Source organism: Numenius arquata, chromosome 3 (assembly GCF_964106895.1).
Source record: "Numenius arquata chromosome 3, bNumArq3.hap1.1, whole genome shotgun sequence".
NCBI lineage: Eukaryota > Metazoa > Chordata > Aves > Charadriiformes > Scolopacidae > Numenius > Numenius arquata.
Genome location: NC_133578.1, coordinates 23,481,880 through 23,604,640, shown reverse-complemented (window position 1 = coordinate 23,604,640; position 122,761 = coordinate 23,481,880). Strand labels below are relative to the sequence as shown.

Sequence of the window (122,761 nt, the reverse complement as noted above, 5' to 3'; positions counted from 1 at the left end):
GCGTGATTTTCATATACGCTCCTTGGAAAGTGCTACCTTAGAAACTGGACAGTCCCCCAAATTCTGTCTTTCACAGATAAATAGGCTGAAGCCAATGCTTTTATTTCGACTAATGAACGGGAGAACTGGGTACATGCAACGCTGATTGCAAAACTGCAGTTATTACCGCCTCGGGCTCCCCATGACGGGCACCCTTTCCCCGGTGGTGGGGAGCCGCAGTGACTTACAGCCCGGGGAGCCGCTGAGCCCCGTCCCGCGCGGGCGGGTACCGAGTGCCCACCGACTCCCTCGCAACCGACGCCGCGGGTCTCCCGCCCCGAGGCAGCGGCCGTGTGCGGGGAGGCGGGTACCCGCCTCGGCTGTGCGCCTGTGCTTGGGCTCGACACCTGTTCGGGGGTTAAACCCATGTTTTTTGACAGGAATGTTTGGCATCGCAGTTCCTGTCGGCTGTCACAGCCTCGGTCGCGGGCGGCTGCAGCGACTCTCTCTCCGCCCGGGAACTCCGCGGCGGGGAAGCCGGGGCTGCCGCGACCCACGCCGCGCTGGCCGAACCCCCTTTGAAAATAGCGCGCAGCCCTCACCGCCACGCTCCTTCGGGGGCCCGCGGCCCTCCCTCCGCGCCCGCCGCCGCCGCCCCTCGCCCCGTAGTCCCCAGTGGCAGCCGCGGCGTTCCCCGCCGGCGGGGCCGGTGACCAACCCGCGCTCACGGCCCGGGCAGCGGCGAGCGGCCCCTTCCCTGCTCGCCTCCCCGACATGGTATCACCCGAAACCCGTATCCCGCCATGGCGTGGTATATCCCGGCGCGGGAGGCGCTTCCCTCAGGCCGGGCCCGCCGCCCACCCACCCCTCCCAGCCCCTCTCTTCCCTCACGCCGAGCGGAACAAGGGCGCGCCCGCCGCTCCCTCTCTTTGTGTGTGAGGGAGCGCGCGCGGGCGGGCCCGAGACACAGCGCGGAGGAGGACGCCCAGCAGCCCGAGAGCCAGCGAGCGGGGCGGGCAGGCGGTTTGGAGCGCCGCCGCGGGGGCGGGAGGAAGGTGGAGTGAGGAGTGCGGGGCGGCGGCGGCGGGTCGGGGCGGGGGTAGGAGGGAGGGAGGTACGGAAGGAGGGCGGCTGGCGGAGGAGGATAATGATGGCGTGGTGTGCGCGGCCGCTGGGCGGCCGGGAGGGCTGAGGGGAAGGAGGCGGTGGGACCCCCGCCCCCAGGTAGGCTGGCTCGGAAAGTTTGGGGCGAGGTGGCGGGGCGGCTCCACTCCGCGCCCCGCAGGCCCCGCGGCGCCGCTGCCACGGGGAAGCCCCAACTTGGGACCGAAACTTGCGCCCCCCCCACTCTCCGTTCCGGGCACCGGGCCCCTCCACCCCCTCCGAGCCGCGGAGCGTGCGGCGGGGTCCGGCCCGGGCCCAGCCTCCCCCGGCGCGGCAGGAAGGGCCGGGCGCTGCCCCTTCCCCCGCCGCTCGGCCCGGCCCGGCCCGGGACGGCCGTTGGCGGGAGGGGCGGGGGGGCCTCGCCGGCGCTGCATCCCCCGCCGGAGCCGCCAGGTCGGTGCCCGGGAGGGAGCGGCTGGGTCCGCGCGTCCCGGCGGACACAATGGGCTTTATCCCGCGGGGAGGTGTCGGGCGGCGGTTCCCAGCGCCGGTTTCGGATTCGTGTCACACGCCGGCGGGGCCCCGAGTTAATGAAAACTCTCTGTCTCTCTGCAGATGGCTCTCCGGAGACCGCCATCCGCCCTGGGGATAATGCCCGATGTGGCCATTTACGCGCTGTGATTTCTTTCTCTCCACGTAATACTCCCCTGCGCTCGCATTTCAATGCGAGCAGGGAAGCTGGCCGAGTGAAAGGCTGCTTTTCAGATCTTCCGTGGGATCTGCTCTGCCTGGCCTTGGAGAGTGGAAGCTTTGTGCCTGGGAGCCATCCTTCCCATTCTTCTTCAGGAGTCGGGGGAGCTTTCTCTCTTGACAATGATGAAAACCGAAGGCAAAGGGGAAAGGACTTTAAGAAGTGCTTCTCCACACCGAAATGCCTATAAATCCGATTTCCATGCTATCAAATGCTCTTTTGATGGCATAAACAATCCTGAAAACACTTCTAACAAAACAGGTTTGCATCAGAAGCTGAGCACCTCTGCCAATGGAGGGGGAAATGACCCACACAGTCGAGGCAGAGCTGCCACTTACGGCAATAGAGTACACAAGATCAAAAATATGTTTCTGCAAATGGGAGGCTCTTCTTCCACGCCCTCTTGTGAAAGCAGTCCACCTGCTGAGGCCAAATTGATTAGCCGGGCCACAGCAGCAGAGCACGGACCTTCTCCAGGTAGCCCATCTTTCCTCATTGTCCAAAAAAATAATCTTCTTAATACAAGTACCAGCCCCTGCGGCAGTCCTGTGGATTCATTGTCTGTGCCTTCTGCTGCTGACAAGGTCATCCGTAGCAATGATGAGGCAGACTTGGACAAAGTTGCCCTGGCAGAAAAATTTTCAGAGACCAGGAAGCTATTTGAGAGAAATATAAAACAGCGGAGCTCAGTGGACAGATATTCCCCTAGCAAATGTGAAAGAAGTGAGGATAAGAGGAGACGCAGTTCAGCTTCTGATTGCAGCAATGTGGGGGACCACTTCAGTTTTAATACTGAAGTGAGTCTTCCGGTTGCGCTGGAGAAAATTGAAAATCAAGGTAATGAGGAGTTGAAGCAACAACATCCCAATAGTGGTTCCAAATCCTCCTTCCTGAATGCAGGGCCCATTTCTCGGAGGCTGGAAAGCTTTCTGGGTGACAGTGATACTGAAGAATCCAAAGAAATTTCCAAAAATGATAGTCCTTTGAATCAGGACTCTTTGAGAGGCCACCACAGTTTGGATTCATCTGCCGTTGCTGAAGCATGTCCGGAGAAGGCTGTGTCCACCAAAGTGCCTGTGATCCTCAGAGATGAGCTGAGCGAGGCACTTGGAAAAGACAAAAGAGATCAACTAGTACTTGAGAGAAGCCTGTGGGATATGTGTACTACGCCTGGTCAGGAGGCTCAGCGGAGACCAGATAGTGTTCTTCCCCAGGTTCCCCCCGTGGAGGGGGCTTGCGCAGAGCTGGTTGCACAAGATGAAACCTCAGGGCATGAAAAAGAAGGTTTGGAGAAAGATCATGTTGTTCAAGAGGATCAGCCGCTCCAACGTCAAGTACAGGAAGGGAAGAGGAGCGACTACTCCTTGGAAGTGGTAGAAGAGTTCACGGAAGGCAGCGAGACCAGTCGGGACAACGAAAGAGATGGGATGTCTGTGAGAGATGGTCCAGTTACACAAGTACAGGATGTTCTAGAGCAGGAAAGGGATACTGAGGAAGAGGAGCAAGTGGTGGAAAAGCAGAGCGAGAACTTCAGTGCTTTTGGAATAGAGAATGCAGCTTTTGATGATGACAGGGATACAGAGCCAGAAAACCAAGGGCCTGAAGGCAACGAAATTTTGGAGGGAGAGGAGGAGTATATGTATGACAGTGAATATGAGGAGTTTCCTGGACTTTCTGAAGAGGAGGATCCTGAGCCAGACCGAAAAGTCAAGTTCTCAACAGCTCCTATCAAGGTAAGTACATTTGAATTTTCTTTATTTTTTAATGGTTTTGCAGTAAAATATGCTCAGAAAATCAATTTTTGTGGTGTGTTTTTCAAAGCTCTAAAACTCTTTAAAAAGTGTAAGTTTATGGGTTTTATTCAAAACTGAGTAAGAGAGAAGTTGTAACCTCTCTTGTTCAGAAAATTTGTAAATTAGTCACGAGTGATTTCTGAATCACAGCAGCTTCCTAAGATAGCATAGTGAAACACGTGAGATTTTACTTAATGGACGTTTTAAGGAGCACTAAACTTTTAGCAATACCAACACATGATCTTCAATACTTGCCTTCATTTGTTTAAAATTGAAGCATTGTATCAGGAAGGATTTTTTCAGTTTTACTTTTTGTACAAAAATTTTTAAAAATCCAAACAAAACAATACCCTCCCCTTCCCCCCAATAAAACCTTCCAATTCAACTTCAGACTTGTTTTAAGAATTAACTGTGAGAAAATATCAAATGACTGGTTCCTGTTAATTAAGATTTTAGAATTCTGTTTAATAGTAACCATATTATGTTGGTTGTTTCTTTATGCTGGCTTGGTGAATAAACTGTAGGAGTGTTTAACATGAGCATTTTGGAGTTAAGAAGTTGTGGAAGTAGAAGTTACAGGGCAGACTGGATAATGAGGAGCAGTGTAAGTTACAATGCTAACAAAAAGATTTAGGTGTCTGATCTTCCCTCACTAAAAATACCTGCAAAATAAGTCATTGCACAACTCTAACCATGTTTACCCACAGTCTCATTGCAAACTTAAGTTGTTCTAGTCCATCTTAAAGTTTGAGATGGGAATTGGGATGTGCAGGCCAGGATGGAATGGGAAACTATCTGGCCTTTTTTAAGCATACTTCTCTTCTACTATTACATTAATAAAAATACCATCTTTAATAAACAGTTTTTACACTTTGTTCGTACAGAGTCAGGACTTGCTTTTACTGATCGGAGGGATGTAAAAATTCTGTTGACTCCTGTACTTCCTCCAGCACAGAGCTGTAATTTCCCAGTTTGCTAAACACACACCGGTGCTGTACCCCAGAAAATGTTTTGGATGTGGTAAAATATGAGTTTTGTTGCATGTGGGGTTTTTTATAGTCTCTCCATAGCCAGACTGACTTTATATGGCTTTCTTGTAGTTGATGCCGCTTTAGCGGTGACCTGGAGCACAGAAGGTGGGGGGAGAGTGCCGCTATTGGAAACTGCATAACGAGCGTGGTGAGGGCTGTGAGAGCCGGAGGGGCATCAGTCCATTTCCCTGCGTATTTGTGCACTGAGTATCTGAGCAAAGTGCCAATGTGTGCTTGCTGAGTGACTGCTGGTTTTCTGCTGCAGGCAGGGTTTTACTGATGATTGCTGAAATCCCACTGAAGCAGTGGCTGTAGCAGACTCGTCCTGCCTTCCCTGCTACGTCTGTGCCAGAGTTAGTTAAAAGCATTAGTAGAAATCTCTGTGCCAATTGTGACGGAAGCCTATCTGTAGACAAAACTCAGGTTTTGGGAACTAGCACTGTTCAATTACAGCTGCTTCTTGGAAATGCACAGGAACCAACCTGTCCCAGGTTATCAATTACACAACCGAGGGATGAAGGGAGAGTAACAACTGTTAGCAGTTTTCCATTAAAAATAACATAGTTCTTGCCATAATGCCCCACTTGGATTGGCAGAATAAACTGTACTTAATAGCAATGTGGTCAGTGAACTTTCTTTATAAGGCCCTTAAATTGAAGCACGTGATACTTTTCTTCCTTGATCCCTTTTCAGTGAAATTTGACTATATATTTCCTATAATGGGTATAGGGATCTCTTTCTCTATGTCATTTTCAATAGCTTTTCCCCCTCTGTTTCTCATGCCTAATCAATGATTTCTTTCCCTTTGTCTGCCTTTTTGTTTCATGTTTTCTATGATTCTTAGTGGGAATGACTCCTGGTATACAGTTTTTGGCTTCTGTGCTCTGTAAAATAGAGAATTCCAACTTCCTTTGCAGTTCCCAAAAATCTTTTTTTTGTAACATACGTTTAATATTTCATTAACTTCTTAAAAAATCTCACTTTTACCTCACAGAAGGAAATCTCTCTTGTTTGGCTTTATGCATAGATTTTAGCGCATCTTAAATTAGAAGAGAAAAAAATTCCTGAGTGCTAGTAAAAGATCATTCCTGGTTCCCACAGTAGATTAGAGCAGTACCATGGTGAGAAATATATCCTAGTGGCTTCTTTTTTCAGCTTTATTTAGACTAGTAAGTTTGACTGAAATGTGAGCCCTGTTCCAGACGTCCATAGCCACTAGAGGAGAAGGTCTGTGTTTCTCCTCTTAAATGCTGAGGGAGGCCAGGCTGGCCTTGGTGTTCTTGCTGTTTTCCTTCTGCATTTCTTTAGTGATTATGAAGAAACCATCTCTGTCTCTTGCAGTGGCTGTTTAGCAGGTGTCTGATAAAGTGGGAGAATTCAAAACATTCAGAAGGTGTTTGGGGAAGAAAAAGCACGTTCTCAGATCGTCAAGGTTCTGCAGTGGTGGAGCCCTGACTTTTGTACTTGATATACCCGAAAGGGAATTTGGATATGTGTGTAGGTGATGGATATAACTTACGCAGGCACTCTAAAACCAGCATTTGTGCTGCAGCAGCAAAGAGAACTTGATTAATATCTCTGTTTCGAAGTTTGTAGCTAGTTGTAAGATTGGCAAGGCTTTTGAGTAAACGAAGGAGACCGTGGAGCTCCCAGGGGATGTATAAGGCAGCTAACGCTATTAGCATTGCATCTGACCCATGCTGGACATCCATAATTGTTGACATCTGTAGCAGGGCTTAAGAACATAATTTGATTTGATAATTTCAGGAAAGATGGAACATAATTATGCAAATACTCCATTATTTTGAGTTGCCCTGTGCCTGTGAAATAAGTGTAGATTAGACTTTTTAAAATAAATGGTTCAATTCTGTAGAGGCTGGTGATAAATGATGTCTGGGAAGATTTCCTACTTGCCATGGGAGACCTGACTCTTCAAGTCCTGCTGCTGTTTGATCTCTGGAGACCTTAAGGAACATTATGTCTCAGTTGCTTGGTTTTCCTACAGTAGTGAAGAGAGCAGTACTGTACAGTTATTAGCAGAACTTCAGAGACTGGGTTTGTGTTATGGTACATGAGCTATTTTTAGTCTTTTGTTGCCACATGTGAAGCCAGTGAGGAATGTAAAGCACACTCAGCTGTCCAAGGTATTTGCAAGGCAACTGAATTTGTCTTTGTCTTGAAGTTTTCTGAACAAACTGTGTAAACAATATGCATTACAGGCAGTGCAAATAACACGTCAGGTAACTGTGCTGTCATCCCTTTATATTTCACTTTGCTTTTGTAATGTAGAGATTAAACTCACTTTCAATTACGTGATTACCTTGAAAGGCTTTAATTAACATAAATGTAATGACTGAGTGCTGTTTGACATTTGTAATTTTGAAACTTTCCTTTGGGAAAACAAATGCCTCCTATGCCTGTTTCAAATTGACTTCTTGAGATGTTTTTACTTCTGACTGTGTCAAACTTTGTCCTGGAAACTTTTAATAGCACTGTGACAACCTTCTGCAACCATTTATGATCCTTGGAAGTTACGTAGCTCAGGTAAACTGAAAAGATAGTACAGCTGCTATTTGCTTCTGTAAATCTGTTTAATTAGCATTATCCAGTTTATGTTGCATGGGAGTGTCTGTTCCCAGCTTTTTGTGAATAATACTTTCTTTTATGACTGTTAAAAATACGGTTTGTTAAAAAAAAGAAAAAAAAAAAAAAGGGGCAAAACCCAAACCTTCATAAAGACTTTACTTTTTTATTTGTCACAGCTGAGCAGAAGTTTAAACTTACTTCTTAAATAAGGAAACTGAAAGCAGTTTCATAGCTTGTGTGTTGTCCTAACCAGCCAAGTGTCAGCTGCTCCTGAGAGAATATGGAGATCCTTCCCAGTATTGCCATTTGTCTTGCACATTGGAATAGAGCTGTTTTATGTATAGCTGGGACACAAACGGTAATCTTGTTCAGGCTGGCATGCTCTTCAATCTTTTTAGTACAGAACTGATTACTGTGGAAGTTAATGAAGCAGTAAATGAGGATACGTTTGAATTACATTTCCTGTATAATAGTGTATCTGTAAATGCTTACCACTTTTAGGAGATGCACAATTTTTCTAGGTCAATGTGTAGTCTCCTGAACATTGTTTTAGTGAAGTGTTTCAGACTATTGTCTCAGCTTCCTACACCCTATGATTTTTGAACTGTAACTTCTATACTTATGATGTCAAACACAGAAAGGGATACAGAATACACTAACTGGTGGAAGATGCCCAAACCTTGGCATTTCTTCAGTAATTAGAGAATTGATGACTGCATAAACGATCAGTTGTTTGTGAGCCATTGGTCAAGCACTTCAGTAAAATACTTTTGTGGCATTAAGAAACAAGCATGTGATGTGGGTGTAAGTTGATCTAAGAAAATAGAGATTTGATTTGAGAGTAAATTTAAACAGAATTGATTTGTATGTAGAAAGTTATCTGTTTTTTTTTTCTTGAGACAAATAATGTAAGTGTATTTCCACTGTGCTTTGTTTGGGATCTTTTGTAATGGCAATTTGTTTGTTGTAACTCATAGATTTTAATTGTTTCGAAGCACTGTTATATCACTTGCATCAACATTACAACGTTAACAAGTAACTTAACATCATAACAACGTTTCTTCATGTTTTTATCTCAAACTTAAACTCTCCATGGTACCTTTCAGTGATTTTTCACAAAAAGTAACTCTCTTGTATTCTGTCTGCATCCGAGAGTATGGCATTTCCTGCTGGCTAACTTAACAGTATGAGATGTTAAAAACATGGATATTAACTGAGGAAGAAGGTACATATTTTCCCATGTGTGAAAATTTTGTTATTTTGGTGGGGAAGATTTCCTCTTTAGAGGAAAGATAATCTTTAAATGCTTAATGGAATGTCAATTTTCATGAAAGTTAAACATTTATCAAGCCTAAATGCATTTAATTCTTTCTGTAGATTTACCTGGTTCTAGAAAGTTCCATACCCAGTATTTCTGATGCCTTTCTGGTCCTTCTTATGTTTTGATTCCACGACCTTTGTTCAGCTCTCCAGAAAGAAGCACTTTCAGCTCAAGCTTTCTTTAGCATTTTTTTTACTCATGCGTCTTCTGTTTTGATTTTTAGGAAATATTTGATATGTAAGTTTTACAATAGTAGATTCATTTGGCATTTCGAGAGTTTTTGGATGAGAGTCCAGTTGAAGGGTATGGTGCTGTAGAGCAGAAATCTAAACCAGAAGAAGCAAATAAATTCTTTTTATGTCCTGGCTCACTGCTGAAGCAGCTTGACTCTTTATATTAATATCTCAATGTATTTCTAACTGAATTATTCCCTGAATGCAGTTATATGACATAGCAGCTGCTCTCTTTGATATGCTTGATGGTGCAAAAAACTATAGACAAATAAGAGAACACCGAGGTTACGTCAGGTGAGGATGACCTGTCCGTACTCCTTTTTCAGTCCCTCTAACTTCCTAGCAGTTTCACCTGGACTTGAGAGGGGAGAGAGAGATATTTTTAAAGGTGTTTTTAAAATACTGCTTGGTTTGGGGATGAATTAGCAGTTGCATCAGAGTTGCAGATTCATGCCCTCACTGATGGCAGGGCTGCAGTTTAAGTTTAAGTTACTTGTTCTTTTTGACTTAATGTTAGCTGATAACTATGAATGTCCAGCCTGTGCTGTGTTTTGCTCTGAGAACAGCCGTGGAGAACAGGAGGGGGGAAAGTGGGTGAATGGGAGGCACATGAGGGTTTCATGGGAGATGCAGTCAGAAGAACCTTCAAGGAGGTGGTGAAGGTCAGCAGAGATAAGCAAGTTTATAGGAGACAGGTTTGTTTCCTCAACAGTTAACCTGTTGAAAGATTCAGCATCTTTTTGATGATGATTGCTGTTATTAGCACCAGAGCATACTTAACCTAGACTGGTAATGGAACAGGCAATAGCTGCAACTTGATTGTAGTTTACCTTTTGAGAGATCGAAAAAATAAATTATCCCTTTTCATATCATTCTAACATAAAAGAGAAGGTGAACACTCAGAAGGACATCAGTAAAAACGTGTGTCTTTATTATCTGAGTACATATGAAGGTACAGTGTAGCACAGTTTTTACAGGGTTCTTATATTTTTATTGAGTATTAATTATTCCAAAAGGCATCATGCAATTTTTTTAGATTTATTTCTCTGCTGTTTTTCTCCATCACCTTTTGATGTGTCTTGGCATAGTGAGATGATCCTCCTTTTCAGACCTGGGGTATTGATCATTGCTAGTGACAGTATTACTGTAGATTAGTTAATTGCGTTGATCTGGTATGGCAGGATTATTTTGTTGTTGTTTCTTCTTACGGCCTTTACAAAACAGCCAGGTGAACTATTTTTGGCTTCATTCTTACTCTTTTGAAGTTCCTTTTACCAATTTGCTTGCTATTTGGATTTGTTGAGGTCAAAATTTTTGTTTTGGTGAATACTAAATAAATATACATATCTAAATCTTTGGATTGGCAGCACCAAGACTTAGGATGTCCATAACTGAATCACTTTCTTTATATACAGAGTCTTTCAGGAGCAAAGATTTTTGGGGGGTGCTCCCACCCCTTTATTGTGAGTAGTTTTTGCCTTTTCTGGTCATATCCTATTTATTTGGATTCTTTGGGTCTCTGTCAATCAGAGAGCAATGCCACTTCAACCGAGATGGTGGTGGAGTACCAGCAGGTCACAGCAGAGCTCCACTTCCATGCGGAGAGAACGTGGATCATCTTTCAACTCGTGCTCTGAATGTTTGAAATGAAATAAAATCAGTGCACCAAATCAGAACGGATGCTCTTCTCTGTCTTCAATATTTCTTTCATTGCGATTTAAAAATGAAATACCTGAAAGAGTGTTTCTCCTTCTGGAGTAGACAGCATAACCTGACTGAAACAGATGCCATGTTGGCTTTCTTGCTCTCTGGCTAGCTCCAGTGCCTTTGCTACCGCAGCAAAATACAGAACTAGAGAATAGATGTCACTGGTTTCATTGAGAACTAAGTAGAGAATAGTGAGACTGGTAAAAAACTGGTTTATTTATGATGAAATTATTTATATGAAATTGTCCTGTGCATCTGAAGCAAGGCTGCACTTAATGCTTTTATGTAAACTTACTTGGTTGAGGTTTTTGGTTTAAGTCATGCAGAGCTACAGGACCAAGTGCGTAAGTGTGCGTAGCCTGCTGGTCTGCCTCTTTGGTAACAGAAAACGCTGCATTGGGTGTTTGGGTGTAATGGCTTATAATATTACTCTGTTTAACAGTTACCAGCCATTCTGAATACTTTTTGAAGGAAGAGCTAAAGTGTGTTTAAAAAAAAAAAAAGTAAGCAAGGTATTTCTGTTTGCTGATTAAAGGATTTGATAGCATGAATTGACTTAAATATCAGGTGTAGTAACTTTTCGCTTAAAATATAACAAGTAGTGGTAATAAAATGCTAACCATGTAGCTTTCAGAAACAGAGAAGAGTGTGGGTAGCGGTAATAATGATGTCTACTTTAACTGAAGAGGGCGATTGTAAGAGTAAACTGTAAAGTGTACATTATACTTCAGTCCTACTTGAGTGTTTCAAATGATTATTCATGTTTGCCTGAGCACTTCACATCTTGCTGGGCATCGCAAAGGCGATCAATTTGAGAGCTGAGACTGTTCACTGTTAGATAATTTTCTGTGAGCCGTAACTTGTGTTTTGAATATACAGCTTTATTAAGTGTCAGAATACTCACCTGTTCAGAGTCAGACTCGTGTTTCAGAAGAACCAGGACCCAAGTGGTGTGGTCACTGCTGGTTATGGTGTCCAGGCGGGGGGAGAGGGACACTTTGGTGCCCCTATCGGCTGTTATGGGTCACCGATGTGAGGCTTTCCCGAAAATCCTGTGGTATTACATGAGAATTTTAAAGTGATGTTGGTATTGCTTCTGTCCCAATTAGTTGGGAGCCCTTCTGGGCAGTTATTGATTTCTTAATCTTACTGTTTAATTACTTTTTTTAATGTTTTGCTTTTGATCAGGCACAAACAAATCTATCTGCTAGAAATTAGTGTGGGACTGGAGGTCTCTGGACTGTGTTTTACGACTCCATAGCAGTTTCATGCAAACACATGGTAAATCGGTGTTTACCCTCTAACAAAATTAACATTCTGCTAAAACAAACACAGTTCTTAAGTAGAGCTTTTTATGTACTGCTAAGAGTTTGAATGAAGCAAGGTCATTGTTTTTCTGTGATAGCACTAAGATGATATAATGGAGACTTTTAGTTCTGTATGGTAACAGGAACTGAATGGTAGGAACTTTTAGACAGTAGGCTGCATTGGGGTTTTTTTGAGTGCTGATCTTGATGTTGATATTCACATCTTCATAGAAGGAGGCAAACTGAGTTTCGCATTCACAAAGTGATTCATTTTCCTGGGTCTTAAGGATGCAGTTTGTTCTGTCTCCAAATAAATATAATTGCTGTCCAAGGACTAAGTATATATTTGAAAACTTCCTGTTATGTATCTTAACAATTTCATTAAAATAATCCTTAAAAATTCACCCTTCTGTCAGAACTTTTTTGGATTCAAATTATTTTTATTCATTCTGAAGAAAAGAGGTCTTGAGTGTAAAAAGAAATTCTTTTTTCAGATAGCGGGGTTTTTTCATCACTTATTAGCTTGACAGGATCCAGAAGTTACTAATCTTGGTTAGCCTTCTGAATATATAACAAGCTGTGGTAAAAGGCTTGTAAAATTCTCATGGTTTCCACAGTAAAATTTATTTGGTTTCTCCTATGTTGAGACAATAACTTGTGTTTGCTGAAGCATATATTTTAAAAATATCACTTGTGCACTAATAATTTTACAATCTCTGGCTAGCAGTGGCTTTTAAATAGTAAGATTAGAATTTCTTTTGTCCCTAATGCATTTGATTCAGTGACTAAACCCTGCCAGACACAGTGCAGGGATGAACTGTGTTTAGCTTTCTCATCAATCTTCTAAACCGTTTAACTTCTAACTTACATAATTTGTTATACACATTTTAACTGTGTTTAATTTTACTTTTGCTACTTGGCAGGAACAACTTGCTGAACAGTTCTGTGTTTTCTATATCAGTATCAACAATTTTACTGTTTGTCTCATAAAAGATGAATACCATGTTATGATTCTACATTTACACAATAAAAATTTCTGTCTTTTGCCCTTGACTCTTTGGCCATAGTTTTCTTAGCATGCTCTTGCTTTTCTTTTTGTTATTGCTTTGGTTGGCTTCTGGTTATTATATATCAGTTTTGCTTTTCCTCTATTCTTTGTAAATTCATGGTTTTCCTCAAAATTTTTTTTCTGAAGTCAGAGGGGGTGTTTCTTACTATTTTGAAATGGATCTAGCTTGTGTTAATTGTGAGATTATATTTTTTAGAATATTACCTAAATGTTCTCACACGCTTGTCATCTGTCACTTTAATAGAAAAGTATGAATTCTTTCTCTTAGGGGATTAGTCAGAATTGATTTCAGGTAGCTTTTTCTTAAAAAGCTAGTGTGCATAAATATTAGTAGTCTTCATTTGGATGGATATGTTTGTGCTATTATTTTATGAATAAGAATTATAAACATCACTGGAATCTAAGCCACCACTAATTTTAAATTCTAGTATACACTCCCGGCAGATGATCAATTCTTATGATCAATTCTGTGTCAAAACGGGCAAGCTCAATGAGGCTATCAAGTACAATGCTATTATCTTCAAGTTGGAAAAATTATTAAATATTTTTAGAAATTCCAGAGATATTTTAGTGCTGGCAACCTAAGACTTGCAGCATATGTAATACTTCTATGATGGTGCAGCTTTGCTTCCCCCCAGATTTCTAGTTTTTATAAATGGTTGTGTAAGGAACTCGTCGTCCCTTTCCTAATGTAATTCTTCAGTAGGTAGTGAGTACTTGCATCATCTGCTTTGCGAGTTAGACCACCAAGTTATAAAGAATCAAGAAAATGCGGTTGTCATTGTCTCCAAAATGAACTACTACCATTCTCCACATTTTTCTCATTCAGCCATTTGATAGCGATCCTTAACATTTTAGTCGTATTATTAATATTAGATCATATATACACTTATAAATAAGCACATGATTCTTTTTTCATGCCCCAATATTTGATTTGTTCTCAAGAACTCAAATATTCTCATTAACAAGTTATCATTTGTCCACTCATGAACTTTCTTTTTTTTTTTATTAGTTTGAAATACATCTTATTATAACTTGATTATAGCTTTAGAGAGATTGGTTCCTTTCTATCTCAGTAGAAAAATCAAACTAGACTGGTCTTGTTCCAGAGGGAGAATAGTGTTTCATTAAATGCTTCTGGTTCATATCCTATTGACTGATGGAAGGCGGGGGGCAGGAGGGTAGAATTTAAAAAACTTGGCCACCTTTTTTCTGATAGCAATAAGAGTAAGGATACGTGAAAACATTTGGATGGCTTTCTTTGTCTATTTTGCAGATTTTTGTGTAAAGTTTGTGGAAGACAGATACTGTAAGTGCAACCCGTATCTTTCTGTGTCCAGTTGTTGCCCACTGGTGTCTGTATGATAGTCCAAAGGAGTTAATCAGTTTATTTACCTTTATGCAAGACTTAGGAAGAACCGCTTTTCAGGAAGGTTCTTTTATTGAGGGAAATATAAGACTTCTGGGAGTGTTTTCTTCCTTCCCTTTCAGCTGAGTGGATCTAATCTTGCTTACTGGACTACTATATGGCCTTGCCATGTTTCTGGAGTAGCTGTTTTGCAGGATTTGGCAAAGAGTTTGTGAAACTGTCCTCTAGCTGTAGCCCGAAGGTGAAGCAGTAAGCTCCCCCTGGGAAACACTGAGTTGTATTAGTTACTTTTTGATAATCTTATTTGATGACCATTTTCCTGTGTCTGAGGCTACTGCCATGCTGAGCTAATACCATATACTAGTGGATGTAAATTCACTGGGAAAATGTTTAGTACAGCTAATTACAGTTATTTCTGCCCTCTTTATGTGATTGCAGTTACCTGCCTAAGTAGTCTTTACGAAAAAATGCAAAAGTTGCAAAAACTTAGTAGGGCAGTGTAAATTAACTTTGTGTCAGCACTGCATGTTCTTTATTAGGGATATGGCTGCTCCAGCTGCAATCCATAACTGTTTTTAATCTTACAGTGATGTTGAGTAAAACACTCAAGTGCCTGCAAAAACTTAAGCAGATAAACCGTGTGGTTTGTTTTTTTTTTTCTTTTTGTTCCTAACTTACTAATTTAAATAAAAATTAATGAACATGCTAATAAGTAAAACTAACCCTGTTAGGTGTAGCTCATTCTTTCTTTCTAGATTTCTGTCTTAATTCATGTTGTTTGTTTATCTTTTATTTTTAACAGTTTAGAATTCAGCTGGAGTGATTACTAAAAATAGTAGTGTATGTAACAAGGCATTTCCTTTTCCTGGGAAACTGTGATTCCCTTGCAAAATCAGAAAACTACATCTGTTTGAAGCGTTGTAATTGGCAGATGGTGTGTGGTGGGGGGAGGGAAGAAGAGAGGAAGAAGGATATGGGGGAATGTAGTCCAAAAAAAAAAAAGCTCACACTGTATCAAAGAGGGGATGACTGATTTCCGTGACTGATTTCTTTTAACTATTTGGTGCGTTTACAACACAAAAAGTGCTTAAGGAATTGTTTTGAAACTTATAAAATGTTACCTCTGTGCAAGTTGGAAATTGTCTTACAGCAGCTGTATTTATTAAATTGATGTTTTTTTAAAAAATGGGATGTCCAAAATTACCATTTTAATTTCCTTACTGCTTTTCTTTCAATTGTATCATGTTTGGAAGGGGGTGGTAAAGCACTAAAAAAAATTTTCTGTTACCTTTCTTAGGTTTTCAGTACTTACTCAAATGAAGACTACGATAGACGTAATGAAGAAGTTGACCCTGTTGCAGCCTCAGCTGAGTATGAACTTGAGAAAAGGGTGGAAAAAATGGAAGTGTTTCCTGTGGAAATTGAGAAAGGTGAAACCAAACCTTGAACACTTGCAATAGATCCTGTACACGCAAAAGATAAAACAATTTTAAATTGTATTTTCCTTGAATTTAGGTCTTGAATTTTTGCATGTGTTCAGACTTTCATTTGTGGATAGTTCTGTTGAATTTAGTGAATGTTAACTGGAGAGGCCTCTACTGAGTGCAAGTTGTCATACTAAATAGTAAGTCAGGAAGGGTGCATTACTGAGTGACAGATCTGCACCAAAATATATACGATTAATAAATCTTGCTATCTCCTCCAGATACCATGAAGCTTTGAGTCTATCAGTCTTTTTTTTTTTTTCCTATTTTTTCTCCTCTCCTCCTCTCCTCCTCTCCTCCTCTCCTCCTCTCCTCCTCTCCTCCTCTCCTCCTCTCCTCCTCTCCTCCTCTCCTCCTCTCCTCCTCTCCTCCTCTCCTCCTCTCCTCCTCTCCTCCTCTCCTCCTCTCCTCCTCTCCTCCTCTCCTCCTCTCCTCCTCTCCTCCTCTCCTCCTCTCCTCCTCTCCTCCTCTCCTCCTCTCCTCCTCTCCTCCTCTCCTCCTCTCCTCCTCTCCTCCTCTCCTCCTCTCCTCCTCTCCTCCTCTCCTCCTCTCCTCCTCTCCTCCTCTGAAATTTCATGTGTCTTGTATGGAAGGACTTGGAATGCTTTGAAACAGCTCACTACTGCTAAGTGTTACATCTTGTCTTATGCAGCTAATGTTAGATTTTTTTAATCCCTTAGGTGACAGTGGTCTGGGCATCAGTATTATTGGAATGGGAGTTGGTGCTGATCAGGGACTGGAAAAACTAGGCATTTTTGTAAAAACAATAACAGATGGGGGAGCTGCTCAGAGAGATGGACGGTGAGTTTTTCATTGAATTGATTATGCTTTTTACAAATTTCTAACTGAGCACAATCATTTTCATTGGATATGCTGAATACTGTGAATAAAAGTACAAAAGCTGAATGCAGCTGAATAAATACTGCATTCTTGCTTTACATTATATTTTTATAAAAACGGAGGCCTTTTATAATACAGCACATTTTTTCAAAATAAGCATAGGTCTGCTTACAGCATATATGAGAAAAGCTTAGAATGTGCCCATATGTAAAAGTGCCACAAAATCATGTTCACACCCCAGGACACCAGTCACTGTGTATTAGTATAAAAAAATATCAAGGCAAATACTGTATAAATTTTAATTGGTGATCTGCATACTAACTGAGGATCAGGAGGTGGTTTTTAAGCAATTAATTTCTCAAGACTCAGAATTTCTTATTACAAGTACTAGTGAGTTTTAAGCGATACTTGTCACGTCAAAAATCTATCAAGCCAAAATGTTTTTGTTGAACGGATAGCTAAGCTTTTATTTATTTTGCAGAATTCAAGTAAATGATCAGATTGTTGAGGTTGATGGCATAAGTCTAGTGGGAGTTACTCAGTTCTTTGCAGCCACTGTGTTAAAAAACACCAAAGGCACAGTGAGGTACGTATGTTTTCTATGAAATGATACTTTCTTTTTGTCATTTTTCATTAATGGAGAATACAAAAACATAATCTGAGAGTTTTACAAAGATGTTGTTGAAGGCAACGGTATGGCAATCTAATTTCTTAAGCATATCTTAAGCTTTTTGCTGCAAGGTATTTTGTTTTTCTTCTGTAGGTTTCTGATTGGGAGAGAGAAGCCAGGGACTCAGAGTGAAGTAGCCCGCCTCATTAGTGAGACCTTGGAACAAGAGAGATGTCTGTATGAGCAGCATTATGTTCATGATGATACAGAGCAGGTAAAACATCATATGTACTTATATATTTTAAAAATACTGCTACATGCAATAACTTCTGCAAATGGAATAAATGTTTTTTGAATCAAATTGAAGCAAAAAAAAGTATAAAACAGGCAACTTGTTAAAAACAGAAAATACAGCTTAATACTCTTATCAAGGCACATGATTATCCCTACTTGCTATACTTCCAATTTATCAATAATCCAAAAGATATTTTTAAGTAGCAGCTGTCTGTGATTTGTTTTATGCATGGGTTACTTAGCTCTTTTTTGTGGCACTTTGATGGCGGTGTTTGCAAGTCATCTTTAAAACTTATCATAGGTATAAGAAACTGAAAAGGAATAGTAACTAGTTGAGAAAAGTTTTGCAACTGTTTGGATTCCTTGATTGTGTGCTTTTGTTATTGCTGCACACATAAAGCAGAGTGTGTGTCTTACAGAGTGTCATGATTTTCCTGTTTTGTCAGGATGATGACTATGATGATGATGACGATACGTATGAGTCACATTTACATGGAAAATCTGTAGAAGTTTTTGATCTTCCTGAAAACGAAGATATTGGTTTATCACTGGATATGGATTCAGCACAGTCTCTTCTTAAATTTAAAGAGGTGTGGTAGCAGTTTCTTAAATATTCTTTGTGATGCACTGGGAAACACCTGAACCTTGTAAGATTTGGATATAATGTCCTTCATGTGCCCCTTGTGGTTTCGGGTTTGTTTTCCCAATATAGCCAATAAATCTTGCTGGTAAATGTCCCTTGAAATATAGCTCTTCTGTAGTTTTCTGATCCCAGCTTCCCTAGACATATGTATAGTAAATGGTCCTTTGATTTAAATTAAATTAAAAAAAATCCTTGGGAACGGACGTTAGAACCCAACACCGCCTTCCTCCTTGTTGTGATATCTGAAGATTGCATTAAATAGATACAATGCTTGTCTTAGTCCTTCTTTGGTCCATTGGACTTCACATTTATTGCTGCATAATAGTATGCCCATTCTGAATGGTCTCAAGTGTTGTGGTTAGAAGTTCTTCAGGAAGACAAGAAAAACGCATCTAATCTCTTGCTCTAGTCCCTGAGCTCTTCTGGGAAATCTCTGCCTACATAAAAGCACTTCATTCTGTAGATAGGCATTGGTATTGGCTTGGAGATAGGCATGTAGATTGGCTTGGTATTGGCATGATCACTTGGATCAGGTGATCCCTTCTGGATTTTTTTATGGTGTATGTTTTGGAAGCAATGAATATGTAAACCAAATAGGGTGTTCCAGACTGTTAATCCCAACTTAACATAATTGGAAAATTGGGTTCCTTTTTCCAAAGGTTTTTATAAAGGAGCGTATTTGCTTTATTCAGGTCTGTGGAATTTAGTCAAGGATTTAAGTGATGCAGTCCTTGGCATTTAGAGGTCTGGGCGGCTTCTTAAGTCCCTGTCATTTTCACTCTGGAGGAGAAAATTACACTGGAAAGCAACTGTTTTGTCAGATGCCATTTGTGCATGCATCACCTTATTTTTATAAAGGATCAGTATTTTGCAGACCTCCTTAAGTTTGCTTTCTTGATAACGTTGATAATGTCATTGAGGAAATTGAAATTTCAGGCTATTGATCACTAGAGAACATTTATGGTTTTTCTAGGTTAGGAAGCATAGCAGCAGGCTTACAGCATCCTTTGATAAGCGTTATATTCACTTCGTTTGTTTTAATGTGTGTCTGGTGTATACTACGCCTCACCAAAAAAAACAACAACAAAAAAAATCCCCCCAGGGTTATGGATGGAAAGTGAGATACAAGAAGTAACTAATAGTTGTCAAGAAAATGTGCTTTTGTGCTTGTATTTGTGCAGTTTTCTTAAGATATGTTAACAAAAATTTATATTTGGCGTAGGTGTAGTCTTTATCCATTTCTAATAACCCTATGAAGATTTGTGGTGCCAAGTACAAGGCTTAATTTTAAAACAAAGCCAGCGTGTTTATTTGTAAGTGCTGATAAGTAAAAATATTTAATACTGTTAAATTTTTTCTTGATTCTGTGTACCAGTTGTCATCAGAAGTGCATTGCTGCCTTTTCATTCTCCTGGCACATTGAAACATTATTTTAACCTCCTCACTTTTCTTAATGTGTAGAAAACAATGTGGGCATTTAACTGTAGGTGGTCATGTATTGATCTTTGTAGCAAATAGAATACTGTGGAACTTCTTTGGCTTTAATTTGAGTTCAACTTTTTTCTTTTTTAGTAAGAGCTCATGATCACTTCTCCTGTAATTGAAAAATAATTAAGTTGACTTTATGCTACTATAAAAATGGTTGGAGGAAGAAGGAAATCACAGACAAATACTTAAAACTAGCATTTCAAGTGTAATGTTACATGTGCTTATACAATTTCTGTTCGTTTGTTTCAGCTACAATTAAAACATGCAGTAACAATAGCTGAAGTGAATCAACTGAAGGAGAAAGTAAGTTTTCAAAGATTATTATTATTTGGTAGTGGTTGTTTTGGTTTTTTTCTTTATTTCTACTTAAAAAGTTTACCAAGAACAGGCTGAACGCAGAAGGCAGCAATCTGATTTAGGCATTGGGCTCTATGTACTCTGTGTTATGAAAGACAAGTATTCCTAAGATGAAGAGCTGTGCTCAAATTAAAAAAAAAAAAAAAAAAAAAAAAAGGCACCAAACCAACCAGCCAACCAAAAAATACACAACAAAAAAAACCCCAACCCCATAATCCCCCCTGCGCCATTATAAAATGAATACTTCAGTATTAGAGTAGAACTGAATATGGTGGGATACTGTATGAAACAAGCTCCCAAACAAATAGGAGAATATTTTCAGTGGACAGAACTTGTCTTATTTGCGTATAGATTTGGTACATACAGATATTGGTTTGTGGCTGACTGTCTGTTACCAGGATGTTATTTCTGTTACATTGTTTCCCCTCTTTCCCTCCTCAAATTTCTGAACTGTTTTGGGGAGAGAGTTTTTTGCCAGCGTTTTTTATTTGGTGAGGATTGGTTCTTTTTGCTGCTTTTTTCACTGATGGAGGTCTGTGCGTGGCCTTTTTCTGGAAATACTTGTTGTAGGTGAGCAGCTTCTTCTATTCCATTGCCCTTCTATGTTGCCTTGCCAAGAAGTGCGTACCCTTGGACAAGTTGCAGCACATTGCTGGGGGATGAGAGAGTATTTCAGATTGCAATGATTTTGACTAATGGTATCTATTTTTCTTGCACTCAGAGCTCCAAGCATAGAGAGGCAAGGCAGCCAAAACTTCTTTGTGTTCTTATGACAGTTCTGATTTTGATTTCTGACAGTGCTCCTCCTCACAGTTACCATGAAATTTGGCTAAACTGGATTGCTAAAAAGCTGTTAAAAATGTTAGCATTAGTACAACTTACTGACCCATTATTAATTCAAGAAATTCTTGGTCCTTTCACCATCAATGTTTCATGAGCAGGTGATGTTGACTGGCTTCAAAAGCAGTGATTTCCTCAGTATAAATGATGTCCCCAAAGAAGGAGGCATGGACAAACCAAGCAGTATCCTGCCTGCTCTTTCCTCCAAGGCCTGGAGAACTTGGCTGCTGTCAAGCTGAAGGGCCCCATCCCTTTGCTTTGGTGTTTTTATGCATTAGCTCCAGGAAAGCAAACCATGGGTATATCATAATTTATTAGGAAGACCAGTGTCTTACGAAGTACCAGAGAAGATCAACTGGTCTCATTAGCTTTATTCAAAAAGCTGTTGGAAACAAAGTAGTAGGACAGAGGTCTTGTCGTATACAGGTTAAGACTCTCTGTCTCCAGTTGCCTTTGCAGGTAACCAAAATGGGCTTCTGCAGAGGTATTGGAGATAGTGAGATCTTGAACAAGTGAACATAAGCTGACAATCAAGACCTTACTCATTTTATGTCTTTAAAAACAAGCAATACCAATGAGGAAGTAGTAAAAGACTCTTAGGTCCAAGTTCTAAACTTACTTGGATTAGCAAGGGTTAGAAGAGTTGATACGATTTCTTTAGAAGTTCACTGTCTTGTTTTAGTATTACTGATAAGTAATTGTTATTAGCTATTCTCTACTTAGACATGTATAAACACTGGGGTTTATTTCACCTTTTAGTTTAGATTAATTCCTTAACTATTAATCTTTTCAGTTAAAAATTGTTGAAGCAGAAAAAAATGAATGGAAACTGAGTCGAGTCCAACTTCAGCAAAACTTAGATGAAAGCAAAGAGAAAATTAAAAAGTTAGAGACCTACTGGTTAGAGGCACAGAGTTTATGCAAAACAGTAAATGAGCATCTTAAAGAAACTCAAGAACAATGTGATGCCCTTGAAAAGAAATACAGCAAGGCGAAGAAATTGCTAAAAGATTACCAACAAAAGTAAGTACCCCAAAATACTTTCTTGTATGTTTTTTACATTATGGGGAAAACTGACAACAATGCCTAGGGTTAGGATTTTAACACAGTTCCTTTTCATTTGTCAGAGTTTAGGGAAGCAGTGAGCTATACGTGCTAAATTCTTCCATGCCTTAAGTCACCAGCTTTTGTGAAGGTTCTCTGAAAATTTTGCTGCTGCTTTTGATTCTAAGCTTAGGAAAAAAGATTTAATATTTTAATAACAAATTTTTAAAACAACTTAGTTGAGAAACTATAGTGTGCCTATGCTTCTGGAAGGACTACTTGAAATTTGGCATGAGGTATTTGGCAATACCTTTTGCTGTTTGTGAAAAACCCGCTAGCTTTGACGAACTTGTTCTGGATAGGGTACACATCAAAGGGTATATAATGAGATTCAGATACGTGTGATTCAGTCTGAGTTAGGAGCTATATTTTGTAGGGGAGTAAAAGGAATTTTGAGAAATTTGGGATATGTAACTAGCACATCAAAATGGCAGTATGAAAACAGTATCTTCAATCCGTTAACAGGTTTGGGTTTTTTTGTAGAGGTAATTCTGCTGATTAGATATGCCTGTGTAAGACTTCAACGCTATGGTTGTGCAGTTCTGTCTATTTGCTCTACATTCTTTCCTCTTAGCTAAACAAGAGCTAATTGCAAAATGCTTGTAGAAGTGTCATGATAATACTGAACACACCTGTTGCTTTTGATAGTTACCGTAAGCATACAATTCTCTTTTCCCTGATTTCTCCACTTGCTACTAATTTTTAAAGGCAGGTTGCATGATCTTTTGCTCTGTCATCCACATCCAGAAATGTTACTTTTCACAGTGCATTTTTGTGCTGTTTGGTGAGCTTTTTTAAAGGTCTCCTTTCCCCTTTCTTCCCAAGCTTATCCACATGGAAGTTCAAAAGTACGTTAAGATGACTGCTAACACACTAGTTTCCATTTCCTCACTGTTTAGCAAATTCCTGTTACTTTTTTTGGCTGTCCCTGAAGCTTTTGCATTTTGTGTAGATGTTCTACACTTATTTTCTGGTTTTGTATGTTATTCCATCTGACTTGCAGGAAAAAGCAGGTTTTATTTTTGGTTTCTTCTTGTAATCATTGTTTCTTTTTGTAAAACCTGGCCATTGCAATTTCTGTAGGATGAACCAAATAGAAACTTGAAATGCAATTTATTTTCCTACAAGGAATTCTACCATAGCTTTTGGAAGGAAAATACTGTATGTGCATGTGTCTTTGTGGAAGAGAGTAAGATGTAATGCACGCTTTAAATGTGTATGCAACTTGCTTGCCATACATAGAGGCAGAGAGGTGGTTGTAACTTTGTAGGAAGTGTTGCAACACATCCTTTTTTAGCCTGGAGTAAATTATAGTGTCATATGTATTTTCTTTCAAAGAAAGTAGCAAGCATACAAAAACATAGGTCATCTTGTGATGTTACAAGATTAATGAATCAGTTATACCTTACAGACTGATTTTTTTCAATGTTCGCTAACAGAATGCATTTTAGTAAATGCAACTGTGCATATTTCTATTTTACGTATTTTTCTACATTTCTATATATTACTCTTTCATATATATTTATATATTTCTTTCACCAGAGAAATAGAATTCATGAAAAAAGAAGAGGATCATTCAAGGCTACTTGAAGAGAGAGACCAGAAATATGCAGAACAGCTGAAAATATATCAGGAAAAAGTAAAGCAGTATTATATTTTGAAATACAACTCTCTGAGAATGCGGAAGTCTATCTCACTTCTGAATTTTAATTCTTGCAGATTTCAGAGCTTGAAAGTAAATTAAAAGTATATGAGAGAATGCCATATATGTTTGGAGGTGACAGTTTATTGGAAGATGGCTGTCAAAGTCCAGGCCAATATAATGAACAGTCCAAGATAAGAGAAGAAAATGAAAAGGAAACAGAATCAATAGAAGAAAGAGTAAATTCCTCAGATATGTTAATTTCTGGTAAGTAGATTGTAGGATCTTTGATTTGTGCTTAACAAAAATTAGGAGGCGTTATGTGTGTAGCGTTTTTCCGTTGTTAAAAGAGGTTACACGTTTGCGATTTCTTACTGACTGGGTAAATGTTTGACCTGAACCAGTGTGGATGGTTTTGTTTAGATCTCCCAGCATTTTCAGTATTGTACTAATGTATTCCTTAAATGCTGGGGGAAAGAGGAGATCAATGGAGAGAGATCCATCTTCACTATTCCTTCACTATTCAGATTCTCTATTAGTGAAACTGGTAAAGTTAGTGGGACTAGAACACTGAGATACATCAATTAAAATCCCACTGATTTTAAGCTACGATTTACCCAAAAATTGATATGGTTTTTTTGTCTTGTAATTTTATACCCAGAACATTATGAAATATCAGATGGTGGTTCAAACGAGAAGCATATTCTAAAAAGATTTGGTAGATGCTTATGTACTTTGTAAGAGTTTCTATCTTAAAGAACTAGGATAGGAAAGTACATTTGGGGCACAAATTCTCATCTATTTGAGAATAAAATTCAGTTTTCAAGCCATGATATAATTATATCCTAATGGATTTCTATTTTTTTTTAATTGAAGAAATTGGGTAGAAATGTATTTCAAATTCATTAGAATTGCTATTGTAACATATAAAACAGTATTTTCATATAGTAATGAATAACAGGTAGAATAATTGTGACTTAACTTCTGAATATTTTTCTTTCCAGTGGGGTGGAGAACTTGCCTACCAGTTGTTGTGTTTGGTTTTTTTTTTTAAAGTAGTACATATTTGTTGCAGATTTTGATGCTTTTGTTGGGGATACTCCAAGATTAGACACCAGTGCCCACAAAGCAAAAGCTCAGCTTGCTTTGAAAGTAAAACGCCAGCCACCTTCTCGATCAAAGCTAAAAGAATCTCTAGGGGCTGGACAACAGACTGCAAATCTACAGGTACTGTTACTGGTATATAATTATGTATTCATGAGCCTGAATGTATGTTCAGTTTTGTCTATGTTTGCAGTTGTAAATGTTGTCCATGCTTCATTCAGACTGTGCCAAGTATCATATCTCTGTTCATACCACATACATGATCTCCAACATGTTCTTTGTGGTTAATTTGAACAGTATTTTAATTAACAGTATTTTTAATTAACAGTTTGTACAGTTAATTTGAAGTTAGCAAAGAAGTATGCAAGCTTGTTCTGTTCTGCTTCCTGAAAGATTTTGATATAGTGACAGTGGTGTGTTGTGTGAAATATGCTTATCTACCTTCTAATTCCTTCATCTGAAGCAAGTTAGTTACCAACCTCTTCAAAAACTAAACACTTCTGAAATGCTTAATTATTCCATAAGTAATCATTTAATTTCACAAAAAGTATACCAGTAAAATGTTCTAGCGTGTTTCTGGAAAACAGTTGAAGAATTGAGGTGTATGTAGTCAGTATATGACAGAGCCTGTCATAGAGGGAGAAGACAATACTTCAGTTAAACTGAAAAGTGGTTGCATTGAATTGAAATGGCTGAGATGTACCAGAACATTTCTGACTTGGCTAGAGAAAGATGATTTGGGATGGGCAGAAAGATCTGCATGGGGTGGATAAAGGAGGGCCTGTAAAATCAGCTTCATGTGATTTGGATGATATCTACAAGTGATTAAGTTAAAATTTTATGAACTGGGGAAGTTTGTGTGTAGCATAGCATATGCTTACATCCTTGTAAAAGATCAGGTAGTAAAAGATTATATGTCATGCTTATCATCAAAAAACTTTTGAATTTGTAGAAGGAAGACGATTCAGAAGATACTATTCTCAGCAGAGAGCTTTCCACTGCGTACCTAACCAAGACCTTAGAAACAAGTGAAAAACTTACTCTCCCTCACCTGGATGACATAGATCAAAAGAGTGAAAAGCCTGAACAAGCAGAAAGCACAGAAAGTCCTCTAGAGTCAAGTCCTTCTGCTTCCACACACTCTTCCCCAGTACACAAACCAAGCAGTGAAAATAGCACGACCACCACTTGTTCACCTCCTCCTGAAGAGACGGCTCCAAATTCTCCTCAAGGATATCCCAAGAATGTTAAGCAAAAAGAAACAAAAGGGAAAGGGAAAGAGGGCAAGGGTAAGACTTACGGGTTTATTATTATTTTAATCCTTCAGTGTTAAAGTATTACAGATTTTAGATATAAATGAATACTGAACAATAAACTATTTTAAGGGAAAATGAATTGACTACAAAACTAATTACCTGTTCTAAAACCACTTGTTAACTCTTCAGGAAAGTTTGAAGTTAGCAAAAAATTATGCAAGTTCATTGTATTCTATTTTTACTTAGTGAAAGATTTTGATACAACAGTAGCATATTCTGAAATAGGCTTACCTATCTTTTAATTCCTTCATCTGCAACAAGTTACCAAATTTCTGCAAAAGCTCAACATTTCTAGAATAATTCATAGCGTGAAGAATCTAAAAGGTGCCTGTAGAATAAATGCTGTTTCAATTAAACAGTTACAGAAAGAAATAGGTCCAAGTCGGATCAGTAAAAGCTCAAACCAATAAAGTTGGGGAGTCTAAATGGTTGCCTTGACATAAGCTGGAGGGGAGCTAAGACATTGACTGTGGATAATTAGTAAAAGTTCTAGCACATTCCTGCAAAACACTAGCTTCGTAAGTAGCGATGTATCAGAGAGTAACTTGGACTGATTTCCTGATTCCCAGAAAGATTCCATGTTGGCTCTGTGCTTCCAGATATTATCCAGGTATTTAAACAAGATACGGCTTCTGAATGTTATGGGAATTACTGCATTATTCAGCTTGCCCTCATAGAAAATTTCTTGCTAGGAAAAGGTTAAAAGTATTATAATCAGCCTAGTCACTACTAGTCATTACTTGATAGAAATATTTGGCTTTTTTTGTTATGAATACTTGAAAAAGGGATCATATAAAATATTTTAAATGCTTGATATTCCCTTTAGTCAGCTAGCACAATGTCTAAAGGCAGGTTATACTTGCTGTCTTTTCTGTACAGCTTGGACAAAACCTTTCTTTTGATACTCTGAAAACAGGATTTGTTTTATACTCATTATATGTGTTTCTATAAAGTCTTAAACAAAAATAGTCTACGCCAGCTTCTTTCTGTTTTAGTTGGTTGGTGGTTTTCAGTCTGTTTTTTTGTTTTTTGTTTTAAATCTTATCAAAACAAGTACCTAATATATAAGTGATCTTGCTTTTTTTTCTACAAATTTTTTGTGATGGCTGAGGCATTGCAAACATTTTCTTAAAACTGGCAGAATCACTGGAAGAGGTAATTAATGTAGTACATCAAAGATGAGGATTAGTATTGAAAGCTCGCTCTTTGTAGGTAAAATGACACTAACTGATACTTTCTGCTAGATTGTTGCTTTCTAACCATATTTAAATGTCTACTTATTATTTCATTGAAAAAATCCTTTCTATTACCTTCACATCCATTCATGTATCAGTCTATACTTTAATCTGTTTTACTGCATTTTAGGAATTACCTCTTTTCTTAAAATATTACCTCTGGAGAGAGAGGTGGAAACAAATGTTAATATTAAAATTAATTCTTCTGGTTTTGTATTTAAGTTGACAGAAAAAATAACTAGTTTAACTTTCTAAACATGTATATTTAACTGCTCTTTCTAAACATGTAACTTCCAATAATTAGATGAAGTTCTGATGTTGATCAGAAACTACTGATCAGATATGCCAAAAAAGAAAAAAAGGAAAAAAACCCTGACTATCCTGACTATTCAGCATATAAACTTTGAGGTAACCATTGTATATTTCAGGAAGGATTATTAGCTGATGGGATCATGGGGAGTTGTCCTTAGTTTTATGTAATAAACATGAGTTTTGGTTTTCTGATCTTTGAAGGCATCTGTGTACGTTACTTCATGTCAGGAGTAAGCTCTGAAGGCAGAGCTTACAACCTACTTTGTCTCAGAAAAAGCAGGCTGCATCTCTTTCATAGGCAACTTAGTTATGAAACACCTGATTTGCAATACAAAACAGTTCTGTTATTTAAAAAAAAAAAACAACAAACCTATCCAGTAGCCTGGTAATTTAAAAGGAAGTACATTTAGAACTTGCAGTAAACTGTCACAATCTGTGGGAAGAGGTAGCATGATGTTTAAGTTTGTCACTTAATTTCACTTAATAATTGAGCAGTGGGAATTAAACATGCTCCCTCTGGTGAAAAATTGGATCCTTGCAGGTTGTATTCTAGTCTTGAAAATACCACAGTCTTGGAGGAGCTTCAAAGTCCCAGTTATTTCTTTAGAATAGTCACAGTTTGTATACTGTTTCTAAGAAACTCAGCTTGTTAGAATGTGTCTGTTCTCCAGGTACTGGCTATCATGTTGGTTAGACACACTTTGTAGAGCTAGCAGCTTGCATAGGTAGCCTGTGTTCCAGTGAGCTAGCCTGGGCTAGCTACTAAACCAGAAAAAATGCAAAAGGAACATCTTATAGTATTTCAAGGGTGATAAAGGATGATTAAATGCTGTATCTGCTCAACTGTTGCTTTAAAACTGAGTTTCTTTCATGCGTCTCACACGGGTTATCTCGATGTATTTTGAAGTTGACACCTTGTGAAAGGCAGGTACTGTTTTTCTAAACCTATCTTAAACTATCTTTCGTTTGCAATTCATTGAAGCAAAATACTGTGGTAAGTTTTATCTTTCTGTAGACAATATAGGACTAGTGTTTATCAAAAGCAATATTTTTGATCAGTCGTAAGCAACTGCTATGTTGCCGTTTTTCAACTCCTGGAATGATGGGAAGATGCCATAGAGAGTAACTTACATTGATATGGCTGTAGTATTTTCGGCTAGCATCTGCATGTGTGAATGTGAATTTTGACATTTGTTACTCAGTTTTATTATCTTATTTACTTAGAAGCATCATCATAAGTACTTGAAACTTGCAAGTATTTTTAGAATAACATTTTTATTTTTCACTCCTCTATGAAAAGCAGAAGAAAAGACAGTAGAAACAAATGAAGGAACATCATCAGGGAAGTCCAAAAGGAGATTTCCAGATTTTGGGTAAGATTTTACTTGTGTTCATTTGGAAAAAAAAATGGCTTTCAGTATTACTTTTGGAGAATATCATGTTCTCTAAATAAAAAAAATGTTGAGAAAATCCAATAATGCTACTTCATGGCAACACCACTAGACATTCTTCTTCATCTTGAATTTATAATGTTGCATTCATGTTTCCACCACGTTTTGATTTTATTTATCTGTTCTTTTTTCCCCTCAAAAAATTTCTTGAGATTTTTCAGGTTTTTATCTGAATGCACAATTTCTCTATGAATTAAATTGCAAATTCATGCATAGTTTTATGCCAAAATATTGTTAGAGCCTAGACTCTAATGATATGTCCTACTGGCGTTACAGTCTAAAATAGATACCTGTCTTGCCTTAATTCCCTCTACAGTAGAGGTGCCGTTACTTAGGGTTTGGCTATCGTAGCTGCTTACTGGGCTGTTCACGGAATCACGAAATTGTCAGAGTTGGAAGGGACCTCTAGAGATCATCTAGTCCAACTTCCCTGCTAAAGCAGGATTGCCTATAGCACATTACTCAGGACTGCATCCAGGCGGGTCTTGAAAATCTCCGGAGAAGGGGACTCCACGACCTCCCTGGGCAGCCTGTTCCAGTGCTCTGTCACCCTCACTGTAAAGAAGTTTCTCCTCATATTTGAATGGAACTTCCTATGTTCCAGCTTGTGCCCGTTGCCCCTCGTCCTATCACTGGGAACCACTGAAAAGAGTCCGGCTCTATCATCCTTCAACCCACCCTTTAGGTGCTTGTAAACATAGATAAGGTCTCCCCTCAGCCTTCCCTTCTCCAGGCTAAAGAGCCCCAGCTCTTTGAGCCTTTCCTCTTAAGGGAGGTGCTCTAAACCCTTAATCATCTTAGTTGCCCTATGTTGGACTCTCTCCAGTAGTTCTCTGTCTCTCTTGAACTGGGGAGCCCAGAACTGGACACAGTATGCCTCACCAGTGTTCCTCAGAGGCAGGATTGCAAACAGGGGTAAAACAGAAGTGCAAGCTGCATGTTATCTGGAAATGCAGTGTGGTAACTGAACTCTGCGGATTTTAGAGAAGCGTTGCTAAATTTTTACTATGAGCCTTGCTCCTTTGGAGACAGGTATAAAGCTTGTGGAAGCCAGCTAACATGGAAGACTCAGACTAGTACTGCAACAAATAAATCATAATATATAACAAAAATGATGACTTATTTTGCATGCAGAGAATGTAGTTAGTGACTTAGTTCAAGTCACTCTGCATTGCACATGAACATTTATATAGCAATAAAACTGTGTTCTTCCTCTTGGTTGTATCCACTATATGCTAAGTTTCTTTGGGCATTTTTCTGTGTTGTCTTTGAAAGGTATGTTCATAATTCTGTCATGGTTCTTAAATAAAATATGAATCACAGTACTTTTCTAATTGCATGCATAATCTGTAAAATCATGCTCTGTGTAACAACATATATGTGGCTTTTTCTAACTGTTGAAATCAGTGTAAAAACTAGCTTGCTGATTAAAAAAAATATTTTGCACTGTGTCAATGTAAACTCTTTATGAAAATTGTGGTTTTTCACTTCAGTGGATTACGGAAATCTGGGGGCAAGGGCAAGAAACAAGAAAAAGAAAATCTAAGAGGCTCTCTGGATAGCAGGTATAGTTTTGTTTGTTTAATACATACATGCTACATTCCTAAAATTTTTAACCTAAAAATTTCTTTAAAACTACAACTTCTGTTTAATCTTAAAGTACATGCAAGTATAACAGTGGCAAAATTCTGTGAAGATCAATATAATGAAGTGGGAATGAGCTTCTAATCTAATGAGATAAGAAAAATACATAGAATAGTATAGAGGAATCAGTAAAACGGGGTTACATTTTAAAATGGCTCATAAGATTACCATGTTGTACCCCATCTTAAGTATAAAAACTGTATTTTGCTTGGGAAGATCAATGTTGAGTAAATTAAATTGGGAAGTTATTTGAAATTGTTAAATTGTTGTGTGAAATACTGCAAAAGCTCATAAATTGCATGGATATGTAAAGGCAAGTATCAGATTTCATTTTAAAGATCAATTTTGCTGCTGAAAGGGGTAAAAATGAGTGGTGTGTGTTTTGAGTTTGTTGGTTTGGGGGGGTGTGTGGGGTGTGTGTGTTTGGAAGGCAGGGTGGGGTTTTTTGCTGTTGTTGTTTAAACACAATTTAATTACTTATTTCAGAGGTTCCCGAGAACTGTTGGATGACGCTGGCAACAATCTGTCTGCATCAGATTCAGATTCTCCTGTTCCTACTTGCATGCCTTTCTCTTGGTTTGGAGACAGCCACAAAGAGCCTCAGGTTTCTAGTAGCAGCCTGCACATTACTCAGGGCGGGCAGGACAGTTGTGAACACGGTCAAGAGAAGAACAGAAGCAAGGTAAAGATGACTAATCTGTGCTTTGAATATTTAAGCATTGCATCTTGATAAAGTAAAACATCAGTGCTTAGTATGTGGAAGCTTGATGACTTAGTCCTTGACTACATCACCGCTTAAAAACGTTGCTGCGAGGGCTGTGAAGTCTCAAACTTCTGCAAGCAGAGACTGTGCGAGTGTTCCCATTCCCTCCTGTTCGATTGAAGCATCAGCGGAGGCTGTTCAGGCTAAAGTAGAATCTCAGGAACAATCACAGGGTATGTTTTTTTACTGGTTTATAATGCTAAAAGTGAAGCTAGCTTTAGGACAGTATACTTCTAAAAGCCAAAACCCTGTCTAATGCAGTCTAGTAGAGGCCAGCTTCCCAAGCAGTTAGCCAACCAGTTCTTACCATATTGGTATGTAGGGGTGGAGTACCAGACAGGTGGATGAAGATAGCATCCTGTTTTTCATTAACAAATTTAGTATCGAAAGGCAAGAGACACATCTGTAGAACACTGTCTTTTCTAGGAAGCTGCTTCTGAGAACTGATATGTTCTAATAATTAAGAGTCTTAACCAGATCTTCGGAGTGAGGCTACGCAGTTCAGTTTATAACCATAAAGTTACCATCTTTGCAGTTTAAACTATTTGAAAGAAATGGCTGTAAAAAGTAAGAAGTTTAATGTGTGCGCTAAGTATTTTCTTAAAACCTATTTCAATGTAAGACTATTAGTAACAGCCTTATTAACTTACCTTCATTCTTGTTTCCTTTGGATTTTGTCAGATTCAAAATTGTAGCTATTTGAGTAACCTCCAGAGCTATGTTTATTCTTGAGTTTCACACTTTTTCTTCACTTTGGTTGCCTAAAATACCCTTTTATTTTTCCCTTTTTCTTTGTGTTGTTAGAGAGAAATGAGTTACAAATCTAGAAGAGAAACTGGCCGGGTTGTAGTCTATGAAGTCACTGATACTGTGTGTAGACAGCAGATAACAAGTTGGCTTTCCATGTTTCCAGATGCTGATTGCACTAAAATGCTTTTATAACACGTTTTTTAAAATTACTTTATGTTTTCTTAGAATGAGTTTACAGTCCCTATGACAGGATTAAGCTGTCTGCATACATAGTTTGTAAAAAATACAGAAATTGGTTTTAGAACCACACAGGAACTTGAGTAGGGTTTTTTTTAATCTCTGAAGTAGAACGACACTTTTACTGTTCAGTGTGTGTCAGTCTTGTATATTTACAGCTCCTGCATTGTTTGCTTCTGTTGAAGCACGTAGTGGACAAAAGATATTTCTGTAAATAACCTGAGGATCTTGGGACTGCAAGATCCATTTTGAAGGGGATATGCATAGACTTTGGTACAGTTTCGATTAAATAGGAGTGCATGGTTGATCTCTCAATCGGCTGTAGCAAAGCTAGCAAGAGCTGTTTGCTGTACAGATAAACATTTCAGAGTCATTGGTTCAGAAGAACCCGTTCTTCCCCTCTTCATTCCTCCTTTTTGATTCAAATAATTTTTCTGAGCATAGTAAAAGTCACACTGCTGCATTTCTCCTATAAGCACCCATAATGTGCTTAAGCACCCCTTAATGTGTTTATATAGGTGCTTTTTTTGGCAATCAGAAAGGTATAGCTCTTGCCAGGTTGGGGCCCCTCTTCCTTTCCACGTTGCCCTGAAATAATAGCCTTTTCTTCTCATCATTGTATACTTTATCCAAGTTGATGATCACTTTAAGCTTCCAGCTGGTTTCTTGCCTACTGATTTATTTTTTTGTTTCCTTCTCATGCTCCAGTATGTAATTGTTGCTCACTGCTCTTTTCCTTAGTGCCAGTTGCAAACCAGCAGCTGGAAGAATATACAAGTCTTCAGCTCCATGCCTGCTCTGTAAAATGGTAGAAAGCTGACCCTGTTAAAGGGCAGATTCTCATACATTAATTGATTCTAAAATCATACTCAGCCTCCCCAAAGTCAGGCTGTTTTTACTTTGCAACGTTTAGGGTCTTTTATAAAGATGGTAATGTAACAGTAGCTACTGCTTGGAATGACTAATATTTGTAGATCTTAACCTGCAGTTGATCATTAAGTTTGCACTACAGTAAGGCTTTAGCTGGTAAACCTCGCTATGAAAAGACATTGAAACTGAGAAAGAAATGTGTTTGACCACATAGCAGTGAGTCTTGTTACTAAAGCAACATAACAGCAAAGACAAAATCATCTTTCCAGAATTTAAGGAAAGAATACTCTCTTTTTCTTGGTGTTAACTCCATAATATTTATTGGTTTTTATGTCTGTAGTATCCCATATGATCAGCTGAAAGCATTTCTTAAAGAGCAGGTAAAAGTAGAAACCCTAAAATGAGAACTCTGTCATTTAAAAATCTCTTGATTCTTTCGCATTGTGTATAATTTCTGTAGTTGTGTTTTAATATTGATGGTGCAAGGAATGTAATTATATTTTAACTCTTTTCTGTTTCTGCAAAATTCACCTCTATAAATTAATGCACCTAGAAGGATTTTGTTTTCTTAAAACGATACCAAGTTACTCTTAAACTTACAATTTGGCAATGAATCAACTTCTTGTTGACTGTGAAAACTAGAAACACAAGAACTAAAATCCTATGACCTGAGTGTTTGCAGACTGTTTAACCTCATGAGACTTCTAAATTACAGAGTTCTTAAATTAGTCCCTTTACATAATCTGCCCCTTGATTTAGTCCCATTCTCTGACATTATACACACACATACATACTGGTCATATTCATTATTTTTCCAGAGCATTATTTAGCTTCTGTAAGCTTGTATGTAGTGTTTCATTTTCATTGCGAGGAAGAATACAGTGGTGTAAACTATTTTTATGCCAGTACTTTAAATCTTAGGAAGCATACCTATATACTATCTTCTATCCAAATTCTGTGCTCTTCAAGAATCAAAAATATTTGCAACTGCCTCTAAATCCTTAAAAGGAAATTACTACTTCTTTAAATCGAATAGGAGCAGGAGGAGGAGAAAACAGTACAGCTCACGCTGAGATGCTTTACTTTTGGCTATGTTTTCTTCATATTTTTTTCTAAGGTCTCATTAAATATGTTGCTCAAATATCATCCTGTCTTTTTTTTTGGTACAATTTTGTTTCTGAATTGCTTTAAATTGTTCTGCAAAGGTAGAAAGAGTGATCTGAGGATGGCTGAAGGAAAAGTTCCTGAATAGATTTCCAGTTTGTGTTGAAATTAATTTGAGAGTAGGCTGATGGACAAAGGATTCTGTTGTTTCTGGTAATATTTTTTATGTCTAAAAGACTGAAGAAGTCCCTAAAATATAATGTGGTTGGGGGTTTTTTGTTGTTTGAGGGATGGTGCGGTGCTGTCGTTTCTTCTTGTTATTTTTGGTTTTCTTGACTTTTTTTCTTCTTCTTCTTTTGGTTGTTTTGGTTGGTTTTTTTCTTAAGACTAGAAATGTGTATCACTAATTTAGGGTAAAAGGGAGTGCAAAGATCAAGTATCTGCCCCCAAAACAAAAACAGAATAATCTAGAAAATTTAGAGTTCAGGTTAAACTGAAATCAGAACACAAATACAGAAGTGCTCAATGAGGACAAGTGCAAAAACATAGTTCTCCTACAGGAGCATAAGTTACTGATGAAAAGTGACTTTACGATCAGCTTAATTTAGAATCTCAGATTATTTCTGCATATAGGGATATGGTATGCCATCCTTACAAAGTACAGTAAGTTGATTAGACAGTGAAAATTAGAGAAAATAATGGTAAATAATTGTTTATGGTTTGTAGGCAGCAAAGAGAAGTGCTGAGAAATAAATTTTAGAAAGACAAAAGTAGGAGGCATGCTTTTGACAGTTATTTTTCACTCAATAATGAAAAATAATGTAGAGGTCAGGATCTGAGTTGGAAATTGAGGTAATCAAATTAGAAAATATTCTGGGAAACGCATACATTAGTATTCTTTAGAAGGATTTTCTTACCAAACCTGCTGTGAAGTTTTGAAGTGTAGCATCTGTTTTTTTCATAGTCTTCAGCTTGAGTCACAGGCTGCTCAGGTGACCTGCCTGGGCTGTACGAGTGCTGGCTGCTGGATGAGTTTGAACCTGGATCCTGCTGCTTTTAGATGCTAAAGCAGTTGTATAGATCCAAAAGCTTCCTTTAAACACAGACTAAGTGTGATAACTGAATGTAAACAGTAAATGCTATGAAGATTTTACATTCTTTCAATGTGATAGTTCTTACATTAGTCGTATTTCTATCCTGAATTTTACTTTGTTACATATTTAAAAAAAAATGATAGTACTTGATTAATTTATTAAAAGAATAAATTTGTCAAAATCTTTTATTTCAGAAGAATTTTCTATTTTGAAAATAATGTATTCAGGCTGTCAAACTGCATAATTACTGTAGATTTACAGTGTTAAACCAATTTTGTAAAGACATCTGAGTAATTGTTTAACTTCTGAAATGTTCAGCTTTATTATAGTGGTTTCACACTATTTGGTACTTTAACTATAGAGAAGATTTTACACAGCTTGATAAAGTCCATTTATTATAAAAATTCTTCTGAGGATATTTTACATCTCTCTGGTATTTTTCATATCAAGGTAATTTTCAGATTATGTGATTTTGTGCCTCAAATGCAGCTGCCTCAAAAGTGAATCATAGAATCATAGAATAGTTTGGGTTGGAAGAGACCTTTAAGGTCATCTGATCCAACGCCCCTGCAATGAGCAGGGACATCTTCAACTAGATCAGGTTGCTCAGAGCCCCATCCAAGCTGGCATTGGATGTTTCCAGGGATGGATCTGCCACCTCTCTGGGCAACCTGTTTGTGTTTCACCATCCTCATCAAAGCTGTTACAATGAACAGCAATACAATACAGTACCTTAAATCACAATTTAAAGTCTTGGGAAAGCTTGTCTTTAGGCAAGCTCTGTATTCTCTATTCATAAATTAATTTAAACCCTGATCTGCAAGCTGCCAAAAGCTCCTTGCTATTCCAATTCTCAAATATATGTCAGGCAAAGATAGCCTATTTGTTTCACTGCCGACTGCAGTGGTTTGATAGTGGGTAACTATGAAGTCTAAACCTAGCTTTCATTTTCAGGAACTTTATGAGAGCAATTCTGTGCCATGGGAATCTTAATGACCATAAACAATTAGGAACAATTTTTTTTTATCTCGCCAACAGAACAGCTCCTTCTGAAGCACGTTCATAGTGCTTGTTTACATTTCAATTGGATACAAATTCGGCATAAATAGTTCCACCAAATTAATTTTAAATTGCTTCTCCCCAAGCATGATATGCCTGCTGAAATAGTAGCATGTATTTCCTTGTGTACTTTAGCACCATTTCAGGTTATGACCAATTCTCCACACAAGGTGCTTATATTGGGGATATTGCTTTAAATTTGTTACTGTGTTTTCAAATTCAGAAGTTTAACAAAAACAAGTCAGATGCTTGACGTAGTGAGTGCATTTCATATGTGATCTAAAGATAACAGTCATAATATTTTTTTACCAAAAATCAAAATTACTAGAATGTCACCTTATGACCTGCTTTTCTAAGGAGTGAGTTAATAAAACGTTATTTCCACTTGTTTGCAGAGTAGAATTGTCATAGATGATACATACCATAGCAAGCCAAGTTGTGAACTTTCAGGGTTAGTGACAGAACCAAATCTGTCAGGTCGTTCACACACTTTAACCTTCTCTTCAAATGAGGTGAGTTTCAAAGTGTGTATATGTGTGTTGTTGATGTTGTTGTTCACACTACAGCATGTTTAATAGAAACAGATCTGTGTAATATGAAACTAGATGGCTATTACCATATTTGAATGTTGAAAAGCACTGTAAAGCATCATAACCTGTTACTGAAATAAGGACACAGACTAGTAGATGCTGTATCAGCCTTTGTGTTCTGATCCTGGTTATATCATAAAAATTGGAATGAACTCTCTCTGATCAAATTGCAGTTTTGAACTTTAAATAAAACACCTCTTTGTTCCACTAATTCAAAGCAGCTTCCTGGTGAATGAAAACTGCAGCGTTTTTGACCTTGCCTTCACATCTGTGCAGGTTTGTTTTACCATAGAATTTCATCTAAAGAAAAACAAACAAATGAGGGGAAAAAAATATATATAGGTGGAAACCTGAAAGTCAGTCTTCATTCCCCTGGAGAACTAACACCTTTGGCTACAGCTGAAACCTGAAATCTGCACTTTGGTAACATTCTGAGATATTGTCTCATTTGGTGTTTGACTGATGGGCGTCTTTATAAATTAAATCCTTTTGTAGACTAGGAGGAGTCATTAAAAGTTGAACACAGTCACCTTCCAGAAATGAGTTAGAGGGCTTGCCAAACTGGTAGTGATAATGTTTGGGAAAAAAAATAAAATTAAATGGTGGTTCATGAATGTGGGGGTTTGTTATTAGCTGTCTTAAATGAGGGTTTGGTGAAAATCTTAAAATATTCCAGTAATATGTAGAAAGTCAAAACAACCTTCTGTCACTGTTATAAATATGAAATCACTAACATAAAAACCTGGGTTGTCAAAAATCATATAACTAGTTTACAGATTTTGGTACAGGGTTCAGTAGTGGATTAATTTCTTGCAGACTTTTATCAGAGGTGACAGTCATAGATCTAATGAAAATCAGAGGAACTCCAGTTAATAACTATCCTTGGAAGTGCTCCCTGCAGTTTTTGAGTGGAATAGTTCATGAATGGAATATATGTTTCTAAAACTTTCAAGCAGTATTAATCGTAAGATTTTAACAAAGCTAAATATCTTCTTGAATATTGTTCTTAGATCAGTGTTACAACTTTCGGTAAACTTCTGGTTCTAAAACTCAAAAGTTGTCTATTATTAATTGTCCATCTGTAAAGTGATGATTTAAGCCTTTTTTTTGTTTGAGATGAGTCTGATTCTAGTGTTCTCTATAGTTCATATGTTGCTTATGTGTGTATGACCAATGAAAGTTGTTTATACCTTTTCAATTATTACATTGATTATCAGGGTCCGTTCTGAGGGTAATAATAAGCAAACTCTGAGCTGGTTTCTCTTTTTAAAAGCACTGTGTGTGAAGAAAAACAGGTAATTCTGTTCTTGGGTGTTTTTAATTAGTACAATACACTGAGATCTAGGAAAAAATAAGTAACCAATCTTATAGCAAAAATTCTTAATTTGAGGCCTTCACAGGTAGAATTTCTACCTGGTGCTCGTTGTTCAGATGGGTTCATAAGTGTCCAGCAGGGATGGTGCAAGCTAGTGTAAGAACCCCTGCTTGCAGAGGAACAGGTTACCATGTGCTGCCCTACAAACCCTGGAATTGTGAGTAGACAGGAGATGGAAATGCCTCTTAGAAATGTAGACAGGAGCAGCACTGAAGAGTCTGCCTCTGCTGGGCAGGTGCTCACAGGCAATTTGGGGAAGTGACTATGTGAGGAGAGCCAGGTTGTCAGCAGCTGGCTAGTTGCAGCCAAGGCACCTCCGCTCACAGTTCATTAGCCAGCCAGCTGGGAACCCCTCCTACCCTTCTAGAGCTTTTAGTCTGTTACAGGGTGTGATGGCGTTGGTGTTTTCTGGGGTTTTGTATTTTTATCTTTAGAGCCTTCAGTATTTCTGTACTTGCTTTCTGAATCATCTGCGTTTTTACGCAGGAGCACGTGTTTTTTTCATGCTCCATACCTTATAAGTAGTTTTAGTTCTGCTTTCTGAATTTGCAGCTGATCTTGTGTGTGTGTGTGAGGTGACTGTTTTGGGGGCTGTAACTGGTGTACAAACAGCGTGGGACAGTCTCTCTGCCTCTGGAAGGATGGTAAACAGTTAGGAAAAAAATATTATGTAGAGGTGTTATTTAATGACCAATAAGCATTACTCAAAAATCAGTGTTCTTCATGTTATTCTTCCACACTTTTCACTTTCCTGTTGATTTTTTTGAAAAAATGCTTAAAAATGTGCAGTAGTGAAAATTTCAAATTATACAGGATTAAATATCTTCCTGTTCACCTTCACTTCTATGAGGAGGTGATGTCTAAGTGCTTTAACACAGATTCAGCTTTTGGTACAACTTATTTGGGGTTTAGTATTGTGTCTTTACCAATGTGATGTAGGAGGAGTTTGTTAGCAACTGATGATGCTGAAAGGTCAGTTTGGAATCGGTAGCATGATCTGGAGGACTCCTCCGTGGTACTGTCTGTTAGCTGCTCTAATCCCTGCTGCTTGGAGGAACTGGTGCAAAGAGCCACTGAGATTCTGGTGGGGTACTGTATTCCCCAGGCAAAATGAATGAATCTGGGCCTCTTTGTTTGACAGGAGTATACCTTCTTGAAGAACTTATGCTCTGAAGTTACAGAAGCAAAGTTGTTGCATGGCTGGCACAGATTAAATACATTTATCCGTGAATCTTCTTTCTCTGTATGAAGCATCTCAAGCTTGATAGCTTGGATAGAAAACTCACTGTGCCCCAGTGATAGAGATGCTGTATAGACCAATTACACCAAAACCTCTTCTAGAACCCTTTGCTGTTATTTTGCAAAAATTGCTATTCTTCCTCTGCACATCAGGAAAGTGGATGTGTTCGCACTAGTTATATCTACATAAGCATTTTAATTTGGATTAGGAGTTCATTTTTGAAGTAAATCTCCTGATTGTCCCCACTTGCCTTACTTTGATTCATCTTGGAAATCAAATCAGATGTGCTCCAGCAGTGTTCCTGGTGCATTCCAGCTGCTAGTGGCCATTGAGTCTGTGTGAACAGACTAGAGCTATTCCAAAGTGAAAATCCTTTGAAAAGCTTGTATGGATTTTAGGACCTCAGCACAAACCCTTCTGCTCTATACACTCGTCCCTATTCATTTGCACTACCTCCTAGTGTAACCACTGTCTTTTGTTTCACAGATCAGGGAAAGTAATACCGTTCTTAATCACGTGTAGTCCTCTGATGTATTGGAAATTTAAAATTGTATGTGTTTCTCCTCAGACGTGTGCTCCATGTTGTGCCCTCGGATCAGATCCAGTTTACTGTATGACCAGATCGTGTGACAGGCCTGCATCTCACTACCTTTCACTTGCAATTGCCAGAATTATTTAGTTACATTCAATCAACTCTCCTAAATTTTCCAATAAGAGTTAGACTTTGTGAGATCGCTCCGGTTGGGAGTTGTAGTTGTTCACCTGAATCTGACAGGGTCACGTCTCAAATGCCTCACTAGAAAGACACTTATTTCCATGTTTTCTGTTTACAAATGACAGGTGTAAGGCTCTCTGGAAAAAGTGGGTATACTTTCCGCTGTTTGCAAATATCTTTGAAAAGCAGTGGAAGCTGTCTAGTGGAGCAGTCTGCAAGTATAATGCAGCCTGTACTCAATCATGAGCTAGGGAGAGATCATTTTGGATAGTTAATAAAACTTCAGGTAGCTCTGATGTTACTGATTCAAGTATCGCACTAGAATTTCTTCTGTACAGACATGGAGCTCTGTTTTATGTGGCTTTTCTTTTGTGATGAAGTAATAGAGTGCTTCAGGACGAACAGCAGTACCTTTTTCCCCTTAGAAGCCAACTGAAACTGAAGCAGGGAGCTTCAAAAGCTCTGTGAGCTGGCAAAGTGTATTTTCAGTGGAAGGCTACAAGCCCTTATGGTTCTGAAATGGTCTTCTACTAGGCAGAGCCTTTAAAATGTTGATGTGGTGGCGTTAGATGAAAGACTAAACAGTCCTCTCTCTTTAGAAATGCACCAAAATTTAGTAAAACTGTACCTGGAACTGTCACCAGATTTACTGACTACTAGAATTGCCTTTATTCTGAATTTCCTTCATTTAACAATAATCAATAACATGGTTGAAGTGCTGCTTCATTCTTCTTGATTCTGTGTCAGGCGGTATCCTAACATTGAGATTGAGCTACCTTAACCAACTAACTGAAGAACCTTGTTCATTGTTAGGATACATCAAAATTAAGCGAATGCTTGGCTATATAATTTCTTAGCGAAAACCATTTATATTCTCTATTTCTGACTTAATTTGTGTTGAATGTTGTAGTGTGTTTTTGTTTATAGCAAACCCCTAGGGAAACTGACTGTAAACTGTGATCTCAAGAACTTAAGTCCTTCTGGAACTAGAGTATGTTTAATAATGCAGTTTGTTAATCAAACTCAATTGACGTCTCAAATTCAACATATAGTCAAGTAAAACATTGCTTACGGTGACTTTTCTCAATTGGTTAGGCATTAGATGATGAATTTACAACAACAGGAAAGCAAAATCAATGGCACAGTAGACCTATTTCCGAATGGACCACCCAGCAAGTATGCCACTGGTTAATGGGAATGAACATGGAGCAGTATATTACAGAGTTCACGGCTATGAACATAGATGGACAGCAGTTAATGCAGCTCGACAGTGATAAGTTAAAGGTATGTGAATATCCCAGGATAGACTTGTAACTGTATAAATCTCACTGCTTATTCGGACATGTTTTTAACCTACAAAGTCTGTTTTCCTGTTTTCATGGCATTTTAAGGGATAGAGTTAGATAAGAATTAATAATCGATGGTACAATTAAAGACAAGCCATTTTAAATCAGAAAAAATACCAAGTTTTTTTTTTTTCTTCCTTGTTTGCATCTTGAGGAAATCAAAGTAAGCATAGTTCCCCAAAGGGGCTTGATGTGTCTATCATCAATCTCAGCGTAAGGTCATACCAAAACAAGATCCAGCCAATTCAAATGCATAGAATTGCAGGCTCCAGTTTTAGAAATCTGTTTCTTCCACATCTCCTCTTGGGATGGGAAATAGGAAGGCTGAGGTCCTATCTGGCGACCTTTTAAATGTTTCTGGTTTTTACTCCTGCTGAAAAATCTATTCTAAATCTTTCTTTTGAGTCTTTTCTTGCCATTTTACTTCTGGAAGCTGCGTGGTATGTATCCCTTACAGTGCTAGTAAATTCTTTCAGTTTTTCTTTCTCATTAGATTACCAGACTGCATTTTGGACAGGCAAGATGCGTGACGAAAATTAGGTTCATAAGGCAAATTATTGTTAATGATCAATAGTGGGATTTGAGTGTTTTAGGGAGGTGAAAAAAAAGTGTCTTAATTTTAGTCTCAAAAACACACGTGCATTTTAGAATAGACTTGCAAGACTGCATGTCCTATATTTTGTTAATATTTCCTTGGACACAGAGGAAATACCTGCTACTGGTCTGCCAAATGACTGTCTCTATTTGGGGAACTTTGCATGTTGATGCTTAGCAAAGCTTAATTCACACTTAATGCCATTCGGAGTTCCATAGAGGGTGAGCAAGTGCCATCTGTAACTTGGAATCGGGTACTGCCACCTGCTGATCAAAAATCCAAGTGTACTATTTACTTACTGAATACAATTTTTAATAACACACTTTAAAATCCTTAATATTAAAAATTAACAAGTAGTTACTGAATATAAATCCCCCTTATATAAAAAGAGCTAGAAAAATATTTTGAGACTGCTACTTATTATGCTATTTGCTGGAAATTCTCAGGTGTCTAAATGTTTATAAAATCCAACAAGAAGCTGTTATTTCACAACCAAACAAGAGTAGGCCCTTGTGTCCTTACTTACCTTGTTACCCAGATGATCATTTACAATCCTTTTGAGGACTTAGGTCTTTATTTTTCAAATAAACAGACTGTCTTGCAGCAAAGTGAGTAACACTTAACCTTTAACTGTTCATGCACAAGCGCCATTGATTGTGCTGTTGGGAAAATTAATGATGAAGTATTTTCTTTTCTTCCCCCCGCAAAGGCTTTGGGAGTTTCCAGTCAAAATGACCGATCAACAATAAAGAAAAAAATTAAGGATATTAGAAAAGCACAAGAAAAACTGGAAAAGCAGAAGGAAAAGGTTCAAAAGAAGGAAAGAGAAGTTCGCAAGACTGGCAGAGTGGTAGCCACTCTTGAATCAAGCTGCTAAACCCACCCTGTTTTATTTTAGCACAGACTTGCTTCATCTTGAGGAAGTTCAGCAGATTTGTATATAATTGTACAATTGAGGGAGGAGGGAAAGTGCAACAGTTTAACATAGGTGGTTTTTTACTTTTTAATTATGGTCCCTCCCCATTACAACCCAATAAAATGAAATAACGTTTTCAGGGTTTTTTTTATTCCTAGTTGACTCTGCCTGTACTAATAGACAATAATTTAACTTTCTGCCTTAAGTAATATTTGTGCTTCTGAGACCTCATATGCCCTTTTCATTGAAATTGATGTTTGTGAAAAGTAGAATACAGTATTAAAAATCATTCCAATATTAGTCAACTAGCATTTGATAGAGCTGAATCTGAGAGGGACAATAGAAAAATCCTGCCAACAAATTCAGTCTGTGACAGTCTATTTATCTGTTGCCACTAAAGATGTATAGTAAAAATTAAGTTTAAGAAAACAGTAATGTCAAATTAATTTAAAAAGAAAGCATGTATTTCAAATTTATGGATTATTTTGTTTAAATTCTTGTATTTCTGGGATTTTCATTCAAAGTTCACTGTAGTAGCACATTGTTTTTGAATTCTATGTGTTGCAATTTACTGAGAAAGTAACAAGAAATATTGCGTAGTTTTCACAAACTACATATACTCAGCATAATATTAAGTTTTCTGTACACTACCTGTATGGTGTTGGGACAAGGTTTAAACCTATAAATAAGATCTTTTTTAACCTATTTTTCCTAAATAATACATAGTTTTATAGATTTATGCTATGAATAAGATCAATTTGCAATACATGTATTTCTCTTTTCTACCTGCTACAAGATTTTTGCGGACCAAATTTATATATTTGCTAATTTTAAACTATACTGTTTTTCAAACATAAAATACTGAGGGAAGAACTGAAGGAAAAATTATCACTGAAGCACTGGGTTTCTGCATTGTATTTAAATGTTTCGATTGTAGACTACAGATTACTTCTTTTTAAAGGAGGATTTGATTCTCGGAATAGTTTAGAACATGAATTGGTGTTTTGTATATTTACATACTATTTTCTAGAGATACTACAACAGCACTTCCTTTAATTAGATTATTCCAGAAACATAGACTAGCTTAAATATCAATTTCACCATAGAATGGACTAGAACAAAACTTACGTAATTCGTTTATGTGGACCAAGTTCTCCTTTAAATCTATGGACTGTTTTTCATTTTAATTAAATGAATGAACCTCACTGTTGGTGTTTCACAGTTATTTTTTTTTTTGTACAAATGTCATGAATTTCAGCAAAAGGACTGTGTGGAAATGCTTTGGCACCCTCCCCATTTCCAAAATAAATTTTGAAAATCTTGGTAATAATTACTTCTAAAAAGAGGTTCTATTTTCAGTTTTGTGCACTAAGAAACAATTCTTTGGTCAAGATTTAACTTATTTACTTTTGTTTCCAGTAGCTTTGAGTTTGTACTCCAAGCTTACAGACCTTGAGCCACAGAGGAATGCTGCCCTACTGATAAAAGAGAAGGGAATTAGAAGTACAGAATGATCAAACGCTGAGGATCACACACGTAAAATCACCCTTTGATTAATTCAGTCAAGGAAGTTTATTTCTCAGATAAGTGCTTTCAGTCAGAACAGAGAATACTGATATAATGATGTATTACCTTTTTCCTTTAAGCCTGCTGAACTGAGTGTTGCACCCTGTGAAGAGTTCGTTTCTCAGGAAGGAGACTAATGGAAATGATGGTTTCAAAGGTTTGCCTGTCTGCTGCGGAGCTGTGGTAGTTAAACAGGGGCCACAGCAGGGATGATAAACTCACCTGGCACATGAGCACAAGAACATGATTATCACAGGCCACAGCATTTAACAGCTGTCGGATGCGAAATGAGGAGGCTGGCTCCATGGAACTAGCTTAGTACCACCCCACAAAATCACCCAACTGAAAGTTTAATTTTCAAAATAGCTTTAATGAATAAATGTAGTGATTCTTCAAAAAATTAACTTAACACAAACCAAGATTAATTTTACAGTGCAAGACTGAGCTCATTTGCATACAAAACTATTAATCTCTGCATTCTGATAGCTGAACTATTATACTGATTTTCTACAGTGATTCACTTCAACTTAACCAGTGTGCTGGCAATGACTTCAGTACAGTAATGAAAATATTAAACACAAAAATTATCTTCAGAACTTCTATTTAAATCAGAAGTAATCAAGGATCAAACTTGTAAGTAGGGTTAAACATTGTAAAGCAAAATATTACTACACCTGTGTTTTCACCACAATCATTTGGGGTGGCGGGTGAGGAGACAGATACAATTACACAGGAAGTTGTTCTAGTAATCAGAATTCAATCAGTAGCTAGCGGAGAGCATGAAAGAGGTTTTATTTCAGTAATACCACATTAAATACTTCAACAGACTTTCTAGAAAACAAACTGTGTTAGCCTTTCATTAGAAACATGTAGTTTCTTGTAGTTCTCAGATGCTACTAAACTCAGTTCAATTAAGTTACTTAAATATTTAAAACAGCATAAAGGCTAAAATGTTCAGCTTCAAGGTTGAGTTTTTAAAATCCCTTTGCTGTAACTTTCAGCTTTAGTTTAGCAAAAGCAATAGCTGCAGGCATCCCCTCTAACTTTTGCATAGGCCCCACTTGGCAATATGTGGAATTTCTCACATACGTGCTCTTTCCAGGGTTGAAGAAGAGAACAGCTACAGCTTCTCCTCGCTTGTAGCCATGCAGATGGAACGGTATGCCAGTCACCACCTCACATCCTTGTCAAGAAGAAAAATAGGCACCTCTCAAAGCGCCCACAAGCTTGAGTGGAGCAGGTACCTGTACTGTTCTGGTGGCAATTAAGCTAGAATAATCCTCCCTCAGAGCGTCAGCCTAACTGTGTATATAGACCACTCTGTAAATCACTCCTCTTAAAGTGACCTACGTTAGCCTGACCAGGGTATAAAGCCATTCTAGTGTTTTGCAGAAGTAAGCTAGGGAGGTAGCAGGTGACAATCTTTCATCTGGCTCAGCTACAACTAGAAGAGCATGACTTCAATTGCTAACATACCAGCTATTGCCTTCACCTGTGATATCACCTTCTGATCTGTGCAGAGCTCGTAAACCAAACTAGTAACATTTAGGCTTAGTCTTTCTGAGAGGGATTATGCACATCTGCTGCAGTACAAAATCACAGAATTACAAGCAATGAATTAACTGAGAAAAGGATTAGTTCTCAGTGTCTTTAACTGCATCACTCCTAAAATGTTCAGGAATGACAGGGATCCAGGTGCAACATAGGTGTGTGTGTGTGATTTGAACAAAGCTGGCACAATAGGCATTGAAAGAAGTTGAATCCTTTCTTAAAAGAAGGACTTGTACCTGAAATGTAATACTCGTTCCCCTCTCTGTCTTCCCCAGTATGCTTTGACAGTTTGCCTTTGACTGATAAACACGTTCTGCTTACCTCATTTATGCTATAGTGTGACTTCCAGATACTACATAAACGCGGCCAGAAGCACATCACAAATACAAAGGTATTTTCAAAAACTGTTAATTCCACTTTTTCTTAAATACTCCTGAGAAGGTAGTTTTTATTGACAAATAGAGGTGCCCTACTAAGAGCAAATTTTTTAAAATCTGTTTATTAAAATAGTTTGCATTTACAGCTGTAACCTGACAAACCCCAGAGTCTTGAGATCTGACTAGGGCTAGAACATTGATACTGCGTTTTGGTATTTCCTACAGAAATATAAGCAAATGCAAGACAGCATATCTTTACTGTACACAAGCCAACACTATTGGCTAATTCACAATGATCATGTCAAGGTAATTTTTCACATGTATTAAATATTCACATTACAACCAAAGAAATAGGACTGATACCACATACCTGAGATACATTATACCAGTGGTAGCAGCTATGGGGTTTTTTTAATTTTTTTTTTTTTTTTTATCCCTACAGACCTAAGTGTGATTTCTACAGCTGCAGAAAACCTTGATGTAGGCAAGGTGTGTAGGCAACATATCTAACTTTGCAAAATTAGGCTTCAGCATGCGTAAGATGAAAGAAGAGAAAGTGCCGTACAGGTGCAAAGGTACAGCAATAAACTCGGTATTTCTTGCATGAGTTTTTCATTAATATGTAATATTCTGTAACGGAAAAATGTTCTGGTGAGCTTTTTCAATAGTTTCTATTAAAACAATTTTGTAATTACATGAATTAATACATTTCTCACCAGATATGAAAGAGATTGCATTGGTCCCTACAAAACCTGAAAATACTGCTCCGTTGATTTAGCTAGTGAAAGTAGCCATAAATAGAAAGTGGAACAAATTAAGTGTGACCTTCTCACCTAAAATTTAGAAGTACATACGGTTTGGGGTTTTTCTTGTGTTTTGTTTTTTTGTTTTTTTTTTTTTTATTCCAGAAGAGAGTTACTCCACTGTTACTCCACTTAAAATTATTTTCACATATCAAATGCGGCTCAGTATCTTGGTGTAAGTCAGGTCTTTTAAATTCCCTTTACAGACATACCTACTTCTTATGAACTGTTGAGGAAAAAGCTATGTACTGCGAAAAGTGGTCATGTCCTTTGGCTCACTGCTTGGCACACACCAATCATCTGCTTCGTGGTTTGCTTTATAATGTTTCCAGGCTGCTTTGTTATATACAGGGAGTCTTTCAATGGATTCTGTTGATAAGGCCTGTAAGTAGAGAAGACTGTAGCTGACTATATTCTTTTTAGGCAAAGTTACAGTAACAGAACAAGGAGTTCCATTACCAGTTAGAGTAGAGTTGCTGATAAATTTAAAATGGTAGTGTTATATCATACCTTTATGTAAATAACCGCATCTGTACCATAGCCTTCTAAGGAATACAGTTTCAGATCTCCTTGGAAGTACTGCGCATACAGACGAGATATGGGTAAGCCATAACCAAATCCAGCCTGATCCAGGAGAAAAAGTGTATTTTCATTAATTGCATCAGTCACTGGTGTTTTCTGTTTTAACTTAATAGGCAAATAGACAAACTAAGCGTGATATTTGACAGTAAGAGGAGGAGTTCAAATGTTAACTATTCTTCACCCCGGAACTATTATAGACCCCGGAAACGGAAGAATGCATGGATGATTGTGATTATGAAAAAATAGTTTTATTCCTGTGTCAGACCAGGCTGCTAGATAATACTTCTTGTATTACAGTAGCTTTTTCAAGAAATTGTGACACCATTAGAGAAAACTGTACCCAGTCTGGTTTATGCCTCATGGAGCTGCTAATTTTAAGAACACTGAGTACTTAAGTCAGATATGTTTCATCATTAGTATATATATAAAAAAGGTCTAAGAGCAACATCTATGAATTTGTAGCTTACACTAAAATTCTGCCAAGCCCTGTCTGCAGTAGCAGGACATAGCTCTGAAGTGTTCAGTGTATATTTTTTTTAATCTACTGAATTTTACAGGTAAACTCTCAATGAACATACACAACACTTCTCTGTAAAGATCTAGTGTTTGATGAATTGCAGTCATCTAGATGCAGGACACTACATACGTTTTTTTAAAATTAATTTTGAATGATGCAATGTGAGAGAGTAAATTCAGGAAAGCTGATCAGAGCTTCTTACTGAGACCTAAGACTTCATTACTTGTGCATATTTAAAGATCACAAAAGACTGAAACAGATTCTTCATATGCCCTGTTACATCTGCGTCCCTTAGTCCTTGCTGGTGTACAACAGACTACACAGTACAACCAGACTTGATCCAAAATCATTGCTGTAATTATTTTTCCTTTTATTCAGTGGCCACAACAAGAATTTAGAGTCCTGTCCTTACTGCAGTACACTCAGCATAGCTAAGTGTTCTGCTTGAGGTAGCTGATCTTTGTATTTCGTAGACAAAAACAGAATCTTAAACAAGTTTAAATACTTTTTAGTATTTCAGAATTTTATGCAATCTTCCAGTTATTTCCAGAAAAATATTTTAATTAAGCTATAAGATCCAAATAGTGATACTCATTGTATCTATAAAATCAGTACTTCATAGCTTTAGCTAAATGGGTTCTTTTGTGACAATTAAACATATCCAAGATGACACAGCATAAAAGATGTGCGTACCAAAGGTGTAGCTCGTGATGTCTCAACACGTGGACGTGGTGCTGTTGAATACATGTAGTTGAAGAGTCTGTCAATTTTCCTCATAGGAACACCTCCACCACGATCACTCATCTGGAACAAGAAGGAACGTGTAGCATTATGTCACTGAATACCTTTTTATAAAAGAAAGCTTCTCTCAAACAGCGATGCAGAGAAAGTTCAGGTAAAATATAATATAAAGTTGTCCCTATAAAATTTTGAATTTTCTTAAATTCTCATCTCTCAGTTACAGCAATGACCAGAGAGGGAGGAATCTTTTCCTTTCATCCTTTATCCAAACCATTGAAATAAAACACTACCATAAGAAGTATTCATAATCTCTTGGAAGCAAGAAAATTCTGCTTAAATTGTGCATTGCTTTTATCTTGCTCATAACTCAATTTTGTCCAAAGTCAGCATCTGTACCTTTTAGCAAATGCCAGGTTCTGTGTATTTTTATCTTTATTCCTCAGGAATATTGCCAGTTAAATATCATCTGTTAAATCTATTAGTGAAGGAGTAAGTCAGAAGAGTTTTTTTTACTATGGTTTAGTTAGACCTATGAAAAAGCTTGTAGTTGGTCTTTGAAATCCAACACGGATGTTGTACAGAAAAAGAAATTACTCTGCAAACTGTACTGCAGGAAGGTTCGATTTGCACGGAATATACAACATTTATTTTCCTTTTTTCAGTTGTTTCACAACTGTACAGATCTGTTATTAGCACTTAGAAAATGCTGATATTGCAACTGTATAAAGATGCTACTTTGGTTTTAGTCGTGGTTGCTTATAAGTTAGGCAAGACATGAGCGTGACAAAAGTATAGAATTCTATTGCAGAGCCTTCCATGTGACTGTGCAAACTCTCCATGAATTTCCTACTGATGCAGTATGTGAAATTCAGTAACGGTCTTGTTACTTACATACTACATCATCACATACAATCCATTGTTGGAACCAGATCACCAGCTAAAGTTAGTAATATGATGCCTATGACAGGGAAAAAAAACCCTAATCAAAATACCCTTCAAAATAATCAAAAAAGTGGGTACCTTCACAGTTAAATCCTCATTTCCCAATGTGACGTGTACATGAATCGGAGGATAAATGCATCGATCAGCATGATGTTCCATGGTGGCTCTCATTGCATTCTGCAATTTTCAAGTTCAACTTAAATCCTGTTCTTACCACTTTGGTACATTATCTTAAAACATCGATTTAGGAAAGTTATTTTTATCACATATTTCAGTATCAGGATAAATGTATATGGTTTTAGAATAGGGATTTTTAGTTTTTCTGGTTTATTCAGTATTTGTATAGTTTATTAGACTACACAGACTTCAAACATTATTATTTTTTAAGAACAAACAATATTTTAAAGAATTCTACAAATAAAACTGTACATTATAATGCATAGTACATGCAATATGTACAAGAATCAAGAAAAGTCTAGGACTGAACTGCTTGAGGAAAGCTCTATAGGACCCATTATGCATTATACCAGATTTGAGTATGTCCCAAAAATTGTGTATCTTATTCTCACTTGCTTTATTAACTAATGTTTTTATCTATTTTAAGGTATTTTTACAAAGCTGTCCACTCAGGTGGTGTCAGATGTATTCAGTGGCTAGGCAAAGGAGATAACGTTTTCCAAAGCTGTTCATTTTCTATGCAGTTACTGTTTGTCTAAATAGTACAATTTAGGTATCTTCACGCAGTCAAATAGCAGTAGGTTTTCACTTGCAAAAACATGCTGCTATCTAGAATTGGTTCAATAAGTCAAACAAATACAATCTCACTAAACAAAGGTGTATAAAAGAATTGTGTAATGATAAGTGCACAGACCTTGAAAAGTTCGAAAACCATGTGATAGAGATGTGATGGCACATACACCACTTGCATGGGCTGTCCTGTTGACTTAGCTGGAGAAAAGAGAGTCTAAATAATTAAATAGCAAACTAGGTATCTTATTCATTCCTGCAGTAATTCAAAACGTACATTTGAATTGTTGACAGAATTTATAAGAGAAGGAGAATTTGAACAGAAATCTTCTGAAAAGTTGTATGTTAATCAAAAATCATATTCAAATTTTTCAAATGTGCTTGCTGCTTTAGAAATAAATCTTAAAACCCACTGTGGCATCACAGGTTAGGGCATATAATAGTTGCTTTCTAGTATCTATGAGGAGTTTATCATGAAGATAGAGTCAGGCTTTTCAGGTAGTGGAAGAACAAGAAACAGTGAGAGTAAGATGAAGTGACAGAGGTTCAGAATGGATATAGAGGAAAACTTTTCACCATGACAGTTAAAATATTGAAACATGTTGCCCAGAGGTGTTATGTAGTTGTCATTCTTGGAGGATTTGTAAGACCAAACTGGATAAAGCCCTGAGAAACCTGGTCTGACCTCGTAGCTGTCCCTGCTTTGAGCAGGAGGTCAGGCTAGAAACCTCCTGAGGTCCCTCCCAACCTGAATTATCTTATGATCCTGTAACGTACCAAATGGCAACTATGGCACAGCCTATTCTTGGATTCATTAGCTAATTTCTAACAAGAAACCTTAACAAAAATTATACATAGAATTCTGTCTATAAAACTGGTACAGTTTTCAAACTTTTTTTATATAATAAATTGTAGAAAATATATCATGGGAACATGTTCATTATATCAAAAATTAAGGAAACGTTGCTCAGAAAATTCTGCTGGCTCTTAAGGTCTTTCCAGTTCAAGAAATTAATAATTTCTCGCCAGATTGTGTTAGAGACCAGTGTTTTATGAACATAAATGTTGAAGACTAGTGACGTCAAAAGATCTGGAACAAATTATGTACCCAGCAAAAAAAAAAATAGGGGCGGGGGTTAGGGGGAGAATAAATCATACTTCGAAATATGTCAGGTTCCTGTCCTCAGCAACTCTCCCCATGCCTCCACCCCCAGATCCCATGCCTAAGGTTTAAATTATGGTCTCCACTCTCAGTTGTGGGCAAGGAATGTGCATTTGGCCTGGATCAGGTTTAACTCACCTTCACAATTCACTGAGCAAAAGGTCACTCCTTTTATAAAAACTGAACTATTTGTTCTGGCTTCTGGAGCACCATTAAATGGCCCCTCAGTGCAGAGAATTAGCTAGCATGGCTGTGATCTTACAAATGTTTTTTAGTATCATTCTCCAAATATGGAGAGAGATAAACCTTTTAACCTAGATACAGAATGCCAGGTTCTGTACAGTAGGAAGAAAGGATCTGGAATGTGTAGTCAAGGCCACGGTTTCTTTGCCTTTAGCTTCATAAGCCAAGTTACTGTGGCTGCACTTTGGCTTTCGCAATTACTTGTAGAAGCAATTCTGATTGCTTGGTTTTGTAGGTCTGTTCGAACTTGGTGTTTGGCGTCTTGAAAAGTACTCCAGTGAGTAGTGTCAGAAAGGCTCTTTAGCATTCAGCAGGACTGTGAGGAAAACAGCTGACCTCTCAGTTCATAGCAACACAGTTGTAAACTGTTTTTTCAAGTCACAGCCAATGGGTTCCAATAATTTTTACCACAACTTGAGTGTACTACATTGATCTACAACTACAAGAACATGATAGCTGAATAAGCAAGAGAAATTAGAATTGAATGCTAAAGTGTCACAAGAAATGCAGAGAGGGTGAGATGCAATAAACAGTGTAGGGTGAAGACATACAAGAAACCTTAGGGAGGGAAAGAGGCTGCTAAAATCTTTTATATCGATAGCTGTACTGTCAAAAACTTTTCTACTGGTTTCAGTTTTCTAATTAAAGGAAGGAATTGGGAAAGCCTTCTGACAAATTTAAAACAAAACAAAAAAAAAACCCAAAAATTATTTATGACAGTAGATACAGAGAACACCTTAACTATATGAGAAGTGGAAGGAGAACATTTCACCACCAGCTAGTTTAGCAGAAGTCATCACTAAATTCAAGAGTGTCTCATCCCACATTCACTTACCGTTCAGCTCTTCAAGGATGAGTTCTGGAGAGCTCATGTAATATAAATCACAAAGTCTCTTGGCACTTTCATAACCATCTAGAATAAAAACACAGAAAGTTAGATTCCCACTTCCACTTTTTCTTTTCTCCTTTTCAGTTGACCAAAAAGAAAAAAAAAAAAATTGAGAACAGTGTGCACTGTCAGGGAGATTTTGTATTTTCTCACAAAAACTGGGTTTACAGGGAAAAGTGACAAACCGTCTTACACTTTAAATAAAACTTCTGCTCAGGGTAGGAAAGAACAAAACAGTATATGAATATCAAGATGTGTACTGGCTCTCAGTGTGGACATTCCTGTAAATTTTCAGGATAGTTGTTATCTGCTGAATTTACCTCTAATAACTTCAACAACATTGCAGGTAGGATCGATGCTTCCAATGTGTTTTGGATGAGCTGGATTAATTTTCCCACCAAACAGTAATGCTGCCAAAAAAGAAAATGATATTTAATACCCAATATAATTTTATATTTTTAGTTTGTGTCTTCAGTTTTGCTAAACAGAAATTTATAGGCAATCTATAATTCCAATCTGCACCATATTTGAAAGCCTACTATTAATTTTAAGAACTGTATCAAGAATGAGTTTATAAACAGCAAGGCAAATAGTGTACTCCTAAGAAGGACTTAAGTACATACTAAGCACTTAAAAATAAAAGGAAAATATACTGACATAATACAGGTGTCGTTTCCCCTTCTTTCAACAATGACACTTACAGTGTTGATTAAGGAGCATTCTAATTGAAATGCGACTCATGTAGAAACGGTCTAAAAAATACTGCACATTCTGTGAGGTCACTGGATCAATGCCAAAGCTTTCCTTGTACTCTATTACTCCTTGAGCCATCGTAGGAATTACATCATTGTGTCGATTCCGAATTTTTATCACAGTATCTGTAAAACTAAAATTAATACATTGTTAGTATTTCACTTTCAAGTGAATTTAATACTCTGACAAACCTGCCTACACAAACAAAGACCGTTACGTACAGAAATAGCACAGGTCTGCCTACAGCAATAAGTAGACAGGTCAGTCTTTACAGCATATTTCAAGCGACTAGATTGAAACAATCGGTAATCAATCACTATTGATTCTTTATAAAATTATTATTTATTTATTATCTTGATTACTGCCAAGAAAAAGAGAAACCTCTGCCAGCCATTTTCCTGCAGATCATTCCATGCCCGTCAAAAGGCAGTTATGGTCAGCCAACAATGACCAAACCTACTCTATGGGTGAAAAGTTCCATATGTCAGTTCAAACATTACAAGGAAGGAATTGGTAAACATTTGGTCATTTGACATATTCATAGCTTCTTCAGTGTAACATAAAAAGCCCTGACCAGAATGATACAGCATAAAAGTGCTTTGTTTCATGTTTTAATGTACCCTCCTTTTAGGGACAGGGGGTGACATTACTGCAACTCCTACGTAAAGACTGGAGATAGCTGAAATTTTTTCTGAAGCTATTCTTCTCTTGCCAGTCCTTCTACATAATATTAACATAATATCAATATATGTGACAGCAAATCCTTACCTATGAATAGCCCCTGAATCTTCTGAACTTTTGTCCTTGAAGTCAAGGATCTCCTGAAGACTTTGGACATACCTTTAAATGAAAGAAACATGACAAAGACCAATTCTAATACAATTCCCCAGATCCCTTTGGTTCGTAATTTATGGTCTTCCGATGTTGTTTGTTTCCAAATCATTGTATTTGAAATGTCCCACTGACCTATCCCCTTTGAATTTTGTTAGATCCTTTTGAATCTATTCACAATGTTTTCTTCCAAAATCTCCAGAGCAATGAATTCCACAACTTAATTAGAATGCATAAAAGATCTTCCTTGCGTTTTAAACCTAGTAGGTGATCACTTATTTGCAGCTCCAGCGAGTTCCTGTTATTAGAAAATCTTCCCAGCTTGTTCACGATTTAAGTATTTCTGCCATCTCTTCCCTTAGATGTGTATTTTCCAAGCTGAAGAATTCTATTTGGTTTCTCCTCACGTAGAAATTGTTCCAACCCTCTGATTATCCCTCTTGGTCTTTTCTGTTCAGGATGAGTGACTAAAACTGCACGCAATTCAGAGGAAGAATGGGCTAACACAGTGGTACAATTATATTCCTCCCCATTTTTACTTAGTTCCTAACACTATTTGCCTTCTTACCCATCAAATGACATATTCAGAAAAACATTCCCCAGTAACATCAAAATTTCTTTCTGTATTGTAAGCATGCAAGCATAGAGGGAGAGGAGGTTCCTCTCTGTGCTCTACTTTGCATTTGTCCAAGTGGAATTCATTTCCCATTTGATCAATGTCATTTAGTATCATGAGAATTTAAGCGTTCCTGTTTCATTAAAAGCCTTCATCTTCATTGATAGCTCTTTTTATATTCAGTCATCTAATCAATCCCACTTACTCACTGGCAGATTTTCCATTCTCTTTAACTTTAAAAGCCTTTCCAGATAGCCACGTGCCTTTAGTAGTTGCCAAGCAATCTCATTGTTTTGCTTTCATCTTAAAAAAGTTTATGCTTCAGTGTAGCAAATTTTACTTTTCAAACGATGTCTTTTTTATTTTAATAGCCTTGTATTCTTTCTGTTATTTTATATATTTTGGCTTTGGGAGGTTCCTATCGCTCTTTCTTCATATTTTCTATACTTTTCTTCTCAGTCTGCAATAACCCATCTTTTAAATGGTTTCTACTATCGTTTGCAAGCATTTTGTGTATTTGCCTGCTTTTGTTGGTTTCTTCAACTAACATCCTCATTTTAGGTAAGTCACCATCAAATATTGTTCTGATGGATTTTTGGCTTTACTGAATTCTCACACGAGTATCTGCAATATTTAATGATTTTTAATTCCCTTGTGAGTTCTCTAATTGCTTCTAAAGGTTTTTTCCAAGTCTGTAAATTTAGTTTCTGATTTATGTCACATTGAGGTATTTACTCAATCTCAATAAGTGATGTTCATGCAACAAGCACATGAAATGTTCTTTCTGTAGAAGAGAATGAGTTCCTCCAACTTTTGTACATGCAGAAGGTCACCCTTAAAGGTATGAAATGACACTGTTCTTACCAGCTCTGCACCAGCTGAACTGAAGGTGTTCTTAGGAGGTTGTCTGGAAGCAGGCTTATTTCCTTCATTATGTTTGCCAATCTCACAGGCAACTCTTGTCGCAGAAACATAAATGAAGTCTTTTCACAAGCATTTTCAGATCCTAAGACCAAAATAGATATACAACAACATCAAAATAAAGTCAATACTTACGGTAGAGAACTACACAACCTCTTACTTTCTTGCATAAGAGGTCTGTGTTTTTGTTCTAAAGTTGACTCGGCAAGTCTGGTAAGCCAATGTTTCTTTCATGGCAGCAGCCCATTTGTATTTCAAAATGTAAACTCATACCACAGCCCTGTTGTGGTAAGAATAATCTTCAATATATAAAGAGCAACTAGTGCAATAGTTGCAGACCCATACTATTCAACTTTAAATATTGCTTCTGTCCATGTAAATTGTTAATTTTATTTGCAGCAAACATGGACTGTAACTAGCACTGATCAAACAGTATGTCATTCTGAGCATGTCAGAGGGAAATGCAACCAGCACAGGAAACTCTACGGGAATGATGCTTGAGAAAGTATCATGGTCCCATACACCCTGCTTGATCATTGATCCCACTGAATTACCGTAACTCATATTGGAACGCTTTCAGAAAGTAAGTTCTGTAATATTTATCTCATTTTCAGCTAGATCTGTAGTTTAAATTCACTGCCTTACAGGAACAGAAGGCAGATGAATGAACTCACATGAATACTGGGAGAGAAATGAAAGCCAACAGCTACTGTGCTTAGTCATTACAATAGTAGTTATCCCATACATTTACTTTTTAAATTTTTCACGTTTTTATAAGCTAGAAGCTAAATTACTGCACCTGTTGATAACTGACCTGTCCTTTTATAAGGACAGGTGTCATCTGTGTGGGTGGCAATTAAATGTGGTTATTAAGATCAAGACCTAAATTCATTCCCACAATGCTCATTTTACCAGGTGAGAAAGGAGGGTGCAGACTGGGGAAGAGGCTAAGAAATGATGTACTTCATTCTCAGCCAGACTTCTTTCTAGACTTCAAGAGTGTCACGTAAACAGCATCTGAACTTACTAACCTCTTCACCTGCTGCAGTGAGTACACACCACAGGCTTGGTGTTTCACAACAGGTAACTCCTAAAAATTAACTCTGGTGTTTCTGCTCAGTTCACTTCTTCCATTTGGCAAAGGAGAGTTGGGGAAGAAGATGAAAGGAAAGGACATGGAAAAAGAGGAAGCTAGGAGCGTCTTAAACAGGAAAAATCTTCACTAAATTGATATGGAGTAATTCAGTCTAATGCATCCAGACTCCGATACATCATAAACTACACCGATGAAAGAATGCCAGTGAACTTAATAAAAAAGTGAATAGCTTACAAGAAAGTCCTCCCCAGTGACACTTACCAGTATTGCGCATTGTCTACATATGACCTCTGCCCAGAAACCTTTCATTCTTCTCCCTAGTCAGACTGTGTTTCAGGCATGACTGTTACTGGCCTTTCCCTTTTCTCAGGTAAAATTCCATGAACAAGTCAGATTGAAGGTATTAGAATGTAAGGATAATCTTCAAATACCTCATATACTCAGCAAATGACATTCCACAAATTAGTTTTGTATCTGGAGGCCGTATCATTGCAATCCTGGGTCAAATATGGAAGACAGCTTAGGGTAAGCAAGACTTCAGTGAATAGGGAAATGACTTTGTTTCCCTGTGCAGATACGGTCTATCTAGGCAAAGAATGGGTAAGACTCATACGGAAAATACTGTGCACTTATAACCCAAGATACGACTGATGTATGTGATCCAGACCTAAATTTACTTATGGAATATTTCATTTGCTAGATCAAAACCTGAAGGAGCTAGGAGAGAGGGGTTTTTTAAGTTAGCATTACCAGACTTTATGATTTCCTCTTTGACTGCTCTCACTCTAGAGAAAGAAGCCCAGAAAATCTCCACTTGAAAACGCCACCATATTACAATGGCTACAGAATGTCTTACGGACAAATACTATTTCAGTGTTGCACTCTACTTTTTTTTTGCCTTTGGTATTAGTTTTTACTATCACTTATTAAATCCTTAAACAAAAGGGAGGGGGAGGGGGGGGAAGTTTTCAAGATTACCTTACCTTACGTTTAGGTACTAACGGCAAAAAAGTAGCCTAACTTTTGACATGAGGAAATACGGTGCCTCAAAAACAAACACTGATTTTAAGGTAAGCATTATTTTATTAGTATTTCAGTGGTAAAATAACAGGTCAAAGCAAACTCTGAATTGCAAAATTCTTTCCTTAAAAGTAGGGTAGCAACAGAATACATGGTGGGACTCCTGTACAAATCTGGAGCTGTAAATACTGGATACATTTTATCAAAGTGTATGAAACGTTGAATAGATGGATGAAGTGACAGTGGATAGTTAAGAGAAACTTTTCTGTGTAAGTCTTCCTACTCATGCAAAGTCTGGGGTTCTAGGATTAGTTCTCAGATATGATTTACTTACAAAAAGGTAGAAAGCAATACCACTATTAACTAGTTAAATGTTTATATACAACATTTATGTAAACAAGCGTTTATGCACACGAGAGTGCCTTGGGTACAGAAACAGAACGTATTATAGTACAGCTCCATGCCCAGGCTTTGCAAAGGTTTCTCGGTGTGACTGAGATGACCCTTCTCTGTGTAGTCTTTGCTTTGAAACAGACCAAGTCCCGTAATCCCTTTTGTTTCCAAGCAGTCAGCCAAACCTGGCAGCGCCACCAGTGCCTTGAGTGCGGAGCACAGGACACAGTGAGTACCCCGTTACCCATTTACTCATTTTCAAGGCTCTGTTCCCAGTCCTCCGGGGCGGCTTTTGGTCTTTGCGCCCTGCTCCTTCTCTCACGCATCTTCTAAAGCAACACCACCTGGGACAAGGTGTTTTTGCGGGGCACAGACACGTGGCTGAGGAGAACCGATGGTCTTCCAGCTCCTCGGGGCCGGCTCAGGTTCCACCTTCCATGTGTTTGCTATACCTTCAGGGGCTGCGCGCTGCCAGCCTGCAAAGGGCTCAACGGATCCCACCCTGAGCCTCTCCTCTAACACCACCAGTTGTCACAACTGTCCCCACCCTGTCCCCAACGCCGCAGGTTCTGCTGAACGAAACAAACTACTTCTCTGATGCCAAAACCTGGAGTTTTTTCAGCTGGATTTCAACCTTGCCACAGTTCCAGTCTCCGGGGAAGGAGCGGACTGGGCTCCCTTCTCCCGGAAGGAAGCAAAGGCTTGTTCTGCCAAAAGGGACCGCAGTAAGAAGTGATAAGCAACAGCAGGGGAACGCGGCAGCGCCAACACGGGGGAGGGGGGAGACAAAAGCTCATGGCCGCGCCGGAGCCGCCCCGCTCCGCTCCTCACAAGCACCTGCGGGCAGGGCGGCGGGCCGGAGGGGACTCACCGAAGTCCAGGAATTGCTTCATGGAGAGCGGCGAGGGGGAGAAGCGGGAGTAGAAGTCCACCTGCTGCGGGATACTGCCCGGGGCGGCGCAGCGCAGCAGGGCGCGCAGCAGCCTCATGGCCGCGGCCCTGGTCGTCCCCCCTCTCCCCTCACCTCCTCCCGGCCGCCATTTCCCGCCACGCCAGCTCCCCCGGCCCCTGCCCAGGCCGCGGCCTCCTCCGCCGCGCGGCCGGGAGGAGGTGCCCGAGGGGGTGGGTGTCTCCTCTCGGCCCAGCCCCACGCAGCGACGACGGGGCGGAGGAGAGGGCGGCTCCGAGGGAGCGGGGCGGGGGCGCTCGGAGCAGCCCGGCCCCCACCGGCGGGGTCGTAGCGCCTGAGGCGGCCGCTCTTCGACCCTGTGCCTCCGTTGTCCACTCGCGTCCCGGAGGAGCCCAGCCTCGGACAGGTACGGTGGTGTCACCCACGGGGGCGGCTGCTCACCAGCCCCCGGGGCGGGAAGCCGTGAGGGGACCGGAGGCAGCGGTGGGTGTGAGGCGGGTGGTGGGGCCCGGGACCGCGGGGGCTCGGCGGTGGGTGCGCTCCGGCAGCGAGGCCGAGAGGTGCCCGCGCACCAGTGTCGGGACCGGGGCGGGGAAGGGCGGTCTGGGGGCTGGCCCGCTCGGTGAGGGGCAGGGGTCCCCTCTGGTGAGACCCCACCTGGAGTACCGCGTCCAGCACTGGGGTCCCCAACATAAGAAGGACGTGGACCTATTGGAGCGGGTCCAGAGGAGGAGACCCTCCTGTGAAGAAAGGCTGAGAGAGCTGGGGTTGTTCGGCCTGGAGAATGCTCGAGGGAGATCTTATAGCCCCTTCCAGTATATGAAGGGGGCCTACAAGAAAGCTGGAGAGGGACTTTTTACAGGTGCGTGTAGAGATAGGACGGGTCATAACGGCTTCAAACTGGAAGAGCGTAGATTTAGATTAGATAACAGGAAATTTTTCGCTGTGATGGTGGTTGGAACTAGATGATCTTTAAGATCCCTTCCAACCTAAACCATTCTATGGTGGCAGCGGGGACTTGGCTTGGCCGTGGGGCTGAAACAGGTGGTAACAGAAACCCACAGAAGCACGGACTTTATTCACAGCGCTGCTGGCTGGCAGGTGGGCAGAGCCTCACCTGGGGCGTTTAAACTGTGATTTAACAGCTGTGTGTCTTCTTACTAGTGCACCTCGTCTCTCCTCAGCTGTGTGATGGGAAGGGGCACTACAGCCTCTGCCAGCCTTTCATGCCCTGCACTGTGTCATGGCGTGCAAAGGAGAGAAAGGAGGAAAGGGATAGCTTGTTTCAGCGCTCAGGAAAAAAGAGAAACAAAAAGAAAAAAACACAGAGGTAAAAATAGGGCTGCTGTCTTTACAGAGCACCTCTATTATTTGCTTTATCGTGGATGCTTGTATTTGCTCCATACGTTTATCTTATGAAATCAACTCTTAAGTATTGCTTGGTTTCCTTTAAACATGCCTTGTACCTGTGACTTGTCCATGACATGATAGCAGGGATGGAGATCCAGTGGCCTCCACTAGAGAAGGAATTGTTTTGCAATTTCTATCACATTAATCCGTTCAGTGCTTTGTCAGGTTGCTTGGAGGCTCCCATTAGAGAGATGAAGATACCATAATGAATTAAGGGTTTGGTTTTTGGTGGGTTTTTTGATGTTGCATTGAAATACAGAAAACATTGATTTAGCCTGCCTCCAGAGGCAGTTTTCTGAGCAGTAACTGCACCAATAACACGTAAAAATGAAGTGGTAGTCGCGGATTAGACTGCTTCATCTGACCTGTAATCAGACTGTACCTCCGTCTTGTGCTGAAAAATGAATGGCTTGTTCTCTTCCGGCCGGGGAGTGGTGGCTAGTGGGGCAAACTAAGAGCTCGTCTGTCTCCACAATTCTTCTACAAATACAGGTTGCTGACAGTTTTTGCTTTATCCCTGCTTGGAGACCTCCCCTAGAAGCACCAAATAGTAACTCACGCTTCTCGAGTTTGTAATAGTTCAGGACTCCTGCTTATGAATTGCTGTGCTTAAAACCAATTTATAGTGGCCTCTCAGTTGTGAGCCAGCACTAGTTTAAAGCAGCGCCTGCAAGCAGTAAGTCAGGTATTCGCCAAGTTGTTGCCATTTCTTCTGATGGGCCTGGATTGGCTTCATCTTTTATGCCTGTATGTTACTGCTTGATGCCTGATGTTTCAGCTTCCAGGCATGCCTTAAAAGCTGGCCTACTGCCTAAAGTTATCTTTGGACAGCAGTCCCCAGCCAGAAAATGTGGCAAAGGCTGTCAGAGGCTAAGTAAATCATTGCAATTTGTAAGCTAGAGCCCATTCTCAGTAATGTAAACAGTGAGCACTTTTCTCAGGGAAAATCATGCAGGATGAGCAGTCACAGAAGTCACTGTGGGTAAAGAATTATGGATAATTCTTTAAATGCTGTGTTCAGAGCAGAACAAACCCTCTCTGTTTACCTAAACACATTTTCTTGGTCTTGTTTAAACTACTGATCAGATGACAGAACATGTTTACATGGATCAGGAGAACACTGGAGAATATTTTGAATTCTCTTTCTCTCTTCTCCCCTCCACGCACCCATCCCTTTTAAAAACCTGTTTCTCTCACTGATGATCTTCTGGGGGCTTATTCTGATCTGATCCGATGTGACACTAGCTGGAGTTCTGATGCATCAATTTCTGTAAATTCTTATGCAAACCAAAAAGGAGAAATGTATTATTTTTGTCATTTGGCACTTTTTTACTCATATTCCTGCTTATTGGTGTTCCTGAAATTATAGTACATCTGGATCCGTAATTTAAATGGGATAGAACAAATCAGACATCAAGATAATTGAAAACATATAATTTAGTTTTAACCTAAGCATTTTCATTATTTTCTTTTTTCAGTGTAAGGTTTAACAAGATAATTGGAAGTGTAGCATTCTTGCAGGGTGATCCACAGAAAAACTTCTTGGTTTGTTAAGGTGATACTATAAATAACCCCTTACTGGAAGTTGCCGTTCTTGGTTACTGCATGTACTGGTGCTTTTGTTCTTTTCCTCCCTTTCTTCCAAAATAGGTGCATTATAGATTAAGAAAAAAAACTTAAGTTGCCGGGTACAGATACCCATAGAATCTCTCTTTCCTTTCAGTGTTTTACATGCTTTGCTATAATGCCTGCGCAGTCATCCGCTCCATGTATCCATGTCTCTTTCAGCTTGTGTACTTTGCAAAAAGGCTTGTCCTTGTTCTTAGGTTTTTGTCAGTAAGTTCAGCTGCTTTTGCTGTTGTCGTTATTTAACCCCAGCCGGCAACTAAGCATCACGCAGTCGCTTGCTCACTCACCCCCGGTGGGATGGGGGAGAGAATCAGAAGGGTAAAAGTGAGGAAACCCGTGGGGTTGAGATAAAGACAGTTTAATAAGTAAAGCAAAAGGCCATGCACACAAGCAAAGCAAAACAAGGGATTCATTCAGTGCTTCCCTTCGGCAGGCAGGTGTTCAGCCATCCCCAGGACAGCAGGGCTCCATCACGCGTAGTAGCTACCTGGGAAGGCAAACACCATAATTCTTAATGTCCCCCCCTTCCTCCTTCTTCCCCTAGCTTTATGTGCCGAGCGTGGCATCATATGGCAGGGAATCACCCTGTGGTCAGCTGGGATCAGCTGTCCTGGCTGTGTCCCCTCCCAGCTTCTTGTGCGCCCCCAGCCCACTCGCTGGCTGAGGAGCGTAAAAGGCCTTGCCTCTGTGTAAGCGCTGCTCAGCAATAACGAAAACATCTCTGTGTTATCAATCAACACTGTTTTCAGCACAAATCCAAAATGTAGCCCCATACTGGCTACTCTGACAAAAATTAACTCTATCCCAGCCAAAAATGTTAGAAAATTCTTAGGGTTACATTTGTTTGATGTGGCTTTGGTCTCTCTTTTTGCAGGAGTAGAAATAAAAAGATATAAAAATGGCAACAAAGCTGGTCAAAAATATGGAGTGGCTTCTGTATGTTATCAAATTGTAGTAGATTCAAGAAGAGCATACAGATGGGTTTTTTATCCAGTCTGTAATTAAATTTTTGCCATGTACAACTTCTGTGACTCGAGATCAGAAGGCAATTGGAAAAAGTTTATGGTTTATCATGGACAGCTTTTTCTTCCATAGGGAAACTATACTATACAGCTACTGAAGTTGAGCACTAACTTTTGGTGGGAGCAGGAACAGCAAAGTGTCACCATCATGCTGTTTAACTATTGGCCATTGTCGGAGGTGCAATCAGTCACAGGCTGTCTCCTAAGCTGGCTGGCAGGGATACACTTCTCAGCTCTGACATGTTAACTGTTGGTCCCCTCCACGTCAAGAAACCAAGCAATATCCCACAGCAAGGCCACCTCTCCTTGTTAAAAACTCGGTTCTCTGTCTTCTAGGACCTTTGAGGCAGGTACAGCCCTGAAAAGGTGCTGCTTGCAAGCAACCGTTTTGCAGAGTTAGAAAATGAAGGGGGAAAGGGGTCTGTTTTCAAGTATGGAAAACACAAACTGCAGCTCCCCCATCCCCGTACAGTGACAGTATCACACCCTGGCTGGAGATTAAGGTGGCTGATTTCTGTGGGGGTCTCTCAGGGTAAGGAGTTGCTGTCTTTTTCTTACAAGGCTCATGATTAGGACTTTAGCAAGGCTTACAAAATCAGTATGCTATTAATTATGAATCCAGGGCCTGGGAAGACAAATGGATGTATAAAGATGCCTGAGGGCTGGGATAAAAACTGAAGCAACTGCTTACACGGCTACCATAGGGCGATACCTGGCTCCCATTCTTGTTGTCACACGCGGGTGTGTTGCCTGGCGAAGGCAACCAAAGTCTGTCCATGTGCCTCTTCTGGCCCAGAGCGCTGGCTACAGGTGCCCGTTTGTTTCATCACAGTTTGTTCTCCTGTGTTTTGCAAACCAACTGCTGATACTCTCACCTACTCTGTGCTGGGAGAAGTTATTTATTTATTTTGTTTGTACGTAATTCTGTTTCCCTGTAGTCTGTTTATTTTTGGTTAAGAGCCGCTGCTGCAGTGAGGGTTAGCAGTGTAACGTGAGTGCTCTGAACAGGGAGTGGAGTTTTAGTGCTGCTTTCAAAAGCTTCCCTTCACCTGATGTGCCAAGTCCTGACACTTGCACCTGAGCACCCTGTCCCATCTCTTCTCCCACATACAGCTTCTCCCACGTACAGCTTCTCCACAGGTGGTTGTTGAAACTATGCTGAAATGGTCCCTTGTATTGAAAGCTTCTCTCATAAGGTACGTCTCCTGTGCTGTGACAGTTAAGCATGTGTGATGATATTGCAGTTTACTAGCATTTGGTTCATGTATGTTAGGCTTATATACAGTGTGTGTGTATTCTATATATATATATATACACACACACTACACATATAGAGAGCATGTATAGTACACTAGGTTTTCTATATGTGCGTATATATACATATATACTATGCACATAGACTATTATGTACTATACTACTGTATATATATGTATACACTACTATATCTAGTACTATATTTGTATAGTATATACAAGCATATATAAAACCTAATATATTTGTACCATATTTCCTATGATCAGCTACTTAACTGTTCTCCCAGTCCATTATTTTGTCTTGTTGTGGACAAATGTTTGTGGGTTTAGTTATGTAAATAAGAGTAATTGTTTAATAAAAGTAGATTGAGTCCGCATCTTCGACATGCTCTTAAAGATCTAGCAGCATCTTCTGGTTCTAGTCCCAGAAGTTTCTTGGCTGCAGCAACAAACACTGGCCTAGCAGGTATTTTCCTAGCCCTTATCTTCAGGCCTTGTTGCATCAAAAGGCCTTTCCTTTCAGCAAAGGCAAGCAAAGCAGCCTGTGAGTGTTAACATCTTAAAAATGGAGATAAATTAGAGGTTTTGTCTGGGGTTTTTTTGTGGAGTTGAAGCTGTGAGGACAAGACTCTGTGTTATCTCCTGCCACTGCCTTTGCACACGAGAGGGCACAGAGTTATGGCGATATTGAGAATGAGGCAATTTGTTAAAAGCTTTCAGCTTGCTCTGCTAGTGAACTTAGCTATAGCTACCTCAGTTAATTACGGTAAGAAATCACTATTACCAAAACAATGTTTAATTTTAAAAAAAAAATTTATTTCACACTTCTATACAAGTATCCACAGGCAATTTCTAATCATGGAATGATGTAGCACTGCTAGCTGGTATAAAAAAGTTTGAGATAAAAGTATACCAGTGACATGACTTATTTTTCAAGAACTTTCAGTTTAACGCGGCTAAGACATTCATGTTCTTAGGCGAGGGCCACAATCTGCTTCTAAATCTAAGACTATCAGTCAAGCTTCTTAGCCCCTGATTAGCCTGGCTTCTGATGCTGCTGAGCCTTTTGGCAAATAAGCCAGAATTTTAAAAGCTCAAAAACTGGGGAACAGCTAAATACATGTGTAAGTGTTCATAAAATCAGGGTCACAATGTACTGAGATTATTTTGTGGGAAAAAGAAGAGTCTAGTAAATTAATGCACTTTCTCTGATGATAACTTTTTAGGTGATCACACCTTCCAAGAAGGTATGTTCAAAATTAGTAGTAAAAAAATAAGACACTTGACTGCCCTCCTAGCAGGTTTTTACCCTATGAGGGGAAAAAGTACCAAGAGGTTTTTGCATAGTTCAAATTACTAGCAATTAACACTCACACTTTTTGAGCAGAATTTTGTTTCACATGGAACAAACAATTGTGAACTGAATATTCGTTCTTGAATAGTACCAACGCTTTAGAACATGGGTAAAAAAGTAAACTCTTTAAATAGCTTCATCGGTTACGTTACAATAACTAAATTACTGATAAACACAACATTGTGGTTTTACTTTTATCAACATTCAGGTATTCAAGACGATTCAGTAGTCTCAACGCGGACCAGCTCAGATCCCCGTAGTTAAGGTAAGGCAGGCGTTTATAGCCTCCTTCAAGTGCTGTATAACAGTTGCAGTAGTCAATGCCTTTTGCCAAACAGGAAGTCTTCACGAAGCTGGAAAGCTGTTTCCAGAGAACCTCTCACTTTCTTGCAGTAAGTATAAAACTGGATCTAAAAACCCAACTTCTGCTTGGTGTCCAAATCATTAAATAGTCTGAAGTCATATACAAACCATGTTACAAGACCCAATAATTCCTAGTACATAAAGTTAAAAGTATCAGGAAGAAAAGCCCCCGTACACATTACTGGAATAAATATTTACAATTTTAGAAAGCATTGGCACCTTCAGTGATGTATTACAATGCAGCAGAAGTCTCAGGTCTCGTAATCTGAAGTTCAAAAACACAGTGGATTTGAAGGTTCAGTTAAGTCTTTGGCCTAATAGTTTGACTCAAAGACATGATTTATAACAAAAATAAATACAAAAATGACTAAAATATATATATATACAAAAAGTACATCTAACAGTCAAGCCTCTCTTTAAAAGAAAACCTCTGTGTATTTGTTGTGAGCAAGAATCACAATCTGATCTTAAAAAAAAAAAATAATGGAGCAACATGACCTATTGCACATGTAATTTAAGACGATGCTTTTTGTTAAGCCCTAACTACTGCAGCAGGCAAAGTTTATGACTAAAGTAGATTTGCAGGTCTTCAGATTATATTTGAGCAAAGCGTGTTAAGGCCACTGTGTGTTTATAATGGACTGTGCATTGAGGGAAGGATGGAGAACCCGTCTTGACCTTAACCATGCATTCCTTGCATACCTAAGAAGGTTAGGATCACAGGAAAAGGTCCACCATAGCGGTTCTGCATATTTTGCAGAAAAGACCCCAAATCAACACAGTGTCTTCTAAAGTGTGAGTTAGATTTGAAGGGGAAAAGAGGCAGCCTGGAAATTAAATAATGCAAATAAAGTCTGTTGAAGCAATTTTAACTGTGCAAACAAAAGCCTCAATATAAGTAGTAATATCTACAATCAAATGGTGAATGTCTGTAGTGTTCATAGGTCTAACTCCATCAATATTCCATTAATGAAAACATTAACCTCTATCTGAACTTTGTGGATGAAAATTTTTTTTCCCTAAGAATAACTTTCATTTTCATTCCATTTTGTGAACCACTGTTTTGTGTCAAGGTCTTTGCATTTCCCATCTTTGATCTGTCGCTCTTCTTTTCGAATTCTTACAGCATGGTATCGGGGGACACTGTCTTCGTACCTGGAACGCTGGAAGAACCCACACTGGGGCAGAGAAGAAAAGAACAGTTTAGGTTTAAGGCGCTGCTAAAGTACTACAATTAATAGAGGCAGTAAATTCTTCCATTGCAGACATACAGGTAAGGAAATGGAAAACAAAAATATGTAGGCCAAAAGTGTAGCGTATGTAGCTGTAAAAAATGTGAGCCAACAGGTCTACGTTAGTTGTTCCAACAGTAGCTGAAGATAAATGGCAGTCTGACAATCCAGTAATCTAATACCTTAAAAATACTACATCCACTAACTTTCTAAATTTGTTTTACAAGTCTTGTAAGTCCTCCTTATAAAGCTGTTCATTCATATAATGAGATAATTTAATGCTACACAAAGATACAGTTCAGGAGAGCTTGCTTCTCAGTCAAAGGTAGGTACGTGCTACTGCATCTTGCTGTACAGAGACATGATTTACCTTTAAAAAAACCTACAGAAAAACTTCCAGGGCCTCCAAGAAGTTACACTAAGGCCTTGTTTTTCAAAGCACCATCTCAACTACAGTCACCTAAACTAACTACATGTATGCAGTATTGGAACATGAGTCTCGCTATAGCATAAAAAACAGACATAATGAAGATTTTGTGATGTGCCATGACACAACTCTCCCTCGATGAAATCTAGTACAGCTTATTTATGCCCTGACATTTTTTATTCAAAGACACTGTAAAAACTAATTTGAACTATTGAGGAATGGACTGAAATTAATTTTCAAAACAAAATGGAGTTATGGCCACAATGTTACAAAGATCAGATGACTGGTAAACACTCAACTTTACAAGTTTATGGGTCACTGATGCAAGATTAAGGCTAAGAGACATTGTGTCATCCAGCTGTCATTAGATACTGCTAGGAATAAAAAAAGATTAAAGTGGCAAGATTTTGTTCATAGTATTTGGGGTGGTGGGGTTTTTTTTGTTTGGGGTTTTTTGAAAAAATAATATTGAATTTTTAAAAAAATTACATCCAGACACAGACCAAATCTTTAGCCATCTCTTAGTTAAGATTTCATTAAACATTGTTTTGACGTATTTTAGTTAAGAATTCCTCCCCACCCCAATCCCAAGCATCACTTATTAATATAGTGTACATGCATGTAATATCTTAAGTTGAATAAGGGTTACTAGAAGCATAAATCGTCGTGCGTCTAGTAGCTTCAGCAAAGTGTTCCTAGAAAACTGTACCTTAGAATTGAAGGAAAACAGATGTTTCCACAGCAATTAAATCCTCATTATGAAAATGCCTTTCATTATAAGCAACAGGTATCTTTTAGCATGCACTAAAGGTTAGTAAAGCAATTTTTTTTAATGGCCCACATAGTCTTAGCTTTAAGCCTTAACTCTGCTGTGTTAATTACCATCTCCCAAGCTTAAAAAAAACTTCCTTGTACTGTTAAAACATAAATAAAAATAAAATAAAAGAAAGAAAAACTATTGCAACAGATCAAGATGTTTTCTAAAGAAATAAACAAGATTTTTAGACCAAGGTAAACACCTGTGTTTGTTCACATGCACCAAAAGCTGAAAATCTATCGACAGAACGAGCAAGCATGTACGATAGTTTGAAATCCAAAAGTTAATAGAACATGTGCAGTAAAAGCTTCATAGTTAGCCACCACAACCATAGCATGTGCCACAGCTAAAAATTAAAAAATATCATCAATTACCAATTACAGAAGTAGATCAATACTATGCATCAGAAGTAAGCCTCTCTTTATCAGATGGCTGAGCATGGATCTCAGCCTTGTGATATGTGGCATCGTAATGATCTTTCTTATTTCTCTTGAAGAAACCACACTACAAGGAAGCAAGGTATTTAGTCAATTTTTGTGGACTGGAAGTCAAACCTATTAACACTGACTTAAATTACTGAACTACCTTCCCATTCTCCCTTCACAGGCCAAAAAAAAAAAAAAAGAAAAAAAATCACAATCCAACTGTCTGAGAACTTCTTGGACTAACTCGACCTGTAAAATAACACATTTACCTGAGATAGAGTTATTTTAGAGGCATTTTGATAAATTTGTAATGCATGTGTTGTTTTGGAGTTTTGTTTGGTTTTTATTTGTTTGTTTTTAAGAAAAACTACTATAAAGTGTGTCCATAGCAACTAAAGCTGGCTGTCAAGAGCAGAAAAAAGTCTATACAGAAACCTGTTTGTGGACTCATGCACAGGACAGACAAAAACATAGGGTATAACAAAAACGAGTGCTGCTTTGACCTGTACAACACAAGCATTTGTCTTAAACCAATCATGTAACTTTCCTTGAAGTACCATGTTTGTTCTTCATAAGATGGCACAGTGTTTGTCATCAAAAGCAGCATTTTACCCTGTGCATGCATGTGTGAAAATGTGTGTATTTTCACATACAGTAAAACACTAGTAATCATAATTTAACAGCCTATCCAAAGTATTAATTCATCAGGAAGATTTTCAGCAGGGCATGGGCATTTATTGGAAAACAGGGAAGTCGGAACTATCCTGTGGGAAGTAACCTGCAGCAAATAGTAGCTCCTCAGCAAAGCCAATTGCTGCAGTTTCTCAAGAAGAAAGCGACAGATAGGATATTCTTCACCTCTTCTTTCTTAATAACCTTCTGCTGTCCCATAACAGCAAATACAGGCCTATGCCTGTAAAAACTAAGTATAAAAGGACTGCCCCTTTATACTTGGAACCACAATGAGTTGTAAAAATGCCAAAAGGTAGTTAGAAAAATAGGTACTTGATTTTTTTCTTTTGGAAATTGTTTGGAAACCTTTAGGGTTTCTGAGATGAAAATCCAGTACTACAGAAATTCACCAACACACTTGGCTGTGTATTATTTCTGTACCTTTTGGTTATTTTCATCTACTATCAGTTTAATGCTATTTCTAATGTTAAGAGAACAAAGCCCTGCTAAAACATTTGTAGGTGTAGAACTTCATGTGAACTATTTAACTGCAGAAGCCCCAATTAGCTGTATCCATCCATATCGAAGTAACTATGGTCTCTGAGTATTTGTCTCATGTTTTGCCCAGAGCTCAAAATGCTTCCTTTTGAGGATGTGGAAACAGAAAAAATTTATAACAAGTCTTCCTGTGTAACCATTTTCCTTCCAAATGTTGCAAAACTGAGAAACTGATAATGGTAATGTATGGTTTGGGCAGTTTTGCTCTATTTTGGGTCCCAAATACAAACCAACATACTTAATAAGTTTGCTGTCTTGTCAGTTGTAGTCTCGGAAGTGTAAAATAACCAGATGAATAAAAACTCACCTTCCATAGTAAGAATACCAACAGTGCAAGCATCAGTATTCCAGCAAAAATAGCCACTGAGATGATCCACCAAGGTACTCCTGTATAAAGTGCTACTGGTTTTGCAGGAAAGACAGTAACACGCACCTAAAGGAGAGAAAATAGTCATTTTCTTCTCTAACAAGATGATTTAACTCTCACATCTACAAAATGCTTTTGAAGAAAAAGTTCCTACTGGTATCATTTCGATATGGTAGTGGATTTTTCCAACCCAATTAAAAGGTTAAAACAATCAATAATTCAAAACTCAGTTAAAAAGTTAAAATTTTAGCTACTTTTGTTTTAAAATGGTGGGGTTTTTTTTTTATTCTTTGGGATAAACTGGAAACATCACAACCATCACATATGGTTAGTATTAAATGTTGAACCTACCTGAGCAGCTTCATTTGTGAGTTTAACATTCTTAGCTGCAGCAGGAACACTGATGGAAGCCCTAACAACAATGTCCAGGTAGTTCATTTTGGAGTATTCCTGTTCCAAAATAAAATATGGACTTTAGACACAGAACAGGAAAGAACTCTAACCTTTCAAAAATGTCAGGTAAGAGGACTTACTTCTAAGAAAGTGCTGTTCCACAGCCTGGACCGCAGCACAATAGATGCCTTGCTGTCTAAACCCTTCAGGGGACATTTTATGTCCACACAGCGTGCATTCACATTGCAGTCCTGCAATTACACATTTCTACGTGTAAATAAAAACACATCCTCACAAATTGTTTAAACACTCTCCCCCCAAGATTAAAAATTGGATTATATGCATCATATTTATGTGCAAGAAAGAAAATCTGTTTGTACTGACAGCAATAGGAAAATACAATGAAGATGCTATTACTTCTTTATTTTAATGTTGTAACTACGCAGGAATAATTTCCTATTTCTCTCTCATCAGAAGATAATCTAAATGGTCAAAGTTTAAAAGCGTCGATACTTGGATTTAAGATAAAAACAAAGCAAAGAAATACCTTCTTTCACCCTGCCAAACTCAGGAAAGCCCTCTTACGAGTGCAGGGGAAGGTCTCTGACAAGACTAGAGTTGGTGCAATATGCTTACCAAGGTCTTGTATTTTCTTTCTGAGAATAAAGAAGAGGCTTTGCTGTCTGTAATCTGCTTCTCTGCAACCTCACGTTTCCTTCTCGAGTTATGGGATTCCTAAAAGGAGAAATTCACAAACAAAAACAAAAAAAAGAGTTTTAGTAGTTCATCCTAAGTATCTCTTAATTCTGATCCCATACAAGCAGAGAAACGAGTTCAGCGAGTGCTTTCTTGTTCCAAGATCAGCATGAGTGACATCACTGTGTATCCCCTACTTACCTACATTTTTTGCTAATATTCGAGTCAAAACAATTACTTTGAGATTTACTGAAGGAGAGGTCAACTCACTACTTTAATAGGTCAAGAGGGGGTTACATTTATAAAACTTCCAATGCTATTTCCATCTTTGTTGTATATAAAGGGTATTAATGTTACTACACTAAAAGAATAAGACTGTGCTATGGTCAGTAGAAGCATTTCTTTTGAACTGTGTATTAACTGGACTCTCTGAAAGTTTCATTAACTAATGTAGTTATCTGACAAGAATGGGTGCATGCAGTTTTAATGGTAAAAATTAAACCTCCTCCTAAATATCTTAAGATTACGTGAAAAAAAATAATGAAAATGAAGGCTCGAGTTTTAGGAAAACAATCTTGCTAGATAGGCACAGCGAAGGGCTATGAAACTTGCCTGAGAAATTCTTTTTATCACATTTGTTGTAAATAAGTAAATTTAAGTGTAAGCCCTTTCTCTTTAAAAAATTACATGGAATTCCCCCAGGCTGGGGAGACGCTTACTGTTGTTTACTGTTTTCTGTGTAAGAACTTGATCAGATTTCAATAATGCTGATGAAATTCACTAAAGCAAGCAGCAATTTCATCCTGTAAGAGCATATGACAACAGTGCCCATTGCAAGAACAGTCACCATGACATAGCATCTATCCTTTAACACGTTATCTGCATTAGTGGTTACAAAGTCTCCTAATAAGCTTAAGCCTTGATATGTTGTTCATGTATCATGCTCACACTCAAAACAGTAAAAATTCCTTCTGCAGGCAAGATCTTACGCCCTACTGTCATATGCTGAGTGCTTCCGTGTTGTACTCATTGATGAACAGAAGACAGGGTAACGTACCGCAACATGCAAGCTGTTGATTTCATTCTCGGGTTGACAGGAGACTTTTTCCAAGCCTTTGGAATCTATTTTCATCAAATAAAGCAGCCATTTGCCATTACTAATTTCTTTCGGCCACTGGATGTCCAGGGAAGCCGTACCAAATGTTTTCAGTGGTCTGCCCAAGTTAGTTACCTGTTAAAATAAACATTTTAAACTGTGAGATACTTTTTAAAGATACTTTCTTCTCAATGGGAAGTTCTATTGATTTGGGCAAGTACTAAGTATGCAGCTAACAGGAAATTTAAAAGCAGATGAAAGTCAAAACAGAGTATAAGGACAAAGCATATACTAAGACTAGCACACATGGATAGCAAGTAAATCGAGAGCTGAGATGTATAAGGATTAAAATTCCCTAACATGAACTTTAAGCTGTTGATTTTTAGAAATCTGTCTTCATGTGAAACAGCCACCACTCCAGTTTAGAGTTAACAAATCATTCAGTTACAGAACTGAGGCAAATTGCAACTTTGTGAGGAACTCTGACACAGAAAAATAACCAGCTCTTGCTCTCCTAAGTCTGGAAGTTGTTTCCCAACTTGTTTTTTGCTTTCTTAGTGTTACTGTTTATGATAGCAAGTTCTAAAACAGATATTCTAACTGCTTCTACTTTAATACATGCATGTAGGTAAGTAGAGAAAGGAAGGACTGACAGAGATGGACTTTAATCCTGTGTACAAAACTACTGTGTACAAAGACAGCAGGGCTTGCATTAAGTTTTGTCCCCTTCCTGCCCAGGGTTTCATGCTGTACAACTGAATGTGCATGAACTGCTCCAAAAAATCAGTGTACAGCCAGCCTCAGGCCACGTCCTCAAAAGATGATCATAAAACATCAAGGCCTAAAGAAGCTCTAGTCTGCAGTCAGACTGCATGTTCTGATTAGGAAGTCAGGATGTGGGGACAAGAAAAGCCAATTTTAAATCCAGCAACTTTTCCAAGTATTCATATGCATAAAGAGAAAAGCTGTTCATTTGATTAAAAGCAGCTGTTGGGATTAATCTTAAATTACTCACTCGGAATTCATACTCTATGAGGCTTCCAATGTGATCTTCAGATTTCATAGCACTTTCACCAATGATGTTACCTCCAAAATATACCTGAGAAGGCTTAGCAACTCTGTTCAGGTGAGGAAGAATAACCAGATTTTAATGAAGTCTGCAGCAAAACTGTCATCCCCAGCCCCCTTGATTTGTTACCCTATCAACACTTACCCAGTGAGTGATAAAAGCAATTCAAGAACCACTTTAGCACTAGCTGTAATTGGAGTCAAATTAACTTGAGTGCTTGTTCTACAATGAAAAGGGAACAATGCTGTTTATTTTACAAATTTAGTGGTTTCCACTTTACTATTAAATTGCTTTTGTGAAACGAACAAATTAATTCAAAATGTTTACAGCTGTATATAAAAACATAGCATGTACACACAAAGAAAACTTACGTCTCCAACTTCAGATTAATGTCCAAGTCTGTTGTATCAACATTAACTTTAGTGGTACTTAGGACCAGATAAAAGGTTACCTAGACAAGAACGGACAGTCATGGAATATGTAAACATTTTATAAAATATATGAATATATGCAGTATTATAGAAATACACCATCAGGTTCTAGAGTTAAAAAGACAGATCCAAATCAAATTCCCAGTTATGACACACAGAAACTTTCAATGACTGCAGCCAGGAATCAGATTTTATTTGAGTAAAATAGATGCAACTTACGTTGGAATTTCTTTTGAAAGGATTTCCAAGTTCACACTCTGCTTGAGAACCATTTTGATTAGCACCACATGTTAGCTGCTTTTCCTGATTAAACAGAATACATTTATAAGTAAAAATATGCAGAAAATACTTAAAAATTTGAGTATCTTTTTTTCTTAAAAATACTTACAGGATAACCTCTCATCTCCCTAAATGCAGAATACGTCAGACTGTCTGGAAAAGTTGCAATTAGTTTAGCTTCATAGGCATCTTCACCATCTTTTTGTGGATTTTTTGCATCAGATGGATTGTTTGTTACTGTTATTTCCAGGGCAATATCTTTCTGATCTTTCAGAACAAGCACTGGGATGCCGTTTTCACTATGGAAACAGAGTATATACAGCGTTGTGTGCATTCAGAAAACAAATGTGTATGAAAGTTTGCTTCTTACTATGCTTTACCCAAATGTAATTCTCTCTATTAGGGAAGAATTACTGTAAGACCATAAACACATGAATGATCACATGGTTTTTTCCCCAGACGAGTATTTAATCTCTGAAAGCGGCCAGCAGTTAACAGGATATAACAGACTGATACAGGAGGTGTTAAGTGTGTGTTACGATGAAATGATTTCTCTTTTCACGTCTCTGTCTTAGGCTACTAGGCTATAGTATATCATCTTGTCATACTCGCAATCAAATTTCTTTCATCTCAAAAATACTTAACAGTAGCACACACAATAAACTACTGCAAGGCTAGTTTAGAATCTCACTTCTCCAGGGGTTAGAACCATTTTTCCTGACTTTTAGCCCACACCTGTACAGTTGTGGCCACTTTGTACCCACTGGAACCTGTACCATCCCTCTTCTTCTAAAGCTCATTCCCAGTCCCCCGCCTTCCTCGCCCTGACAGATAAGTACTACTGCACAGGGCTGTGTTTGCCAGACTAACAGAACAAAGCTGCTCTACCTCCCAAAACTCTCTCCTCAAAGTTCTTTTAAGCACCTGTTAATAATTTGATTTTTAGCAATACATTGATCAAGGCTTACATCGGTAAAGAAGTAAACCTGTCTTCATTTCCTTCTCTAGTGCAAAACCGGTACTGAAGTTTCAGATTGCTGTGGCATTCATTGTCTTCTCCACATCCTTCTTTCAAGAACTCCACCTAAGTAAAATCAAAGCACTTTTACTGCACGTCACATAATACCAGCTTAAAACAAGATTTCTGATATGCACTGCGTAAAGCACCTACAGGGAACTCAGACTTTCCTGAATAGAGTAAGATTTTAACCTGCCTCTTGCTTCTTGCCTGTCAAGAGAGTTTTTCTTTGTGAGACACAGCCTTTGAGGCTGATAATTTAGAACTTTAAATGTGACTAAAAGGCCGAATTAGATAACGCTGAGTGAGAGGTACACTTCTAATGAGGAAAAACAAGATCCTTAAGTCTGATTCTTCAGTGAGCACTGAGGAAACGATATCTTTTACCCAAGATATTCCCTCTCTTTTACATGACTGCTGCAGAGCTCTAATGCTGCTAGAGCATCCTATCTCAGAAGAATTAGACTGTACATTATTTTGTGATGTGGGGACAAGTGTTCACAGCAGGAGGTGATGGATGAGCCAGCAATGTGCCCACGTGGCCAAAAAGTTCAATGATACCCTAGGGTGCATTAAAAAGAGCGTGGCCAGCAGGTCGAGGGAGATCATCCTCCCCCACTTCTCTGCCCTAGTGAGGCCACATCTGGAGCAGTATCCAGTTCTGGGCTCCACAATTCAAGAAAGACAAGGAACTAAGGGAGAGAGTGCAGCGAAGGGCTCCAAAGATGATCAAGGGAATGGAGCATCTATCTTATGAGGAAAGGCTGAGAGACCTGGGTCTGTTTGGCCTGGAGAAGAGAAGACTAAGAAGGGATCACATCAATGTTTATAAATATCTAGAGGGTGGGTGTTTAGAGGATGGGGCCAGACTCTTTTCAGTGGTGCCCAGTGACAGGACAAGGGGCAACAGGCACAAACTGGAACACAGGAAATTGTGTCTCACCATGAGGAAAAACTTCTTTACTTTGAGGGTGGCAGAGCACTGGAACAGGCTGCCCAGAGAGGGTGTGGAATCTCCTTGAGACATTCAAAACCCACCTGGATGCATTCTTCTGTACCCTGCGCTAGGAGAAACTGCTCTGACAGGGGGGTTAGACTAGATGCTCTGAAGGTTCCTTCCAACCCTACCATTCTGTGATTTTCATTTTTAATCAAAAGTACATTTCCTCCTAAACTTGTTGGGGAAAAAAAAAAATACCCAGCAGCTATACCATCTTCACTTTTGTTGCAAAAGAAGCATAGGATCTAGTTCATAACATTTTGTAACAAGTTCATAACAAAATATAAAATATAAGCCAGTATAAAATATAAGCCCAGTGTCACCCCAGTTATTTCCTTTCGTCGTAATTTAGCTTTCTACAGTCCTTAAAATTCAGTGATTTATTGAAGTGCAGATTTATGGGAAAATGTGGTATGAAAGGCTTACTTTTGTGGTCTTTGTCTCAGATTCATTTGAATTTAGAATTGGTATAAGATCCGGAAGTGCCCTCTCTTTTCTTGTGGATGGTGAGCTGGACTCCAGGCCAGCAATTTTAACGCTGACTGATATTGGAATGGGGCGTAGCTTATCTTTAATTTTTTCCTGTTAAAATATTTTAAATGGCACAGTTAGTGTACAGTGAAACACAATTGACACACATTTTAGAATAAGCAGTAAAGCAAAATCTTTTCTGCTACACTTCACAGTATTAAAACTATTCACCATATAGAAGCCCAGCGTTTTCTAAAAATGCACAAGAACAGAAGGAGCCTTGCCTTACTGTCTTTTCTTTTTTCTGGCTTCCTGATCTGATGATTTCTCTCACCATTAAGAATGTGTAGGAATAACAGGTGGTAACTCAGGCAAGTGAAATTCACACTACAACAGTAAAATAACACACTCTCTCCATGTTGCCTTAAGTTCCAGCTCTTTAATTTGCAGTGGTCAAAAGCGCCTTGGAGGCTCCTTACCGCTGAGCCACAGAGAATCTGTTCAGCTCCTGGAGCAATGCCACCTTTAAAGGCCAGTGTAGCAGCCAAGTCGGAGAGCACATACCAAGCTTTCTTGTCCTGCTCATTCATCCCCTCCAAAACCCGTCGGTTAAAATTCTTTTCCAAGCAAGCCACACCATTAAACTGTAACAATTACTTCCATTGGAAACTGCTCTCTATTTTTGGCATTTATTCCCTCTGTATTGTTCTAAACTTGTCCAGCTCTACTGACCTCCAGAGCACGCTGCAATAGCTATGACTTTTATTCATACTTTGTAAGAAGGGCAACAGGAGGAAGCAGCACGTGTGCAGGGAATTATAAGGTACTACTTAACTATGGTCATTTTCTAGTTTTGAAGCTTTATATTGCATGTGACTTAAGTTCTATACAAAGGTACGGTGAGGCTGAAAAAAAGAGCATGCTTTTGTTTTAAAAAGATCTAAGTGAAATAAAAATAAAATACTCTGCCTTACCTGCAGTACAAGCTTTGTTGTCACACACTCTTTTGCGTTCTGCCCCCTTAGGATTGTACTTGCAGTAAACTGATCAGACAGATGGTCTTTAAACCGTACCCTAGACGGCAGGCCTAACTGCCTCCTCTCGTTCTCCGCTTCAAATGTATAGTTGATCTCTATTAAGAAATAAAGTAGGTCACTATAAAAAAAGATCCCTTGCCTTATTAAAAAGGACTCTCATTTCGTCAGGTACAGTCTTACAACATTATTCTAGAAGACTCTTTCAGCCAGTGCTGGGCTTCACAAACTGTTTTCAGTTATTTACAAAACTCTGTCAGTTTTATCTCTCTCCAGTTGAGGGCCTGGTGCCCTGTGCATGTATTTGGAAGAAACTTCTAAACCAAATCCTTTTATTCCAGACGTACTCCATTACTTTTCCATCATGCAGAACTGGCAGAAGGAGCTGCAATAGCTGCTGTGGAGCCAGTAGAGGGCTGAGGTACAAAATTTTCTAAGTATTCCCACTCGGCTGGCCTTGAGTTCTGTTTTGTCCCAAACAGCACCTAAGCAGCCAGCAGGATTCTGAGGTTTAATTTTAACACTGAAAGCAAGACTGTGACTAGAGCTTTCTAGCTCATGCTGAGGTGTGTTTTGATAGATCTGAACTCTGTGCATCTTTTAATCCTCTCTGTATTCACTGAGCTAATTCAATGTTGCAAGGATGGGAACAGTACCCTGTGTGCCAGACTATGCATTTTACAACTGAGAAATTCAAGACAACACAGGAGGAGAAGGAGGTTTGGGCTTAAAATTCTTCTCATTTCTTCTCAAAATCCTGCACAGTTTCCTGAGCTGTAGTAACAGCAGCATTGTAACGAGAAAAAACAGGAGACATGAGAAACTAATGCTTTACAGTTTTAGCTATATTTATGGCACAGTCTTCCAGGCTCCTATTAATACAAAGATTTTTTATTTCAGTTACCGATTTCCCTAAAACTATTTTCATTAATTTAGAATGCTGCTTTACAGGGTAACTCTCCAATAAGAAATAATGCTTACTAATGATATACAAAATGAGCTTTTAAAACTTTTCTAAAGCAGCAGTAGCCTAAAGAGGCAAAATGTTTTTGATCTGTATGACAGCCATTTGCTCCCTGGCAGTTATGTTACCTAGACAGCTCCAGTTCGGTCTGTCATCCACAGAACTTCCTAACGCACCAGCACGACTCTAAATACGTGTTACTCTAAATACAGATAGTGCAATAGCTGATTCGCCTCAGTATTGAGTCACATTTTAAATCTGAGAGTCACAGTCTGAGTCACTATAATCTGAGTACTCTTCTTCCATGATACGCTGTAAAGAAATAACAAAGAACAAACCACGTGACAAACAGATCAAAAATTTTAATCTTCAAAACTTACTTATTCTTGGATTTAAATCACTGGGGTTTGCAGTATATTGAAAACATGCTTTCACATCCATCCTGTAAAAAGTGCCAAGAAATTAATATTAATTTCAATAAGGCATTGTCCAACAGACTGAGCAGTTTTAATAGTCCATTGATTGATATTATCAGTCTTATGACTCTGGTTTTCATGCTAGAACAGTAATTTGCTGCTTACTAAACTGAATTACAAAGCAAGAAAAAAATGGCTAATAAGCAATAGAAAAAATATTTTCTGGCATTTGCTCTTACATCTCTGCTCAGGACAAAGCTGTTCAAGTTAGTACACTTACAAGCGTTAGAAGTCTTAAGTGGCAAAGTGACATTCATTTTCAAAAATGGACATTATGAACAGAACATATTCCACACCTTGTCTTTAGCACAGTAGTCACAAATTCAGGAAGTCAAAATGCTTAACCTGCATGACTGTCATATCCCTTCACTTTAACATCATCACTGACTGAACGAATTTTGACAACAGAAAGCTCAATATGCCATACTTTATAATACTCTTTTTTTTATATATTTACCATATTTCACTAGGGTCCTCAGGGTTCCTTTTCTTTAGATCAATTCTGTCAGGCTGTACTGTAATGCTTCTTCTAATGCTTATAACAGGTCGAGATCTTCATTTGGGGGGAAAATGGGGAATGAAAAGAAGGGGTAAAAAAAGAAGGAAAAGTTTCTGTTAAAATTAATGAAGTAATTCATGTGAATCCCAGATGCCCTCCATGCCTGCACTGATTTGCAACAGACACCCCAAGAAAAACAACAGTTTGGCTTTGATAATGGTTAGAAACAAAAGAAAACTACTTAAAGCTAAGCAAAGCAAATCACAAAAACCAACTACAGTTGGATTAAATGCCTGACAGGGAAGCGGGGTACATTAATGCGATGTTGTGGTTGACATTTTATACACATATGAAAAAACAGAAAATTCAAAGTGGTGGTCCCCACCCCAATGGTAATTCAGCCCCTGTGAACAACTGTAGGTACTGAAGTTCATTCAAATTAATGTTCACAGCAGCTTTAATGTGGAGCCTGGGTGGCTGTGGGAAATGATGTTTTCATTTCCTGACTCCTCTGTGTGTAGGCTGTAACCATAACTCAGTCTGACAACTTTTCCTTTCTCTTCCTTTGTGGAAAGGACAAGAAAAGACAGTTCACATGAACAAATGAATGAGCTGATCCTGCTGTTGTGGAAGCATCTAAGGTTGTCTAAAATGGCCATTAAGCCACCTCCTCCTTTTCTAGCAAATTTCTTTTAACCGGGCCACCCCTTTCACTGTTCATCACCATAAAGGTTTTCATTCTCACCTTTGTAAAGTTTTTGTACTATTCTTATCAGCAAATGATTAAAGCGCCTTTTGAATAAGCAGAACACTTAATAATTTAACCAACTTCCCATCCACCTACTCTGTTCTCTTCCACAAGCAATATGAGCTGCTTTTATTGGGTGCTGTTTCAGTGCATTTAAGAATGTTCCAATTATGTACACAGATACTATACGTCTTAGAGATAGGATCATCAAAAAATTGTAGGAAAGATAATTTTGCCTGAAAGGTAGAGTTGTTTTCATCCTCAAAATTGAGATAACCAGTTTTGGAATTTCTGCTTCTCCTCCTTTGGGACCTGACAGCAACCACCAAAGACCTGGACTTGACGCAGCATTCACAGCTCTGAGGGGGAGACAGTCCTCTTCCTGCCCATTCAACTGTGATTCAACTTAACACTACACTGAACTGGGAAAAAAAGTAGAGGTCTGCAAAAGACCGTGACCTCATCCCTAATTAAGGCATGTGCTACAGAAATCCAGGAGGATCCTATCTGCAGGGCTTCCCCACGGCTGTCCCATGGACCCCAGTGCAACCTCGGCAAGGCTGTATGCCTCACTGATTTCGGATCCTCGGCTACAAAAGAGGGGTTTGGTTTGGTTCCATTTCAATAAAGCAGGATTAGATTTATGTAACAGCAGCAAACAAAAGCTCCAGCAAGTGTATCAGTTAACTTCCCTGTTCTTTAGGCAAAATAATCACTTATTACCCTTAATTCCATCAAAGGACACGGGCGTCCAAGTAAGTTGCCACAGGGCAAAGCAAGGGGACAGACACACTGCACACATCAGCGCTCCGCAGTAACAGCCCACATGCACCCTCTTACCCTCTCCCTCTATCCATAGTATAAGGCAGCTTCTTGCTGAGGAGTGGGCTATAAAGTAACAGACCAATATATGGAATTTCCACCCCCTCAGAATTTCCAACTCCTAGAAGGGGAAATACACTCCAGGCCAAACAGCTTTTTGTTACTTCTGAGCAGCTTGTTTTTAAAAAAACTAAACCCAAAACCTTGGTGTAATTAGTTACAGTTCTGTATATAATACCTGAACACAGACACAGAATCTGAAAGGGAACCAACAGCAATATCAGGGTAGGAATTTTTATCCAGGTCCATGTTTCCAGCAATGGAGTAACCAAAGAAATTGGTGCCTGTTTTTTCACCATCAAGAATCTAAAGAGCAAACAGATTGAGGGAATTCAGACATTTAAAGGCTACAAAAGTGAAGTAAGTAACAAGTGAACATCATTGTCTTATGGCCAGGAGGAGGGGGGAGAGTGAGATACAAGGGGATAGGATCTCTGAGTTCAGGTAAAAGACACCGAAGTGCCAAGATGATTGGATTTTCTTCCAAGAAGTTACTTTGCAGTAGCAACAAGTACCAGAAATTACTGTTTTGCATAGAAATGTTGCCTAGCCTATCTTTATTTACAGTATTTATGCAGTATAGGCACTTGAAACTGCAGAAATATTCTAGAAAGTATTCTAATAGTATTCTAGGATAATAAGGTTCTATTGTCATCTCGCAAACTGAATAGAGTGGTTCTCAAGAAAAAAAGGAGAATGCATAAAATTTTTTATTAAAAAACATATTTATTAAACATTTTTATAAAAAAAGTATTAGTAATGAAAGATAAAACGAAAAAAATAATTATTTTCAAATCCCCAAATTTCTTTCAAAAAAACCAAAACTTACATATCTACATGCCTTTTTCCTTCTCTATACGTTACTGGTGCCAAAGAACTACCCCAGAAGAAAAATGTCGACTAAAATCAAGAATTCTGAATCTTTCTGGTGAACAGTGCCATCTTTGAAGGGTCCTGTGACTTTTCTGCATACCCACCACTCCACCAATAGTAATGGAAAGGGAGAAGATGGATAGTCCTGTCATTCCTTTAATTTTGTGCAAGACTAATTGTATATTGTAAAGGTTATTTCATTACCTGTGCTGGTTTTGTGTTTATTCCATTCTTGGATCCATGATAAATATAGACTTTGCCAAAGCCATCATATGGAGCCCCTACCGCAATATCTGTTGAAAATAAGTTGCAACATCTAAAATAATTCTTATTCTTTTTGCAGCTTGCAGTCACAGTAAGGGTAGGATGTTCCAAGTCTGGCATTAGGCAAAACAGTCACGTACATTTTTATTGTAATCGTTTCTCACTCACCTGGATACCCGTCCTGATTAACGTCCCCAACGTTTTCAACTGCGAGACCAAACATGGAGTCACTGGTTCCATTTAAGCGAATGGGTTTTACTCCTTCCCATTTGCCTTGCTGGTTAATGTAGATGTACACAGCGCCACCAATATCTCCACTTCTGTCAAAATATTGTGGGGCTCCAACAACAATGTCTTGCCATCTTAGAATTAAAGGGAAAAAGAAAAAAAAGCAGTGCTTTTACGGAAGTACTGTGAAAAATAAGTGATGAGACTGTGGTCTGAGGGTCAGCTGGCCAAAGAGCTGCTGAACAAAGACTAAAAAGTACATTAAACTGGTTGAGCAACAACAGCTCCACTGATAGTACCAGCTGATTATATTCCCTTTGTGACACCCAAGGATCTTCTAGGGCCTTCTCTGGGTATGAGATTTGTTTACACTAACTGTTTAAATTTAAATAAACTTTTTTTCTATATATAATTAGAAATGTAGACTGTGTCGTGACTGGTTCTCCAAGATGCCCGTCATTTCCTCCAGCAAAAGATGGAAGATGGGATTTGGCATTCCGTGTATTTCTAATGCAAAAAACCAAATCAGAAATAAGCCAGATTGCCATCCTCCATTGTACGGGCAGCAGGAGTTCACCGAGGCCATACCCGTCATTGTTGAGATCCACAACAGCAACGTCGTAGCCAAAGGAAGAAGCCAGGCCTTCTCCTTCAAACATGTGCTCCAGTGAAAGCGCTCTCTGATTTTTCTCTTTTTTCAGTAAAACAACTGCTCCGCTGTGGTTGGCTCTTGGGGCACCAGACACAAAAGTCATCTCATCTTGGGAGACAATTCCTTTACCAGAGTCCAAAGAGAAACCTTTAACAGAGAAAGAAATAAAATATAAACAAACAAGCTAACAGCTTGTGTTGTTAATTCCCCTACTATATTAAAGTGGTATATTGAATCAAAGTTTTCTCTAAAACAGAGTATGATATACTGGGAATTCTCTATTTCTATTTGGACTGGTGAACGCATGTTTACAAGTTTACACTCCTCCACACATTACATTTAAGTATTTCCCCCACAAAACGTATTATTTCATTGCTCACTCATATCTACTTTTCACAGACACCAAATACCAGATCAATTTAAAACATACCAGCTGAGAACTGACTCCACCTTACCACTTGAATATAGCTTGAACATTTCGCATCTGGCAAAATTACTGTAAAACTTCCTAAGTACGATTCAATATCATTCTATTGCAAACATGCAAAACGTACTGCACAAGCACAGTATTTTACATGAATGACGTATACAGTATTTGAGAATGACCTTACACAGTAATGGTGAAACTGGTGATTTTGATTTAATGCAGCCCTAAAGGACACATTCAAATTAATTTAGTCTTATGTATTCTTTATCAAAGTCAATACTTTTTAAAATATATGAAAAACTGAGTTAAAAGAATATACTGTATATACCAACATATCCAATAAAGGCTAAAGTAGAAAAATACACACGTTACAAGGAAGACAGATGCTAGCCAGCAGATAGAAACCTTCCTTCTGAAACACTTCACCACTACTATGAAAATTCTCAATTACAGCAATTCGCAATGAGACAGTTTTAGAAAAATTCAGTGAGTCCCATCTGGGGGAGGGATGAGAGGGTCTGGAGAGATGCATGACAAATCAGTGTTTCTCTGAAGCCGTGTTATTTTGCAAGCTCCTCTTCATCTGAATCCCTGTTTTTACATGCTTTTACTAGCAATGCATTTGAGATGAGGGGGATGGTGGGGAGAGGATCGTGTCAAAGGTCTGGAGATTATGTCTGACCAGATGCTGCCACCTGAAGTGGTCACAAACCTAAGTAGCTATTCATCATTACATCCACCGATTTGTCCACCTGTATGCCGGGGGGCAGTGTTTTGTATACAAACTGATCTGGATGAGTATCAGATACAGCTGTCAAAAATAGGAGACCTGTAAACACGAGTGAAAGATTGAAGAGAAAAAAACAGCAGTTAAGCAAAGCAGCTATAACCATGTTTATTTACTGTCTAAAGAGAGGGAACAGCAATGCCAGGGAACAGCAGTCTTGCGTGGAAGAGGTTCTGATTGTGACAAATCAAAGGCAGCATTTACATTTAGGAGATAAATGCATTTGTTATGAAAACTGCAAAAAGTCAGTATTACTCTGTTCACAGCAAAAGACACCTCCCCAGCACTCCTCACCTTAACAATTCTTATTTCACCAGAAGAGGCTCGCAGCATCTTTCTAACATAAGCTCTTATGATATTTATTTTTTTCACATCCAGTAATTATTGCTGATATTTAATGGGAGCTTATGTTCTATTTCTTCTAAAAAATATGTACCTCCAGGTTGGCTCTTCTCTTGACTTGCTTTTACTTTTTATATTAGCAATGGCCTTCCCATCTATTCAGCTTCCCACTACTCACACAGAAATTCCAGTTTCAAGTTACCAAAACTGTATTTGTTGCATGTGCCAAAAGCAGGGGATCCAATACACCACAGAAATCTGCACTAGAACAGAAAGGTTCTTTACATTTTATGCTTGAGGCCTTTCCAAAAACGCAGCGTAGCCTTTTCTCTGCACCAGCCTATCTCACTGCTGTACAGTAACGTCCACCAGCCTAAGGACAAAGTGCAAGAGACTCACCCGCTGCAATGCACACACACACACACTTAAAATATAAGCACACTTAAAATATAAACATTACTTACATTATGGCAGTTTCAAAGCCTGTAAAAACTTGAAGAATAAAAAAAATTGCACTCACCTACCAGGAGAGAGAAACTGCAGTCTTAACAGTGACATCCAGAAACTCAAATTTCAATAAACTTTCTGATACCACATGGGTGAGACCTTGTGACTAAGGACTACAGATCCACAGACTGTACTTCACCATTAGAGCAATGAGAATCACTCCCTGAGAATCTGTAGGTCCTCATCACAGCTCTTAAATCTCTCATTACATTAGCAGCTCTTCTAGGTGCCTCAGCAGAGTCTCATCTTACACTTAAAACTGGCCCATAAACGTGGATGGAGATGTGAATTATCCAAAATGGTTAACATGTTACAGGGTCCACAAACGAAGGATTTTCTGCTCCCATTTCATATCATTGCACCAAGCTGAGATCACAAATATTTAAGAAGCCTAAAGAGATTTACCATACGTACTTAATCCTACCTAAGTAACTGTTAGCTGGAACAGGAACTAGATTCTTATCTTGGCGGCTCTCATCACCAACTTCATAAGGCCCATCATCAAAGATACCCAGATCATAAAATGTCTGATTCTTTTGCTCAGCACGAACCACCCCTGAAGAAATGAAATGATAAAATAAAAGCAAATGAATGGTAAGGGAGAAAATAACAGATAAATGGTTCCCAACTAACATCAATTACAATGAATGAAAGAGTGACTGCTGTTTAAATGGGACAAACACAGAATAGTGCACTTGGTGATAGTGTTTTCAAAAGGCAATGAATCTCTTAAGTTCTATCTGTGTGCCAGAATCTCATGCTGCTCCACAGAGAGGCCACACAATGAACTGGAAAACATGGGATACTAAGAAAATTCTCAAGAAAAACATGGGACCAGTTTGGTCAGGAACCACCCTCATCCCACAGTTCTTAACCTCATAAAGCCTCTCTTAAAAGGGAGGGAAGTATACACAGGAATACAAAAAAAATAATTTACTGTTCAGCTATGACAAACACCAGCGATATATTTAGAAAACATTATTTAAGGGGAAAAAAGAGTTATTGTTCAATAAAATGTGTGCTTCCCTTTTATGAACAGGCTTCTTTAACATTTTGGCAAGCAGAAGAGTACTCTTACGACTGATATACTGCCATAGCACTTCTCTACAATTAAAGTAAAACAGTGTCTGAACTCAATATGCTGTTTCAGCTTGGTCAGATTTTGTTGACAGATACGTAGAAGATTAAGTTTTCGCTAAAGTACACCTTGTGCCAGAGCTTAACTCAAAGATTTTGCACGGTTCATATAGCAGGCACAGGTGTGCGAGAGGAAAAATGTAATGGTTCAAGAATCAGATGTTCTGAAGAGGGAAGTATTTACAGCTGTTGGCGTAATGAAGTGTGACGAGAAAATCACTTTAAGAAAGAGAGACAGAGCTGGCCATTTAGATGCTTCTCAATATAAACTAATAGATAAGCATCTATGGGTTTTTTTCCCCTTAACTTTTGGAATATTGCCTAGATGATAAAGAGTACTCGGCTCTTAATCAGACAGATTATCTATGCAATTTTACATGGATATCAATGGCTTTAGATATGAACACATGTAGTATTGCTCTGTTCAGTTATCTTCATGCAATCCTTCAGTATTTTATTTGGGAAGTACTACTTTCCACAAATTACACAAAGAATAAAGTGGAGAATACTGTAGTGTAACAACGATCTCACTGCAGCTATCTAACATTTCCTCAAATGCAGGAGAAAAAGGTTGGTCAAATAACTTTAAAATAATTTAGTAATTTGTCCTAATATGGAAGTCTCAAAGCAAGCACTTAATCCCACCATAAGATTAAGAGTAATAAGGGAAAAATTTGCTGTACATGAGTGCAAAGTTCCAGTATCCATTCATAAGCACTCCCTCAAGGACATTTAAAGGAACTTCAGTAAATACTTTTGATACAGGAGCATAGCATTTTGTGAAAGCAAGGTAAAATCATTAGATTCCTACTATCCCCTCCACCCTCCAAAAAAAAAAAAAATTATATCTTAGGATGCAACCCTTGTGAGCAATCTCAGAGGAAATGGGAAGGGTAGGCAGGAAGGAAGCCAGGTCGTACCTTTCCAATTGTAAGTGCCTGGGGCACCAAACACAATATAATGATAGTCTCTAGTAAAAGTAGCAGCAACACCTTGCTGACAGGAACCAAATTTCTCATGGCCTCTTAAACGACCATCACAAAAACTCCATACTCCATTATCCATATCATCCTTAATAGTGAGATCCTGGCTCAGCACATAGCACCTTCCAATGATATCCCGGGTTTCCTGCACTGTGTTTACATACTGCCTTTTCTCATAGCGATGTGCACATGTCTGCAAGACAGAAGAAACAGTAAGTGACGCTTTCTGTATGTTTGTATGCAAGTCATCAAAGAAGGCTGGTCCCCTTTAGCAATACTTCACCGCTAGTAATGCTGTAAAAGTCACCTTGGAGACACATCCAGGCTGCAATGCAGAGAGTCCACTGTTCCCTATGGGCAACGTATGGCAAAATTTGGGCATCTATGGATACAAGTCAGAACAACCAGCTTCATGGTCAAGGAAGGTCACATGGCCTCTTGCCTGGGGGTTTTAAGGCTTTTAGCCCTAGAGCTTTCCCTGATACCCAATTCCCTCTCTTTCAAGAAGCAAGGAGAGAAGAAGGAAGTGACTGTGTTTCCTCACAGGTGTCAGTTAAATGACTTACACACTTGTGCAGGACATAGACAAGGAGCTGGTTCAACTACCATCTACCGGAGACTATTCAGAACTCACCCCTTCCAGAAAAGTGCCACAGAGCAGAGGCTGAAAGCTTTTCCAGTGAAGGGGAGGGAAGTTGTTCCTACTTCCTATGCTGGATGTTCCTTCCACTCACAGGATAACTGTCACTGGGACAGAGCAGCAGCACTGAGCACAACCTGTTCTTTAACGTTTTAGACTGTTCACCTGGGAACAGAATTCCAGTCAAATATTTAACATAAAGGATGACTAGCCACTGGGTTAAGTGGTATAACCACCAAACCATTGTAAAAAGAGGTGCAACAATCAAACCCCTCTGCCGACAGCATTTTTTGCAGTAGCAGCTGTAGTAGGTACGTGAAGAGCACAAACAAGCCAGGTTTCCCAGCTGAAATACCTTTTCTCTGGTTCCTATCAAGGCTTAAACATTACACAAACACCCAGCTGCTCCACACTTCAAGCACTGCAGTGCTGCCCTGCTGCAGTGACATTCAGGCTACCCACACCTCATCTAATAAGTGCATTTCCCACTTGTCGCTTACAAGGAAAAGTTCCTTCTCAGAAAAGACAAGATAGCATTAGTTGATGATTAATTATTCAATGAGCAGGACTCTTTCCGTCTGCTCTTTCCCTCTTTGGGTTCTGAAGCAGACTGAAGCAAGTTATTATTGCCTCTATATCCTTAAATAACTCCAGATTCACACCCTGAAGTCGCCCGCCTCCAGTCTTGGAAGCGGTGACATTAACCTGCAAGAATTAGATAGGGAAGCCTCACTACACACCCATTTTATGATGTAGCTGGTATCCTGCAGCACCATTAGTGGTTTATTTAACTGAGAAAGAGCCAAAAAAGTAACACTCTCTGGTAACTCCTGAAAGCTTTTTCTCTCTGTACTGTATAAAATAAAGAACATCTCTGTATTGTACAAAATAAATAGCTAGTAGTCTTACCGCAGTGCAATGGCCACATTAACTCATAGATCAATTCAGCCAAATTCCCTGATGAAAGTTAACGTGAGGCTGATCATCTTGGAAAACAGGCTGATGATAGACTGCTATTTTCACAACTATCACACTATTTTTCCCTATTTCTGTAGCCAGTGGTATTTAAAAGAAACAAAAAATAAGTGGACACCCTGAAAATGAGCTGTCCATCCTACATGGTTATAAAGACAGGCTAACTCACAGTTAGAAAAATAATTTAAAGCTTTTACAAATCTCAAGTGTCTTTCTTTGCCAGGGAGACAGATATCTAAGTCCTTACTTACAGGAAATCACAGGACTAAACATTGCAAAGTTACCTTTCAGAAAGCTGCACAGAAACACAGACCATTCAGAACATTTACTGTAGACCCAAAATATTTTTATAAGTTAGTCCTTTAGACTTACCACCACGTTTCCTCCTGGCCCCTGGCTTTGGACAGTTACACCCATCCATTGGTCTTCTTTACTCTCCATCCTCGGGTCAGCTGCAGAGTATTATAATACAGCTTCAAATATTAACAGTTACCTACTACTTTTTTTTTTTTTTTACCTTTTTTTTTTTTTTAAAGTCCTTGTCAGGACAGGCACTTCATACAGTACATGAGACAGTCTGCAGGTGGCAGTGTCTGTACATATTATCACTGACAACACCTATTTTATTAAACACTTCCAGCATGATTATTTTATGTCACATCAATTTACAAAAGAATAGGGACATCCAAATCTACCAGGACTTGGGCATCTCATGCTATCTTAGCATTTAAGGTACAACTTATTCTGATGCAAAAAATGTTATGCATAAATCCACAGAAGCAACTGTTCGATACACAGCATCTGGAAAGAACATCAAATAAGAAAAATCAGACAACTGTTTTAATCCAAAACAAAAGCACTGAAGAACTTACTCTCCTCATCAAATACAACACGTGTGCAGCGTGTGTTTGGAGATGTGATGTCACAGCTGTACAACCCTCCCGTTCTGTTGGCTTGTTGGGATGGAAAAGCCTTTTCCCGAGGAGCTCCAACCAGCAATCTGCAGGGAAACAGAAATAATTTCAAGGGCTCTGCAAAGGTAGTATTAGAAAAGAGGAAATCAACAGAATCGGGAAGTGTTTTCACCACGATGCTAGAGGTTTGACGTGCATTTGAAGATGGATGCTTCACCACAGCCCTGTTCCTTAAAAAAAAAATGGGGGGGGGAGTGGTTGTAAACCAGTAATAGTTTTGCAATTATTGGACCCACAGACCAGTAAATGTATTGTTATCGCTGCAATGTTCACTGAGAGAGGTTGATAAAAAATTTTTAAAAGTAGGCGTCTAGCAGTTTTGCAAAAAACATCCTTCTATCAGGGATTCAAGTGTGGTATTTTTTGCCTCACTAGAAATTGTTGGTAAGGGTGGGAAAAATATTGCTACTGAAATGATCACAGACCCCCAAAACAGTGACTACAAGCATTTTCAGGCTTTCTTCTTGTTTTATATCAGTCCTGTGCCACTGTTTGGCTGAATTCATGGGCATGTTAGTATCTCCAACCTGTGAAGCAAAGCAAGATCCCTACTGGCCCAAGCAAGTGTTCACTGAGCTATTCCAGGCTCTGTGCAAACATGCGCTCCCATCCGCACTCCTCTGGCCAGGTACTCCATCTTGAAGCTGAAAATGTTTTTCTCCAACAAATCTCTCATCGAGAACAGGGGATTCCCACAAAGGACTTATTTCTCCTATAAAAAGGCCACTCTAATAAGCCTTCCTTGGACACTGTTCTGGAAACCAAACGTGAAGGTTCCTATTTTAAAAACTGAATAAAGCAAATTTTTTCCCCTGTATCAACTGTCCCCAGTGAGTATTATCACAAAATCACCAGTAAATGTATATACTTGCAAAATATGCGTCTTCAGCCAAAAAAATTCTTACACTGTCTATTTTTCTTTGCAGCATGACACACACAAAGTGCAGCTGCCTTCCAAGCTGCTAACTGAAACTAAAAACAACCAGTATGCAATAGTTCATGGAGGAAACAAGAAACACCATGCTCAGCTGAAAAAAACAGGATGAGAGAACAGCACATGGAAAGGTGCAGCACAGCAGGTACGACGGATGGATGGATGGATGCTGAACCAGATTCCACGTGTTTCCTGACGCTGGTAGAGAACATTTGAAAGAAGCGATCCCTGACATCATAGTGTCAAGGAGGACAAAGCTGGGACTACAGTTGGATCCACAAGGCGCAAAGAGGAACTCAGACCCTCTTTAAAGGCTTCAGCTTTAGAGTTTTGCTCGAGAGAAAAGCTCTTCTCATGCTTTACAGTGGCAGTGGGACAAAGCACTCTGCTGTCCCTCAGAAAACTTTTCTTACTAAAACCAAGACTCACTTTTATTCATATCTAACAGTTAAGACTGGATCAGTTAAGATCAATATAGAATTCCTGATATTGAGAAATGTCACTAAAGAAAGGAGACACAAAATGAAACTGATGTATTATGAGAAAACACACTTTTTTAAAAAACAGAAAATTACATCTGTGTTGTGAAACAGCCAAGTTTTCACCCCTTTTGTAGAAATAAATTCTCCCAAAATCCAAAATTTGCCCTCATGAAGGTAATCCCCTGAACAGTGAAACCTTCAGGTAAAATATTTGCTTTTGACAGATACACATATAAAATCAGGACACACAGTGTGAGTGGGTTTTGGTTTAAAGTGTTTCCTTCTTTTCCCCCTACGTATATCTGGCATCTTTTTCAAAGATTTTTTTCAGAAACGTAGCAGTCATCACAAGAGTTTGTAATCTAAACAACTACGCTTTTAGAAAGGCCATTAGTAACTTCATTTCTAATTTTGGCAACAGTGCATTTAACTCTAATCTCCTAGAGTAATTATTTTGCAAAGCATCTGTTTCTGAGCTATTCCTAACGTGGGAATAGATACATTTTCTCCTCAGTTCTGTTATCCCCCAAGGAAAGAGAGATGAGATATATTTTTTAACGTTAACAACCATAAATTTAAGACAGTAGAGGCACTGATTTCCTAACAAATATAAATTTTTATTATTTCTACTTTTTTGTTCAAAGCTTGGGGGGTAAGAATGATGCACTGAACTTCACTTACAAAAATTCATCAGAAACCTTTTGTTTCAACGTAGTGAACACAACTAAAAGCTTCTGGAATTGAAATACTTAACTTGATTTATTTCACCCATCTGCAAACTACTGACAGCGGTGGTGTTAGATCAAGACAATTATGACCCTTTTTTTTTTTCCATGGGATAGCTAGATTATATCCTCTCCCTAGATAAATCATACCTTTTACAACACACCATGATGTCATCTTGATGACAGTTCAGCCAGGGAGAAGACCTACTGAGGCATCAGGGAATAAACAGCGCAGCCAACAGAAGACACAGTGGAAAGATGTGCCACCTGACACAAGATGCCCCAAACATTCAATGGCATCTCAGACACCAGTTGAGATCAACAGATGAAAGATGCAATTGTTCAGCCGTCTTTAAAAAAAAAAAAGCATTAATCCAACACAATCTCAAAGGAAACTGGCGACCTTAGGTTCTTCCCAGTGCCCATACCCCCTTGTCCAAATCTTGCATAAGTTATTTTCGACTGCAAACAAAGTATTTCAAAGCAGACTTATTTAAAACACTCCAGACTTCAAAGAACTTTTGTCAGGAATCCTTTCACTAGCCTTCAAGGCTCATCAAACACAAAAATCTTGAATCCTGTTAGGCACATCACTGCAAGTCCTTATTCACAACAACAGTTCAACAGTAGCACATACTGTCAACAGGCGCTTGCAAAGGATTTGATCAGTTCAGGTAGATACTGTGGAAAATACTGAAATATATTTTCAAGTAGCAGCCAAAGACGTATTAAAAAGTAGTTTAACTCCTTTGTGCTTCTTCACTACTTATCTGCTCCAAAGATCACAGCAGAGAAGACTAAACCTATGCTTCCAGGTTCTGCAAGACAGGTTGCTAAAGATAATGAGGATTACCAACGTTATTAGGAATGTAAGTCAGTCACATGCATCTAATCTTTGGCTGAATAAATCAAGCAAAACATATAAATCCCTTATCAATCACATTGTGACTTATGATCAACAGAGCTGCTATTCACTTTGCCTACTGTTGAAGAGAAAATCTGAAAAATCAGAATTCTATTATAGAAGCCAAATTAATTCACTTAAAAATAAAAGTGTGCATGAAACTAAGTTAGTATGAGACAGACTATGCACCAGTGTGAATTTCAGCATGACTGCAGCAGTCCAAATGAATCAGTTTGTACGCTGAGCTGTACTATGTACTCAGCAGAGCCCTTCCAGACTGAGGACACATTCCAGTCATTACTGTATGGCTACTTATTCAGCTGTGTTTTAATAAAAGAATTTTAATCAAGTTTGAGCTCATTATGCCAAAAACGGGTCAGGTTTTTCTGCAGCAATGCATGTTTCATTTTAGCTTTCTCAGGGGAAATCAAAACCTCTTACTGCGAAAGGAAAGAGGTAAGAGGAGGTGCTCTCCGAGCTATCTCTACCTCCTTATACTGGCAGATGAAACACCGAGATCAAAAACAAAGAACTTCCTCTGCAAACGAAGACTGACAAACGCAAGTTCTTCATTTCTCTCCACCCATGATCACAGTATGATTCATTTTATTCACTGTGACTTCTCCCTGAAGGTGTATGAAGGCCACAGTCTCTACTTTCAGTTCAGGTCTGAATGAAAGGCTCCAGAAAGGCTCTTCAGGTCTGAAGTCAGGCTCAAGGATCCATATTCATATACCAAGATAATACCCTGACTGTCAAGACTGCAGAGTCAAAGATGAAAACCCCAGAGACTCCAACATACAGACATTTTATAGAATCATAGAATGGTTTGGGTTGGAAGAGACCTTAAAGATCAGCAAGTTCCAACCCCCCTGCCATGGGCAGGGACACCTACTACACCAGGATACTCAAAGCCCCATCCAGCCTGGCCTTGAACACCTCCAGGGATGGGGCATCCACAACTTCCCCGGGCAACCTGCTCCAGTGCCTCACCACCCTCACAGTAAAGAATTTCTTCCTAGTATCTAATCTAAATCTCCCCTCTTTCAGTTTAAAACCATTACCCCTTGTCCTATCTCTCCACTCCCTGACAAAAAGTCCCGCCCCATCTCTCCTGTAGGTCCCCTTTAGGTACTCGAACGCCATTATAAAGCCTCGCTGGAGCTTTCTCTTTTCCAGGTTGAACGACCCCAGCTCTCTCAGCCTGTCTTCACAGGAGTGGTGCTCCAGCACTCTGATCATCTTCGTGGCCCTCCTCTGGACCCGTTCCATCAGGTCCGTGTCTTTCCTGTGCTGAGGACTCCAGAGCTGGACACACTACTCCGGGTGGGGTCTCACCAGAGCAGAGGGGCAGCATCACCTCCCCCGACCTGCTGGCCACACTGCTTTTGATAGAGCCCAGGATGCGGTTTGCTTTCTGGGCTGCAAGCACACAGATCATGCTGAGCTTCTCATCCACCAACACCAACAATTTTACTGATTTTCTATCCCGTGGCAAGTTTGCCTTATTACTAGACAGAGAACCAAAGCTCAGCCATACAGCATACGGAACATAAACACGACTGAGCATCGGTTCCTGTTGGAGCCTTAGCTTTTTATGATTTTAGTTATGATTACATAGTATCCAATGCTTACCATATGAACTAAAATTCAGACACAAAAAAAAATTACTATTCATGTAAATTACAGATTCAGATGCTTCATACTACTTGAATCCCGATTTTCCCAATTCATCTTGCCTAAATATGTACTATAAACTGATTAGGTTTTCCCTGAGCCAATCAGACTGCACAGGTGTTAAGCAAACTTCTATCAATAGATCATTGTGTTACATTTCTATTGATTAAAAGAAGTGCCTATCACATGAAAATGTTGGCAAAAAAATCAGAATTCTCTCATACCCTGGCACAAAGCTACAGTGCTCTTTAGCTCCAGTTGTACTCCATAATTAAAACATGTGCCTTCCAATTTCAAACTAAAATTCTAATTTCAAACCAAATAAATCAGTCCTGCTGGTCTATTGGTTAGAATAAGATTAATTATTGCTTTCTCTTAATTACTTCTTGGAGATACGTGATAATGACTGAAGTCCCACTGCCAATTACAAGCATCTGCTGGCTTCCAGGGACAGATTTACTCCCTTACAACCCTGAATTCATGGCCAAACTTGAGATAATCCTACAGGATTAGAGCTCCAGGATTGGCATGTAATGCCAGTTTAACGAACTGACCTCACTGAGACGCGATTTTGGCTGAGGTGGACGGTGCCTGCGTTGCACAGACACCAGTGACCCCAGCTGTACCTACACGTGCGAGGGGCAGCCACAATGTGCATCAGGGACGGGCACAAGCCCCCTCTCCACAGAGGGCCCCGTGTAGCCCCATGTTACCCCACGTAATCCCACAGGACACAGCTACACCCACCACACCTGAACAAAACAGCTGCAGCGAGAAAAACTCCGTGTCCTCACTTATGGTGAGCACTACTCAAGCCTCCAAAAAGGCATCGAGACACCTGACCCCATGCAGAGCTGAACCACGCCTTTGGATAACTGTGTGATGAAAAGATACTTTATAAACCCACACATTTCAACGAATTGAAAGGAGGTGGGAACTCACTGCCCCAGGCAGGCAGGCACCAGGCCTCAGCTTGTCAACTGCTGTTGACCAGTATTCAGCAACAACAGTTGGGTGAACCTCAACAAGAAAGCCTGTACCTTAATTTAATCAAAAGTAGCCCATCAGAGTTACTAAAATCGAAAGCAAAATACACCAGACGTAAGTTTCCGTTCTAACAGGTATTACAGAGTATTAAGCAGTGTTAGTGTAAGTAGTAAGATTTTAAAGTCCTCCCTGCTTTCATCAGTAATTTTTGAGAATTTGAGTAAGTGGTTGTGGCTCCTTCTCGACTGATAAAAACAACATTGGGAACTGGAACAGGTTGCCCAGGGAAGTTGCAGATGCCCCATCTCTGGATGTGTTCAAGGCCAGGCTGGATGGGGTTTTGAGCAACCTGCTCTAGTGGGAGGTGTCCCTGCCCATGGCAGGGGGGTTGGAACTTGCTGATCTTTAAGGTCTCTTCCAACCCTAACCATTCTATGATTCTATGAACTGGGAGTAGTTTCTGCACACAGCTATCTGAACTCCCTCCAATACTGCTCATGAAACTACCCTGGTCCCTTCCAAAAGGAAAGTTGCAGTTAACATGAGAAAACCATATCAAAAGAAATTGAGAAAACCGTATCAAAAGAAATCCAGAAAACCTCCAAGCTCCTGGAAGTGTTCCCCCACTCTGCAGTGAAATCCTTTTCCTCACTTACAGCCTGGAACTGTCTAAGGACAACATGATTTTCACAACATACTTTAGAGAAGAAAAACTGTCAGTGTTTCATTACATTTCTGTTTTGGAATAAATACTTCCTCAAAAAAAATCAAGTCAAAGGAGGGAGATCTTCAACATCTTTTGAAAGCAAATCCTGTTCAAAGTAAGTGGCTTCCATTGAGTAAATAACGTTTTGATCTTAACGAATATAAAAAATACCACAGGCTGCACTGAGATCAGATACTCTATCTCCCAAAGGTTTCTTCATTCCTTAAATTCTTTCCTTTTCCGTGGTATCTTCTACTCCAAACAAGGCATCACATCTTTGCCATCCTTTCTTTAAAAGTAACAGCAACACATCAATAGTGCCAGCTCTGAGCTTTAACAGACTGGAGCAGAAACCACTGGAAGTGTTTCCTGGGTAACAAACCATTAGCCATGTCCACATATAGGCAGAATAAATAGTCAGTGGTGTAAGTAATTTCCAATTTTGCAACCTTCATTGAGCACAAATGTCCAATTTAAGGTTGCTGTTCTCAGATAACAATGCTGGCACTGCAGACTTCACCCTTCATTGTATTTTCAGAAAGATGCCATACACACAAGGTGGGCAAATTTGGAAAGTGGTGAAGCTCAATGCTACGAAACTTCTTCCACCCCTGACTAGACAGGTAAGACTCCTGCATCCCTTTCCTCTCAGAATCCCAGTACTTGCTTGCAAAGACTTTCAATGGATTGAACAAAATGAAGAAATTAGAGTAACTACCACTAACTCACATTTGGATTAGATTTTAGTACCAAATCACCAGTCACAGTAACTAGTTGTATATCAAATGTTTAAAAGCTCCAGGCAGAGACCACTGATGTCAATGGGGAGGGCTCACAATGTAGAGCCCTCCATTAGAGGTGTATTTTCAGTCCTCTGTGCTAGTTTGGTCTCAACAGCTTTTAAATTTTATGAAAGGGGAGAATGGGAACATCTTAACCCCCGCAATATTTCAACATAACTGAAGTCGGTCAATGGGACAGATGCTGTGTTTGAATACTGGTGCAACAGAACCAAGTCACAGGATAGGAGCACCATGGACTAATTAGCAGAGAGATCACCCTTCCATACACTCGGGCTGCTAACGGGAACTGGAGCTGAACCACGGGACTGGGCTTCTCCAAAAAAAACCCTCACCCGACAAAATGCAGCCAATAACTATGTCAGCGGGGAACTCGTTCATGACACTTTTTACAGATACCCATCACAGCCTGTTATTAACAGCTATTTTAAGTGACTGATAATTCTCCTGATCTGCTACTCTACAGTTACATTTTCCAACTACCAATGCAAAGCCATGGCCAAGTACACCATTAATCTCTCTGCCCGGAGGCTTGGAACTTGAAGGACTGCCATTTTCATTTTATTTGTTTAGCCATTTTTAGGAAGCGGATTATCACAGAGGCTGGAAAAAGAAGCCAAAAGCGGCATAAGGAGTAGGGCAAGCTACTACAAAGCAAAACCGGAATTACAAAGATACCTGTTGTTCTGCAAAGGCCACTTATTATTGACTTTCTGAAAGTCACATGGAAAAATAAACCCCTTCCCTTCACAGTCCAGAGCCCAGTCTATTTGAAATAGCTTTTGCAGAACTCATTTTCATTGGTAGAAAGCATTTTTCCTACAAGAAACAGGCCAGTCTGCTCCAGAGTCCCATTTCAAAATACAGTTTTCCATTTCAGACACCACTCTCTGGCTTTTACCAGGAGGTAACTCACATTTTTCATATTGTCAAATAGCAAGTGAAATCTGCATAATACTTAACAGTTTTAGTGTCTCCCTTACAAGCTAAACATTCCTTCAGATTTAAGAGAAAGAACAACACCCGTGCCAGGCACAGACCTGAGCACAAAGTGATAGTGTAAAACATGTATTAGACGGCTTTATAATAAATCTATGATAAACTTAAGGAAGAAATAATGTTAAAGGGATTTGCACTCAGGTTTTCTAACACGGCAGTGCCTGTTACTGCATGAAATCTTCTTATAACAACATGGGGTTTAACTCAAGAAACGATAAGTGTGCCATTTAAAGAAACAAACTTGGGAGCCAATGCCCTTCCATCAGCCTGCATTAGGCTCACTGAAACCCCCCGGTCCCAACACTGCCAGTCGGGCACAACCCAGCTGCTCTCCGCTATGGGCAGTGATGGTGGTTTAAGGCAGCCATCCCGACAGCAGGGAGTTACTGCTGTGGTCAGTGTTTTGTGGACATGCTCACTCTACAGGCTCAAGTAAGCAAGTACATGACAGAAACCAGAAATTGCTGCCTCCCGCACCTGGGCTGCTGGCCATTCTTGCCATAGAAAACCTCTGAATTCAGATTTAAACTGCTATGCATTTGCAGAGCTTGTCTTTGTATCGCCCCCAACACATGCCACCTTCATTTGTACATCACGAAAAATGAAAGGAGAATCACATCATCTATTAGGTACATATTTTAGAAAACAAACAGGGAAGTAATCAAAACATGGAAACAGGTGTTCAGTCTTCCCCCCCCCCCCCCAAAAAAAAAGCAATCTGAAAGCGCAGTGCTCCCACTCAGCATTTGAAGGCAGTACTTGTTAGAGTAACAACCATAACAGGCACATACTGTTCATCAACATGCCAAAAGCTGTTTTAAGAAAAAAACTGCAGGGGTTTTAATACAGAGCAGAACAAATATTTGGGTTGAAATGTCATTCCTCTATTTCCTTCACTGAATGAAGTATGTTGGTTTCATTTATGACGATAATGAAACCATTAAAAGTCATGAAAGAAGTACAGTAAGAGGGACGGACATTTCACATGAGCCTCAATGGCCAATATAACATGCTACAGCTACTGCTCCCACAGCCATGCAGTATTTTAAGAGCAATTGCTCCCCAAGCAAACCCAAGCCATGGTTCCTTCACCCACGCATCCAATTTAAGAGACTCCTCCTGCTCCTTCTTTTCCAGACTTAGCACCTTCCCCCTCTGAATTGTGGGGGAAAAACAAGACAAGTAGAAACCTCTTGCACTAGATACACAGCCACAGAAATGGCAATATGCGACTTCGGCATATTCACCATCTGAACAAAACAAGCTCATCCCGTTCAGCTGAAGCGTCCCAAGCAGAGCCCCCGTGGAAGCTCGCCCCTGCCAGACCGACACTGGCACTCTGAGGCAAGCCCTGCCCTCCCCACTGCCAACAGCAGCCCACGGCACCGCAGAGAGGTGCCCTGCGGGAGCGGGTACAGAGCTCTGCCTGTGCAGAAATGGCATGTACCTTCCCTATACCTAATCCCCAACAAATGTTCCAGAGAACGAGTGCACAGGCACTTCAACAGCCCAAAGTCACTTGCACGCTAAAGTACAGATTTCAAATTATTCTTGCAGTCTTAAAACCATCTTAGCCCTCGGTTAAATGCATGTAACAGGATCCACAGTTTGAGTACAGCTTTTCTTCAAGCCATGAACTTAATCACAAAAGCAGATGTGTCACTGGGCACATCTACTGACACATAGTCCGCCCGCTCCTTCAAATCAACTGAAAACACAGGCAGTCGAATCACTTGGAAGAATGTCACTCCAATAAGGAGTGGAGTAGGAGGTTTGCAGGCGAACCGAGTCATACAAATGCCCATGCCGTTGGGACACTTAAGGAGCCTTTTATGTTCCTTGTAGATACTGAAACACCCATCAAAAGAGATCAACAGAAATAAATCCTATATCCACAAGAAACTTCTCCATATACACATTTGTGGGAGAAGAAGCAATTACATTTTGCTATGAGTAGGAATGTACAAACTCTGAGAATTTCAACCAGTTTTCAAAACCTAAGAACAAGATTTTTCTGTTTGCAAAATAACTTACACTTGAGACTATGCCAAGAAACCCACTGCATTCTCTTCCGTTACATACTGCTCCCCCTCCACACGCGCACACGCTTAATTTTTACATGCCTCCCCCTCACTTTTTTCCCACTTTTCACCACTCCCCACATTCTCACTTAAGCAGAACCTGGAATGAATTATTTGTTTTCAAGTATTTTTAACACCCTGTGTTCCTGTAGGCTGAAAGTTGTGCGAACAATATTTGCTAGTACTAAGATTGGATCTGACGTGACAACAACAAAAGTATTATTCCACTATATGCAGGAATAAGAGCTTGGCTGAGAAGAGAGAAGAAACCTACCTCTTCACCAATATTCTGGGGCCACACTTCATAATTATCAAACATTTCTCTAGCAGAAAAGTAAGTTGAGCGGACGAAAAGTTTACTGGGACTTGCATAATTATGCCATATTTGTAGTAGCAGCTACAAGAGTTGGCTATGTAAGAAAAAAATCTTGCTAGTTTATTTTAGCATCTTTGGCCAAGAAAATAATCCGATTTTTCACTTCAGGTTTGTTTCACACTAAAAAAACATGGATAATTAAATTAAACCATGATCTCTTTTCACACACTCTGCTAGACGAGGCTAAGGTCTAAGAGCCAGCAGATCTAACCACTATGGAGCTTCCACAGCACCAATGACGAAATGCAAGGCTGACCAATCTTTGTAATTCCCTTACAAGAGTAATGTGAAAAAAAGTTGAGAAAACAAGGACACAGAAAATTCAACTACACACGACGATAATGTGCTTGCTATCAGCAACAGCTGGTTGCCACTTTTGAGCACTTCCAGAATAAACATGAATTTCCCTCAGACCTTTGACCTGTGCATGTGCTGCTGAGCAAACAACCTCGGGCATTCATTACAGGGGTGATTCGTTCCCAGCGTATCTGCAATCTTTTTTGGCTTTGTTTTTTTTAAAGATATATTTTATAGACCTGCTTTTGAGGCGGGTAATGATGCCAGCTGAAACAGGCAGAAGCCAAGCTCATTTAGCTCCATTTGAAAAATTGCCTGTCATCTTCACTAAAAAGGAAACGCCGCTCAGTCTCCGTAAGAAAGGCTGTCATTCCTATGGACGCTATCTACCAGCAAACTCAACAACACTGACCTTATTTGCTGTTCCTTGTTTTTCAAAAGATCTTCCAAAGTCCTTGAAAGTAGAAAACAAATGCAAAGAATACAGCTGAAAAGTAACCCAGAAGGTCACTAGCTAACAGTGAAATCCAGCACAGGATCCATGGATGTCACCCTGGAGGACCCAAGGACATTTTTATGTGGTGAACGGCATCTAGATAGGCAGCATCCCATGAACACCTCTTGCTTCTGGTCTTGATCTTGCAGACATTCTCCCTTCCAAACACAGTCAAAACATCCTCACGCATATTAGTACAACTGCTTAACGGAAATCGAAATTAGGAAATGACATATTTTTAGATGCAGTTCTGTAAGAGGAAACAAGAAAAACAGCCAACGCTCCAACAGAGCCAAAACTGGTCAGTCCATACTAGCAAATGCTCCAAAAAATCACAATGCAAGAACCAGTACTTTTTGCCTTTTACTATCACTTTGATACAAAATCCAAAGTACTCAGGTACTTCACAGCAGAATACATCTGGCCTGCTCTTCAGACTAAACCAACATAACTGCAATTCTCTTTTCTAAAGCAGTAGTTATGGAATTCTCAAAATAGTCTTGGAAAATGTGATGTTCACAATACCTTAAACCCAGGGGAAGGGCATTTTAGTAAGAATACAATACACTGCATGCTAAAGTTGTGGAAGGAGCTTTATTAACCTGTGGTTCGGTTCATTTTTAATATACTGAAGAATTACCTTAAAAATGGAAGTGAGACTTTTTTTTTCCACATTCACATTTGATTTTCTAGCCTAAATTCTTCTGCCATTACTTTCAAAGCAGCAACTTGCTTGTATATATCTCAATCAACAATAGCCAATGCTAATAAATAAGTCAATGTTTTCCAGATCCTTCTGTATACTTCAAATTTCTTCAAATATTCCTGTGCCATATCTACTCTTGCTAAATACCACTATGAGGTGTTAATTTTCCACCTAATGTTTCACAGTACAGACCACCATCTGCTCATTCAATAATATTGATTTTCGCTAACTTGTTTTTAAATAGCCATTTGCCTGATAGCCTAATCTCAGTCTTGTCTTTTCCACAGAATACATCCCCAAAATGTGGCATTTTTACAGTTATGTCTAGAATGATTCATCCAGCCCGAGGCTGGCTATGAAACAACTAAACAACAGCTGATTGAAAACAGCAGTTCTTCTGAAATGAATGAGGTATCTCCTATGAAAACTTACCAGATTGCGTTCCTTACAAAACTGAGTGTTGCTCTGGCACACGCGGAAAGGGTTTTGGGTAGAGTCTAACAGAGGAGAGAAGAATGACCCATGCTGACCGGTGAACAATTTACTGCTGTAACACGCCAGGCAACCCAATATACTCATTTGGGAAATGTTCTGGTTTATTTTGTGGAGGGTCCAGACAGCAACAAATTAGATCAGCAAACCATTCTTCTCTGCTTGTTATCCTTCAAGAAAAAAACGTTTATGAGAAGCCAACCTACCTGTCCTGCTTCTGCATAAGTTTTTCTTTGTTATTTACAAATTAACATTAGCAGCATTAGTAATATATACTACACAGAAAATTGCAGTCATCTTAGCAAGCACCATAACCGCGAGTTTGTGCTCCTCTTCATTCCTATTTTACAGTTAAAGAAATAATATCACTATAAATTACATTGAGATTTCTGGATGAAAGAGCCTACACAACTGCAGAATAATCATTAAAGGGCAGTCAACAGTACAGAGGCTTCTCAGAAACTTAAATAAAAAATGTTCAATTAAAAACACTTAATTTGACAGTCATATTACAAAGACTTACATTTGTCTTGTACAGCTACAGATCGGATCCATCAAATAGTCCAGGTGCAGACCGATGGGGCTAGTCAGTATTTCTGAAGATACAACACAGACTATTTATTATTTCCTGCCACGGTACAAGACAATTTTCTACTAGATCATAACAAAAAAAGGGATGAATTAGGACTCACTACACAGGTGAATGGTATTTTTAGTAGTAGATGATGCAGTACCTAAAACTCCACATCTGGATGAAGATAGATCCATACCTGATGGCAGGGTTGCCTTATGGTTTATTCTTTAAGTATACAGAACCATAGAATCGTCTAGGTTGGAAGGGACCTTTAAGATCATCGAGTCCAACCGTTAATCTAACACTGCCAAAACCACCAGTAAACCGTGTCCCTAAGCACCACATCTACCCGTCTTTTAAATGCCTCCGGGGATAGTGATTCCACCACTTCCCTGGGCAGCCTGTTCCAATGTTTGGTAACCCTTTTGGTGAAGAAATTTTCCTAATATCCATCCTAAAACCTTCCCTGGTGCAAATTGAGGGCATTTCCTCGTGTCCTCTCACTATGCCAGCTTAAAAAGTCAATTCACCATCAAAGCAGCCAGCACAAGAGTGAAACTGATCCAGAAATTGTAGCATATCTTCTGACAATAATTCTGACACAGCTGGGCCTCTGTGCCCAACACCATCAGTACATCCCACCTCTCTGTGCCTTGAAACCTCTTTGCTGCTCAAGACCTCAGAAAACTTGGAAAATGACAACAGAAACCAAAGGAAAACTGTGTCCTCAAATAAAAATGCTAAATTTTAAGATTCTGGCTCGTAGATAATGTAATGATACAGTGCTCCCTTTAATGTCCCTGGTGCAGAAGGATTCCTGGCACATCTGTCCCAAATCCTGCGGTTTGGAACACAGAAACACACAGAAAGCAAGCCTTGTGTTGTGCATCCTACATACTTGAGATACTTGAATGGTTCACTCTACATTCCTGTATCTTGATCAATATTCTGTCTCCCCTGCTTTCTACCCTTCTGTAGCTGATGGCGTCACACTGTAAGTCTAAAGAGCACCATAAATTTTCCTGTGCCAGTCAGTCTGTAAGACTGGGACAGCAAAGAGCTTCAAGCAGCTCTCAAGACGCCAGCACCACAGAGAGCCTTGATTCCTCGCTCATCTCCAGCAGCACACACACCCCAGCCAGCACCCCATCTCTCTGCATGCAGGGAACTGCAGAAAACACCACTTCTCCAGCTCGCTCCCACCTCAGGTTTTAGATGATAAGTGGTTATGCTCTTCAAATACATTTTAGCCCACCCAACTTAGAACTACAGTTCTCAAAACAAACTATACATCAGACTAAAAGGCTATAGGATGCCTTCTCCAGCCCAATATTTACAGCAAAGGACTACAACTCCTTTTCACAATGGAATACCTCGTGGACAGTTTCACTGAGAGCTTTATGTCAGATATGCATAGATGTGTCTGCTTTGCCCATCTGTGCATGTCCACATGAGCTTAGTGTGAAAAGCAAGAGAATAGTTGCTGGTGTTTCCAACTGTGAGCCCTCCTCATAACACTTTTCTGCCCAGCCTTCAGGCATCATTAAGCAGAGTTGTCAAGACCCACAGCCCCAGCTCTAGAACACAACTTGTCAGGAAGAATGCTTTTCCATTGTCCTTAACTCCTATTTTGTGCAGTTCATTAGTTTTCATTCACTTCAGTAAAGAGCAAAGCCTTTCTCCTCCTTCCTAAGATCAAGGTCTGTCCTTGCGTTGTAGTTTTTTGTTCCAGTTTTAGAGGATGCAAGATTAAGTTTTTGATCTGTTCCTGAGACACGTCCAATACTTTGGCTGCAACAGAGCTCACTGGGCTAGCATATGCTGTGTTCATGAGGGTTGATTTATATCCTAATGTTATTTAATAAGAACTACCTGGCATAAATTCCATCCTTTTAGAAAGGGATGAGTACAACAGACTTGGACCAGAGGAACTTAAAGTAATTTTGGTTAATTGAGCCATCACTTATATTTTAATGCTCTTGGAATGGCTTGGGAGGTCTGTGTTTTACACACAGTAACAGCTTACAGAACACCCTTCTCTTTCCAAACATACAGTCTGAAGAGAGAAGAATCTGTGCCTCCACAAGTTTCCATTCACATCTACTGAGACATTTAAAAATAAGAAAGCATAAGCCAAAACGCTTCTATGCCCATCATCACCTCTACCCTGTAATGCTCTAGCAACCCCACCAAAGATATGGTACCTCTTATATTAGGAACTGATTCATCCACCAGGCTCAGTGTAGATAAAACCAAAAAGCTATGAAACCAAGGAGTTATATCAGGTACAAGCATCTTCCAGTAAGAGCATAACAATTTTATGATCTGTAATTGAAGCTGATAGCCTAGGCTGTTTCTCAAAATTGGAATCTGCACATAAGGCCATTTATCATTGCTGCTGACAAAAGGCATATGCTACAGTCCTTACTCACGCAAGGCTCCCATTAGCACAGCCATGAGTTTTGTTAATTCTTAATAACACCAGCGTAAGAAAAATAACACATCTACCACAGGGTTACTTAAAATTCTTATGCACTTGCAGGTGACTGTAGAAAAAAAACAATATCTGAAAAGTATATGACCTCTTGAAAAACAAGTTTCTCAAGAGGATGGAGGACTGGGATAAGAGTTTTGCCACGCACTGTGTGGGAAGGCTAGCTTTACACTATGAACATCTATCACACCAGTGAATGCTGCAGTGGAGTCTGTGAACACACAGAGCTAATAGCAAAGCGTATCTTTCTTGACACAGCCTTTTTAGAGCCACCCGGACTAAACTGTCCTGGCAGAAGCACATTTTTGCTGTATGACCTGTGATTTCACTAGTGCCTTGCAGGGTCTGCTCTTTTTCCACACTGATGAAAGTGGTTACACCAGTGCAACTTCCTTGTGTGCATCAGCTCAATGCTCCATTTCATCCTTCTTGCTTTAGTGGAGTTCTGCAGGACTAAGTGCACAATTCTTTCCTGCTCATTTGAGGAAAACAACAAAAACAAGCAAACAACAAAAAAAATGCTGACCTCTCCTTTTCCACCTGCAAGAACGAGAGTCTGATAGTGAAAATTATATGACAATTTCCAATCTTTTGTATACTAACCCATAAACCTGTCAGCTATGTCTCTGCCACAGACAACCCACTGCACAACTCAAACTTAGCACTGGGAAAAAGCTTGCCTTCTGCAGTTTGACTCCGTCCACATTCTTCCCCCTTACGCAATGTAAATTTACCTTCTCATTTCTTTCACCCATGATATTAGTGTGATGGATCTCCTGTTTAAAAATCTTCCCTTTCCCGTACCACTACAGGGAAACTTAAACTACTCCTCCCTCCTCCTTCCCAACTTCATTTGATCCTGACCTTTGCCACATCTATCTTGAACGTAGACAAACTCCTCTACTATCACAAATTAAGAAACTAATCAAGCATGCTAAGCAGGTTATCCAAGAATAACTTGCATAGACAAAAACAGAGACACTCAATTAAAAAAACAATACTAAGTGCAATGAGACAGTAAGGACACAAGTCTTGGGGGGGGAGGAAAAATAATAATACATCCTTTTTTTTTTAATTGACGGTAGCATTAAAGACCAGCTTTATTAAAATGTTCAAATCTTAAGGATGTACATATGCACTGTTATTAATTCAATCCACCTGAAGTTTGAATTACACTACACCACCTCTGCAAGCAGAAATTGTCATTTTCCGCTACAGACCAACATAATCCAGCTCTTTTGTTGCTGGAGTAAAGTGTCTGTGAGCACAAGCCTTCAGTCCGCTGGCTGAATGCCAGCGAGGATGCACTGCAGCAGCACAGCAATGTCAGCAGCCCTGCTGACCTCAGGCAACTTGGTTACGTATTGATGCAACAGCTCGCAGTACAGACACGCAGTATCAGCAAAACCTGTCACAACGGAAAATTTCAGGAAGATACTGCAATTTTTAGGACTTTGTGGCTGCAAATGCTCAGTGCAGTCTTGACATAAAGTGCCTCTCCACAGCTTTCAACCACACAGCTTTTGAGCTGATGAGATCTTGAATACTGATTACTACAATCTTTTTTTTTTTTGCCTTAAACAATAACAAGCCCATGTGAATTCAGCTCCATATTTCTACTGAATATCAGAATTACTTTGCAAGTAAAGTTACACACAAATTGAGGTGTTCTTGAGGGCTTGTGTTCTAATTCAAGATATTTGCTCAAAATCATTGTTAACTACAACCAAAAAAGGACTGGAATGGGCCCGCTGGACATCTTACATAGAGTAAGTACACACACATATCATCCATATATATATTCTACTTATGTAATTTTATATATACGTGACTACACTCACTATATATATAGTGAATAGCTAGTAATAATATATTTATTATAATAGTAACATAAATATTATATATATATACTATATAGTAACTAATACACATATATAGCGAATGTAGTCCCCATTTACAGATGCTGGATGCACTTACATTCTCCATCACAGGACTACTTAAACTTTAACCACATTACTCATATAGCTACACTGTCCCTGATTCTCAGGCCCCTCCAAGTTACAAACCTTTTTCCAGTCTGCAGACGAAAACGCACTGCAGTTGTGCCACCACCCCTTTGCAGGACCAGAACTCCCTTATTTTCATCATATTGACAGATTAAAAACAGAACAATTTTATACAGGGCAACAAGCCCAGCTCTCTTAGAGCTCCATTAGCCTTTTCTGCTACCTGATTCACTGTGCTTGATAATGAACCAGGACTGTACACAGAAATCCAGGCAGGCTGCCCTTAGTACCTCCAACGTTAATGCTCCCCTGATGCACATTAAGGTTGTACTGGGCTGTTCTTCACACCCACATGCCATTAGCAGTCCACTTGCAGTCACTCTGAATTAATAAAAGTTTTTCTCCTCTCCAACTGACAAACTTGCTAACTTTTCTTACCCAAAGATACTCACAAAGAAAAATGAAATCCTGACACTAGTCTGTAGCCTTATACTCGGTACCATTTACAAATAAAGTCAAAGCAGTTGCACAGTCATCTACCCCTATGGGTGGGAGTTAAGTAATTCCTCATTAGCAAACGTGGCATTAGTAGCTAACACTAATAAATGAAAAGATTGCCATTCAAAGCTAATACTCAATCCACAGTATCCTGTGACTAAGAAGGAAAGTAATCAAAAGTAAATACCATGTTTAATCAAAGGCTATTTCAGCTGTACCTTTATTTGTCACACTTCCTAGACTCCCCACCCTCATCTTTACAGAGGATTCTCATAATGCTTAACACTGAATTATCCGGTGTGAGGAAGAGGGAACCATTTCACTTAAGAACCACTTAAGTGAGGCAAGAGAAAAATTACACATCATTTAGTTCGTTTTACCAAGCCTTGCTTCAAGCCACAGACTAAAACAGCCCTTGAGCAGAATTCACCTTTTTCACCTTCTTTCATTTGCCTGTTTTTCCAAGGACTGAGTGATCTTGCATATATCTGTTACAACCCATTTCTAATTTTGTAAAATTGGAGGGGAGGGGGTGCTCGGGTTGGCAGGGTTTTTTTGAATGGGGGTCCCTGCCAGATGAGAACCCAAGTATCACTTCAATGATGAAATGGAGTTGATGTATTTTTGTCAACTACTTAACAGTGTTCACACTCAAACTGTAACTGGGCTTTGAAGTTGGCATCCATTCGAGAAGAAGGGGTAAAACAAATACTTCTGACTAAGAGATAGCTGCACATAAAGCCACTTTTGCAGTAGAGATAAGACACAGACCAAAATGCGGTTGGGAATGCAGAACAACTACTAAAATTCCTGCTACAGGCAGCGTTCAGGCACTAGACATACTTGTTTCTCAGTAGGAGACCTCAGTATGACCTCCATTCCCATTACTTTCTACGTTCACCGAGTACCTGGACAGCAGACACTGTTTGTTCCACCTATAAAGAGTCAAGCTATTTAGAAACCGCATGTGGTTTCTATGAAACAGGCCACACAAATTGTTTGATACTAGTTCAACGTTGCTCATTTTCAGCTGATATAAATATGCAGCCCAACACAGGAGGCTTCGCTTCAAGTTTCCCCCCTCAAAACTCCCATCTGTTTCGTGAGACATAAAGCAAGCTAAGCACACCTCTGTCCCTGTGAAAGACAGTCACAGGTCAGCATGTATAATGTTCTGTTACAGCCACGCACTACTACTCTTACAGATGGGAAAATAATGCTCAAAGTGACTATAACATGCCTGTGTGATGTAAAAGGTTTTGTTCCAAGAGTACTACCCAGCAGCTACCCAGGATGACACTCAAATTCTTCATGCTAAAACTCATGAATAGATTTTTAAAAGGGCCAAGACATCTCATACTCAGAAGCGCACATCACCATAAAATGCAGTTTCTCTAGCCTGGTTTTGTCTCTGTTAGATACCCTTGCTTCTCATGAAAGCCTGGATTCAGAAAGCCATGTAAAGGCAGATAGCATCTGGCTCTGCTCTGTCCCCAGATTTGGATTGCCTGAGGAAGCACTTATACATACAATACAGAACTTTCATGCTAATAATCTCTGAGGCATTTCAGCCAAGTATTACAGACTAGCTTGAATACTGTGACCGCTCTTGTGTTTCTGCTTTCTCAGTAATAGGCTTTCTGTCTCTGCATATTCTGACACGCTCATTCTATGTGTATTGACAATACAACAGGAAACTAACAAGCTTCAGGCACTGCTTTCTTAGTAGAACTAAAATGAGACCAATGCAAGAGTAATCCTGTCAAAAATTAAGATAAAGGTCTCTGAAAAGGAGCTCACACATTTATATTTCATTCTTGAGGATACCACAGGTCATTTTGTCTACTAGATGGAAGACAGAATGAGGGTATTTGTGATTTATACTCCTTTACACACTGAAATTTTTGTTAAATCAGAACGCAAATGTGAGCAAAATGGGCCCACAGGAACTTTAAGTAAGTTTCCCAGCTAACTTTAATGAACGGTACGATTTCCTTCCAGCTTCCTTCTCTCGTTATCTCTATATGGGTTATGGCCTTTGTCCTCCCTTGAATTAAGACCAAATATTTGGGGAAGGGACGTTTATTTAATAACACAATAACACCACCTTATGCAAGACACACTCCATCCAGCACTACTGGATAGGGTGGGGTCAGGCACTGCTCAAATACGGTCACGAAGATCCTGAAGATGCACAAAGGAGCCTGACTTGGCTTCCTGATTGTCCCCAGAGAAGTTCCCAGCTTCCACCCATACGCCACCAACATGGATTTACTCTTCCGGACTTCCTCCCACCTGCGCTCCCGGGCAGGTTCCGTCTTGAACAGCGTTACCCGAGGCCGGGTACGAAGAGGGAGCGCAAACCCCGAGGAACCCGGACAGACACCCGCAGCCCCGGGACACCGGCGGAACATCTCGGCGCTGCCGCGGGCCGCCGCCTCCGCCCGGGGGCCCCGCCGCCTGCCAGGGGACACCGCTGCGGCGGCCGAGGCGGGAAGGTTTCCCGGGCGGGGGGAGCCAAGAGGGAGTGGCTATCGCTCGCTCCCCCCTTTCTCGCCCAGTCTCCCCGCAAACCACCGGGGAAGCCGGGGCAGCACCTCGTCCCCCGGCCCGCTCCCGCCGCTCCTCGGGGCGGCCTGCGGCGCCGCAGCACGCCGCGGGCAGGTGCCGCCCCGGCCACCCCGGACCCCACACACAGCCCCCGCCCCACCGCCCGGCCCGGCCCCGGCCCGCTCCTCCACCGGCTAGGGGCTGGCGGCTCCGGGAAGTTTCCCGGCGGTGGAACGGAGAAGGGTCCCCGCGGGCGGTACCCGGGGAGCACTTACAGCCGTTTCTCCTGCGGCTGCAGCTGCCGGTGCATGGCCAGGGAGAAGCCGAAGAGGCTGCCCGGTTCCCCGCGGCGGCTGATCACGTTGTCCGTGTCCAGGTTGAAGGCGCCGGCCAGCCCCGGCAGGAGGGGCAGGTAGAAGAGGAGCGCGGCCGCCATCTGCCCTTGCCGGCTACGAGAACCTGCCACCGCCGCCGCTCCCCGCGCTGAGGGCGCCCGTTGTGGCCCGCCGGCTCCGTGCTCGGTGACGGAGCCCGCCCCGCCCCGCCCCGCCCGCCCTCCGCCGCCTGCCCGGCCCCCGAGCGGCGGCTCCCGCCGAGCAGCCCCGCGCCCCCGCCGCGGAGAGGGCGGGTACGGCACAAAACGTCCCCGGGGCCTGGGGTCCCTCTCCCCCGGGAAGGGCAGCCGAGGGCGCCGCACCGCTCGGCGGCCCCGCAGGGGGGGACACCGCCTCCCGCGCCCTACAACCCGGGTGTCGGGACAGGGCCGCAGGTGAGGGCCGGGCCGGAGCCGAGGGGAAAGGGATGGACCCCCCACGGGCACAATCAGAGGTGACACCGGTCTGGGTACAGCTCAGCGGCACGTCCGGGTACCGAACACCTTGCCGAAACGCTCCAAGGGTGATTTGGAGCTATAGACAGCGTGACTCCTGTATACAGGTGCTTCTCGTACTCAGTCTGTATTCCCCAAACAACACATCCACGAGAAAATGAAAAAAAAAAAAAAATTAAAAAAAAAAATCCTCTTTCCCCGCCTCAAAAGGACGGAGACTCCAGCCTTCATGAGTCTCCTCCAGCATCTATCTCTGAACAGATCTGAGAATTTCTTACCCTTGCCTTTTGATTGTTTGAAAACAATATGTGGGTTTGGATCCCAGATCATTTTACCTTGTGTTTTCACCCGTAACTCCAAAAGGGTATTTGCAATCATACCTTAACGTACTTTATCCACCCAAGTGGGAGAGAGAGGTTTTGGTCTGTTTGTAACAGACGCTTAGTTAGTGCTCTGGTTTTGGGACGGGGATGTAAGGTTTCAAAACCTCACGGGTGCCAAGCAGCATGACAATACTCAGTTCTTCTTTTCTACTAATATCCAGGATATGAAGAGACACGCTTGTCTTCCCACACAAGAGATTCCAGAGAAAGTGAGAAAAGAGCAATTGAGACACAGCACTCAAACATGTTGATAGTCCAAATAACTCCTTCTGGAACAATACTCTGCTCCCATGGAGTTAATCCAGGCTACTTTTTCCAGAATAATTATTCTAGGATAACTCCATGTACAGACAAGTCTTTGGCTCAAGTCCAAAACACTCTTGATCAAGAGAAAGGGAGAAAACACACCAGAAATGTGCATCTAATGTGGAAACAAAACATTTTGTTAAATTAGGCTCCCAGATATTTATTGCTAATAAAGTCCTTCCCTGCTTTCTCTTCATGCCCAACTCATTCAAAGTCTTAATCCAGCGTTCAATCACTTCACAGCCACTGCCACAGCAGAAAACTGTACAGGCATAAACACTGCCCTACAGTTTCACTAAAGCACCCATAAGGGGGAAGGGTCTCAGCCTAATTACAAGTTGGCTTACTGCAATCCACAGGTTTCACAGTAATTAGTAAAGATTTGAAAACAAGTCTTTTAAAATAGCGTTGAGTTCTGTACCAAAGTCTTAGCAGTTTGCCCTTCAGAACCATTTAAACTTGCATGCTTATAACACTCTTATAGTAACTACAGTTACTTTTTAAGTAATGCTTGTACTCAATAACTTGTGTAAGGAGTCACAGAATACTTTCATCCAGAGCCATCTGAATGATACTGGCACGTTCAGTTCATCTGCCTCCTCCCCTTTTCTCCCTCCCTCCCTCTAACCAGCGCTGCCTGGGCACGTTGTACCTGTTGTTATCCACAGAGGCTGCTGAGGGGAGACAGAGTTTTCTCATCTCCAAATGCAGTAACAACCATTCCAAGACACAGTTACATTAAAACCTGTCTCAAGTGACCACAGCAGGAACAACAGAAATAGACTGTATACAGGGTGGAGCAGAACTGCACACAAACAGCTTAGCGTTACCTTGGATGGTCTCTCATCATTGCGTACTATTTTCATTTGCTCTAGATGAGAGAAAGAAAAAAAAAAAAAAAGAGTTTAAAAAAAAAAAAAGTCAGTTTCCTTCCTTTGCTCTTCCTCCAAAACAAACACGCTGTGGGTTATCTATAACTAGCATGTACTTCAGGAATTCCTCTTTTGTACCATCCCTGTATAAAGGGGGACCAAGATGAGGTATGATGACCAATTAAACGTGAGCGCTCTGCTATGCATAACAGGGCAATTCTAAGAAAGGCAATGGCCAGATCAAAGCTGTCTCTCTTATTTTTCGTAACAAACGCTCTGCTATTGCCGAGGTTTTAAGCTGTCTGCTTATTAATGGTGTGATGATACTCGGCCAAAGGGCTACAAGGTGTTTGCCTGCTGTGTCTACATATTGAGCAAGCCTTACTGCCAGCAATGCTTTCCTTCTCCATACAACCGTGTAGTTAATTACAAAGGAAAAAAAATAATTTCTGGAAAATAGAGAGGTGGGATGGAAAAGCTAGAGCTTGGCAAGACATTTTAGGCTTTCCCTAGAAGGAAGGGAAGGCACAATGCTTTACATTTCTGAACTTTTATCTTTTATATGAACAAAACACGCTACGCAAAGAAATACACAACCTGTGGATACTCAGCTGTGCAGCTTTAATGCAGCACATCAAATGGTCCTGAAAAGCCGAAATATGTAAACATCCCTTTCCCATTTAATTTTTTTTAAAAAAGGGCTTGATTTTATAATTGATGTAATTCCAGATGAAAAAAAAATTATACAGGCTAAAAAGGTTTCATTCTCTGTGCAAGTTTTAAAGCTACAGAGTTGTTTCAGTTCAGAAACATAAACTGGTTTTAAGTGTTAGTAGCCTGGATCAACCTTCTGGATGGTTTCTCCCGAATGCTATACACACACCATTTTTAGAACTGCATGTTCTCCAAATTATTTACATTTATTGAACGGATGCATCTCAATAGCTACAATAAACAGTTGAATTTTTATGCAACCAAGCTATCAGACTATTTTTGCTAGTATATCCTCTATGTCTGCTCTTGGTTCTCTGTTAACAGTGACATCAGAACTAGCAAACAGCAGCACGGGAGGTAAAGGTGCTTACAGTGGGGTAGGGGAGGCAAACTCATCAACACCATGTAAGCAAAATGCTTTGCTCTGAACAGTCTGAAAACCGGGGCATTAAAATTGTTATATTTATATACTTGGTATTCTGAATTATATAGAACTGACACTCATAAAATTTATATAACTGAATGAAAGACGTCTCAATCTCTCTTTCTTTACTATCTTTTCAGAAAGATTCTTAAGATATAGCTTTTTTACTTGTTGCTATATTTAAATCGGATTAACTACAGTTCCAGCTGAAGATGTTGCTATGTTCTTGTAACTTTTCTTTTTCTCTTCGATGTCTAAAACAACTATAGACATCATTCTGCCATTCTTTACTGGCTTGCAAAGTAAAAATATTTTATCTATGTAGATAAATTTTACATGATATTCCAGGTTTAAAGTCCTGAAGTTTGACTTTTTAACATTTAGTGTCATGGCTTTAACTTAATGTTTCTATATAATATACAAAGTATTACACAAATAAAAATATGAGTTGAAAGAAATGTTTCAGTCCAAACACAGAACTTTGGTGAACGCTATGACCAGTGTTATATAGCAGTTAAGTCTTTTACATTAAGAAAATATTTTTCCACCCAAGTTGTCAGGTACATTCCTTAAGTAGTTTCAGAATGACCAGCCTGAACTGTTTGGAGAGTAAACATCTTCGTAAACATACTTGGAGGCACTTAATGAGCGTAGCTAGGCAGAGATCAGAGAAATGCTGGTGACAAATGGGGACTAAACACCCATAGTTTTGATTGCTGTAGAAGGAATTAAGGGTATTCCTTCAAAATTACTGATAACTAAGGCATAAAACTGCAGTTACTTTGAACATATGCCTGTATTCTAATTCACTAGTTACATACACTACTATGTAAGACTCCCCCCCCCCCCCCCAGTAAGGACAGCCTAAGCTTAAACATCATTATACCCATCACAAGCCCCTTTGCAGCCCCACTGTGTGGCTCTCTCAGCCAGACATGTATATCCCTAAATCTCTCACATCACCACGGGTGAAACTTGCAACACTGACTCCATCCCAGGCTTGTCTATAGCATATATGCTCCTTGATCTACAACCCTGTCCTGCACATGAAGCCTTGCTTGTCTTGTACCATTCTTTACCAGGGCAGAGAGACGTAGCCCAGTACCAGATGCAAATGTTCAGGCAATTCTAGCCAGCTCTCCCTCAACATCTGTCTATATGTGCATCTTCCAGCCAGCTTGGGCCAAAGCAGCCAACCATTGCTCATATGCTAGCAGAGGAGACTGAAAATTAAGCAAGGTATTTCTTGGGCAGTTGCTGGCGGGGGCGGAGTGGGGAGGAAAAGAGAAGGTTTACAAGCAAGATATTCACAGGACCTCCCTGGAGATTCTCCCCAGGAACACAGGAAGCAAGATGAAACTTCATGGGACACATTTTAACCCCATCAAAAGCCAAAAATAATCGTTGTTCAGGACAAAACACTTTTGTTCTCCTAGCTCACGCAGACTCTGATTAAAGAGTTTTTGGCCATCACCCAAAGCACAAGTCCACACAACCTTGATAGCACTTGCCTCCAAGAGCTGCACTGGGTGCTGGGACAGAGCACCTGGACCTGGGACAGAGTCTACAAAGCACAAGACCAGGAATTACAGTCACTTGAGGAATCTGGTCTCTAGGTCACTATCTAGCTTGTTGTAATAGCTGAGACCCCCAACTCCCCTCAGAGCAAACCAGTGGAAGCAGCTGCTTGGTCGTTACTACACTTGTTACACCTGCTGCCCCCATCAGGTCCTGGATCAGCCCCAGCTGTGAGGGCAGCCAGCTGGCTGTTGGGCTTCCACAGGGGAGATAAAGCCCAGGCAGTTTGCACAGAGGTTTCCAGTGACTGATAAGAACCATGCAAAGAAATATTTATTTATTTTTAACTGATTTAAGTTTTTTTAATAGTCACTGTCTATAAAAATTTTACAGTTTTGGTACTGCAGCCACCTTATTCACATGTGCTAACCAAACTATGTCTGCCACTGACTCAACAGGACCTGCATTCAAGACGTGTTTAAACACGGCTTTCAGACCACTGCAGACAAAGCCAGCAAAGACTGCTTCTCTGGCTAAGGTCTAAAGCCTCAGAAAGATGCTTTCTCCACTTTCTTTATTTTTTCTCTGCCAGTAGAAGTATTTTCTGTTTTCTTTTTAAAATAAAAATAAATCTAATAAATTTATTCACTTTTCTCTTTCGATAAATATAATGATTTCTGAAGGACAAATTAGACATTTACTTTGTTTAGATCACCATTTTAAAGTATTTCTTTTCTGGGCAATATATAGTTTTAATCTATCTTAGCCTTTTAAATCAATTCATAATGAACAAATCCAATCTTTTGTTATATTAAGCCTCACTTGCTAACGTGCTCACTAACAATGATGAAAATGTTAATTATGCAAAGGCTGTAAAAAAAAAAAAAAAATCCTAAATAAAGTCTGTAAAAGCCTGGACTGGGTGGCTCAGGATTTGAGCTTCTGTCTGAATGAAAATCAGGTTGTTCTCCCTCCCTGCTCTCCCTGAATGTGAATAGCAGTTATGTGGAGGCCGAGGACACACTCTAGTTCTCATAAGCTCCCTGCTGAGCAATGCAACTTTTAGTTTCTGCAGCTCCAAATGTTGTTATACAGAAACAAAGGATTCTTCTACCTTCATGCCAATCTATCTGTACTGCTATTTTACATGCAAAAACTATCAGATACTTTCACTTCCTCATGTAGTCCAAGAAATTAAGAAAAATCAACAAATTAGGAAAATCTGCTATCCAAGGAAGAATTTTTAAAAATACCACTTCTTTATCCAACCACCAACCATTTACATCCGCCAAAGGAAAAAGACTGAGGATTGTCTACATATGCAGTATTTTCCAATTAACTGCTTCTGTTTAATTATTAAACAGCTACATTAAGCTTAACAGGAAGATTTTTTTTCATTCCAGAATAAGACGGCTCACACATGAGTTAATCAGGAACAATTTCATGTTTAAACAAGCACTACAGAAGTATTCATACAAAAAAAAAAATTAGTTCCCCTGCAATTCCAGTTTTATTCAATGAAAAGGTTCATTGCATGATGTTGCCATGACCAGGCAGGCTGAGTGAGCGAACTGCACATCTAATCAGTTTGGCAAAGAGTTTTATGGAAGCTGCTACGTTGGTTTTGCTGACTTCCAAGTGATTTGTTCCTTTGTTCATTTGTTGCAAACAACTAGAATCTAGGGCAAGGAAGGAAATGTCCTTCATTAATTACGAAAATGCAGATTTTTATATTGTATTGCAAAGGTTTCAAATAGTTTTGAATTTTGTATTCATTGTGTATTCAGTTTTTTCCACTATTTTCCCCCCATCTTTTTATACATCTAAATTTCAAGTGCCCTTTGTAGAAAAAGGCAAAATGACTCATGCCTTGTAGGCAATCAAGATTTAAGGCACTGAGCTTTAAACAATTATTCCAATAACATCACAAATTGCACAAATAGCACAAACACATTTCCACATTTCTATATACTGTAACTACTCTAATGTTTATTTTCAGGCCATCACTTGCTTTTTTTTTTTTTAATTCTCTCCAGATTCATTTCGTCAGGAGAAATTTTCTTTCTGAGAGTTCTAAAAATCAGGTTTTGAATTTTTGCACAGTATTCACCTTTAAACAAGCCCAGTCTTATTTTATGTGATACGAGGAACTATTCTAAAATACACATAACAACTACATATATTTTCTTCAACTGCAATTAAGAGTCCCTGTGTGGGTGTGCTGGGAGTTCTCTGCCTTGTTTATTTATGTGTCTCTCACACCAGCAGACTCAAAGAAAACACCCCAAACCTATCTGAGCTCGTTCCATACATCTGGGAACACGAGCATTGAGGAAGGTAAGATGACACAGTCAGGGAGAGGTGTTCTCAGTTTCCACTACGGCTGTATCTTTCCTATAATTTCTTGCATAGAATACATATATTGCTTCCTTTACTTGTGTGTGTGTGATTTTACTACATACCGGACAAATAGTAGGTTTTCCAGCATACAAAGAAGTAGACTTCGGTGAATTTCTGACTATTGAGTGAAACACATGCATCAGTTCCTGTTACTCAACTTTTTCTAAAGTCATCAGCATCTCCAAGGATCAAGGTCCACTTTAAGCAATTCAGCAACCTAACTGGCAGTTAGATCAAGGCATGATTATTTGCTTCTTGAGTGCAAATAAAGGTACAATGACCCAGTATACTGTGGATCTGTTCGTAACATTAATCAAATAAAATATGGTTATTCTAAAGTACTGATGTGTTTTCCATGGCAAACACAAAGGACTATCTCAAAGCATTTTCATTCTTTCCCTGTGAGGTATAACAGTATCATAATCTCCATTTCTAAGTGGAAAAGATTGATGGTCTATTTAAGGGCAAGAGAGTGCCCCAGTATCACAGAGGAAAGCTGTAGCAGAACCCGCAGCCAGATCTGGTTTCTGGATTCTCCCCCCTCCTCTGCCTTGTAAAAGTCCCGTCTAAATCTGAAAATTCCCAAGTTCACTTCTGCACAGCTATCAGCTGCTGAGCTGGGATACCAGAACATATGCACATTTGGCTGACAGTCCCCATCCTCCAAGTACAACACTGTGTCAGTAAAAGGCTTGCTTCATTGTAGGTAAGCACTAGTGTCCCTCGTGAAGCTTTCTGACTCTCCGTCTCTGGGAATTTTTGCAGTACAGTGTGGGTTGCAGCTGTACTTATCAGAGAATAAGTGTTCGGTGTCAAAAAATTCCTTCTGTTCCACTTCATCACTTTGTTTTCACGTAATATTTAAAGACTCTAGGAGTTCTCTCTGTTCCACTCCAACCTTGAAAATGCCAGTTCTCCAGCCCTTTACTGTCACCCCTGGGGCTGACTGACCATTGTTGGGAGAAGGAACTGATCTGCCTGTATTTGTTAAAATACAACTACCAGATCCGCCAGGGGTGCAGCAGCTAGAAAAGAAATCTGAGCAGATGAGTGTTCTGCAGACAATAAGCAAAAATCAACAGATGTTACAAGCACTTGCTGACCAACTGCACAGGGCAGAGCAATCACCACACAGTGGGAACAGGTCATGGTACAAGCCTGTGCCTGTCAGCAGTCCCTGCAAGCCCTTCGGATCCTGTGCTCCCGAGGCTGCAGGCCAAGTTTATTTCAGCCTCAGGATGCCAAATGACAGCTGCTTTGAGAGGGAAGAATCGGGGTATCAATCTTACAAGGAAATTTTGCATCATTCAACAATCTGTTTGGTGTCAGAAAAAAGAGCTATTAGAGGAAGCAGTCAATTTGCAGATATGCGTAACCATTAACCATAAGCCTGCATGAGGAAGAGTAAGTATGGATAAAGCACAGGAACTAACATTTAAGTCAATTAAGAAGGCTTCCCTAGGTGTCTAGGTAACAGACTGGCCCTAGATAGAAGCCAAAACACTGCAGTGAAGTAAGAGCACAAAAATACTCTATTGTAGATAATAAAATTTGAAGTACATTTGAAATAATAGTCCTATATGTAGTCTTAATATCAAATTGCCACATCGCTTAGCAGCAGTTCTACTTCTCAATAAATTTGTTGTACATGTTTGTATTGCTGGGTGCATAGCCTTATTCCAATTTTGTTTTCATTGTAATAGAAGACATAACTGTAGTGTGCTTCAATTTGAACAGCAGCTCTTTGCTAAAGTTTATGATAGGAAATGCTGCATTGTTTCAGTGTATTCATTCTGTTATTTTGCTGCACGTACATAATCCTAAGGTGATCTGCTGCTTTCAACTACAGTGTCCTGCTCCCTATCTACATGTAGTCTGTTGCTATTTGAAGTACAAAGGAGAAAAGAAAGCGGCATGCCACGGTCTGCTAGGAGAGTTATTTTAACACACACTTGATTTGTAAAGTACCTGAGTTCTTTCATCTTCTGTGGATAACATCACACAATGTATTGAAATAACTTGGGTATGTAAAAACAGTCCGACCATGGCAATATATGTATCTTTACAGATGCCAGAGTGCGCCTGCATTCCTGTACCTCAAGCTAGGTCATGAAGGTATGTTAAGTATCTCCACCCTACCACAGACCCGCCCTCTGTGAATCCCTCAGAAGATTTTCCGTGCTTTGCTGGCCAAAGGTGCCTTTTTCCTAAGGGTCATGGGAATACTCTGCCAGCTGCGTGTTGCTGGTGTGCCCCAGATAGTATGGGACTGTGTATTCTCTGCGGAGAAACAGCAGCTCTGATAAGGCTGCCACCGCTCTTGCTGCATTTCCTGACATTTTTCTTTATCCAACACTTCCTCATCCTTTCCGGAACATCTGAATAATCTTTATTCCTGCAGAATGTGTACACCTTGGCCTTGCACACTGCAATGCTCATAACAGGGTGGTTAAAAGAGAAGTATTTTCAAACACTATAAAAGCCCGAAGTCCAAACATTGTGACTCAGAGCTCCAGAGCTCCAAAATGTAACCAGTCTGGGCTATGTCAATGGTATTATGGAATAGTTGCTGGCTGTTTGCAATATCATCATAATAATATAGTGATATAATAACATTGAAGTAATGGAGCAGAAACACCTGAAGATTGGAAGCATTATTTTGTCAGACCAGCATAATCTAAGAGTTCTATCAGCAGGACATAAACCTGAATATGAACATATTCAACAGAAATAAACATCTCTAGTAAGACTCTATTGTAGAACAAGTGCAACACTCCTTTGAAAAGGCATTTGATTTCTTCCTAATAATTTGTAATAACAATAAAAGAATAATTTTTTTGCAATGACATTTTGCTGGGGGTGGGGGGGGAAGAAAAAAGTAAAAAGCAAAAAGCTTAGTCTGACAAATAGCCTCTTGGACAAAATACTTGCATTGGGTTGCATGGCAAGGGTTTGGTAGCAGGAGGGCTGCAAGGGTGGCTTCTGTGAGAAGCTGCTAGAAGCCTCCTCTGTGTCTAATAGAGCCAATGCAGCTGCTTCCAAGATGGACCCGCCACTGGCTGAGGCTGAGCCCATCAGTGATAGTGGTAATGCCTCTGGGATAACATATTTAACAAGGGGAACAATGAAAAACAACTGCAGAACTGCAGCCAGAAGAGAGAAGTGAGAATATATGAGAGCAACAACTTTGCAGACACTAAGGTCAGTCAAGAAGGAGCAGGAGGAGGT

At 39.6% G+C, this 122,761-nt stretch overlaps 3 protein-coding genes and 1 long non-coding RNA gene across 9 annotated transcripts; 2 read left to right on the top strand and 2 right to left on the bottom strand.

The window, feature by feature from the left end:
- The first annotated feature begins 1,069 nt into the window (after positions 1–1,069).
- Positions 1,070–44,605, top strand: LOC141462974 (neurabin-1-like). Its single transcript, XM_074145170.1, has 19 exons — positions 1,070–1,203; positions 1,699–3,567; positions 15,548–15,680; positions 16,415–16,535; positions 17,056–17,160; positions 17,338–17,458; positions 17,925–18,068; positions 19,859–19,912; positions 21,600–21,829; positions 23,453–23,549; positions 23,630–23,819; positions 24,628–24,779; positions 25,609–25,945; positions 28,820–28,892; positions 30,464–30,535; positions 31,101–31,296; positions 36,887–37,003; positions 41,507–41,695; positions 43,062–44,605. The coding sequence occupies exons 2-19, from the start codon at positions 1,957–1,959 to the stop codon at positions 43,227–43,229; spliced, it is 4,110 nt and encodes a 1,369-aa protein (XP_074001271.1). The 5' UTR covers positions 1,070–1,203; positions 1,699–1,956; the 3' UTR covers positions 43,230–44,605.
- Positions 44,606–45,426: 821 nt separating this feature from the next.
- Positions 45,427–60,097, bottom strand: PDK1 (pyruvate dehydrogenase kinase 1). Its single transcript, XM_074145169.1, has 11 exons — positions 59,890–60,097; positions 56,453–56,594; positions 54,910–54,981; positions 54,090–54,274; positions 53,709–53,798; positions 53,335–53,412; positions 51,219–51,295; positions 50,426–50,524; positions 49,358–49,468; positions 48,076–48,189; positions 45,427–47,947 (listed from the first exon to the last, which is right to left on the bottom strand). Exons 1-11 carry the CDS (start codon positions 60,005–60,007, stop codon positions 47,807–47,809), a joined length of 1,227 nt encoding a protein of 408 aa, XP_074001270.1. The 5' UTR covers positions 60,008–60,097; the 3' UTR covers positions 45,427–47,806.
- Positions 60,098–60,188: 91 nt separating this feature from the next.
- LOC141463567 (uncharacterized) lies at positions 60,189–75,494 on the top strand. The gene is made up of 5 exons (XR_012463231.1): positions 60,189–60,334; positions 65,103–65,185; positions 66,806–66,862; positions 68,087–68,233; positions 73,525–75,494. It is a non-coding gene; the product is annotated as an uncharacterized lncRNA (long non-coding RNA).
- Positions 67,980–112,466, bottom strand: ITGA6 (integrin subunit alpha 6). 6 transcript variants are annotated; one of them, XM_074146072.1, is made up of 26 exons: positions 112,363–112,466; positions 91,202–91,329; positions 90,702–90,781; positions 88,652–88,907; positions 87,019–87,150; positions 85,671–85,787; positions 84,468–84,678; positions 83,820–84,013; positions 83,584–83,680; positions 82,693–82,800; positions 80,843–80,938; positions 80,290–80,351; positions 78,886–79,043; positions 77,867–78,022; positions 76,391–76,506; positions 75,532–75,721; positions 75,363–75,446; positions 75,084–75,163; positions 74,857–74,934; positions 74,659–74,761; positions 73,605–73,778; positions 72,488–72,586; positions 71,992–72,102; positions 71,810–71,908; positions 71,399–71,524; positions 67,980–68,138 (listed from the first exon to the last, which is right to left on the bottom strand). In XM_074146072.1, the coding sequence occupies exons 1-26, from the start codon at positions 112,395–112,397 to the stop codon at positions 67,980–67,982; spliced, it is 3,249 nt and encodes a 1,082-aa protein (XP_074002173.1). In that variant the 5' UTR covers positions 112,398–112,466. The 6 variants fall into 6 exon arrangements, with proteins under 6 accessions (XP_074002173.1, XP_074002174.1, XP_074002175.1 ...); XM_074146073.1 differs by lacking the exon at positions 85,671–85,787; XM_074146074.1 differs by lacking the exon at positions 85,671–85,787 and having other exon boundaries at positions 73,650–73,778.
- Positions 112,467–122,761: the final 10,295 nt, after the last annotated feature.

Excerpts from the sequence above, each read along its gene's own strand:
- LOC141462974 (XM_074145170.1), top strand. The coding sequence starts at position 1,957 with ATGATGAAAACCGAAGGCAAAGGGGAAAGGACTTTAAGAAGTGCTTCT. Across the intron at positions 16,536-17,055 it reads GCTGCTCAGAGAGATGGACG|AATTCAAGTAAATGATCAGA; the intron begins GTGAGTTTTTCA and ends TTTATTTTGCAG. Across the intron at positions 37,004-41,506 it reads TAACCTTCTCTTCAAATGAG|GCATTAGATGATGAATTTAC; the intron begins GTGAGTTTCAAA and ends TCAATTGGTTAG.
- PDK1 (XM_074145169.1), bottom strand. The coding sequence starts at position 60,007 with ATGAGGCTGCTGCGCGCCCTGCTGCGCTGCGCCGCCCCGGGCAGTATC. Across the intron at positions 53,799-54,089 it reads AATGCTCCTTAATCAACACT|CATTACTGTTTGGTGGGAAA; the intron begins GTAAGTGTCATT and ends CTTTTTTGGCAG. Across the intron at positions 49,469-50,425 it reads ATGAGGATTTAACTGTGAAG|ATGAGTGATCGTGGTGGAGG; the intron begins GTACCCACTTTT and ends TTCTTGTTCCAG.
- ITGA6 (XM_074146072.1), bottom strand. The coding sequence starts at position 112,397 with ATGCACCGGCAGCTGCAGCCGCAGGAGAAACGGCT. Across the intron at positions 75,447-75,531 it reads GGGAGATGAGAGGTTATCCT|GAAAAGCAGCTAACATGTGG; the intron begins GTAAGTATTTTT and ends CTGTTTAATCAG. Across the intron at positions 72,103-72,487 it reads AAAGAAAATACAAGACCTTG|GACTGCAATGTGAATGCACG; the intron begins GTAAGCATATTG and ends GTGTAATTGCAG.